This window comes from Lytechinus variegatus, chromosome 3 (assembly GCF_018143015.1).
Source record: "Lytechinus variegatus isolate NC3 chromosome 3, Lvar_3.0, whole genome shotgun sequence".
NCBI lineage: Eukaryota > Metazoa > Echinodermata > Echinoidea > Temnopleuroida > Toxopneustidae > Lytechinus > Lytechinus variegatus.
Genome location: NC_054742.1, coordinates 22,681,209 through 22,825,387, shown reverse-complemented (window position 1 = coordinate 22,825,387; position 144,179 = coordinate 22,681,209). Strand labels below are relative to the sequence as shown.

Here is a 144,179-nt window from a genome sequence, read left to right as displayed (position 1 = left end):
TTTTTTTTCCCTTTACTTTTTACCCATCTATTCAATCAGTAGCTTACGCAGGGGGGGGGGTAGGGTTCAATTTCATACGAGGCGCTTTTAATCGAAAAAAAAATGTACTACAACACTGCGGAGACAAGTGGGTTATGCTCTCCCTCTCTTCTTCATCTCCCGTTCCGTGCCCCCCGGCCCTCTCTCTATTTTTTCCCTTCTTAGTATTATCTCGTCATCAGAGAAATATGTCCAAACCCGGCCCTCCAAGCCCAACCCATAATAAAAATAGAATCTATTTTAGGATAGGTGCCCGGCATATTCGGCACATAATCAATTTCAAACGATGTCTAGATTTTACGTCGTCTAGAAATGTTCAACAAAAAAACTCCAAATTATTTCCTTAATTCAAAATCGAACGGAGACGTTGCCATGTATTTGTGTAAAAAAAATGAATATTATGTATCACATGATTCTAGTAATTAAATTTGTATTATAAACAAGACATTCTGCTTTTCTTTCATTATCCAAGAATATACAATAAGTCCCTGCAATCCGTTTTATTTATTGTGGACTTACTCAATTCTCAGTTTATTTCACTAGTTTAGAACATGTGTGGTTATTTTCTTGACATTTATGTGCAAAGGATTTAATGATCAACAAATGATTAGTAATGCATGGAAAAATGCAAGAAAGAATAACATAAGTATATGTTGGACAATTTAAAATGGAAAAAAAAATGAGTGTGACCAGAAAAAATTTTCTGTTTTGCTGGTAATCTATTTGTTAGAGATCGGAGGGGACTATAAATGCGCTACTTTTCTTTACTTTTTTTCTGACAAGCAAAGGGGGGAGGAAATAGAGGTCAGCAATGAAATCGCAACCCAAGTTACACCATTACTATTTTATACCCCTTTTTTCTAATTCTAGTGCATATGAATTATATTCCATCGTTTAACCCCCACCCCCCCCCCCCCTATTTGATTCGCCACACTCACTGTCAAATTTTAGGACAATATGATTTGATTACATTTTAGGAACTTTCCTTTTGGAAATTATTATTTCCTGCGTTCAGTTTGTTTTAATATACAATTTCGTCAAGATGGAAAAGGACTGTGAAAATGATAACCTGCATTGCCAAAGTAAAATTCTAAAATGTCGTAAGTGTATATAATTTCTCACCCGGTACATTCACCTTTACAGAATTTCGATGTATTAAAATAATTCTTATGTTGTATTTCTCCCCTTCCTTTTTCCTTGTAGCCAACAATCCATAAGAGCTCCGATGAAAATACAAATATAACGAGTTAATTAGAGAACTGTAAGAGGAAGAGCGTGCTTAAAAAGAGATACATAGAAAGGCCATTCTCGCCTGCCTAAATATCATATTCCAGCTCATATTGACTGATACATATTATCTCTAATTAATTGTCTTTATTAATTTATCCATGTACTGATTGCTTTATCTCATATTTATCTTTATCCAACTTGAGCGTCTGTTATATTCTATGGAGTACGGCTAAAAATAAAACAAATAACCGAATGGACGTATATGGAATCACAATATGCTTTATGCCGTATATCCACTAAACATTGTGATCAAGGCGCTCTACTTATTTATTACCCGGCTTACATCATTTGTTCCGTGAAAAGCATTATAGGCCTGTTTTCAGACATAAACATAGATATTTTATTTTAATATATTCTGCTTTTCATTCCCTCTATCTTCTCGAATAATATATCCATGGAATGCATATTTACTCCATGCTCTGGATTCCTATCGCATCACATTTTTGATATGCAGGTCAAACCAAACCACGATAACATGCATCAGAATAAAATCAATCGGGGAAACCTTAGATTTTTCGAAAATTCATATAATGAGATTATATGGATAAAACATGCTTCTAATACTTTGTACATCGTAAATAACACATATTAGTCTTCATTTGCATGATTATGCCTATGTCACGGTGTTTATCACTCTTTGGTGTTAAACCAAACTGACAAAGGGTGAATTCATCCGTACATCCTTCCCTTTCAAGTCACTCTTTTACATTGTTAGTAAGTGGCAACTTTATTGATCTTCGCTGGATGCCCTTTTGTCATTTTCAAAGGAAAGGGGGCCATGCCTCCATCAATTACCCCATCCGTATCGTTAGAACAAAATAGAGTGTATGTACGATCCGAGGTATTCTCAATAGCCAGCTGTATACACTTTTGTTTAGGATTATAGAAATCGATATCAACTTAAAGTCGTGTACTCTCTTCTAGTTTGATCTAGCTTGATCAGTTCATGAAGTTGAATATTATGACAACCATTTTCAAGAGGCAAAATAATGCACCTAAATGAAAGAAGAAAACAAAAATCGATGTGTTATAAACTGAAATCATGATTTTTCTTCTTCCTATATTCTACCAACGGCGCCATTTTGAAACCTCACAAGCAATTTTTTTTGTATTGAGTAGTTTTTTTGACAACTTCAATTCATATACAAAATAAAATATATGTAACAAATAGAACTTTGAAACATAATATTTTCATGAATGTTACAATAAAACACAATGTCAGACATCTTCCAATACATAATTATAAATAACATTGATTATAATTATATGCATCAAGAAGAAACTTCTACAGAAAATTCCGACATATTAATTTTTTTTCCAGTGTCAAATAAATAACATAAGAGAAATTTTCCAAATACAAAAATAAATAAATCATTAATAAAACCTAAACGAATTGAAGCCATCAGCATATATATTTTTGACCCATCACCTCGGCCTCTTCACCCAAATAAATTCAAACACAAACTCAGCCCTTGTCATTATCCCCCCCCCACCCTCCCTTGAACACCCCATCCCCTATCCGGTGGAGAACTGGCTCTGGGCTCCAATACATGGTCTAATATTTAAGTTTTCCCATTTAGAGAAAGCAATCTAATATAGTATCGATCATGTCGATCGTTTTCGATCTATCGTTGATCATATCAGCGCACGCACGCAGCTCTGCGTGCGTTTTGGGTTGCATTTCGCTGCTCCCATTATTTTCCCTCACTCTTATTGATTACGGTGTATACGTGGTCCTGCGAAACTGAAAATCATTGAAATCAAGCTTCCATCGCGGCAATGCCCACTGTACGCCAATATTGGACTCTCATCGAAGCATAACTCGTTTTATAATGCTTTATAAACTATAGAAACAAAAGGTAAAAACGTATGACTTTCTGGAATGTGTAGTTTAATCAATGGACATTGTAATTATAACACAGAAAAGGCAGAAACATAGTATGAAATTGTATTTTTAAGGCCTGCAAATGGATTCGAGTGATAGCCTTTGGGGAACCGACTATATACGGCTCCCGTACATGAATGAGTTTTAGGGAACCGTATATAGCCGGCTCCCGTTGGCAACGGGTTAATCAAGTACTGAACATCCTGCCCGAGTTTCAGGTCACATGACCAAGGTCAAAGGTCTTTTAGGGTCAATGAACTTAGACCATTTTTGGGGAATCAACATCAAAATCTTAACCTACATGTAAGATTAAGTTTTTGAAATGTCATCATAACTTAGAAAATATGTGGACCTACATGTAGTTCATGAACTTGGACATCAGGGGCCCGTTGCATAAAACTTTTTACCTGAGAAAACTCAAGCTGTTTTTGCCGGAGTTTTTGCCCTGTGTTAAAGATAAATTCCAGTTTTGGTAACGATCTCAAAATGACTTTTGACAGAATCTAATATAATGACCACCCAATTGTCTGGTTGTATAAATAAAAAATATGTGCCAAAGGATTCTGGAAGAAATTGTGTAATTGCTGAGAAATAAGCAAAATAAGCACGGATTCGGTCACTTCCGTCGGGTCTTTATTCCAGCGATATTAATACACTTTCCAACGTGTGCCTATCTGTGTTGGTGATCTTCAGTGTGAACGTTTTTCAGCATAGATTTCAAGATTTCACAAAGTTCAGTTTATGTAACTGTACCAGATCTAGATCCTCAATGATATTCTGACAATTAAGCCTGATTTTACAGACTTTCTCATGAAATCAGTGTTTACTGCAACTACTGGCATTTCTCTATAAAGTCAATGGTAGAAATCAGTTTTTGCCAGTTTTCTCAGGTAAAAAAATTTATGCGACAGGCCCAAGGTATTACTGAACATCCTGCATAAGTTCACATCACATGACCAAGGTCAAAGGTCATTTAGGGTCAATAAACTTTGGCCAAATTGAATTACCATCATAACTTTAAAAGTTTATGGATCTAATTCTGAAACTTGGACATAATAGTAATCAAGTATCACTGAACATCCTTTGCACATTTCAGGTCACATGACCAAAGTCAAAGGTCAATGAACTTTGGCTATAATGGGGGTATCTGTTGAATTACTATCATAACTTCAAAAATCTATGGATCTGACTCATGAAACGTGGAGTAACCAAGTATCACTGAACATCTTGTGTGAGTTTCAGGTCACATGACCAAGGTCAATGGACTTTGGCCAAGTTGGGGGTATTTGTTAAATTACCATCATAACTCTGTAAGTATATTGGTCTTGTTCATAAGACTTGGACATAAGAGTCATCAAGTATCACTGAACATCTCATGCAAGTTTCAGGTCACATGACCAAAGTCAAAGGTCATTTAAGGTCATTGAACTTTGGCCATTATAGAGGTAATTACTAGATTGAACATCTCATGCAAGTTTCAAAGTTTATAGATATATATAGTGTATAAAATGTAGATATAGGGGTAATCAATTATCACTGACAAGTTTTAGGTCACATGATCAACGTCAAATGTCAATGAACGTAGTATTGTATCATATAAATGGGTTTTTTTGTGAATAATTGTTTTTTGTTTTTTTAAGTCAGCACTGCTGCTATATTGAATTGTGTGATGCAGGTGAGACCGCCAGAGGCATTCCACTTGTTACTCTGTAGGAGCCTCCTGGCTTGGGGTGTTACACAAAAATTAACATGTATGCAAACAATATCAGGCTGCACCTCATTTTGATCGGTATGATCTCTAAGAACTAAGGTAACGTTTTTTTGTTATTATGTTAATTAACCCTAATTAATTATGTGCATATATTAAAAAAGTACCTGTCAAATGTTGGTATATAGATCTATTTATATAACAGAGGTAATACTTAAAACCAATTCGTGTTCATGTTTCAGGATCGTACGTCTGAGCCGTTTTCAGAGCCCACCAGTCCAGCAGCAGATCGATCAGGCCTACTGTCATCAAGTCCTGGTAGAAGTGACCTTCCTCCATTTGAAGATGAGTCTGAGCTACAACCTGGAGGAGCACCAGATGTGGAAGAGGAAGAGGATGGCGAGGAACTCTTTGGAGCAAATTTTGAAAGGTAAATTACATGTATATGAAAATTTATAATATTCTTGTAGTTGTGAACTTAAAATTCTGTTGAAAAGAGTTTTTCCCATCATGGATTTTTTTAAGTTAGATCATAGGAATAATATGATTCAAAATATATTGCTCATGTTTGTTCAAACTTTTTTTTAATCTTTTGATTCAAATGTTATTTTTTTTTTTCAAAATGAATTGTGAATTAGTTAAATTTGATGTGTTTTAATATTCAAGGGTGTGAGAGTTCAGATTTTTTGTTTTGATTTTCAGCTTATTTTTGGCTTTCCTCTGTACAAAAATATGAGACCTTTGTATTTCAGATTTTTTCAACACTCTTCAGCCTTTTTTCAGATTTTTTTATCCTTGATTACTCATACCCCTGAATATTAAGCTTGACTGTCTTTCAACTGAGGTCTCATATAGTTGTTATGAAATTGTTTTTTACTTAATGCAACCATATTAAAGATGGATATTATAAAAATGAACAACACTTTTAGCATAAAAAATTATATTTATCTGAACTATTTTATAATTTTACATGAAATTCACAGAGATTACCGTGCCATTCCAGAGTTGGATCGATTTGACCCAGACAATATTGATGAAGAAGACTATGACAGTATGGCACCAGAGGATAGGGCAGCGGCTGAAAGAGCGATGCGAAAGAGAGATCGAGATGAGGCCCTTGCTCAAGGGCGTATGAGGCCTGGCCTCCTCTACGGTCAGTAATAGAACCAATCAAATTCTTAAGACTTAAGTCTTCACCTAGAGTACCAGTCATTAAAATACGAGAACAATTGATTCAGTGGACCGAGTCTTTAGTTTTAACAGGTGATAGTGATTTAAAGCATTTTGACTGGTAGTGTAAATATATGTGCCAAGTAGGGACTTTCATTAAAATATGTATTTCACAAAAAATTACTTTACAAAAAATACTCATATGTGTCATAATTCAGTGAATTTCCAGGAATTTACAGCCGTTTTCCAAAGCAAGGATGCAAATGTAACTGAAACAAAAACCAATGAAATGCCTAAATCTCTTACGAGAAACAGCAATTCTGTGTCCTGGTTCCACATATTAGTTGATATGTCAAACCTAAGGATTTGTTTACAAAAGTTTTCTATGAAAGTTTTCTATTTTACAATTTTGTGATTCTTAGAGGAGAGTGATGAAGAAGATGAGAGACCAACAAGAAGGAGAAGAATGGCAGAGAGAGCTGCTGAGGGCATTGAGGATGATGAAGAGGTATGTATCAAATATAAAGTTATTTATCTTTCTCAATGAAAACTCAGCTACATGACATGTTGTGCCTGACATAAAATCCCACAAATTTTAAATGTTTTTTGAGATATTTCATTCATATTATTTGTCTTGATCTGTATGAAGGGTCCTTTGTGATGTGGTTTAGTTGTGACTTTATGATTCTTTGTGATGTGGTGTAGTGTGACTACCAAGCAGAATTGTGAAGTCATTGTTATTGCATCAGCTAAAGTCAATTAAAACATTTGTATGCAAATGCATTTTTGAAATCCTTGATTTGAGTCTGTTGGAAATAAAATTACACTTTGTGAAAACATTTATTAGCAACATGTTTTGGTATCCCATTTTTAACTTCATATTCTAGTATTGTTAAGTTCTGCATAACCTTACAACAGCTTTATTCCTTATTTCATGTTCTAGCTGAATACTTCTCTTTCCAAGAGTGTAATTACATCTAGAATATTCAATTAGAATCCTAAACCTGGAATATATACAGGTACTTCAGATCTAAAGAAACACAATCTATATATATGTACGTCTTCTTTATTATTTTTTAAGATGATTGAGAGTATAGAGAATTTAGAAGACATGAAGGGTCACTCTGTCAGAGAGTGGGTCTCGTTGGCTGCTCCTCGTCTCGAGATCTACAATCGTTTTAAGAATTTCCTCTGTACATTCGTTGATGACAAGGGTCATAACCTTTACCGTGAGAAGATCAGACAAATGTGTGAAGGTAAGTAGTGAAGAATATTTTGGAATTCATCATGATGAAATGAAATTAAGTAAATGAAGTTATGCAATAACTTTGAGTCTCATATTGGGTATTGAAAGAAAACATGTACATGTTAAAAATATTGAGTAATTTGAAAATAATTTTGAGTACTAATGGTTTTTATATTTCATAACATGTGTTAATAATAATGCTTTTTATGTACAGTGTAATGCCATTCAAAATGGTTGCCGTGCTAGTAGTTTGTAACACTGAGTTAACAAATGTTTCATTCAAAAGTTTTTACAAGTCATGTATTTGTTTATGCGTTTCTTAGGTAATAAGGAGAGTTTGGTTGTTGATTACAACATCCTGGCCTCACAGGAGCAGGTCTTGGCCTACTTCTTGCCTGAGGCACCAACTGAAATGCTCAAGATCTTTGATGAAGCCGCCAAGGAAGTTGTCCTGGCAATGTTTCCTAAGTATGAGCAAATTGCCAAGGAGATTCATGTGCGCATTGCAGAGCTGCCACTTGTTGAAGAGCTCAGATCGCTCAGGTTTGTATCAATTCACATCATATTTGTTTGTGTGTGTTTTTTTTTCAGTGTGTTTTCTAATCTTTGATTGCTTACCAAGTAAGGTAATATCTTCAAGTTATGTTTTCTCCATCTTTTCCTCGCACAACATTTTTCATGTTATGATATATTTTTTTCAGACAATGGATTTTTAAAAAATGATTAAAAAAAATCTTTGTTTCAATCAACATTCAGGCAACTTCATCTGAACCAACTAATCCGAACAAGTGGGGTTGTAACAAGTGCAACAGGCATCATGCCCCAGCTGAGTATGATCAAGTATGACTGTCCTAAATGTGGCTTTGTCCTAGGACCTTTTTACCAGAGCCAGAACCAAGAGGTCAGACCAGGATCTTGTCCCGAGTGTCAGTCAGCAGGTCCTTTTGAAATCAATATGGAACAGGTATTGATTTGTTAATAATGGACTTCATTATTCTTCCATTTTACTTGCTTTTCCTCTTTCTCTGCCTCCTTTGTTTTTCACTATCTCATTTTTTTTAATAAATATCCATTGATATTAAACATTCTTATTCAGAGATTTCAATCCATAGCTCTCCATCTTTTATTCTCGAAATTCCCCCCAAGAAAAATGGAATTTATGTTTTAGAATATGCTGGCTATTTATTTGCCCCTTGACAAAAAATAAATCTTCACATGTAGATGTATCTGTTCATACATAACAGGTAATATTATACAGATATTGCCTACCGAGAGTTTGAATATAACATTTCCTCTCCCCGACGGAGTTATCTTTTCCCCAAGGGATTATATTTTGCCCGAGAGGGAAAATATTATCCCGAGGGAAAAATATAGCTTCGGAGGGGAGTTGAAATGTTATTTATTAAAACGATAGACCAGGCAATATCTGTTATATTATAGAGTATATGTGGATTCGCCATCAGAAATTGCATTCATCATCTGGCTCCAACCCGAAATTTTTGCTACAGCTCTGATCCATGTACGTCATAATAGATTTGTTTTTGAAAATACATCAAGCGCGTTCTTCATGCAATCGACGTGTTGACATTAGCGCGTACATCAAATAAACTACCTTGTTACGCAACTTGTACGCAACTTGTATGCAAAGAGTGACGTCATCTTAGTGAATATAACGCCGCAATTGACAATACTATGCAGTATATTCCCTGAGGTGACGTCATAACCTAGAATATAACAAATGCGATCCTCGCAGCTATGGTCACGTGATGGCGTATTGACCTATCACTGATTCGAATCTACATAACCTATGTAATATATCTTAATAGATGATACTTAAGATATTATACAGACATCAAGCTTAAGATATTTTACAGACATCAAGTCTCTGGCTTCATGAATTATGAATAATAGCATTGTATAAAAGTAATTGCTAAATCTTTACTTTATCTTGTTGAACATTCCATCTATTTTGATTTATCATGATTCATTTCAAACAATATTTTTTCAAGCATTAAACAACATCACAATGTACACAAGCAATTATCAGATATTCTTTTTATTGTTCTCCCCTCTCCAGACCCTGTATCAGAACTATCAGCGTATCACCATTCAGGAGAGTCCAGGAAAGGTTGCCGCTGGAAGACTTCCAAGATCTAAAGATGCCATCCTTTTAGCTGATCTGGTGGATAGCTGCAAACCAGGAGATGAAATTGTGAGTTTCAAAGAAGCAGCTTTTGCAAGAAATAATTTCTCTCTATATTGAATTAGTTTAGATATCCTGAAAATGTGGAGAATTGTCCTCTTAAGAGAATACTGTAAGTGCATTGTGTGCATCATGTAATGAGACATTAAGTGCACATGGTTTAAGATATCTCAGATGTAAATGAGAATATTGGCAAGTTGAATTTGATCTTGTCATTTAGTGCAAAGAAATTCTTCCTTATCAGAAAATCAAGTGTAAGATGGTTATCTTTTATTCTAGTGAAAATATGAATGTTCTGCATCTTTGGAGGTATTGCTCAATACTGATTATTATTGGTGTACCTCGCATTGAAGAGATACCCAAATATCACTTGAAAATTGTATTTTGTGCTCACAGGAGCTGACTGGAGTATACAACAACAATTATGATGGCTCTTTGAACACAGCTAATGGGTTTCCTGTGTTTGCCACACTCATCCAAGCAAACTACATCACAAAGAAAGATGATAAGATGGTGGCTGGTGCACTCACTGATGATGATGTAAAGGCTGTAGTAGCACTCTCCAGAGATGAACGCATTGGAGAAAGGGTAAGAGTTATTAAACAACATTAATTGAACAAACTTAAGTAAGATTAGTGAAGAATTGCTATTCAGATTTGGTAAAATATATCAATTGGGATACCAGCCAGCTTGATAAAAGTCTCAAGGCAATGTTATCTGTAATATGTTATAGTGTATTCATTCAAGTTTCATGAAAAGAATAATTTGAGATGTTTAGAATTGAGAGAACTTATCAGTTGAATTGGTCCCCAAGCCCAGTTTAAAATGTTTTGGTTTGCTACATTTGTAATTGTAACTGCAGACAAGCTAATATATATTGTGGTGTTTACCAGTACATATGAATTCCAGGAGGTGATTATTGTGGTTTTGAAGGAAAAATAATTACTATGGGGTAATATAAGAAATATTTGTCTTTTTTACACTGTCTATTTCTTCTTCTGTGTGATCACTAAGGGTTTTCAGAGAGAGAGAGAGAGAGACATAGCTACTTCAAGCAGTGTCCCTACCCTTGTACTATATTAATGTATAGGAAACCCTGCCGTGTCCCTATTTTCAGCCTCTGTCTTCCCATTTTGTCAACTTTTGGGGGTTGCAGGGTTGGCAGATATGGGTTTCTCTAGAGGGTGTCACACTTTTAGACCAGTGTGAATCCGGCCAAGATTTGTCAATCCTCATTGGACATCTTTGGAAAAGAATGCTCTATCTCTAATAGCTGTAATCTATTTGATCCTCCTCAGATATTCGCTAGTATTGCGCCCTCTATCTACGGACATGATGATATCAAGAGAGCGATAGCATTGTCTTTATTTGGTGGAGAACCCAAGAATCCAGGTAAGCTCTATACCTTATTATTTTTTCTTTGTCTTAAACTTTCATTCTTGGTATTTCTAACTTACAAAAATATCCGGAACTAGGTATTCTGTCTATTGAATGCATTTATCTCAAATCTCCTAGAGATGAGCAGCAATATAATATGATCTCTTGCAACATGCTGAATTAGATATCACCCAGGATATGTACAGATTTGCTATTGTTGTTGATCATAGGGTTAGGAATAAGTTTTGGTAAGGACTATCTTTAGGGGATTGAAATTTAGACCTCTCTCTCCCATGTCTCTATCTTCACATGAATAATTGAATAACACTTTCTACAGGTCAGAAGCATAAAGTACGTGGTGACATCAACATCCTAGCCTGTGGTGACCCTGGTACAGCTAAATCTCAGTTCCTGAAGTATGTAGAGAAAACTGCACCGAGGGCAGTGTTCACAACCGGTCAAGGTGCTTCTGCTGTTGGTCTGACAGCCTATGTTCAGCGTAATCCCGTATCCAGAGAGTGGACGTTGGAAGCTGGAGCTCTTGTTCTAGCTGACAAGGGAGTGTGTATCATTGACGAATTTGATAAGGTAATTTCTGAATACATTCTTTTATATCATGATTTCTTGAAATCATATTTTGTGGGAACAAATTTAGCTGAATGATTGGCTTATTCATTGAAATGCTCTTCAAATTTTTGTCAGAAAAAAATGAGCAAACAAGTATTCTTCAATTGGATGATAGTCAATAGATTAAGATTAGTGTTAGCCAATTAAGTGATATTTATCATTTTTAATGTCAAACCTGCAGTAGTAACTACTTGCCTACAAGGATTATCTGTTTATAAATACCAAAATCAATTTTCTATTCTCGTGAACATTGTTTCTCTATGGCTCGTAGGGACCTTGTGCATGAGGCCCTCCTGCCTAAGGAAATCACTTTTCTCGTCTCATTTCATATTGTCTAGTCTTTAATGTCGGGTATTTATACTGTTTTTCAAATGTGCTATTCTTCTTTATCATTTACACCTAGATGAATGATGCAGATAGAACCAGTATCCATGAAGCTATGGAACAACAGAGTATCTCAATCTCCAAGGCGGGCATCGTCACTTCACTTCAGGCTAGATGCAGTATCATGGCTGCTGCTAACCCCATTGGAGGAAGATACAATCCCTCACTTACCTTCTCAGAAAATGTAAGTTTAAATTAGGAAAGACCTCTAACTTCCATTACTGTGCCCTGTCTTACAAAGAGTTGTGATTGATCTGATCAACCGGAACTAAGGAAAGTCAGCAGTGTCAGTATCTGAAATGCACGTTTGTTCAAACTATTTTCTTGATATGCTGTTTATTCATACATTCATTGCTTTCTTGAAAAGTGAGGGTGCTTCTCTCTGTTTACAAAGGACATTGTGCAAACTTCCTGTAGAAAAAAATATGACACTGATGGATTTCCATACATTTGAGGTAGATGGGATCAATCGTAACTCTTCATAAGACGGGCACAGAACTCATTGCTAATCTACACCCTAGGTCCTATCAGATGGCAAGATTCTTAATAATAAAAAGTAGTAGTAGTAGAAGTATGTGACGTAATGTTGTGATCATTGTTTCAAACATTGTTCATGTTCATTGTACAATCTGAGCGTATTAATACTCATATTAAAGGACAAGTCTACCCCAACAAAAACTTGATTTGAATAAAAAGAGAAAAATTCAACAGGCATAACACTGAAAATTTCATAAAAATCGGATGTAAAATAAGAAAGTTATGGCATTTTAAGTTTCGCTTATTTTCAACAAAATAGTTATATGAACGAGCCAGTTACATCCAAATGAGAGAGTTGATGATATCACTCACTCACTATTTCTTTTGTATTTTATTATATGAAATATGAAATATTTTTATTTTCACATCATTGTCATGTGAAATGAAGTTTCATTCCTCCCTGAACATTCGGAATTCCATTAATTTAACATTTTGTGCTTCAGGCAAGGAGGTCCTAATCGTCAAATTCGTAAAAATTTAATGTTGTATAATTCAAACAATAAAAAACAAAAGAAATAGTGAGTGAGTGACATCATCGACTCTCTCATTTGGATGTAACTGGCTCGTTCATATAACTATTTTGTTGAAAATAAGCGAAACTTTGAAATGTCATAACTTTCTTATGTTACATCCGATTTTGATGAAATTTTCAGCATTGTGCTTGCCTGATTTTTCTCTATTGATTCAAATCAACATTTTTCTGAGGTGGACTTGACCTTTAATATACTTTATGTGGTGTGCTTAAAATATGTGGAATACTTATTGATCTGAAATGACATTGTTCAATATCCTGTCGTCTCTCTTTTTTTTTATCTCGGTAGCTTTTATTCTTTTGATTATGTTGTAAATGTTTTATTTTTTGTTTTTAATTTAAGGTTGACCTGACAGAACCCATCCTATCTCGTTTTGACATTCTGTGTGTTGTTCGAGACACTGTTGACCCTGTACAAGATGAGTTGCTTGCTAGATTTGTTGTTGACAGTCATATCAGGCATCATCCTTCAAATGCAGACACCGATGAAGACAAGTTACCTGTAAGTAGTGCTTTGTCAGAGTTTAATCATGATAAACAGAATAGATTTGTTAAAAATGTTTGCATCATTTTACTAAATTTGCATAAAGATAATTTTCACCTTTTCCTGTGAGAAAATATTTTAACTAAGGAAATTATAGTGGTGTAGACTTTGAATAAGGGGATCTGAATTAAGATTTGTAAGAACATTTGCTCCAGGCTTTGTTTGGGAGGCGATGCGATGGCTCAGTTATGTAGCAATGACTTTGTGACCTTGATCATTACCATTTTTGATTGGTTCATGCCCTTTTTTAAGACAAAGTTTTTTGTTCAGTTTCTCAGAAAATTTGAAGCAGTTGATCCTCAAATAACTTTCTCTTTAACATTGGACTTTCGGTTGCTGGATATATGTTATGGCTTAGGGTTGAATAAATTTTGATGTGTTTAGGATTTAAGTTTGTAACTGGTTTGTTTGGCTATTGTTTAAAGAATTCCTGTCGCTAAATTGTTTATTCTGGGAATTTTTCATGTGGGCAGGCCCGCAAGAAGATTTAGCAGGACATTCATGACTTAGAACTTGCTGGCAGCTTCAAACATGATTCAAAGGGTTTACTCTTACTCCATCTATCTAAAACCCTTCGGTAGGATCTATATAACACCATATAAATTGTCTCCCGCTCATTTCTTATTCCTCTGTACATTGTTGATACATCAGGATTTACCTTCCACTACTGGCCTAGAGAAGATCCCCCAGGAGTTATTGAAGAAGTATTTGATCTATGCCAAGGACAAGGTTCATCCTAAGCTTCATCATATGGACCAGGACAAGGTTGCTAAGATGTACTCTGATCTCCGCAGAGAATCAATGGTAAGGATCATCTTCATATAGATAAATTTGGCCATGTGTATGTTCAGGGCAAGACTACCTTTCGGAATGATACTTTCCTATAATACAGCTTAACTGTTCTAGATGTAGATAATATAAGTGCTCCCAAATTTCACAAGGCAGGTAATAATTTCCCTGGTATTGCATGGCAATTTGCTCCATATTTCTTAAAGAATGCTATGCATAAAGTCTTTTGCATAGAATATTTTTACATAGGATTACATTACTTGTTGAGAGATCTTCTCTTATGATCAAAAATGCTATTCAAATTTGTATAAAAGCAAAGTTATTCCCTGCAAGGCCAAGTTAAAGGGCAAAAGCTAATTTTCTGAAGGACCTTTTCTTTTTATTGTTTAAAGCATGAACACCAAACCTTGATGCTATTAGTGCTCAATAAATCTGAAAAGACCAACGTGAGGTGCTTTGATACCAATTCAAGCCCTGCTTTCAATACTGAATTCCCCTTAATTCATATTTTCGGAGAACCGTGGAATGTAAGATTCATCTCCGAGGATGAAGACGTCTTGTTGGTTTGTGTGTTTTTACACAGTCTTTAGATAAAATTTTGAAAGCTCATTTATTGTCAGTGAAACAGTTTCTAAATTGTCACTTAGTTGGTTGAGTGTTTTAGATGTTGAACTTCTAGTTCTCAATTTAGATTTAAAGTCAAATTTTCATTAAACAAATACTTATTGTTTATAAGCAAATTATTTTATCTTGAATTTATTATTTACAAATGTCATCTGAACCCTTTCAAATTAATAGCAATTAATGATATTCATTTTTCAGGCAACTGGAAGCATTCCAATCACAGTTCGTCACATTGAGTCTGTGATCCGTATGGCAGAGGCTAACGCAAGAATGCATCTGAGGGAGTACGTCAATGAAGATGATGTGAACATGGCCATTCGGGTCATGCTGGAAAGCTTTATAGATACACAGAAATACAGTATCATGAGGAGTATGCGCAAGGTGCGTTCATATTGGTCTTTTTCTCTTTCCTCTTGGTGAATTTTAAAGTATGAATAATGAATATGGGATAAATTGAGATATGTCAACTCAATGAATATAATCATATTAATCTAGAAAACAGAATTTTGCGGATTTCAGAATAAAATGAAAATAAGTAGAATGCTGATCATTTCTCATTGTCTTTTTACCATAGGTAAGTGTAACTGTATCCACAAATACTTTTTAGACTTCAAAATACTTCAGTTCTGTTTTCAAGGCCAGCTTCCCTTAGTATTTTAGAGAGCCTTATTTTTCACATTCATGAGCATGAGACAAAAAAAATTGCTACCTGCCCATATATTCTGGCTATATATGAAAAATTTGAAAATGCTATAAAAGCAATGTGGTTAGGTGTCTCATCAAAAAGATATTTCTCGGTTCCCTTGTCGTTTGACTTGAAATAAACCTTATCTGTTTTTCACTTTTTGTTCAGAATTTCTCCCGTTACCTGACGTTCCGACGAGACAACAATGAGTTGTTGCTGTTTGTACTGAAACAGCTGGTACAGGAACAGATGTCATTCCACAGGACACGTTATGGTACAGAGCAAGACATTGTTGAGATCTCAGAAAAAGATCTTGCTGATAAGGTGAGAATTTTGCTTTCATCATGATTATTGTATGAAGCTCATGCCACTTCTATTTCCTCTGTTTGTTCATAAGATTTACACCTTTGCCACTGATTTTGGCAATAAAAATTTTAAATCCTAGTATTCTAATTCGCTGATATGAAGATTTGAGGGGTTCACTAGTTGATATGAACCTGTTTGATGTCTTCATTTAAGCTACTGCTGATTTTGTAAACCTGATCATAATTTATTTACTTTTATTTTTCATATCACCATTGATAATGTTATATTGTAATGACACAAATAAATGACACAAGGACTTCATTTATTCTGATGCTTGTCCAGTATTAAAGCTTACATTATTATGAATACTTTATAATTGATTCTGGCTTACCTACTGAATATATTATTATCTTCCATGTAATTACAGGCTCGTCAGATCAACATTCTCAACCTGTCTGCTTTCTACGACAGCGAGGTCTTTAAACTTCATAAATTCACTCATGACACCAGAAGGAAAGTAATAGTTCAGTCATTCTGAGCAGTGACGAGTTACCACTCTGTATTCCATCATCAATGATAGTGTAACTGGAATATGTAGATTTTTGATGAGAAAACGGAGCAAGACCACTATCTCATTCAGAATCCAATTATGACCTTTTTCTTCAACTAAATGATGGTTACATATTGCTAACATAGTTCTTGAACTTAATTTGGAAGCTGTACATGGTTCGTGATAGTGCCCCAAGTGTCTACCTTCTTAGAAATCCTTGGATGTCATGGAATGTATGCTACCCCCCCCCATCATCATCTGATACAAAGATACTATATAAGACAATGACTGTATCATATTCCACAGGCTTATTGAAACAACTTTGACCTTGTCCAGTTGATGGTTGAACTTGCACACATATTCATTCTCACTTTGCATAGAAGAGTTGTCATAACATCATGAGAACATTTGAGACTACATACTCTAACCATAGGTATCTTTTTCGCAATAAAGACTTATCGTCGTAATTGGCCATATGATATGTAACATAACAAATCGGTAAAGGGACAGGGCTAGTTATTTTATTAGGTAAATGGAATAATTTGTCAGGATGTGCTTTGTAATTATTACACATGGCAGAATAATCAGTACCTTGAAGTCTTAAAAAGTTAAGCGTTGCTGTTAGGAGTATTGTGGACAGAAGCCCATTGATATCTCAAGTTATTTAAGATGAGGTCCATGCTTTCAAACTGTGTTTTGGAGAGGTTGGTGTGTTTGTGAGAGCAGAGAAATCAAACAAAATAAATACAAATATAATACAGTGAAATTATGGTTTACAAAACAAAGTACATGTAACTATTGGATGCCTTATAGTGCCTTAGTTTAGCAGAAATATGATTAAGAATGGGGAGCATATTTAAGAACTGGGATGGGGGAGGCATTTCATTGACAAATGAGAATGTCTTCTCTGTGATGACTATTCTCATTTAACTGTCCACAGAATTGTTACCTTGATTTATTAGGAACATTGCTGTAACATAGATCTTGTTAAATTTCTTGCTCACAATTCATTCTATTTTTGTATTTTTTCCTTGTTGGTCTTCAGAGGAATTTGCCTAGACTTTAAGGCCCCCTCCCAAAAGGAGTCTTAATCGTATTTGTACTAATAGTTATCAAATTTTGAAGAAAAAAATTACACTACAAAACTTTCAAGGTCTTAAGCTTTTTTACTGAATAGAGATACAAACTTCAATTTAAATAACTCTTTAATTTTGAAGGTATTTATAAGCAATATGTGTTTGCTTACTGTAAGTATGTATAAAGATTGTAATTTACTCGTCAATTTTTTTGGTGTGTATATACATATATTTATCTGTATCAAAGATTAGGAGTCCAGCCTTATGTATTTGCTAGCTATAAGCAGTAGATTGTATGAATCTGCTTTAAATTCATGTCATTTACATCTACAAATAAAATCTGTACGAGTATGTGTATGTATATATATTTCATAAAGAAGTATACCCCTTTGTTCACATTTTGGTAATTTCGAGCATGATTCTGCATTTGTTTGATCTGAGAGACAAAGATAGAATGGTACAAAGATAGAATGGTTGATGAGAGAGCGGGCAGATGCAGACTGTTAGCAAATATGAATTTGGATGTTTTGAACAGTTTTGTGTTGTTTTTTGGGAGAAAATGCATTTTTATTTAATGTGAGACCAATAAAATAATCTAGGAACAAAAGTTAAGTCTGAAAAATTATTTTTATGATTATGAGATAAATATATAGTCCCAAGATTATACTTTGTGTTCAGTTTACCACTTTACCTCCAATAAAATGATTTTCTGAGTAGCAAATGTATTGCAAAAGTGCTACTTCAGATGGAAAAAAAACTATGGTCGATTAAAAACATCCTAATTCTGATGGAAAGATCCTAATTACATGAAATAAAGATATATAGTACGAATGCTCTTGAAATAAAGGAGAGAGAAATAGAAAATGATATAAGAGAGGGGGAGAAGGGGAAAAGGAGAGAAGAGATGACAAATCTATATTAAGTGAAAGAGAACAAACGTTGTGAAACTAGTGAACGACTTTGTACAACTCAATAGTAGACTTGTGAGAATGTAAGCGTGAAGCGCTGCAGTGACAGATTTAACATTGTCCAATGGGGGTATCTCAATTTTTAGACGAAGTAATTCGTCAGAACTCAACAATGTGAGCATGAATCACCGGTTGAATAACCTGACAAGGACATTATAAACACAATCTGAACTCCTAAGTTAATGGCTAAATTATGTGAGAGTACAGCGCTATAATGTTGCATGGAAACATTAATTTTGGCAAGTTATAAACACTTCTGAACAAAATGCTATCTTACAAAACAACTAATTAAAGTGCGGAACGCGAATTGAAATATTTCTTGTATATTGACATAATATAAAGTGCCAGGTAATCCTCATGAATGTGTTGTTTCCATCTGCCAATTTCTCCCTCCACTCACTTTCATCACTCGTATTTCCCCTTCCTTTTCTTCTACATCTGTTATTCCCCACTTCTTTTTTTTTTGCTCCCCTGATCTGCCAATATAAAAAAAGTATTGTTACTATTTCACAGGCAGATCTAGGAAAAAGTGGGGAATGTAAGAAAAAAAATGGGGAAAGGGGGGGGGGGGGGCGAGAATGTGAAACAAATGAAAAGAGAAATGTGAATAAAACAAGGGGAGATGAATGCCAGGTTCTTATAGTAAAAATAAAAAATCCACTCGCTTTGCTTGAACTGACATTCATATCCTGTCCAAGAGAATTCAATAGTGCTTTTGATAAATGCAATGTTTTCAAAGTCAATATTCCAAACATATGAGATAAACTTATTCTTTATCACGAAAAGAGATTTAAATTTTCCGTTTTTAGGTTTTTTTCTACAACAATTTCAACTCGCGCGTCACGATCATCGCATTATTCTATTACAGGAATTACTTTTGTAATTTCCGACAAACAGTCTTTAAAATATATTTTATTTCAACTCTCGCTTTGCCCTTACAATAAACTTTATATACTCCATCCTCATCCCCATAGTCTTAATCTTAAAAAATAAGCACGCGCTCCGCGCTTTGATTATTTATTTTCTGACACATGTTTGCTCTTCGTGTTTTTTACTTCATAAAAAGCCCTCAAAATGTTCCTATGCAGCTCAGAATTATGATAAAAACCAGCATGCGGCTTGCGCCCGTATTATTCATTAAAAGTGATACGATAAAAGATTTTGTTTATGATTGCAAGAATGCTTAAAATGCGCCCATTCAGGTCTGAATATAACAAAATTTTAGTTTACGATTCGCGCTCAATTTATTTGACCAGTGAAATACCTATGGTGAAAATGATTAAGCTAACATAATTGTATTTAAACAACCGCGTGGCCAGAATTTCATTTTGGAGGGGGCGGTAAATGCACGCGAAGCGTCCCAACCGGTCCCATCCACTTACAGAGCGTGCTTTGCGCTCCCTATATAGGGTATCGGTGGGTGGGAGTTTCCTCCTAATTAAAATTAAAGTGAAAAGGAGCCGTCTCTCTTGTCTCTAATACCTCCAATTCAGTTGACTATATTGTGATTTTGAACCTTGTTTTCAAAAGTGATTGTGAACGCACAAAAGAGGAATACAATGGAGGAAATTGAAATAATAATAACCCCGCGCGAAGCGCGGAAGCTTAAGTGTTTTATCTTTTTTTGCCATGAAAAGGGTCCCGAGAAAAGGGTATTCTCAAAGATATATTGAACACTTCACTTGGAAAGATCAGATTTGATTACAAAAAAAATTAGTGCATATCTTTAACTCGCAAAACAGAGGAGACGAAGAGTATATGCCGAGAGGAAGATATTCCCCCCGCGCAAAGCAACGAAACTCTGAAATATTAAAGGGCGGAGATTTCATCAAAATGCAGATATCTCTAATACCCACTCGGCTGTAATTCAATTGATTTTCTAAGATTATTGAATTTCATTACAAAAGAAAAAAAAAAGGTTATTAACAAAAAATTTAGGGGGGAACAGCTCCCGCCCCCCCCCCCGCCCCGCTTCCGCCGCCTATGGTCCCCGAACTATTTTTGGTAGGGGGGGGACACGTCCCCCTGTGATTTCCGCCCATGACTATATGAACTCACACTTCGTGATCGCGTCAATTATGTCTTCTTTTGATTTGGTATATTGTAAAAAAAAATCTCACATGTACCGATACTTGGGTCTGTAAGAAACCCCTCCCGGGAACCCCTCCCATAAATAACGTGCTGCCTGCATGTCGGAGGGAATATTAATGTTTCTTTTCCTTAGCCGCCCTGTGACAATACTGGATCTGCCCCTTCTATGATGCTATCATGAAGACAAAATTAACGATATGTCTATTGATTTCATATCAAGAAGAAGGTGGTGGTATATTAGTCTGCAGGCACAGACCCTGATTGGAACTTTGATCAACAAGTGTGCCTCCACGCAAAGACTAGCACAGAGCCTTCAGTACACAAGGTATGAGTTTGCCCAGCAGACTAGTGGTATATAGTGGTGGTAATGATGATGATGATGACTGATGATAATGGAGATGATGGTGCAATGATAATGATAAAGATGATGCTGCTGCTGATCGATGGTGATGGCGGCTGTGTTGGTGGTGGTGGTGATGATGATGATGATTAAGATGATGATACCGATGATGACGACGACGATGATGATGGTGATGATGACGCCCGATGATGTTGATGATGATGGTGGCTGTTGGTGATGATGATGATGAAGATGATGATGATAGCAAAGTTACATTTACGGTATTATTTTTACAACAGACGGGGGAAAGAGAGCACATGCCACTATCTGTTATTCTGCTATGCTGCCATCAACGTAAATAAGCAGCTGTGGAACTTGTTTAGCAATTAGAGATCGACTAGCTAGCTGAGCTGAGCTGAGTCGAGTGTACGCGGAAGCGAAGTTGTCGGACCAATTTTACGATTTGTAGTCCATAAAGAGGAGGAAAACTGACGAAATTAAGCCAAACAAAATATTGCTAAGGTGACTGAAGCGTAAGTAATTTTTCACCATTTACTATCAGTTGAAGTTTTCGCCGGTAATGGTTGTCCTTAAAAAGTTATCTGGTGTTGACTTTATCCAATACACGTAGCAAAACTTTGCGAAGTTTCGCTGCTGTGTTTTATCGCGTCCGTGGTGATATGAATAGGGGCGGGTAGGCGGTGATGTGTCGGTGTGCTCCGATCTTCACAGTGCAGTTAGAGCGTGCAGTTACCGGAATGAATTTGCGAATGAAGTCTTGATGTTTGCTGAAGTTGAACGGTTATAAAGGCGGAAGTGTGATGGGAAGTAAACTCAATAATTTCAGATGCATGTTGATGGTCCCTGATCATTATGATTTGTAATAATTGGTGATGTTTCGGCTTGTCATGCAATGACAATGTAACAGATCAAGTCTACAATAGAGCAGTTCTAAAAACTTGGAGTTTTAACTTCCTGGCTATGGGTAAAGTGCTAACCTAGCGTTAACAACACTGAAGTGAAAATTTCTTTCTCGTAACATAAGGGTCTAATAAAGTTTAACAAAATTTCCCTGCTTTCAGTCGTAGTAGGCGTCTTCGATCAAAAATGAAAAGCCCCTCTTTCATTTTTTTAAGCCCAGATGAGAAACACGCATTATTTTACTTAGCCTTTTTTTTTTAAAGGTAAGTTCCAGTAAACACTGATTTTATGAGAAAGTCTGTAAAACAAGGCTTAATTGTCAGTATATCATTGAAGATCTAGATCTGGTACAGTTACATAAACTGAACTTAGTGAAATCTTGAAATCTACGCTGAAAAAGTCCAGACTGTAGATCCCCAACACAGATAAGCGCACGTGGGACAGTGTATAATTATTGCTTTGAATGTTGGGCCCGATGCTCTACCCGAATCCTGTGCTTATTTGCTGATTTCTGAGCAATTTCACAATTTCTTCCAGAATCCTTTGGCACATTCGTTTTATTGTCTCACCTGCATAGCAGAGTGAGACTATAGGCGCCGCTTTTCCGACGACGGCGGCGGCGGCGTCAACATCAAATCTTAACCTCAGGTTAAGTTTTTGAAATGACATCATAACTTAGAAGGTATATGGACCTAGTTCATGAAGCTTGGCCATAAGGTTAATCAAGTATTACTGAACATCCTATTAGAGTTTCATGTCACATGACCAAGGTCAAAGGTCATTTAGGGTCAATGAACTTGGACCATGTTGGAGGAATCAACATCGAAATCTTAACCTGAGGTTAAGTTTTTGAAATGTCATCATAACTTAGAAAATATATGGACCTAGTTCATGAAACTTGGACATAAGGTTAATCAAGTATCACCGAACATCCTGTGTGAGTTTTATGTCACATGACCAAGGTCAAAGGTCATTTAGGGTCAATGAACTTTGGCCGAATTGTGGGTATCTGTTGAATTCCCATTATAACTTTGAAAGTTTATGGATCTGATTCATGAAACATGGACATAATAGTAATCAAGCATCACTGAACATTTTGTGCAAGTTTCAGGTCTCATGATTAAGGTCAAAGATCATTTAGGGTCAATGAACTTTGGCCGAATGGGGGTATCTGTTGAATTCCCATCATAACTTTGAAAGTTTATTGGTCTAGTTTGTTAAACTTGGACATTAGAGTAATCAAGTATCACTGAACATCCTGTGCGCGTTTCAGGTCACATGACCAAGGTCATTTAGGGTCAATGAACTTTGGCCGAATTGGGTGTGTCTGTTGAATTACCATCATAACTTTGAAAGTTTATAGATCTGATTCATGAATCTTGGACATAAGAGTAATTAAGTATCACTGAACATCCTGTGCGAGTTTCAAGTCACATGATCAAGGTCAAAGGTCATGTAAGACCAATGAACTTTGGCCATGTTGGGTTTTTTTTTGTTGAATAACCATCATATCTCTGTAGTACTAAATAGGTTCATTATTGCGGATTGAAATAATCGCTAGAGGGTATTCATTTGTCTCGCAATCTACTATGGTCAACAAGGAAATTCGTGATCACTCTCGCAAAAAGTGTTCACTGGCTTTCTAGGAAATTTGTGATCACTCTCGCAAAAAGTGTTCACTAGCTTACAAGTTCACGAGCTTTCGAGTGCCGCTGCAACTCTTTATCAAGTGACACGGATTGTCCGATATCGTACTCTATTTATACTAACCTCCAAGACCGTACGCACGTGTTTGTGTACGGTGATCAGGAATTACGGTGATCACGAATTTCCTAGAAAGCCAGTGAACACTTTTTGCGAGAGTGATCACGAATTTCCTTGTTGACCATAGTAGATTGCGAGACAAATGAATACCCTCTAGCGATTATATCTCTGTAGGTTTATTGGTCTAGTTCATAAAAAGTGGACATAAGAGTAACCATGTATCACTGAACATCTTGTGCGAGTTAGAGTAGTTTTCAAAGTCAGCACTGCTGCTATATTGAACCGCATGATGCAGGTGAGACGGCCAGAGTAAAAATACGAAAAATATGTCAAAAACTCTCTATGAAAAAGTGAAAATAAGTAGTCGAAAAAATTGCTTAAATTTAATAATTTTTTTTTCTTGGATTGTGAAGTAGTCAATGCCATAGCGTGCGAAATCCCTGTTTACATCAGACAATTTGACAAGAATTTGGTTTTGTAGCGTAGGTATTGGCAAGTTGACCAGTGAAATGATGCAGTATTTGGTACCCTGGGGTACCAAATAATAATCCGCCAATTTGTTGAATTATTTATTTTATTTTTTGCGCTGTACCCTGGGTTACCAAAAAATGTGTACAAGTATATTTTAATGTTTTGTACGGATTTTTTTTTTCTTTTTAGTGATCTTATGTAACAATTAATGCATGCAAATGATAACTTTATTCTAATTTTCATGTTCTGTTCTAATCTTCACTGTTCAATAATGATACCTGTAGTTGTCATTATTGATCTTATGTCTTTGAATTCAATTTAATTCAATTATTTACGGTTGAATATTTGACTATAAGCTAATCTTTTGTGTAAGTTAGCTGTATAAAAGTTTGACATAATTTGTTTACTATTATTGGCATTAGATTGTATCAAAGAAAGGAAATAGGCGTTGTGATCATTGTCCCCATTCATTGTCATGATTGTCGCACCGATCGTACGACCGTGATCACCATGACAACAATGTAACTGTACACTATTACAACACGAGATGGCGCTGCACAACGCCGTACCCCGGGGTACTACGGTACCCCAGTGTACGGCGTGGTGCATCAAATGTAGCTTTCTGTAAGGTACATTTCATCACTGATCAAGGTAATTGTATGTCAGTTAAGTAAAATACAGACGATAAAGAGAAAAGGGACATTTCTATGCTTACCTTGTACTTTCATTCAGCTCTGTAAGTTCGGTTCGAAGGCATGTTCAAGTTCAAATTAAAAACCTATATTCCAATAGTATGTACTGCACCTACATGTAGGAAGCTCTTGCAGCACAATAGAATATATAGTTTTTGCGTTATATAAATGCATATTATTATTATGTAAACACTTGGCCCCAGACTTACTGTAACAGAAAGGCTAGTGACTGATTGCAGGGCTGAGTCCCATAGGTAATTGCCCTGTTTATTGTGTATGATTAGCGATATGATAAATTCTAACATGTGTTATAGTGCTCACCTTGTGCTGTGCGCAGGAATTGCGTTTGCTGGTATCATAACTCCTTGTTATTTTGTGTCAGAGCACCGTTTTCATAAAATGATTTCTCAAAAAATAAGTATTCAGCACAGCAAAAACTTGGCATGCAAATCTGTACATATTTCATGACCATACACAGCGAATTTCATGAATATTCAATGTGGGGTATAGATTGTCTGGATAAAGTTCGAGAGTAAGTTTTGGAGACAACAAAAAAGAGAGTAAGCAAGAAATTAAAAATATTTGATTGTTTGATACCATTTTTACAGGATAGAATGATATCATTTTTTATAAGTTCCCCCCCAAAAAATTTCGTTCACATATGGCAAAAATAAAAGCAAATGATGTTTTATTGAGAAAAAAAAATCAGGAATTTTCCTGAGTTAATTGCACCTGTCCACTGGGCCTGGTAAGGAGAAATTCAGAGGTTATGAATTATTATAAGAAATCATTTGACTAATGACAAATGTACATCCTTCATAGTTTGATTGCCTATAAATTTAAGCCATTTCTTTTTCTAAGCTCTACACTGTAATCTTACTATTATACCCTTTTTCACACAGGCTAAAATTTCCTTAAACCCGTACTATAGGTGGGGCTAAATTGCCATTTAGCCCCACCTATAGTACGGGGTTAAGCTTAGCCCACTTTCTTTTTACACAGCATTTTTGCAAAGTGGGCTAACCCCACCTATAGTACGGGATTATTTGGCCCTGCAAAAAAGCAGGGTTATCCCAGCAATTGCGGTGCTAAGAGCGATAGTACGGGGTTAAGATCGCTAGTGTAAAACGAAAGTGGGCTAAGCTTTAAGATAAATTCCAGTTTTGGTAACGATCTCAAAATGACTTTTTACAGAATCTAATATAATGACCACCCAAGTGTCTGTTTGTATGAATAAAAAATGTGTGTCAAAGGATTCTGGAAGAAATTCTGTAATTGCTAAGAAATAAGCAAAATAAGCGCGGATTCGGTCACTTCCGTCGGGTCTTTATTCCAGCACGTGTCCCACGTGTGCCTATCTGTGTTGGTGATCTTCAGTGTGAAAATTTTTCAGCGTAGATTTCAAGATTTCACAAAGTTCAGTTTATGTAACTGTACCAGATCTAGATCCTCGATCATATAATGACAATTAAGCCCGGTTTTACAGAATTTCTCATGAAATTAGTGTTTACTGCAACTACTGGCATTTCTCTTTAACCCCGTACTATAGGTGGCGCTAAATAGCAATTTAGCCCCACCTATAGTATGGGGTTAAGGAAATTTTAGCGTGTGTAAAAAGTGTACGAGTGAAGTACTTGTACTGCGAATGATCGACAAAACCACTAGTCCGGGGTTAGCGCGTTTCGTGTGTAAAAAGCAAGCATTCCTTATCCGGGGTTAGCAATAACAATTTGGCATGTGTGAAAAGGAAAAAAAATAGTACGGGATTAAGGATAGTACGGGGTTAGCGATAGTCCGGGGATAAGAAAATCCTGTGTAAAAAGGGTATAAAAGATATATTATTAATAATTAATATTTTTTTCTTCAATTTTAGTGGGAAGGATATGGAACTCTTGCAAGTTAATACATTATGTAACATTTTTCGTTGAGAATTGTTATTCCATTTCCTTTTCCAGAATAGAGAATAAAATGAACTTGGAGTTATACTAACCAAATAAGAGGGAAAGAGGTATATTATAAAAAATGAAATGAAAAAATATAATTTATATTGCCTTTTCATGACCAAGTACAAGTATGATTTTTTTTATGATCAATAACAAGCCAGTTAGATCAAATCTGAGCAAATGTGCAGATAAAGGTAAACAATACCCAAATCTAAAACCCACTGGCGATGACATAAAATGTTTCATAGAAAGGATTTAATTGCTTGGCAACATTCAATTCACGCAAACTGGATTCTAAACACTTGTCTGTTGCAGAAAGAGTTGACATCAAACACATAGATAAATGCAGCTTGATTTTCTACCTATAAACAGTACTGGATATTTTGGATTTTTTTTTATTTTCTTAGTTGCAATCAAACAACTATATGTACACACACATAAGGTCTTTGTTTTCAATTTCTGGTTGAGGAATTTGAGCATGTTGACATTTTTGTATACCAATGTGCAGTGGCTGTGCAGCAGCAGGAATGCTGAATTTGAATGATCATTTAATACCTCTAGTTGTTTAAAACAAATAATGTTAAACTATGTTTTGCCACTTGTGTTGAATTTGAATAAATATAACAAAAATTACTGGTAATAATTCCGACACTATTATGTTGCTGCAAAGCCTGCAAGTGTTTTTATCAATGATAAAATTTAAAGATAAACTCTGGTATTGGTAACAACAAACAAAGGAGACATTCACAGAACTGAACAAAAATAACACAGAATTAAAAATGAAAAATAAAGGATTTTTTTAGATCTGCCGAACAATATTTCAGGAAAATCTATGCCTACAAGTAATGGGGAAAAAACAAATTTATATTCTGAAAAATGCATACATGTCTGTTCAGTGTTCACAGTGTAGTCTGACACATTGTTTAGCTGTGTTAGCTGAACCAGGAAAAGCCTTTTATTTTAAATGAAATGAATATAATTTCAAGCAAGCCTGAATTATTTTCAATAAATTTGTTCTTCAAAATACCATTCTGGCATGTGATTTAACACTTTAGGATTGTTTCCAACCATTTCCTTTCAAAATTAGATTTCTATACCAAGGGTTTTACACTAACACTTTTTTTTCTACTGGTCCAACCTGTTCATGTCGGACCAGTTTTTCCATTTTTTACCAGTCTGAACCTAAAATTTACTGGTCTAAAAAAATAGAGGAAAACGTGGAAAAAGACCTGAGTTTTTTTTTCTGTCTTTAATTGCTTTTATTGACCCCCCCCCCAAAAAAAAGCCAACATTCAAACAAACAGTCCACACACAAAACATAATTCATGGGAGCCATTTCTCAATTTTGAGAGCTATTTTTAAGATGCTAGAGCCATTTTTTATTTTACAAAAGAAGAAAATATCATTTGTGTCAGTTTGATATATTTTTTACTGGTCATGTCGGATCAGTAAATCTGGCTATATCTGAAAAGTTACTGGCCCGACAGCAATTTTTACTAGTCTCGGCCTGCGCAAGTGTTGTGCGCTGCTATACTAGAATTTGAACTTTTAATTAATTAGTTTAAATTATTGTAAATTGTATTAAAGTGCACATTTAAAAAACATTTACATGTCTTATCAAAAATATACATTCAGTATTAATCTTATCAAAGTAAATAGTTTTGTTTGTACTGCGATAGTTCTGTCGAGTCTGAAAATTTTAAGTGGATCATACTACTAGAAGATAATACTCTTTGCATAATCAGAAAGGTGTCTGGGTAACAGTGAAATAACCATTGAATTAACTCTTCATCACTCAAACTCTTGTGTTTTTTTCAATCAAACATGATCATGTGACTTACACTTTTCCATCTCTTTTGTTTTCCTGTTAATCAACGAGGTCCGTTTGTGAGTACTGGGGCTGGATTCTGGAGACCTTTAATCTCCCTCTTTCTTATTTCCTTTTCTATTTCAATTTCCCCTATTTTTTTATTTAACTGGTTTATCCTCAAGTTGTTATTTTGATTTTTATATGCTATGTAACTACAAGAATATAGAGTAGGAGGCTGCACTCTACTTTTTAGCAGGCTCCTCCATTTCCAACCTGATAATTGATAATCTTGATTATAATTTTTGTACAGGGATACTTGAATTTTTTAAAAATTTATACATGTATGTCAAAATGTACAAAACAAATTGTAATTGTTGAAAATGGAAATAAACGAAATTAAATTTTCATGAGAATTTTCATTTTTGTCTCGCTTGCATATCACTTAACAGAAATGGGACACATGCACCCCATTCTCAATATTAATAAATGTATTATTCTATTATCCGTTTTGAAATACTAGGTAAAGCTATAACAAACTAGTTGCAAAGGATAATAATTAGGAAAAAAAAACTTCAAAAGGTAAATTGATCATTGGTCTATAAACTGGTAATGCAGGTCAGATATTGTGAAATAAAAAAAAAGATAGCTAAAAAACTGAGCAATTATTACACATTAACATAGTAGTGGTATGGTGATTTTTTTTTCAATTCATTGCTCTATCCCCCCCCCATAAGTTGAATTCCAAGAAATTGAACATGAATATCATCAATCTCACACTTGTACCCTTTTTACACAGGCTAAAATTTCCTTAACCCCGTACTATAGGTGGGGCTAAATGGCAATTTAGCCCCACCTATAGTACAGGGTTAAGCTTAGCCCACTTTCTTTTTACACAGCATTTTTGCAAAGTGGGCTAACCCCACCTTTAGTACGGGATTATTTGGCCCTGCAAAGAAGCAGGGTTATCCCAGCAATTGCGGTGCTAAGAGCGATAGTACGGGTTAAGATCGCTAGTGTAAAACGTAAGTGGGCTAAGCTTAACCCCGTACTATAGGTGGGGCTAAATAGCAATTTAGCCCCACCTATAGTACGGGGTTAAGGAAATTTTAGCGTGTGTAAAAAGTGTACGAGTGAAGTACTTGTACTACGCATGATCGACAAAAACCACTAGTCCGGGGTTAGCGAGTTTCGTGTGTAAAAAGCAAGCATTCCTTATCCGGGGTTAGCAATAACAATTTGGCATGTGTGAAAAGGAAAAAAAATAGTACGGGGTTAAGGATAGTACGGGGTTAGCGATAGTCCGGGGTTAAGAAAATCCTGTGTAAATATTACATGTATGTCACTGTTGTGTTGGCTCAATTGTTGATAGAGAATTTGCCTCACTACCGGGAGGTCTGGGCCCTGTCTTACAAAGGGTTACTGTTGATCGAAATACCTCAAATGTAGAGTAGTCCATCTACATGTATGTCATCATTTTTTCTACAAGAAATTTGAACAATGTCCTTTATAAACAATGTATTTTCTTGAAAATAATTTGAACAAACATGCGTTTTAGATTTTGATATTGTTTGCTTTCCATAGTTGTGGTTGATCGGATCAATATCCTATTTGTAAAACAGGGCCTAGGAGTTCAAGCCCTGCCGGTGTCAGACTAAAAGACAGTAAAAAAGATAAGAGTTGTTGCTACCCTGTTTGGTGTTCAATGATTTCAGGGATAGAGCAACATCAGTCTAGCTGCTCAATGGCTGCCCGGCCCAAGATACAATTTAGCAAAAATTAATTTGATTTTGATTTCTATTTCAAAGAATAAAATATGAATAAATATATTATTATTATCATTATTATTATTATCATTATCTATTTATCATTCTATTTATGTAGATCTGTAAATTTCTTTATTTTCTTCTCTCTTCTCATGATGAAAAGTAGATCTGAAGAGGGAATATTTTCAACCGTTAAAACTCCTTTTCTACTTCAATATCTTATATTTTCTAATAAAAGAAAGATGAATGGTTGTGTGGTGGCCTTATTAGGATTTCATAATGCAAGTCTATTGGTCTATTGCCACTTTTGGCAGTATACGTCAGAGGTATTGAGATGTTGCATTGCCATGGCAACCATCGCAAATGAGGAAATGGGTATTTCTTTCATCAAGTAGAATAAAAATTAGTGAATGTGAAATGATAACCTTGGGTTATCAAGTGCTCGGGGAAAAACAAACAGATTATTTAATTTCTTGTCCAGTCAAAATTCTCTATATAGTTCAATACATGTACAGTCACTTGATTTTCACATTTCAGGGATTATGAAAGGTTGTATTATATCTTTGTGACTTTTAGGAGGTTTTAGAAGTTCTGAAAGGTAATATTTCAGGCTATTCAGGGTTATTTTAGTTAAAAAACCCTCCTGATATTTTTTTAAAACAGTATACTTAATCATATATTTCTTTGTCCATAGCTTTAAATAGCAATATTTTGGGGGTTTAAACCTCTTTGTAACATACATTTTCATGTCACATTGACATGTAAATTAAAGGGGAATGAAACCTTTGGAACAAATAGGCTTGTGTAAAAACAGAAAAATCAAAGAATAAGAATAAAGAAAGTTTGAGGAAAATCGGACAAATAATGAGAAAGTTATGAGCATTTGAATATTGCAATCACTAATGCCATGGAGATCCTCCCATTGGCAATGCGACAAGGATGTGTGATGTCACTGATGAACAACTTTCCCTTTGGTGGACTATAAAATAACCTCAAAATGTCTCTTTGCTTTTTCTTATGATGATACAAACTCTCTATCCATGATGTATTCTTAAAAAATATGTATTACATGCCCTCATGTAGAAAGAACACATGATCTATGGATAGATGTGATAAAAGAGGCAATTCAAGTGAAATATATACTAAAATAATGGGTAGAGTTGTTCACAAGTGACATCACCCTTCTTTGTCGCATTGCCAATTTGCTATTTCCATAGCATTAGTGATCGCAATATTCAAATGCTCATAACTTTCTCATTATTTGTCCGATTTTTCTCAAACTTTCATTGACCTGTTTCTTTGACTTTTCTGTTTTCACACAAGCTATCTTGTTCCAATTGTTTCATTCTCCTTTAAGAATCTAGATTTTATAGTTTCCTTGCTTCAACAGCACTATTGTGGCGGAATGCAAAGAGGAGAAAACAATTCATCATCACTTGAATTAGTGCCAGTATATCAGAAGTAAATTGATATCATTTATTAACAACAGTTGCATATTTTTTCTATAGTATACAAATAATGAATGTTTATGAGTGCAATGGACAGAATACTTCATGAGGTGAAAGATGAAATGATCCATTCAACGAGGCATAGCAGGGTTGGATGGATCATTCATTTCATCTTTCTTCAAATGAAATATTCTGTCCATTGCATGAATGAAAAGAACATTATTTGGTGTATATGGCGATGAAATCATTGTAAAATGGGCTGAATGATCGACATCGACCAACCAATCAAATGACAAGAATCCAACTAGGTGTCATATAATGAAAAATGTTTTAAATAGAGAACAAATTAAATTCTAACAAACAATATCAAAGACAATCTCAATTCTCTTTTAAATATAGTAATATTCAACTCTATTGAATTATGTATGAATTCATTCAACTGTTTTTTTTTTGTTTCATTGATTGAAACCAGACATTTAATTGTTTCGTCATTGCAGTTTCTGGACTGCGAGGTTGGATAAAATATTTAATATAATCCTATCAATTGCTCAATCAATAGATAAACAGCATATTACAGCGTTATAACTTGGTTATATTCAGCAACCAGCAAAAACAGTATCATAAAAATATTAGTATAACAGCAAATTATTTGCTGGGTTTTACAATTTCATGATGTAGAATTGAGAATAAAATATACATGTAGAATCAAGACTACAATTTCAGAGTGAATACATGTATTTATTTTTTGTGTGATCTGGCACTCTCTATTGATCAACAAGATTCTTGTCACCCATTTGTGCCCTTACCTTATTTAAGAGGGATATTGTTTTTTTTTTTAAGAAAGAGATCTATATAAGCTTAGGCCTACTGTAAATTAGTGGACCCGTATAAACAACGCCGCTCTGCCTCTGGTACTGAATTAAAATGCATTGCATGTTTTATTATCTTATATTATGAACCTTGCATGCTTATATGACCATGTACATGTTGATTTAGGTATCCTTTTCAGTACTTGTTGACATAATGTCTTTAAATACATTAAATTCAAGCCATGTGGGACTGTAGCCGAGAACTAAAAGCAATGAGTAATAGTCATTCAGGTGGGAGGAGCATGTAGTCAGTGCTGGTATTTTGAGCTATAGGGCCAATGACTCATCCAGCCAGCCAGCAAGCCATATGAACCTTCTATTTCTTACTCATTTTGAATTGTAAGTTGTTTTCCCCCATGACGGAGTTTTATTCCCCATGCTGTCCCCGACTCTTCATCAAGCCTATTCTGTATATCATTGGTTAGTGTTTTCCTAGAGATTCATTATCACCCTCACCCATCTCTCTGTTATTTTAAGGCAAAGTGCAAGATTCCACAAAAACAACAAGTTGACTTAAAAAAAAGGATTTATAAGCAGTTACAAATTAAATCAAAGTCAGAAGTATGTATTAAGAAAATTGTGGCATTTCTTTCAGTTTCACTTAGAAAATGCACTTCTTGGTCTGTATGGAATTATGAGGTAGCGAATTACATCATGTACATGTACTGTAGTCACTAGTATTTATTTTTTTATATAAAATTAATTCTTACGCTTTAATGATAATCAGGATCTCTACCAAATCACATGTAATTATGATATTTAGGATTTTTATATTTTCCATCAGGGAATCAAGCAAATTCTACACTATTGGAGGAATTACAACTAAATATTTAATGCAAATGTAAAACTTTATAATGTCAACACATTCTTATTGTAAACATCCAATTTCAATGAATTTGTCAGTGGCACTGTTGTTTGATATTTCTATTTTCATTCAATTTGCTGTAGTAGAGTTGGTGGACTTGACCTTAAATTTCATGAAGGTAATATATAGTTTGATTAGAATTTGCAAATAAAAATTCTAAGGCTTTTCTTTGTACAGTTTGTTTTTCTGCTTACACGTAGAATTGTGCACTTATGACATGGACTGATGTCAATAAATTAATACTACATTAGTATGAATTTTCTCTTAGATCAATCAATGAAATAATAAATTGAGATATTGATAAAGATAGAAATGAATGAATGAATAAATAAGTTTGAATATATATATAAAGTTAAAGAGTAGACATAAATATAAAGAAATTAATGATGAGTATAAAATAAATTATGATTGCATGAATAGATTGCAGTGCAAGTCAAATTTTTACATACTCCTCATTCCCTGCAAAATGCTAGAATGATATTGACCATAGCAAAATTGGTAACAAACTAATAATCTTATTCTGAAAATAATAAATCAGTTAAAAGTATGCATAAATGCTTCATAAATGACAAAAGATTACATTTAAATTCCTAAACCACAGCCCATAATTGAAGCATTTTTTTGGGAGGAAATTGCTATTCAATTGTTGCTTGTCATATTTTTGTCTTACGATTAATTTTCCAAAAAGTTCTCCATCCAAATTCTCAGTTTCATGACACTTTGAAGAGGATTACCACAGTTTATTAAAATAGCATGTAACCTTTTCCAAGAACTGAGGTCACTAAAAATGCTAAAACATTGGTAGCAATCTGGTATCTGTATCATCAGTTCATTCAACACTGTTCCACACAAACACAATGGAAGTGAGTACCTTGCTCACTGAACCAACAGGTCCCATTGTCGTAAGTTGGTTAAAGATTGACGCAAGTCCGCATATTTGATGCCCATATATGGCAGAGAGGCTCTACCAGGTTCCCAATAGATTGTATACAAACAATAGATACTACATTGGGGACTGGGCAAAGGTGTTCCCTATTCATTTATTTCTACATGTTCTGATTCTGATTGACCTGCACACTAAATGTACACACGTGTATGCACTCGATTGTTTAGTTTATGATTGTTGAGAGGAAGGATTCATGATGATAAATAATTCTTTCAGGATTTCTATTTTTAGGGCCTGTCTGCTAGCAAGTGGGCTAGATGAATCATAAGACCATATGTAGTTTAATGAATCTCGGCATTTAAAACTGGTTGCTGCTTAGTGACACAGAGTACGAGAAGATAAATCTTTTGACAGTATTGGAAGTTATTATACAGGAATAAAACCAATATCGCTTGAATTTAGGATCTTTTGTTTGATCATTTTGGAACTTCAGAATACATCTAGGTATTTAAATCAGGTCTTTTATATCATTCATTGTTGATGTCATGATGGCTATCAAGTAGCTGAAACTATTTTACACAACAAAACTATATATATGCAGTCACAGAGGTTTTTATAATTCTCAATCATTAAATTTCTAGCAGCAAAAAAAAATTTAACAGTGTTACTTATTTAATAATAATAATAACTAGAATTTAATTCGTCATGCGGACGAATTAGGTGGTCTGTCATGATTTGTCATTCAGTGTCGGCTGATGTATGAAATAAATCATTTAGATATCATTGATAATCTTGATCGTAGACATCCTAAGAATAAGTTTTGACCATTACTAAATGTGATTATTGATGTGGTGATGACAATCGTCAGACATACATCTTCAAACAGATACATACAAGATAGATGATTATACCTCACGGATCAACACGGCAATGCCGGCATGATCCGGGGAGGTCCGGGATAGTTTTGCCCCAGATGACTGTGAACACGGCATCAACACGGCAGCTTCACACGGATCTACACGGATCATGCCGGCAGAGCACGTCGTCAACACGGACCAATACGTCAGCAACACGGACCTACACGTCAGCAATACGGACGAACACGTCAAATGCGTTATCCATTGAGCAAGCATATTCCCCATAGAGATTACACGTAAGCAAGTTTGAGAATTACAATTCAAATTTTGCAAGCGATATACGGGCATGATCCCGGCATCTGATCAAAAAATGGAGGGCACACTTCCGAAAGCTTAGAATCTCGGCTACAACATATCGAAAGCTCAGGGAAAACTGACATGAAACAATGGAGATATGGATCACGAAATAGAGGAATGTCGAATCTAGTTTTGAGAAAAAGTCATGTCCCATAGAGATTACACGCAAAACACATGTGATATGAAAAAAGCAATTATAATCTGTTTTATCTTGCTAAATTTAAACTTTTATACCTTTTAATTATCATAAAGGATCATGTAAGAAGTGGCAAAAAGAAAAAAAAAGTGAAAAAAAAATTCATCTTGTTCACCCCAGGACTCGAACCCGCGCCCTTTAGAAAGCAGTCAAAGCCACGATATTCCCCATAGAGAATACACGTAAGCAATTTTGAGAATTACAAGTCCAATTTTGCAAGTGAAATACAGGCATGATCCTGGCATCTGATCAAAAAATGGTGGGCACATTTGCGAAAGCTTAGAATCTCAGCTACAACATACTCAAAGCTCAGGGAAAACTGACAAGAAAAAATGGAGATATGGCTCACGAAATAGAGGAATGTCGAATCTAGTTTTGAGAAAAGGTCATGTCCCATAGAGATTACACGCAAAATACATGTGATATGAAAAAAGTAATTATAATCTGTTTTATCTTGCTAAATTTTAACTTTTATACCTTTAAATTATCATAAAGGATCATGTAAGAAGTGGCAAAAAGAAAAAAAAAATTGAAAAAAAAATTCATCTTGTTCACCCCAGGACTCGAACCCGCGCCCTTTAAGAAGCAGTCAAAGCCACGATATTCCCCATAGAGAATACACGTAAGCAATTTTGAGAATTACAAGTCCAATTTTGCAAGTGAAATACGGGCATGATCTCGGCATCTGATCAAAAAATGAAGGGCACATTTGCGAAAGCTTAGAATCTCAGCTACAACATACTAAAAGCTTAAAGAAAACTGACAAGAAAAAATGGAGATATGGCTCACGAAATAGAGGAATGTCGAATCTGGTTTTGAGAAAAAGTCATGTCCCATAGAGATTACACGCAAAATGAGGAAAAATGACATGCCTCTTTTCATCGCTGTTTTACGCAATGATGCGTTTCTCAAAACGAATATTCATGTCTACTAAGGAGAAAGAATACATTCTAAACTACAACATATCGAAATCTGGGCGAAAAACGATCTATATTCGAGAAGTTACAACCAAATTTGCATAAATTTGATGACGTCATTTTTGAGAAAATGAAATTTTTAGTTTAGGCGCCATTTTGATGACGTCATGATATAATTTAGGGACATTGATGACATGAAATCAAATCTACAACTCATACTCTATCGATATATGAAAAAAAAATGGGGGGTCAATGGACTATTTAAAGAGCTACAGTGAATTTTCAAGAGGCATGTTTTTGCCCATATATGGCCTATTGTGAGAGCTCGCGCGCACACGTGCTGCAAACTTCAAGGGGTGTTAATTTCGTCATTAATGGTCGTAGAAGGTTGATCAAGGTATCAAATTGTTCAAAATTTTATTATCAATGCAAAGATGTAAAAAAAAACGGTGTTTCTGGATTGCGTTAAGGCGTAACGCGCGGAAACGCGCACGCATGCGTGCGCGCGCGCAAATTTTTGAAATGCTTAGAATGACCTAAAAAGTACTCTCGTTTGGTAAAAAAGTGATTTTGAGCATTTTTAAATTTTGACGCGCGCGTACGCGCGCGTCGTGACCTCCAGGTGACCTTTGATGACATGACCTGATGACCCTTGACGTAAAGTTGGTATGATGTTAATTTGATTGATTTTTGATAATTGATAATGGAGATATGATTGATAATGTGATTTTACAAAATGGCGCCTAGATGACGTCATCATGACCTGATGACCTTGAAAAGCTTATTCTGACGTGTCCATGACAGATCCTATAAATGACGAAATATTCAGCAAAATTGATTAAGCCGATTCGGAGAAAAGTTGGCGACAAACATAGGTGCGAAAAATAAATCAATGAAATGCTAACAATAACAATTAAAATACTAGAATTTAATTCGTCATGCGGACGAATTAGGTGGTCTGTCATGATTTGTCATTCAGTGCCGTCTGATGTATGAAATAAATCATTTAGATATCATTGATAATCTTGATCGTAGACATCCTAAGAATAAGTTTTGACCATTACTAAATGTGATTATTGATGTGGTGATGACAATCGTCAGACATACATCTTCAAACAGATACATACAAGATAGATGATTATACCTCACGGATCAACACGGCAATGCCGGCATGATCCGGGGAGGTCCGGGATAGTTTTGCCCCAGATGACTGTGAACACGGCATCAACACGGCAGCTTCACACGGATCTACACGGATCATGCCGGCAGAGCACGTCGTCAACACGGACCAATAGTCAGCAACACGGACCTACACGTCAGCTACACGGACCACCACGTCAGCAACACGGACCTACACGTCAGCAATACGGACGAACACGTCAAATGCGTTATCCATTGAGCTAGCATATTCCCCATAGAGATTACACGTAAGCAAATTTGAGAATTACAATTCCAATTTTGCAAGCGAAATACGGGCATGATCCCGGCATCTGATCAAAAAATGGAGGGCATATTTTCGAAAGCTTAGAATCTCGGCTACAACATACTAAAAGCTCAGGGAAAACTGACAAGAAACAATGGAGATATAGCTCACGAAATAGAGGAATGTCGAATCTAGTTTTGAGAAAAGGTCATGTCCCATAGAGATTACACGCAAAATACATGTGATATGAAAAAAAGTAATTATAATCTGTTTTATCTTGCTAAATTTAAACTTTTATACCTTTAAATTATCATAAAGGATCATGTAAGAAGTGGCAAAAAGAAAAAAAAAGTGAAAAAAAAAATTCATCTTGTTCACCCCAGGACTCGAACCCGCGCCCTTTAAGAAGCAGTCAAAGCCACGATATTCCCCATAGAGAATACACGTAAGCAATTTTGAGAATTGCAAGTCCAATTTTGCAAGTGAAATACAGGCATGATCTCGGCATCTGATCAAAAAATAAAGGGCACACTTGCGAAAGCTTAGAATCTCAGCTACAACATACTAAAAGCTTAAAGAAAACTGACAAGAAAAAATGGAGATATGGCTCACGAAATAGAGGAATGTCGAATCTGGTTTTGAGAAAAAGTCATGTCCCATAGAGATTACACGCAAAATGAGGAAAAATGACATGCCTCTTTTCATCGCTGTTTTACGCAATGATGCGTTTCTCAAAACGAATATTCATGTTAACTGAGGAGAAAGAGTACATTCTAAACTACAACATATCGAAATCTGGGCGAAAAACGATCTATATTCGAGAAGTTACAACCAAATTTGCATAAATTTGATGACGTCATTTTTGAAAAAATGAATTTTTTAGTTTAGGCGCCATTTTGATGACGTCACGATATAATTTAGGGACATTGATGACATGAAATCAAATCTACAACTCATACTCTATCGATATATGAAAAAAAAATTGGGGGTCAATGGACTATTTAAAGAGCTACAGTGAATTTTCAATAGGCATGTTTTTGCCCATATATGGCCTATAGTGAGAGCTCGCGCGCACACGTGCTGCAAACTTTAACGGGTGTTGATTTCGTTATTAATGGTCGTAGAAGGTTGATCAAGTTATCAAATTGTTCAAAATTTTATTATCAATGAAATGATGTAAAAAAAACGGTGTTTTTGCACTGTGTTAAGGTGTTACGCGAGGAAAACGCGCGCGCATACGTGCGCGCGCGCAAATTTTTGAAATGCTTAAAATGACCTGAAACGTACTCTCGTTTGGTCAAAAAGTGATTTTGAGCATTTTTAAATTTTGACGCGCGCACATGACCTCCAGGTGACCTTTGATGACATGACCTGATGACCCTTGACCTGAAGTTGATGTGATGTTAATTTGATTGATTTTTGATAATTGATAATGGAGATATGATTGATAATGTGATTTTACAAAATGGCGCCTAGATGACGTCATCATGACCTGATGACCTTGAAAAGATTCACTGCACGTGTCCATGACAGATCCTATAAATGACATGAAATTCAATGAAATTGATCAAGTCGATTTTGAGATAACTTGGCGACAAAAAAATCGTTAAAAATAAATAAATAAAGTAATAAGAAGAAATTGACGAAATTAAGAGGTGATCTGTCATAAATGACAGACCACCTAATAATAATATCTGTATTTATAAAGTGCTTTTTGCTAGAGGATACAAAGCGCTGCTATTATTACCCCGGCTTTAGCTCGAGCTACCATCACCGGCGCTCAGTGCATGCAAGGAATTACTCCTGCCGGGTACCCATTCACCTCACCTGGGTCAAGTGCAGCATTCAGCAGTATTTAGCGGTATTACTGCCCTTGGCAAAAGGAAGAAAGTGTAAATCATCAAAATTTATTTTTGTTTATTTGTTTACAGTTTACGAAACCTGCAATGATATGTGGCTGGTTAACATTAATGCTTATATTTTGGCATTTACATTAAAATGACCTAATACATTTTGCTATTTTACAGGAAATAACTCTTTTTACTCACTCCCTTTTGTCAAAATAAACAGCATATCCTGCAATTACAGAGCAGCAAACTGGTTGTCTGCTGCTAATATTATCAGTAATAGATCTTGCTAATATAGAGACATGCATCTCCAAATCTGTCTTTGTCTTTTCAATCATTGAAGTCATACTCGTCATACATTTGTAATCATGAGATTCAAACTAACAACTCTTTGCCAAGTTACTTGTAGTTAATTGATTCCCACTGTGTTTAATTTAATATACAAAAATGGAATCATTGCACTTGAGGTTTGTCACTCTTACATGTATGATTCCTTGACATCTCAAAGAAAATTTTAGCCTGGGTTCTGACAAAAGTCATGTAGAAAAGAGCATCATTGGGTGGTGCTGCACCAGCCGGAGTTTGCTCAATCTCAAGAATTTAGCCCAATCAGCCCACTTTGTGATTAATCTTGAGCTTCAAGAAACCTCGTCTCCATCAGAACAAGAAGAGGAATTCGTGCTCCGATGCCGTAAATGATGCACCACTACGGTACCCCGGTGTACGACGTGCAGCGCCATCTCGTGTTGTAATAGTGTACAGTTACATTGTCATGGTGATCACGGTCGTACGATCGGTGCGACAATCATGACAATGAATGGGACAATGATCACAACGCCTATTTCCTTTCTTTGATACAATCGAATGCCAATAATAGTAAATAAATTATGTTATACTCAAGTGAAGATTAGAACAGAACATGAAAATTAGAATAAAGTTATCATTTGCATGCATTAATTTTTACATAAGATCATTAAAAAGAAAAAAAAATCTGGGCAAAACATTAAAATATACTTGTACACATTTTTTGGTAACCCAGGGTACAGCGCAAAAAATAAAATAAATAATTCAACAAAATGGCAGATTATTATTTGGTACCCCAGGGTACCAAATACTGCATCAAATAAATAATCCTGAATCGAATCTAGAGTGCATTTGCACCTGAGAATTAGCGGGATAATTTGAAAATAGCGTGCTATTTTGCAAATAATCCTTAGTTGACTTGGATCGCAATCTCAAGATTAATCCAGTGAACTATAGTGATGATTGCATCTCCATTACAAATGATATCGCGATTGTTCAGATCGGGATAATTTGCGGGGATAATTATTTGAAAACTCGGGCTGGCGCAGACGGCCCTATTCATGTATTTCCCGTCCTACGTCTCAGATGACATTGACTGCATTTAGTGAAGGATGAAGCTGTCTGGGGCCATACCAACGATTTGAATGCCATTCAATCGTGATTAATCTTAACTTCTATTTTCTGTCTTCCTTTTCCTTTTTTATACTTTTTGAGAAACACCAAAATCTTATAAATATGTTCCAAATACAAGAATGCTGCCAATGGATCTCATGCTAATAATAATAGCATTCCATTGATCAGTGATTTGAGTGCACACCGAAAATACAAGTTTGTGAGATGAACAATTAAAGGTGATGGACCTTTTGTATTAAACTGAATAAGCAGCATGACATGCAGTGTGTGGACTAAAATAAATCCTGTATGCATGTCATACACCAGCCTCATAGTTCAGTCACGCCAACGAAACCAACATCAAATCAACCAGTGATATACCATTAAAATATCATAATAGCTTGTATTTAGCAGTCTGGAATTGGTTTCAATGGTATGACTGAAGCAGAGAGGCTTTTAAGCCATATCATAATTCCATTTTCCACCCTGAGTGTTTTTTTTTCCTGAGAGAAGATTATCTTTTCCATTTGTGTAGATAAATGGATTCAATTTCAGATGTGGAATGAATTTGTCTTCAGATATAAATTTCAAATTTATTACTTAAAACCATCTTATTATCTTTGCGTATAGATCTCCTTCTGTTTTTACCCTCTTTTGAATCTATTAAGTGCCATTTTCTGTCAAAGTCCTCATCCAGGTATCATTTCCTCAAATGTTTTTATTTGTTTGAGAGTGCTTTTTTCTGCCTGCCTGTTTGTTACTCCTATTTTATTGGTTTTCCTTTTTACTCATTTTAGTTTACCTATTTTCTATCATGGTATCATCCGTCTCTCTGGATGGCTACCCTGTTCTATCTGTATATTTCCAGGAAAAAGAAAATTTCTACAGTTTTTAAATTTGTTCCAATAAAGCAATTTGAATCAAAGTATTGTGTGCAGTGTCTCAAATTCACATCAATACAATTTTTTTAGCTCATCAGGCCCGAAGGGCCAGATGAGCTTATGCTGTGGCGTCAGTCGTCCATCCCCAATTTCAAAATGCTTCTTCGTCATTTCAATTCTGTTTGCTTTACATGATAGCACTAGATGGTGGATTCAAAACTTCTACACAGAATTTTGAAACTCATTAAATATGCTAATTTATGCACATTTTTCAAAATTCACAAAAAATGCTTCATTTGTTGACTGGTTTGCTTCCAGTTGGTAGAGCTGGTTAAGGTTCACCAATCTTGTACACATAATTTTGAAATTTTGACTAGAAAGTTATTTATGCTAATGAGCTCCACATCATTGAAGTGCTAGTTTTGTTGACTTAGTTGATGAATTATATTTATAACTATCTCACAATTTGGCAAGTTATAAAATTAATACAAATGTAAGAATGTTTATTGTTAATTATTCAAATGAAACAAGAAGGGAATTAATGCAAGTAAAATTCTTCTTTGAAAAGAGTTGTGTTTGAAACACTTCGTTTGAAATTAATGGCAGTCAGAAGCAGCGTTTATGGTGGTTGGTCACAGATCATCTGTGCCAGTCGGGCCTGACCAATGCACACTACTGTCGACAAAACACTGATTCGGTGTGTATATTAGAAAAATGCATGTTACAAAGACTAGATTAAATTCAAATGCTATTCATGGAGATTTTCTGCAGTGCTTCTTTTTCTTTGACATGGCAACATATTCAGCAATGTATAGAGTGTGGTACATTCTCATACTTGTTTATGTGAACAGAGCTATGTACAACAGCCTGAGCCCTGGAAAAGAAGGAGCAAATCCAATAATTTATGACAGCCTTGCATCTTGCGAGACTTGTTAGGCATGTCCCTAATGGTAAATTGCCTTGTCCCCCATGGTCACAATTAAATTGTCAAATATATTATTCAAAAGCCTGCCTCAGTTTACAGCTGAAAGGCCCTGCTTGAATTGGAAAAAAAAGGAACATCAGAATTCATTCTTCCCTCAAGAGCAACTTCTTTAGTTTTAAATCTTTATGTGAATTGAAGAAGTGGAGCCAGTGGTTAATCTGATGTCTTGAAACCATAATCCATGTCATTCATTTTAGTGAGAACTCCAGACCCATTTGCTTTAATGCAACATTAAAGTTTCATGGAGGGATTCTTATTAGGCTTTAAATCATAAATCTGATACTGTTCACTTTAGATTTGTTGAAACATGGGTGATTTATTCAACTTTTACAATTAGCTTTTTCTTTGGGTCTTTTTTATTGGAATGAAAATCTGTAAATGAGGCAACATCCAATTAGGAGAGAGACATAGTTGCTGCTTTTCCGACAGTGATCCCCCCTGTATTCCAATTCTGAATTGATTTTTTTTTGGTTATATTGTTCCTATGTATTATTTTTTCTAATGGTATCCCAACTATAGCCCATAATTGATTTATTTTTAATATATGATTGTGATATTGTATATATTTTTTTCAGTTTGATTTTAGTGATTTTTTAAAGTGGTAGGTATTGTGCCAAGGAGGCTATTGTGTATTGTTGAAGGTTATTATATGATTGAGCTATCTCTTTCGCACCTGCTGACTGTCTTGTAAGAGATGTGATTAAGGTTGGTTTGAATGGATTGTTGATGAGTGTCATTTCCATATGAACTTTAGATTGGCAATCAGTCATGCAGGTGGGTTGACAAAGACCTTTATGTGTTGTAATTGATCACAGTCAAGACTCATCTAATGACTTTGGAAAGTGAGGCAAATTGCTGTCTATTATTCTTGCTGGATTCTTATTTGTTTGATAATGTATTGATTTTGATATTTTGGCAATTTTTAAATATTTATTGAAAATCTAAGGATTTCGGATCTTTGTTGTCTGTTTGCCTATTTGAAAATTCTGCATCGTATGACCGTTATACCTATACGGTGGAAGTCATTTCTGATCAAACATTTCATGTATACTGTACTCATACACTTAAAGGAATGGTCCAGGCTGGAGATATTTATATCTCAATAAATAGGGTAAAATTCCCAAAGAAAATGCTGAAAATTTGATCGAAATCATGTGATTATGAATATTCATTAGGTGGGCTGATGATGTCATCTCCCCACTTGTTCTTATGTATTTAATTTGTGTATTTAATTAATATGTATTTAGTTATAAATTAGTTTTATTCAAAAATTGCTACCAAGAACTTAAACAATTGGAATGACAACTGATTAAGTGCATTAGTTATTAATTGTTGAAACTTATTTCATCATAATGAAACATTTATTATTTCATGTAATGACATGAGAAAAAGGAAATTGGGATGTGACATCATCAACCCACCTTATGAATATTCATGATGATGTGCATGTAACTGTTTTCACAAAATATTGATAAACTTTAAAATTCAATAACTTCTTATTTGTTATCCAATTTTGATGAAATTTTCAGCATTTTGCTCTGTAAATTTTGCTCTATTTTTTTAGATATGAATAGTTTCATCCCGGACCATCCCTTTAATTTCATCATCATTGTATCCCCCGAACAAAGTTAGGAGGATACTATGGATTTGGCCTCGTCGCGCCGCTGCCGTGTCCGCCGCCGCATCCGCCGTCGCAGAGATTTCCTTGTGAGCGCTCTATCAGCTGCATTTCTTCTCCAATCATCTTCAAATTTGGCATGAACGTGGAGTATGGTATAGCAAAGCCGCCTATTGATTTTGGTGTGGGCGGAGACATCGGTTGCCATGGCAACAAGAGTTTTTGTGGAAATAGCACAGATGTCCTTGTGAGTGCTCTACCAGCTGCATTTCTTCTCCGATCATCTTTTAACGTGGCATGAAGGTCCATTATGGTAAAGCAAAGCCGCCTATTGATTTTTGGTGTGGGGGGAGACATTGTTGCCATGGTAACAAGAAATTTTGTCTCTCCCACCAGAGGTGGATCCAAACATCATCCGTCCGTCACAAACCTTATGACAATAACTCCACAACCGTAAGTCACTTTTCAACCAAGCTTAGATGGTAGATGAACTTGGGGACTTGCATGTTATGCTGCAGTCAGAGGTCACATGGTAAGGTCAAAGGTCATTTTCGGGTCAACGTTAAGGTTTACATGCAAGACTCTTGTGACACCTAACTCCACAACCGTACGTCACTTTTCAACCAAATTTGGATGGTAGATGGACTTGGGGGACCTGCATATTATGCTGCAGTTTGAGGTCACATGGTAAGGTCAAACGTAATTTTCAGGTCAACGTTAAAGTTTACATGTCAGACTCTCTTATGACACCTAACTCTGCAACCGTAAGTCACTTTTCAACCAAACTTGGATGGTAGATGGACTTGGGGAACCTGCATGTTATGTTACAGTCAGAGGTCACATGATAAAGTCAAAGGTCATTTTCAGGTCAACGTTAGAGTTAACATGCAAGACACTCTTATGACACCTAACTCTGCAACCGTAAGTCACTTTTCAACCAAACTTGGATGGTAGATGGATTTGGGGTACCTGCATGTTATGCTGCAGTTGGAGGTCACATGGTAAGGTCAAAGGTAATTTTCAGGTCAACATTAAAGTTTACATGTCAGACTCTCTTATGACACCTAACTCTGCAACCGTAAGTCACTTTCAACCAAACTTGGATGGTAGATGGACTTGGGGAACCTGCATATTATGTCGCAGTCAGAGGTCACATGATAAAGTCAAAGGTCATTTTCAGGTCAACGTTAAAGTTTACATGCAAGACTCTCTTATGACACCTAACTCTGCAACCGTAAGTCACTTTTCAACCAAACTTGGATGGTAGATGTATTTGGGGGACCTGCATGCTGTGCTGCAGTTAGAGGTCACATGGTAAGGTTAAATGTCATTTTCAGGTCAACGTTAAAGTTTACATGCAAGACACTCTTATGACACCTAACTCCGCAACCGTAAGTCACTTTTCAACCAAACTTGGATGGTAGATGGATTTGGGGTACCTGCATGTTATGCTGCAGTTGGAAGTCACATGGTAAGGTCAAAGGTAATTTTCAGGTCAATGTTGAAGTTTACATGCAAGACTCTCTTTCTCTGCAACCGTAAGTCACTTTTCAACCACATTTGGATGGTAAATGGGCTTGGGGGACCTATATGCTAGGGTCATTGTAGCCATGATAATTGTATTTATTTGTCAGATTTCTGTGTGAGCTCTACGTATCGCAATGACGGATGACGCGGTGGGTTCGGGGGATACATGTGTTCGGCTGCGCGACCCACCGAGCATCTCTAGTTAACATCATCATTACTGTACAGTATGTTTTTGTTCATAACCCAACTGTATAAAAAGCTCTATGATTTCAGAAATAATGTTAATTGCATATATCGTGGCAAGTAGTTGTTACACACTTCTGTTCTTGTAGCCTGTTCATACCACCATTATTATTATTTCTTTCTCCCCTTTATTTAGATGCAGTTTCATAGTGTTGCATACTCTTCATGGGCCTCAGTTGAATCAATTGAATGAAAATATAAAGAAGTACATACATTTTCGTCATTACAAATAAAGTGTTCATTTCCCTCTTGCCAATTTCACCGAGAATGCAGACATATTTGCTCACCCTGGAGTCTGGAATCATTTCATGTGAACCAAAATTGCAAATTCTCATCATTCATTTGAAAAAAGAGACTTGAGAAAGCTTCAGAAGATCTGACGAGCAGAAGTAATAACTCTCAAAAGGAGATGCATTATATTGATTACCTAGACAGCTCGCTTGGGTTTTCTAAGAGCATGATAACATTTGCAGTTGTTGCATTTTCTTTTCATTTAATGAGGCAGAAAAAAGGGCAGTAGTTATATATAAAAAAAGCCTTCACAGCTTTTCTTTTCTGGCGGGGGGGGGGGGGGGGGAACAGGGAAAAGATATGTGAGAAAAGAATCTATATAGTTGATCTGGGGTGTACAGTTGAAACGTGACAACAAATCTACAAAGTCAAAAGAGATTGGTTGTATTTCCAAGTCTATATGGGTTATCATGGAGTGGCGATTGCTTACGAATGAGGTGAATTTGAGATTGTTGCAAAAAGGTTGCAAAAGGTTAGTAAAATATTTTTAATTATTGCAAACAGTTTTTCTTGTCACAAAGATTTGTGAATCTGTTTTTTTTTGCAAACAGTTTTTTGCATGTGCAATACATGTATACATGTATTATTCACAAACAGTTGTAAGATAATGTCACTATTAAAGTTCTCTTTTATTTGCCAATCAAAGCAACCAAATGACCACATGGTTCCTGCATAAAATAGACCCACATATTAAAAATGTATGTTGAATTGAATGTTTATTAAAATATTATTATCATTTTAAAGCAGTGCACAAGTAAATGTTTATCTCGCAAGCAAACATTTTAAAGAGTTCGCAACTCAAAATTCATTAAAGCAACGTTTGTAAGCATTCATCGCTCAGTGAGATGATTGTGGTGGGAATTTTTCACTTTTTAGACGTGAATGTCCATTCTACCTCCATGAAAATTTTTTCTCCTGTATTTAAAACAATCATCGTATTCATATTTTATATCTCATCCTTTTATAGTATGATGAGGAGGGAACATTTTCCTTAATGCAGCTACATGTAAAAAATCATGAATGTGTGTGAAATACAGAAAGCAACAAAAGTACATATTAACTGCTCTCTTTACATTCAATCAGGTCTTGGTAATAATGATTAATCTACTTTTAAAATCTAAAGGGCAAGTTTTGGATTCAGTCTTGGTTTTGAACCCATATTATGTTTTAGACCACTCAATTAACTGCTGTTAGGAGAGAATGCCTTCTATTTTTTTGTTCTTGGTTTTTATTAATTGTTAAATCCTTATACATGTAGTACAATGTCATGTTGTAAACCTCTTATACAAGTGGCTTTGTAGGAGGTACCATAGTTAATTTGTTATCTTGCTGGATTCATACATGAAATTGAAGATGAAGACCAAGCGTAATCTCAACTTTAACCATGCACAATAAAGCAGGTTTGAAATGCTCATCTTCAAATTCATCCTAAATAAGTACATTAGTCTCTGTATTTTCATTTGCTAAATTGGCCATTACATTTGTTTTGTGCAATTACAAAGAGGAAGAGAGATGTTTGAATTGAACTGGGAAGTACCCGGTACATGAAGCCCTATGGGAACAGTCCTTTTCTCTTTGTAGACCATATAGTATATCACAATGATTGAGATTTTTTATTCATCCTATCCATTACACAAAACTTAATTTGATTAATTCAGAAGGATGATATTAAATGGATGTGGCAAAAAAATAACACATTCATTCGCTGTCACATGTTACTGGGAGCTTGATTTGGAATAGTTCTTCAATTTTTAAAGACAAATCAATACTAATGAATCACATGTACCATCAGAGCTGAAGGTTGGTTTTGAAAGGGGGAGAGGGTAAGGGGGGGGGGGGTGGAGGCTGACCATGCAAAAAATCTCAAGATGGTAGTTACATGTATTTCATTTTTTAACACATTACAAAAGTAGGGTGTAAGTGTGTGTTTGGGCACCTGCAACCCCTGCTATACATCTATATTGTAACTCTGTATCAGCAGCCAAAAACACAATACTAATATCTAAATATTGAATTGAATTTTGAAAATTCCAAGTATGAAACATAAAATCTCACAAACATGTCAATATGCAAACAGTATTCAAATGTGAATATGTGATACATTCTTAGATCAATAGTAATAAGTAGTAAGTGACATCTTCCAGGCAGTTCTCATTTGGAAATTCTTGAAACTGAAAGTGTTGTATTATTGGAAAAGATTATTCTCCTGTCTCAGCAAAGTGAAAGTATGGATTATCTTTGATTGGTATGATGAGTTTGCATTGGAAATGAACAACACGACCTGATTGGAAAGTGATTTGAAGAAAACTAGTCAGGGGGAAATTATTAAAAGAAGAGATCGGGACTGGGATATGGTTCACAACCCATTCCAAAGCAATTTCTGCTGCCAATAAATGGCTGGCTCCCTCATTTGAGCATGATGCAAATTAGTCACAGTTTTATGACTTATTAAGGATGTGAAATTGAAGCAAGACATGAGATTTGCTGCTCTTTACAGAATTATTGTAATGCACCAAACTTCTCTTATGTATAAAAAAATATAACACAAAAGTAATGAAATTCATTCACTGTATCATAATCTGCCTTTTCCCCAGTGAGGTCTCATTTGATTCTATAGAAAACAATGTAATAACAAGACAGACAAAGAAATTTGAAGAAATGTAATTAGTAGCAATTTTGAGTACATGTATAATTTTGTCACTTAGGAAAAATGGGTTACCTGAATCTCTGGAGTTATTACTGTATAATACATGTACACTATGAGACTGATTTTCATAACGGGTGCAGCAGAGAAATGTCATGGGTCATTCAACTTACCTGCCTTGAGAAGGATTAGGTTGAGATCTGAATTTTAATTATAGAAGAGGCTTTATGTTTGTCAAAGCCTATATAGCTTTGGTAATGGCAGTATAATGCAAATCATACCTGAGTTTCATTTTTAACATTAAAAAATATTGCAAAAGTGAGTAGTCATTGGATGCATGGACCCTTGGATGCATGTTTTACCTATTAGAATTTAAATGTTTTATGACAGTTTTCTTGCGGTTAGGATTCAAATTGAATTTAGTACCCTCTTTCTGTAATTTTTTTTTCATTTGAGATAGCTGTTTGAGAACTTGCTTTACATATTTAGGAATTGAATATTATATTAAAGGCTAATAACTGACAAAGATTATATCCTGAAAAAAATGAAAATATTTTTATTTTGATCAGGGCACCTGATTGAATCAAATTATGGTGTTAAATCAGTAAATTTATCCAATAAAACACATTTTTGTCTTACCTGCATAGCAGAGCAAGACTATAGGTGCCACTTTCCTAACGGGTGGCGACATAAGGGTAATCAAGTATTACTGAACACCCCCTGAGTTTCAGGTTACATGACCAAGGTCAAAGGTCATTTTGAGTCAATGAACTTAGACAATGATGGGGGAATCAGTATCAAAATTTTAAACCAAGGTTAAGTTTTTAAAATGTCATAACTTAAAAAAGTATATGGACCTAGTACATGAAACTTAGACTGACAGGTTATCGCTGAAGATCCTGCCTGAGTTTCAGGTCACATGACCAAGTTCAAAGGTCATTTCTGGTCAACAAACTTTGGTAATATTGGTGGTAATTGTGGAATTGTCATCATAAGCTTAAAAGTTTATTGATCTAGTCCATGAAAATTGGACATACATGTAAAAGCAGCCATGTATCCCTGAATACCCTGTGCTCACTTCAGGTCACGTGACCAAGATCAAAGGTCATTTAAGGTCAATGAACTTTGGCCATGTTGAGGGTATTTGTTGAATAGGCATCATAACTTAAAAAGTTTATGGATCTAGTTCATGATACATAGACATAAGGGTAATCAAGTATGAACGATTGTTTTGCAAACATCTTAGGTCACATGACTATGGTCATAGGTCATTTTAGGTCAATGGATATAGTATTTTATTAATATTAATATTAGCGTATGAATGTTTTCTTTTGTGAATAATTATTCAATAGCTGTTTTCAAAGTAAGCACTACTGCTGTAATGAATGACGTGTATTGCAGGCGAGACTGCCAGAGGCATTCCACTTGTTTATTGTATCCTTCACACCATAACCATTTGAATTGAATAGTGATATACCAATTTGGGGGGAATTTACCAAAACTAAAGATGGTTTTTAAAGTACATCAGAAAACAAATGCACTCATTGTTTGAACAAATGAAACATTTTCATCATTTGAATATCAACTTGATAACAATATGTGAAAGTAATTGCATGATTTGGGGCATGTTTTTTTTATGGCTAGTGGTGTGAGGAAGATTGCTTTCAAAGAAACAAAAGAAAAATTGCCATCATTTTCTAATGAAAATTAATTTGTTATGCATAGACTATTGATTGATGTAAGTCATTATTTTCATTCATGTCATAGGATATCATGCACAGAGTTTCAAGTATTCTTACAACAAATCTCTATTCTCAAATATTGATTATACTTTTTAAAAATGAGCCGCAATATTCCATTGAATGAATTAAACAACATACATAAAATTGCAAATCAGTACAAGGCCAGGAAATACTGAAATTCTATTTGTTACATGATAAATTTGCAGTTTACTGGCTATACAGTGACTATTAACCATGCATTACCTTTCATTTAAAATGTGAAAGATGGCCATGGTGTTTGGCTGCCTGTTACAATGCACAGGATTTCCTTTCTCTAAATCCCTTATCATCTTCTTCCTGGTTCTACATGAAAGCAGTGAGGGGCTTTGCTCAACCATTGCTACACGGTTTACTGCCATTTATTCTCACTTTCTAATCATTGTAAATCCACAATACCATGCATGTTTAAATGCAGTGGATTTCAAACACTTAGTAGAGGAGAGAGAGAGAGAGAGAGAGAGGGGGGAGGGAGGGAGATGGTACTTGTTTACTTGTTTAGCTTGTTTAGCTTGCTCTCTGAACTTTCAAATTTTGCAAAGTTAATATTTTATTTCTGAAATCTCACATTCTTTAAATGTTTAAACTTTAATGAGTTTATTTTGCCTAATTATAAAAGCTCAAAGGGTGAATGAGGAAATCATTGTACAGTCAGAAAACTGTCAGAAAAATGTGTATCTGTCTAGACTGATATTTTTGCAGAGTGGAAATGTATCCTTTTAAAACCAAAATTTTCTTTTAAATTTGTATGTTACACAATTTTCAGAAATTTTCAGCACTATTCCAGAATATTTTGATGACATGTTATCTCCTTCTAATTCTGAGATCAAGAGCACAATTAGTAATAAGAACTGTACCACTGATGCCATGAAGATGATTTCTTAGTGGAGATTTAATTGAAGAAGGTGTCCTTGCATAGTGCTTTACGTCATTACTCCCATAGCCCTCAATTATTAATCAATATGAATAGATGGATGTTGTGCTATTTATTGGTTACAAAGTAGATCATATTCATGCGTACATGTAACATACATCTCTCTTTAAATAGTTGAGGCTGTTGGCATACACCTTAAGTGAGCATATTTAGGCTCTTCATAAAATGTGTTCATGCCAAGGTAGAAATGTCTTCTGTCAGATATATGAATAACACAGAACAGTGTACATGAGAAGAAATTCAGCTACATATAGGTGATTTGAATAAAAATTAATAAAACTGCTATTTTTGACTCGCCATACAGCCGTCGTAGGGGAAATGTGACTTTAGCATTAGGGTGTGTTTATGCTTCCATTGCGAGGACAGAATCAGCGATTTCAAACGTTGATTCAAAACGCCGATCGTAAACGTTCTGGGAGTGCTGTTTAAGCTTAACTTTTCAGAGCAAATCATGATCTCCAGCTGACTTCGCATCGTAAAGCGAGGTCAAATTGGGCGCGCGTTATTTCGAAAGTTTTTTCCGATTGTTGTTATTACTTGGAGATAAGTATGGAGCAATGCGACTGTATTGCCCGCGGATTTTCATCTCACCGGAAGCATGTACATTGTACCAAATGACGTCATTTAAACACATTTACGATCGTGGTTCTGTTTATACTTCCCCAGAAAGCCTGATTCTGGTCAAACGACGTTTACAAACGCACCTTTTTGTGAGTTTATGATCGGCGTTTTGAAACAGCGTTTAAATGAAAGTAAGCATGGACGCAACCGTGTTTTGGACTAACCACGTTTGGAAACGCTGATTCTGGCCTGAAAAGTGTAAGCATAAACACGGCCTTACATGTACATGTAGATAGGTGTTGCACTGCACTGTGCTCAAGTCTGTAGCCTTGTGCCCAGCCTGCACAATCTGAATAAACCAATTTTTCACTGTTTTTAATTTTACTCATGACATAGCAAATGCATTAATTTGTTTTCTTGAAATAGTGACACAAAAACACAAGTCTTTGCTAGGTTTAATGTTTCATTTTTATGTTCTCTTGCTTTGAATTTGAACATGTAATAGCACTGGTCTGATTGTGCAATGCACCTCTTTGCACTATTGTGCATTTCACAAAAAAGTTGAACGTCCTGTCATGTGACATGCTTTGACCAATTTTGATTCTTGAAATAATACACATTTTTTTTTATAATGACAATAATCATTATCACCATTTATGTCATTTGAATAGGAAGGGGTGATTTTTTTTCATTATTGAATTGTTTTGTCCTATGTGGAGCGTTGTGGCCTAGTGGATTAGTCTTCGGACTTTGAAACAGAGGGTCGTGGGTTCGAATCCCAGCCATGGCGTAATTTCCTTCAGCAAGAAATTTATCCACATTGTGCTGCACTTGACCCAGGTGAGGTGAATGGGTACCCGGTAGGATTTTTCCTTGAACGCTTTAGCGCCTATTAATATGGCGGCTCAGCTACAGCCGGGGTAATAATATGATACCAATTATCAAAAGCGCAGTAGAGTATATGCACATAGTAGCTGCGCTATATAAATGGACCTATTATTATTATTGTTATTATAAGGCTGAGTGCTCTTTTTTTAAGTGAAGCCCATTTATTTTCCTAAGAATGATTGACCAAATTCTGCAATTTTATGTGCAATGCTTTAAGAATGCAAATACCCATACATGTTTTGTATTGTATTCATCAATATCAAGCAAAGCTTTTGCGGATGGCAGAAATAAAATGACCAATTTTGCTTTTTTTAAAGCGATTTAAGATTTCAAGTTTTTATTATAATTTGAAACAAATGTGAGGAAAAAGTTATAATGAAATAATGTCTTCAAATCTTCAGGAGAAATGTCACCAATTGTCAAAGAAGGAAAATGCAAAGATACCATAAAAATGGATTTATTTGCTACAATTTAACCCTAACTTCCCAAACCAACAGTACTGTTATTTAGAAGCAACAGATTCCAAAGACGTGAGTGTATTCTCAGAAGAACGAGGACCAATATGGTACACCCTAAAGAGTTCATTTCTGCTGAACTTTGATTGTTCCATACAATCCTGATAGATTGAAAATGACTCACTCTTTGAACTTTGAATATCTGTGTGTTTGATATTTCGCAATGGTACAGCAGCCCATCTTCAAAGAGGTATGAAGTTCATGAATTCTTGATTATAAATCATTCTTCATCACTCCTTAATATTGGAAGTGGAATCTCCCAACATTATACATGATACGGTAGTTGTCCATTTATCTTCATGTTTGAAATTTAGAGTTCTCCATACATACATGTATGTACCTTTATAAATGCTTGTGACATCATTCATTTATTATTTTGGATGAAAATGATAGTTATGTTTAAATTATTTTGACTTGGATTTGATTATGAATTTATGATTTTAAAGTTATCCCCATCTATTCCATGCTAATTGCTGTGTCACAAAATCCGCAAACGTGACTGTGTTCTTAGAAAACTGAAAAAAATGATAACCAATGTTGTACCAGAAGGGTTTCTTTTTGCTGAACTTCAATTTTTGTTTCCCCAATCCTGATAGATTTACAATGACTCACATCAAACTTTGAAGTTCTTATGTCAATGGTGTAGTTCATATCCCATTATAGGAATGAAGTTTATGAATTCTTTATGATAGACAGGGAGTTAAGTGTCAAAAGATTCTAATGAAAACTAAATTGATATCCAATATCCAATAACCATTGATAAAGCTATGACATTTCAAAGTCATGCATTATTTTGAGAAATACATTCATGCTTGTCTTCATGAATATGTAATGAGCAAGCTGAGGATGTTATATGCCCACTTATTCATTTATTGTATTATATGAATTATGAAATTATAAATTTATTCAAATTTTGTCCAAGAAAGAAGAAAAATGGACTGGCAATTGATTTAATGTGGAAGATAATCATTGCTTCAACCTATTTTGTTTCAAGGGAGGCATATAATACACACATAAAAATATTATTGTTCATGTTATAAAAGAAAAATGAAAGTGTGCACATGACATCAGCCCACCTATTGCATATTACATGTACATGTGATAATGACATGCATAAATGTACTGTTTTCACAAACTATTGCTAGACTCTAACAATCAATAACTTAATCAAATCTGTTATCAGAATTTGATGACATTTTCAGCATTTTACTTATTGAATTTCAATTTATTATCATTATTTTCATCCCAGAGTACCCCTTTTTTAACTTGTGATTGTGCTCTTCTCAAAGCATTCTCTTCTTTTGACCCCTCCTCTTCTTCCTCCATGACTACAATGACAATGAACTCTACCAACGCTTCCACCATCATTATTCTCAATGATCATCTCTTTATACTTTGCAATCATATAATGATCTTTTTTTTTACTCCAATCCTAATCTGCTTTGTGAGAATGTAGCCTTAAAGTTTTGCACTTATTTCAATCAAACAACTCTTGAATAGACAGGGTATCTGTTTCCAATATCAAACAGACTAAGTATTTTTGTGTGACTTCTCATTACATTCAGTTTTTTGTTTGATGGTGTTCTTTTTTTTTTTGGGGGGGGGCTTATAGAATAACCACTACAACAAGAAATTTTGTTGATACCAAGGATTTCAATTTCATTGGTATTTCACTGTACTGTCATTTTACTTTCTTTGAAAACCACAATTGCAATCCATCAAAACTAGAATTTCATGTACAATCTTTTCAGTGCAATGAACAACTGATTTAGACGAGTACTTCTAGTTTCATTCACTGTTTTGTAATGGTTTGAGTAATTTCCCATGAAATTATTCTTGTTTATTTCTCTTGGTTGGTGTAAGATTACTTATTGCTCTCTCGGTCAAGGAGATGAGATACTATGGGCTTGTAGATTGTTCCAGTGCATTTTTAAATTGAAAAAATATAGAAAGGGAATGTAAGACACAAACAGTGCATAATAGGGTCACTTGAAAGAAAGTAGTCCATACACTTTAAAACAAATCAGTCAAATTCACTAGACCAGAATTCAGCTGGGTGCAACTGATATGACAATCACTGATAATCACATTTCTGACATATATTCTAGTCAGAAATAACTCTGTTCTAGTAAAAAAAGGACTAGAAAATAGTAAAATATGACTAGAATAAAAGTTGCACCCTGCTGACCATATTTGCTTGTAATTTTTGACTGATTTGTTTTTAGAGTGTAAATTAGGGGAAAAGTTTGTATGTTCCTAAATTCATCAAACTGTGTTTATATTAGATTTTGCCTAAGTAATGTTTTGAAGGTATGACACTTCACTACTGAAGGTGGACATAACTTAGTGGTTCAGTGGGATTAGAGCCCCCATCCATCACCCCTTGATCCTTCTATTAGAAACCATCAAGCATTGATATTTAGAAGTCAGAATACAGTGATTATTCAGGAATTAGTTTACTCAAACCTTGGTTTACATCTTGAAATTGACATTCAATTACTTTTGCATGATTGAAAGAAAAAACGAAATTTCACCTGCTCTTATGAGAGTTGAAATGTCAATAAATGCATGATTATTCTGATTCTTTGAAGAAAAAAATTATTCCTTGACCTTTCAGTTTATAAATTTAGGTTATATTTGATGGCTCAGAATGGAATACCAGAAATATTCCAAGAGTTAGGGCAAATATTCCATAAATCGCACCTTTATATGTATATGGTGTTTTTAATGAAAACTCCCAAAAAATTAACTCTGATTGTCCTGGTGCTCCAAATCAACAGTTCCAGCTTTCAAGATAAGGAATCTTACTCCTCAGCTGGAATCATACCCTGACAATATTTTATCAAAGTTTTTTGACAAATTTATGGTCTTGATGTGTTGATCTCAAGGAATGTTTATCATTTGTGCATATTTGCTCATTTTCAAAGGCAGCAATTTGAAATCCACGCATAGATAAATCAGATTTGAAAAATACAATTCTATTGAGTTCTGATTGCACTCTTAGACTTACCCTGTACATGCAGATCTGCTCAACTCCGGTATACAGATTTTTTGAATCACTGGTCTATTTGGGCAAAGAGTTGAGAGTATTCACATTGCACGAGCGTTGATGGCCTACATGTATGTTGTCAGTAAAATGTTATTTTTTCATGATATATAATGTATGTTGCATTTGTGAATCCTATTCAAGGTAATGTAATGGAAACATTAAAAATGTTGCTTCTTTGGCATGTATAAATGGATTGTTGGCATTCTGGATCAGCAGTTCATTGACAAATCATAAAGGACATACATATCTAATGCCTATGTTGGCCCCAAGAGATGAGTGTTTTATTACACAGACTATACTCCCCACTGCTTGTCTTGAATGTTGTAGACCTTTTGCTGAGGTACTGCGCTTTAATAATGAATGACAAATCATGCATAGCAAACTGGAAAGTACATGTTAACCTGCTAATGATACATGTGTCGGCCTAGGTCTATTGACACAGTTTATTTTCTGGGTACTTTTCTTCTGTTACTCTTTGATAAAATACCATTTTCATGCAAAAAAGTGCTAATCCATGTCAGTCACATGTGTAAATCCTTCTCCATATTTTTTATACAATTTCTTAACATTCATCCAAACCATTGTATCAGTAGTCTTGGGTCAAAATATATTAAAGTGTTCAGATTTTTGCAGAAAAATAGATTGGAGGTTCTATTCTATATAGTAATGGTTGTATGTGCACAACCAATACTCACTCTATCCCATGCATTAAAGAATAAGTCCACTTCACAAAAAAGCTGATTTGATTAATAAGAAAAAAAACCTTGAAGCATATAACACTGAAAATTTCGTGAAAATTTAATGTAAAATAAAAAAATTCTAACATTTCTAAATTATGCTTAATTTCACAGTTAAAACTTATATATGCATGTCCTTGTTAGTATACAAATGAGGTGACTATGACATCACTGACTCACTATTCCTTTTGTAGTATGAAATATGAATTATTCAAATTTTGTCCTCATTGTCATGTGAAACAAAGTTTTCTTCCTCCCCGAACATATGGTATTACCATTGTTTTAACATTCTATGATTCAGTCAAGTTGATCCTTATTGTCAAAATCTGTAAAAAATTGATTTTTTTTATAATTCAAACAACAGAAAAGAAAATATAGTGAGTATTAAAGGAACCACATTAACTCTCATTTGCACTTCACTGAGTTGTGCATATAACTTTCTGTAAAAAATGAGCAAAACTTTAAATCCAATTTTTATGAAATTTTCAGCTTTATGCTTGTGTGAAATTTCTATATTGATCCAAATCAACATTTTCTGAGGTGGACTTGACCTTTAATAAAATATTGATCAAAGTGCTGGGCATCATACATAAAGGCATGAAACAACCATACTGTTTTGAAAAATATCTAAACCATGAACAGAAAATACTATCTTCTGTGCATTTTATTTTGTTTCCTTTTCTCATCCCATATCAGTTTTGAATCTGAATGGTTTAGTTCAATATGGTTAAAATAATTGACTTTGACATAGTTTGGTTCAGAGGTATTTATTTTATTACTTTTGTATGAGTAAGTGGTAAGGAGGAAATGAGAAGTTTCTAAAATGTTAGCTCAGTATGTACAATAAGCAGACCTAACATGTTAACCTTTATAAATTTATGAACTTCTATGATTATGGGATGCCAAATTTGTTATGCAGGGCCCGCTGGTAGAGCAGTTTCCTAACTGAAGTGGCTACCCTGGGTAAATAAAAAGCGTTATTATTCTTATTTGTCATGTTTTGAAATATATTGCAAACCTTTCAATCTCTTTGTGAAATTTGTTTGAGGAAAAGAATTTTTCATGATGGATCATTCATATGTGGAAGATTTATGATATTGAAAACTTATTGAGGCTAAAGTCCATTTTATTAAGTGATGATTTTTTAAAGGGTAGTCTCCTTTTCAAATCTAATGTATAATAATGAGAAAATTAAAGGTTTAATAGGATACAAAAATGTGACTGAGGATGAAAATGTTTTAAATTTCAAAGTTTTGCTTTTATGACATCACATGTACTTATTTTTTTTCTCTATATAATTGTATTTATGCTTATGCTTTTATTGTTAATCATTGTTTGAATGAAATCTAGGGTGGACTATCCAATTGAACTTATAAATATGTATTTGTATATATGTGTTCATTTGATAGTATTTGTTTATTATTCAATAACTCTACATTGATAGTGAAATTTCAACAACATGATAGACTTATTTCAAATAAAGCTCAAATTCAGTGACATCTCTAATAATTTTAATCATGAATAATATAATTTATTACCACCCATCATAAGCTGTATTATTATTTGTCAAATTTGTGACATTGTTCATAATGTATTGAAAAAAATCTGCAGTGAGCTTTCAATGCAAGTCATATGTTTTCATTGTTTAATCTGTTTGTTTTTATTGAAACAATCATATCCCCAATAATGGGTGTTATTTTTAACCCCAAACCAATTCAGTGGGTTGTAAATCTACCCCTAAACCAGGATGTTTGCAATTATATGATTTGCTTTTTTTTATTAGAAATCAGATAGTTAATAATTGGACTGTTATTTACAGTACAATGTTATTTCTAATGAGCTAATATTTAAGCTGCTATTCAATCCATTCAACTTATTCATAACTTTTGTAATGGTGATGTTAGACATGTAGGTATAGAAACAAAGCTTCTTTGGGTTTTGCAAGTTTATAAGACTTGAACTTCTCTTGCAAGTATTTATTTCTAGGCTGCTTATAATAGAACCCTACATGTATACACTGTTTTTAAAAATGTTGACTTCCAACCACTACAGTTTTTATTTATTTATTTGTTTATTTATTTATTCATTCATTTATTTATTTTTTCATTTATTGGTTGATTGATTGATTTATTTGTTTATTTATTTACGTATTTATTTATTCGTTTGTTCGTTAATTTATTCTTTTTTTTTTTGGGGGGGGTTAGGGATAAGATTCAAACAATATTCAATTTTCAAAGGTTTCCAAACCACCCTAAATTTGTATTATTCTTCTATCAAAACATATCCTATTCTCTCATTTCTGTTCCCTGTTACCCTCTAGGAAAAGTGAAATTCCTCAAATCAAAGATTTTCACAATGTAGGTTGTAAAAAAACTCCAGACCAATTTGTAAGAAAAGATGAGATACATGTACCCTTCAACACAGATTGATAAGCTCAGAAAACAACCCTTTTCTGGATTCCTATAAATTGATGTTTTTTGAGTCAGTTATAATGAAACAGACATGCATTGTTGTTCACTATTAGTCAGCATAATTGTATCCTTTTTGGAAGAAATTGTGTCTTTTCATTTCTTCTGAAATCAGTTTGAATTTCCTTGATGTAACTTCCCCTCTACATTGTAGTGGTGGCTTTAGTGATACCTGGTGAAGTTATCACAAACTGTAAACACAGAAAATACACTTTGAAAAACATTTATTGATCATTGAAGTTTTTTTATTTTTACACATATTTCACAAACAATTATTTTCCACATTGCCTCGGAGGTATATTTCTATGTGTATTTCGATGAACCACTTCCTTGTTATACCAAAGTTTTATGAGCTTGGTGGAAATTTGTACCTGTTTGTACAGTATACACTCTATTGGACTCATGAATGTGATATATGTAGCCATTGGATTTTCTTTTCCCCTTTCCCTGCTCTTCTCTTCTTCCTCTTTTCTTTTATTTCCTTTTATTCTTTTCTTGCTAGTAACAAAATACTACTAATGTTCTGTTGGATGTGCTTACATTGCTTTCATCTAAATATACTTGAAAGTTATTATTTGAAAGAAATCCCAATGTATATTTGCTACCCGTGTTTACTCATGGGTGCATGTTTGCACAATACTGTATCAGCTTTTGCCTATGTTGTAAAGTTATATCCCGCAATATGGTTTTGATGAATAGGTAATATCAGGAAGATCCAGCTTACATTACAATGAAACAGAGATCTATTGATTTCTCTTTAAATGCACAATGGGTTGTTCAACCATTTTGTTGTTGTATTGCACAGATTGTGATTATATTAAAAATATTTAATGGACATTCATACAAGAGGTACTACTGGTGTATCAATCATTTACTTGACCATCTAATGAAGCATTAATATTGGAAATGAATTAGTAGGCTCTTCACTTAAAACCCATAAGGCAACTGAGTATGGTATATTATTGTTAACAATGGTATAGACAAGACAAAATCATGATGGATTGAAATATTAAATTAAATCCAGGCAGGCTTAACAGCAAAGTTGGGAGATTATTTTTGGTTTCAAAAGTGTCATATAGAAAGTCAAGCTTTCCATTTTAGAATTTGCTGTAAATGGTAATCAGTGAGAAGCTGGAAATTTAATTGACAGTTATTTCTTCAGAAAATTAACTTATGAGCATTGCTGGGATTTACATAAAGCACTTTCCATTCTAAACTATCCTAACATGTAAATGCATGAGTACAAACGTTAACATCATATGCCTTTACTATATTGTATATTTTGCAGATATTTGAAGACTATTGATACCAGTAGGTGGGACTGATCAAGGTATCTGTCATGGTGTTTTTACGTGTGCGGGTGTTACAGGTTGACAGTAAGGACATTGAACTGCCAGGTTCAGTCCTCTTTGATCCCTTTGTGGCTGTCAATGTCAAGGAATCGGTCAAAGATGCGAGTAAGTTTTACGTTTGCAAGGTGTATTTTCATGGGCATATAAAGTGTTCAGTGAAAAACGTATGTGTTTGATGAAAAAAATTATTTCATTTGCATGCTAGACTTAATGAAAGAATTATGCTAGTTATTTCTATTTTGGCAGGTTTTTTTTTCAAGAATAATTTCTTTGGAATATTTTCTGCATTTTGTAAACATTTTGCTTTGACACCTGAGATCCAATTGAGAAAATTTATACTTGTTAAACTTGAATGCTTTGACAAGGTACCTGTAATACTAAATAGTACAGGGAGGTACTGCTCATATTATTTCCTAGTATACTGGCACTTAATTTCATTACAATAGTGTTCTTTACAATGTTTTTTTACTATCTGCTGCAAGGTAAGAGTTTCAGCAATAAGACATAGGACCTGCATTCCTTCTAGATGCAGGATTATATATTCTGAGTGGTCGGTTACATGTATCAAACAACATATTGTGGTAGAATGATTAGCAAAACATGTCAGAATACTTGGCCAATGCTTTAGAGTTACAAGTATCTTTAATAGAGATTGTAAGCCACCATAAAGGTAGTGTAAGGATCCAGTAACATCCATACTCCCATGTGTGTCCCTATTGCTAAATATCCATCTATAGACTTTTCCTTACATTTTTGTGTTCTGTATAAACCAGTTAAATCTGTATTCACTTTGGCAATTCTAGGGAAATATCAATTTGGCACCATGAATCTCCAAGGAATGAGATTCTTGATCTGTGGGGCATCCTTTTAACGCTGGTCTTTAGGTCATCTTAATGTACATGTAGTAACAATGCTTCAATTCTTGGATACTTTCTTCACACAATTAGTAGAACAGTATATGTTTGTAAGCATTTCAGTGTTGTTAATAGCTAATCTTAAATCAGAATAAAAATCCTGACAGTTCAGGGATCAATCTAGTGCTAAGATTACTATTACCGGTAATCAAAATAGCTGATGTACATGTACATGTAGTATACATGTAACATTATAGCATTGATAGTTGTCATTAAAAAGCATGCATATTCATTAAGTTCCTCATTTCAATTCATAAAACTTGCTCTCAGTACATCTGTTAATTTCCTAATATATTTTTTAAAAATAAAACTTGTACATGATGTATTGTCATGAATGTTCACTGAATTATCTTTTATTTAATACAATAATAAGTTGAAAAGAGATTCATTTCATTTATTTGCATTTCACAGATACACATGTAAGTAAAGGGAATTTTATTGTTTGATATTCTTAATTCCAGCAAATGTTGGGTTTGAGGTCACAATTAATGAAGTATCATTTCTGAGAAGAATGTTGTATAGGCCTATAGGTAACATGGACATAGCAGTAGGTCCATGATACTATGTATTGAGAATCTAAATGTTAAAAGTCAACACACATGATAAGATTGAAAAGCCAGCAATGATGGACTAGTTGAGATAGAGATTCATCCATTATTCATTCTCTGACTACGATGTTGTGAATTCGGCAAGCGATACTTCAAAGTCGGCACAATCTATGCATCCATCATTCCCTCAAGCAGATTTGAAGTTTTTTTGAGAGAAAACTAATCAAGTGTTAACCCTGATACATTTGATCATGGATTTGATGAATTCTTTATTCTTGGGATTCAGGCAGAGATGGAATATTCATGTTGCTTTTTAATAGTCAAATCAGATTTCTTTCACATTTTTTTAGCAAATAAATGGAAGTTAGAATCTTCTCCCATCATCAATTAGAAGAATTCCCCTAAGTGGATGATTGATTTTATAGTAAATTGACAAATAATCACGTATCATCTCTTATTCTTTTATATGAACTGGGACTACATTTACAATTGCAAAGATAAGGATAGTAGGCCTATATAGACAAGGGGAAAATGAAGGAAGTAAACAACTAGTGGAAAATGAAGGAAGTAAACATGCCTGGAAGATGCTCTGCTTTGTATTTCTTCTACAGTTGAAAGGAAAAAAAAGTAGATAATATTTGATTCTGAGATCATAATTAGTGCATAATTAGTGCTCATTTCTGTCCAACATGAGAACACTGGCACTTCAAAATTATTGCGCCAGCTTTAGCATACACGTAGCTGCTAATAAGGATCTTTTAATAACTATTGAAGGATAAATTCCTGCCAGGGTCCCATTTCCCTTTTAAAACTGTGTCAAGTGTGGTAAATGTAGATCAAATGCAGTATGGGTGTGCTGTTGGTAGTAAGCAATTTGTTTGTTGTTTCTTTCTTTCTTTTTTAAGGGGGGGGGGGGGTGTTCACTTTACAAAGTGGATGAATGGATAAGATACAATATTTGTTGAATGATCAATGCAGTACTGCAAAGAACAAAAGAAACCAGCCAGACAGTGTACAAGATTTATGAGATGGTTTGATTTATGTTAGGTGTGAAGGATTTTGATCTCACGTCCCTAATGTTTAGTGCTTTTAATTTTCATGTAACTTCATCGTCTCTTCATCCTCCCTCTTATCTACCAGATGGACAAACACAGTTGAGGCAGAAGAGGAAGACAGCCTTTGTTGAGTGGAATAAGTGCTTTGATTCTCATTTATATGATGGCCGTGTTATCCAGATCATTGTTTATAACAGACCAGAGGCCTACCTGGCTGAGGCAAACTTCAATGTTAACGCACTGGCTGCTATGTGTGGTATGGAAGGAAAGATTGAAACAAAATGGGTTAGTATAAACTATCATCCTCTTAATTATCAGTAATGAGCAATGTGATGTACATTAATGCCAATGTCATTTTCCAAAGGCCTATTCCAACTATAAGTAGAATAAATAGGACATTGAAGGGGTACTCACCTAGGTACCTAAGGCTGAAAATTATTAGGTGTATACATGTAGGCATGGAGAAATCATTACAACAGACTTTAATACCACAATAATTACTTAAAATAATTGAATGAATGTCTTGTGCCAATACATCTTGTTTCAATGCAATAGAATATTAGTGATCATTGCATTCCTGTATACGTTAACCAACGTTGAATATTTTTTTTGTGTGTAAAGTCATATAAAGGCATTTATTCAGCCTGCGGTCTGAAAATATACTTGAAGGAAGAATCATAATAAAGAGGTCCTCCAGGTTAAATATATTATCTAAATAGATAAAGTGAAATTTAGTAAGCAAAAGTAAAAAAGGAAAGAAAATTCACTTAGTACAAGAGGGGCCCAATTTAGATATTTTAATCTTTCACAGAACTTTTTTTTGCAATGAAAAATATATTTTAATGTTTATAAGAGCGCCCATTTTTTGATGATTTACCTGCTTATCAACATCTACAGGCAATAAAGAATGTGTTTGATTGTGTATGAAAGGGTACATTCAAGTTTTTCATATTCTAAATGGCAATCATGCATAATTTTATAGGGGATACTATTTGTTGCTGTTTGGAGTTAGAATCACTCTGAATACAATGTATTGAAACTAATCGTGGATAAACTTTCAAATCTGAAATTCAAACCATCAGAAAATACTCAAGAGCCTTCATTAATCGCTGTTGTATGAGATTGGGATCCAAACTTGTACGGGTTTTTCAATCGTTTTTTTGTATCCCTTGACAAGTTTTACTTTGTATGTTTTACTTGTCTAAATAAATACAAAATACAAAAAATACAAAGATTTGAGCTGAGGATTTGGAGGAAAATACCCAAATTGTCTCCCTTATCATTTTCTATAGTTGTACATGTACTTGTGTATGCAACTTTCATATTTCTCAATCTTTTATGAAAATGTATACTAGCGATACCGTACATTTAAATCAAGGTATTTAAAAAAAAAAGGAAAGCACATTCCATTGCAGAAAATCGAGAACGATACTACATGTACATTATAGTTTCAGTCAACTGGAATTTTCTGAATAGCCATATAATTTATCATACTATAAATACATGTAGCAACTCATTAGGTAATTAAGATATTGTGTGCATATCCATTACATCTTACTCGTAAGTTTTCATTCAGCTTTTTAGTTCTCATAGCAAGTCATACATGATCATAGATTGCATACAAAGCCTTTCTCCATCTTTGATTATTTTGTAGCTGGAACTCAAGCCCTGCGGTCGACTGCAAGTTCAGCTTCGTTGTTTCCCAGAAGAAGGAGGAGGTGGAGGTGAGATTTAGGAAATCATTTTGCAAATAGTCTTACATTCATGATGAATTTGCAACTTGCAAGTATTTCATATTTCTGTAATGAAACTCTGTTATTCTGCACTGCATTTTGTACAAAGTACCATTGAATCCATTTTCTTGTAGGATTGCAGCAAACTTTAACCATACATCAGAAGACAATTTATTTATCATTAAAGGCAGATAATGATTATCACAACTCTTATATTTCAGGGTCAAGAATATGACACAGAATAAATAAGGATGGGGAGGGAGGGGGGCTGTGACCATCAATAATAATAGATATCCACAATTGATAATGTTGTTGTTGTAAGGAGGTGTTAAGTAGTCAGTGTCATCATAAAGGTAGAAGATTTTGGTGCAGTCAACTAATTTAAATCATATACATGTAGGCCTACTGCCTAGCTTTTGCCATTCCCCCTTCCCTTCCTGTAAAACAATGAAACCCCCAAACCCTTGCAACTTCATCTATTACATATTGCCCTCACTTCACTGCAAACTTCACAGGAAGACCCATGTCATTACCAGAGGCATCATCAACAGGTAATGCTTCCAAACATTTGTATTCAAATTTACTTCTATAGTCAGTCATATATTATTACATTTCATTCCCAAAACAAATCTATCATGATTTATTTCAGTTTCATTGGGCAAAAGTGGCCAGTGGATTGTCCATTTTGTTTTATGTTTGTTGTTGTTGTGTCAGAAAGGGGATCTTCAGCCATCCATGTATTATTAATGATTTCTTTATTTATTTATACATTTTCTCACCTTTATCTTTTTAAGAAGTTCTAATCTCTGTATTAACTCATCAATCTATTCATAAGACCTGTTTACTACAGTATTCAAATTTGATGCAAATTTTTTTAGTTAAAAAAAATATTATTCTTGACAACCTGAAAGCCTGCTAGATGTTTCCTTTTCATAGCAACCTCCAGTACTAGATTCAAAGTAATTGTATTGTATTACTTATATTACATTGTTACAAGGTGGCCATGATAGGAACATGCATAGATTTGATCACTTGGTAAACAGGCATATTCATTCTTTTTTGCATGTATACACGTACACGACAGATAAATACCCATGTCCAACATAATAAATATAGATATAAAGATAATGAACATTATTGGAAAACTGTTATTGCCCATTTGGGTGAATATTCTTAACTTTGGTTTAACTTAAACTCGTATCATAATCTGTGTCTATTGTACGAAGCAAAACAATATTATTCTGAATCTGATTGAATAATGCTTCAAATAATCTTGAATTCACATATATGTGAGATCGTCTTACAGTTTACTCGTGAATTTAGGCAAATTCTTTGGGGAGTTTTTGTTCCAATGTAGGTACAAGTATTCAATGTTTTTGGCTACTTAGTTAAGCCAGGATTCATAATATTATCCACGGAGTGTGGATATGGACCTATTTCATGAAACTTAGACATCAATCAAGTATCACTGATCATCGTGTATGTGTTTGGGGTCACATGACCTTGGTCAAAGGTCATTTAGGGGTTGTGGTATCAGAATTGTTAAGTTATTGAAATATCAGATGTAACTAAAACTAAATGAAAATATTTCATGAAAGTTGGACATACATTATTGGTGATGAAGAATCACTGATCATCTTGCTTGAGTTTCAGGGCACATGATCAAAATACAAGGTCATTTAAGGAAAACGATATTCATATTTCTATCAAATCAATGTCATTTTTTGTGAAATAAGAAATTATTCATCTCAGTTATTTTCAAAGTCAGCACTGCTGCTGTCCTGAATTGTGGACTGCAGGCGAGACACCTGTTACAACTGTTAATAATGCAAATTATAAAATTGGTCATTGCCAAGGGGATTTTGTTTAAAAAAATGTTCGTTACAAAAGAGAAAATAATTATGTATGGATTTGTACAGCAGCAAGTTCAATTGGTTACCATCATTCAAGGTGCATTTTTAAGGGAAAATGTGCAATACCAGGATAAAAAAATAAGAAATTTCTCAAATAATATTTAATGGGTGAATGAATATGAATGGATGTCTCTGCATCTATTGTATAATGTAACCTTGGATGACAGAATGCCTTGTTTTTGCAGTCTATACATATGAAAGGCATACACAGCATATTGATCATTTAAGAGATTGGAAAATATACTTCCCCTGTGAATCTTTCCTGAGGTACATTTAATATCCGAACCGCTTCACACCCTTAGGGTCATGTGAAATATAATTCTGCTCTGATGACAACCCTCTGGTTTGGTTGTCTTTACTAATCACACTTTTAATCCTTTGACAGTGGAATCAACTATTTTCCATTGGATGAATACAGGGACTACCATGTTTCCATATCATAGCCAGTGGGTCAGTTATATCACAAGAACCATCGCTATACCTAACTCTATTGATTCATTCTGTATTTAATGGTAAACTCATCTCTACATGAATGTCTGCATGTGAACTGCCATCAGGTCTGTTGTAATGAGCATCAAATGTAGTTTGAAGCAAATGAGAAGAAGAATGCAATTCTGATTGTCATTCATTTAATTCATTATTGATCATAAACAGAAATATTTTTTTACAGAAAGATATTAAAATGATGGCATTATTTCATTATGTATCATTTTGTAAATCTTATTCTACTTGGTATCACTCATTCTTGATGAATCAGATCTTGTAAATTTCATGGAGAGGATGATTTTACATGCCTAATGACAGTGCACCATTTCAACCCATGTCAACCCATTGTTAAGTAAATTATGATAGCACTATTTTCATCATAATGTTCTTCTCATCTTTGTTTCATTTGCATCTTTTATTCTGTTGAGGCAGATTTTATGGAGAGGAACAATGGATTCAGGATCGCGTCATCTCATCTTTAATTCTATTTGACAGATTTTAAAAGCAGTGATTAAGAGGAATAATTTAATACTCTAAAATTTTCACTGTTTAATTCCAGATCCTATGAACAGTGTAAGAAGCACTGTTACACACCAGAATTCAGATATGGATAAGAAAGATGACACCACAGGATTACTGACCAAGCGCCGTGTAGCCATCAGAAAGGCCAAAATTCATGAACATCGGGGTCATAAGTTCACCCCACACTACTTCCGCACTCCAGCATACTGCAGCTACTGCAATGACTTTATTTGGTATGTTCATTAGATTCCATTTTATCATGCCATTCAATTTATTCAATTGTCAAGACCCCCAATCCTGTGAAGACATTATATATCTTTAGAAAATGTATGATTGAAAATTCAGTGTAATCTTTCAGTGTGTTAATTTCATTATGACACTGATTAAATAGGACCTATGAAAAACGTAAAGAGTAAAGAGAAGTGAAGTAGATGTATGTGATAACTAGTAACAATGATACAAGTACAGAGCTCTAATTAATACTTTCCTTTTTAATTTGTTTATTCATAATGTCAAAAGTTACTTTTTGTTTCCATCTGGATTCAGTTTGTGAATGCTGTCAATCTTTTTTTTTTATATATCATTGTCAACTTGCAGGGGCCTGGTTGGTACACAAGGATATCGATGCATGGGTAAAGTACTATAGAATGTATTGTATTAAAGTACATCATTTTGCTAGACACTGATGCACATTCACAATCAACCTTTATATTTTTATTTTTTCTGGTCTATTTTGAGGCAGTCAGGAATAATTAACCCCTCATTATTTCAATTGAAATGAGTAGATGAGATTAAAGGGGAACTATTTCTACCCAGATACAGTTAATTTGTGTTATTTTTGGCTCACACAGTGGTTTCATTTTCAAAATCTTATGGAAATGTTATCAAAGCACATTTGAAGTGGATGATCCTCCCACATGCTCAATAGAAATTGCTACTTAATTACTTATGATATTTTTACACTTTCAAAGTGAAATATTGTTACAGAATTTTACCATCTAATTACCTAAATGTAACCCCCTACAAAAAATAATAAATAATTGAAATAAATGAATTAATAAATAAATGAAATAAAAAAAATCAGCAAATGTATTTAGAAGGAAAGGAGTATTTATGAATCAATTCAAATTTGCTTAAACTTACCAATATTGTAATTTACATTGTATTGAACTTTTGTGATTTAGAAAATTTTCTTGTGGTAGATTAGATACATTATGCAGCAATATTGTAAGAGCAATGATGTCTCTATTTAGATATTACAAAATCAATTCAGGTTATAAGTGTGTAGTATTCACCTGCCATATACAATGTACTATTCTTTGAGGTAATTTTGTTTCTCATGATTTGCTGAGTACTTAAATATTTTTCAAACCTTCGCCCATGTTTTATGCTACAAGTAGCACTATTCATTTCATTTTGTTTGTGTATTCTATAGAATGCGAGTTATCTGTTCATAAAAGGTGCTTTAATCAAGTACTTGGTAAATGCCCTGGCACAGGAGTCGATACAATGGAGACAAAGGTACAAATTTTGTACATTTCAGATAAGTTAAAGTTATCTATACTTTATTAGGTTTTGCCATCAAATATTAGAAAACGAGAGAATTACATGTTAGTATTTAACATTGAGTATGAAATAGCAAATGTTGTACAATGCCTACAATACATAGCTTGTTGTATGCAAGCAAATGGGAGGCTGAATGTCAAACATTCATACCATTGTACACGTACCATCCAAAATTCTTATTTTCATAGATTAACAGAGGAAAAAATTGATTATTCATATTTTCGCTAACTTCCAAGATGTTGTCCAACACAAATAGTGAATATTCTTATTTGTGCGATGGTGCAACATTTAGCATTTGGTGAAAGAAACAATAAATTCACATTGGCTAGCACCTCATTGAATAGAGCATTTTTTCACCTTATGCAAAATCTCGCTCCATCTCACTCATGTATGTATCATCATGTTCAAATATATACATGTATATATATATATATATATATGTATGTTTGATGAATCCACAAGTATGTTTTGCTTTTCATTGTAACATGCATCAATTATAACACATTTATTAAAACTTCATGATTAAAGCACTTCAGTGACAGTGAAGATCCCACATCTTCAATTCTTAAAAATGTCTTTGTTTTACGTGTACTTTATTCATTGTTTATACACCCTATAATATAACACTCATCTTTTTCCCCCTTCTTTTTGCTTTGATAGAAATTGAAAGAGAGGTTCAACATTAATATGCCTCATAGGTTTAAGGTCAACAACTACAAGAGTCCTACATTCTGTGACCATTGTGGTACTATGCTGTATGGTCTATTCAGACAAGGTGTTAAGTGTGAAGGTTCGTATACTGTTGCTAGGCAAAAGAATATTGGTAGGAAGCAATCTAGATGAAATGATAATGGAGATGAATCCAACATTTAAGGATGAAAAAAATGTTTACTGTACAAAAATGTAAATCCTAGGTTAACCAAATTGAAACTATTTAATGAGTTTAAGAAGGTAATACAAACTTATTATTTAGATGAATGTTACATTTATGATTTGAATGGAAAAGGGAAAGATTTTAGTTTGAAATGGAGTATGTTGAAACATTTTTTTTTAATAATTTATATGATTTGACTTCTGTAAACGTGTTCATTTTTTGTAAATGAACTTGCCCATTGAGGCAAAAGTATGAATTTTTTTTTTTTATAGTAAACTAAAGAAAAGTAGTCTTTTGCTTAATTGTAAAACAAAATTCTTTCATTCATGAAATAATGAGTATTATGAATGTCAATGCAAGAAATATATACTGTTAGGGATTCAATAAAACATCTGTTCAACATTTGGGATCACATTTGGATACTAGCTAAATCATTGATATAAAACGAAGTTGATGCAAAATAGCTGAGCTGATTCATTTGAAATACATTGTGTTACAGAAGGCAGGATTTCAACACCCAGAGCATCACACATATTGGTAATTAAATGTTCTCTTTTTGTATACAGTGTGTAATGTAAATGTTCATCACAAGTGCAAGAACAATGTCCCTAACCTGTGCGGAGTTAACCAAAGACTTCTTTCTGAAGCTCTTTCCAGTATTGAGGTGAGTTATTCACACTGAATTCCTCTTCTCTTCTTGTTCCAGAGAAAATTCACACCTATGTCTAGTTTGTTTGAAACATAAATTAAGGTTTGGTAAAAGTAATCAAAGAAAAACGTAGCTCTGGGAGTGTTTCACAAAGAGTATGACTTTAAGAGTCATGCTTAAATGCTGACACTCACATGATCTTATTGATTAACAATAAGTAGTGTGTGTTCTCTTAGCATGATTTGACCAATACAGTGATGACTTTTATACCGCACACAAATGAGAATTCAAGTACGACCAGCCTAAGTCACACTTAACCTCTGTGAAACACCCCCTGGATTGGTAATTGTGTCATATTTGAGGCTCTACCCCATGTATATGTCAAGTGATATTATATCTTATCAAATTTCTTTTCCTCAGAAATTGAAAATAATATATATCTTTGCACTCAATATATTATTAGACACATTCTTTCATATATGTTGCTGTGAGAAAAGCATTTTTAGTCTTCTTGAACCACTGTAAAATGTGACTTGGTATTGTTTGTTACATGGGGCAGCTGCTCACATATATCAATACTAAAAAAACTGTTCATTATTTGGCAAAGGAGGAGATGATATTCCTACTAGTTACTACATGACAAGTGTGGGTATTTGGTGGAATGGCTGAAATCTGTCCAGTAACTTCAAGAAGCAAAGTATCTTGTAATCAAATGCTTTGATGACTGTAAGAATAGATGTGGAATGGGGAATAATTACAACTATTCTTTAGAAGATTGTATGGTTGTTTCATCTTTTTTTCCATCATACGATTTTGACTTTCTTGTCTCTTTGGTTTCTTAGATTACAAAGTCTATGGTAAGGCAATGAATCATAGAGTACTCTACTCACTCTCACAAGCTATAATGCACATTTTAGTCTTTCTACTGCTAATAGATCACTAAACTGCTACAGATCATTTTACTTCAAATCTGATTTCATCTATAGCTCATCAATTGAGGCTCATATCTGTAGATTTAGCATCAGCTTTCAATTAGAAAAAAATGCACTCATGGGCTATCACTTGCATTAAGTACTGTAATATGATAGTAATTAATTGACAATTAATTCTTTTCACCCATTTCTTTTTAAAGGGTTTTCAAGAATACATTAAATTTTCTTTGCGGTTTAGGTTTCAATTTCAGTTGGATCCATTTTATTCTAAAAACCATTACCAATGCATCTAAAGACAATATATCATATGGTTTTGTATTGCTTTGAAATTTGTTATTTACTTCAAAAACTCCATACATCTACTTGATTTGCTAGTTCAGCCCTCTGGACTGCCATACCCGAATAGAACTCCCAAGGATTTAAAAAGCGCGAGCGCGCCCTCTCCCGTTCAGGCTTACTACCCATGATCACCGCGCAATTAGCGTCCATCTTCCTCTTTTGCTTTCGGCAAGCCACCTGTCAAGACGTGCTCAGATAAGTCTCCTAAGAGCTCAAATCTTTTTGAGCTTTGGTATATTATTTTCGCTTATCTGTGGTGCATTCTCCCTTTTAATTTCAATCTTCCATTTGTGTGTAAGATTGTGTTCAGAATTTACACTTGGCGTGACTTTTTAGACGTGTTTTTGGTGACACTTAAATTGTTTTTCTAACGTTTGAGTTCTCGTCGCGCCGCATCGCTAGCGCGTTCGCGAGGCACCGGGCTTGGCCTGCCTACGTGGCAGCAAGCCTTCACCACCTGTCATGGTTATTGTTCTTCACGTTCAAAGCGTGGTGGCTTTTGGTGCCGTTTTTGAATTAAATTCTAGACAGCCTCTATACTTTGTTGTCGAGGGTGTTATTGTTATTTCTTTTTGCAGGTTGGGATCTTCAACTCTGTTCCTTCCTTGCTTTCTGGAATTGATTTATTAAGATTTTCGATTGATTATTGATTGATTAATTCTTCAATTCTCTTTCCTTTCTGTTCTGAATAAATTTCTTAATTGATATTTTATTCACAGGCGGATCTTAAAGCTCAATTCCTTTTTCCTTTTGTTCTGAATAAATTTCTTGATTGATATTTTATTCACAGGCGGATCTTAAAGCTCAATTCCTTTTCCTTCTGTTCTGAATAAATTTCTTGATTGATATTTTATTCACAGGCGCATCCTAAAGCTCAATTCCTTTTCCTTTCTGTTCTGAATAAAATTCTTGATTAATATTTTATTCACAGACGCTTCGGGGATTGTTTAATTCGGCTTACGCAATTATACCTGATGATTGTTTGGTTATTCAATCCCCCCTAAAAAAAAAAAAAAAAATTTTTTTGTTCTTTACAGGTGGGGTCTCCTTCCTGTTAGAAATTTTTTTGACCTGTCCCGGAATTGTTTTCTTCGTTCAATTCCCTCTTCCCTCCTAGTCTTATATATTTTTTTATTTCGACAGGCGGGCTCTACGATTCCCTTTGAGGATTTACTGTGTCGTTCTTCCTCTTGGAATCGTTACTAGAGACGTTCCTCCTTCCTCCTGTTCTGAATTTCTTTACCTTTCCACAGGAGGTTACTTTTTTTTTCCTCTTGGAAATTATCGTAAAATTTCTCTTATCTGGAATTATTTGTCTCTCAATCCCTTTTCTTCCTGCTCTGAAATGCTTGTTTTTGTGTTTCTTCGCAGGTGGAAACTTCGTTCTCTTCTGAACTTGCATTCATTTTTGAATTTTTGTTTCGAATTTTTCCTTCGGGCACAAAAAAGAGAATATAGTAGGGGAACCTTGTAGGAGTTTCTTTTTTCAAAGTCTCCGACCTCCTTTTTATTTTCTTACAGGCAGATACCTAAACTATTCTTAGGTTCTTCTTCCTCCCTACCCCTCCCCTCTTGTTTTGTTCTGTTTGCTCAAACAAACTCCTTTTAGGAGGAGGGAAAGACCACTCCGGTCTCCACTTTTAATCTAAGCGAGATCTTTGTAAAAAAGAAAAAGAAAAATTCTTGTTTTTCCTTTTTCAGGGTAGAGAGAGGTATCTTTGAATGGGACTAACACAGCCCCAGAGGACCTGGTGCCCTCCACGGGGACCGTCCCGATTGCAAGTTACAGAAGTCGGCCGCCTCCAGGCGAGCAGGAGGGACGCCGCGGTGAGCGCCCAGCGGCGGTGAGTATGAGGGTGCGTCGATCAGCATTCCGAATTTGCGGTCGGATGCTAAGAGAAGGAAGGCCGAGACTGTGGTGCCACGGTCTCGGACAAAGGAAAAAGTGGTAGCCAAGGCTTCCAAGCCTAAACTAGGTCCTGCCGCCGCAGCACCCATAGGGCTATGCGACCCACCGGCTACCGGGTCACCAGAAGTCCGGAGGGAGAGTGCGGTTCTCTCCCCCCGGCACAGGTCAGGATCTCTGCCGTATAAGTCGTCCTCCGTTGACAGCATCGGGAGAGATCGCCCAGCCCCTGACCGCGAGAGGCGTCACACAGACTGTAACCACAATCTGATCGTGACCACAATCTGACCCCGTCAGATTCGGGTGAAGTTTCGTTGTTGGCGGCCGCCCTGCCAGGGGCGGCAAATCGTAAGAGATCACCCGTGCCTCTTGTGCCTTCTTCTGCTCCGGCCACGCCGGCGGAGCCCGCAAAATAAGAAGAAGAAGAAGAGGTCGAAGGAGAGGTCGGCCAGCCCTGTTGCCATGGGCATTCCTCCTTCAGACCCTCTTATCGGTGGCCAGATGTTACAGTCATACATGTTATGCTGCTATATTCTGCTACCGCGAGAGGCGTCACACATCGGGCTGTGACCACAATCTGACCCCGTCAGATTCGGGTGAAGTTTCATTGTCGGCGGCCGCCCTGCCAGGGGCGGCAAATCGTAAGAAATCACCCGTGCCTCTCATGCCTTCTTCTGCCCCGGCCACGCCGGCGGAGCCCGCAGAAAGAGAAGAAGAAGAAGAGGTCGAAGGAGAGGTTGGCCAGCCCTGCTGCCATGGGCGTTCCTCCTTCAGACCCTTGTGTCGGTGGTCAGATGTTACAGCTATTCATGCTGCTACATTCTGCTACCGCGAGAGGCGTCACACATCAGACTGTGACCACAATCTGACCCCGTCAGATTCGGGTGAAGTTTCGTTGTTGACGGCCGCCCTGCCAGGGGCGGCAAATCGTAAGAAATCACCCGTGCCTCTTGTGCCTTCTTCTGCCCCGGCCACACCGGCGGAGGCCGCGAAGAAGAAGAGGTCGAAGGTGAGGTCGGCCAGCCCTGTTGCCATGGGCGTCCCTCCTTCAGACCCTTGTGTCGGTGGTCAGATGTTACAGCTATTCATGCTGCTACATTCTGCTTTTGAGTAGTGCGGGTTCACCCCACCCTCGGCGTCTACTCACCCCGCTGATGCCCCTGAGCATCAAGCGAGACAAGTGGGCAATAACCACCAGACACCCGGGAAATCCTCGACAATTCTGTTAAATCGCCAGCCAGTGCACCGACTAACCGGGTGCCCCAAGATCGCGTGTGCTTTCCAGCATTTTCGTCGATCTCAGAGCACGTGTCCCAGCCGACACGCGGGGCCACCCCGGCGCTTACTGGACAACCCCCCGGTTCAGTCCATAGAGCGAGACTCCCTTTACGAGGACAACCCCTATCCCGCGGTCGACTTTTCAGTAAGCGCTCAGGCGCTGCTTGACAAGTATCTACCTCACATCTACCCTCCGAGCGGGGGTATTGATGAAGCAAGGGAGTCCATATTTTCTCGCCCCGCCTCTTCAGGCGCTCCGAGCTCAATCGGCCGAATTGGGGGTCTCGGAGAGTGACGGGGTCGCTCTAGACGAGGCGGCTCCTACGACGAGGAAGCCGCCAGCTCCGTGGGTGTAAACCCACCCCCGCTCTGCTGCTGCCCGGAAGCGCCAGGCTCCGGCGCCGCCGTCTCGAAATTTTCAAGCCTCTCGAGGCTAGCGAGAAGGCAGAGGCAGGGGGGGGGGGGCGATTATTATGCAGGTACTCCCGAATTCGCCCTCTACGTCAAGCTCACATACGGCGACGACTCCTTCAGCGGTAACTCTCTCCATTCTTCCCCCTAAGCGGGCCCGTAGATTGGAGGTATGAATCTCTTACATACCGCATGCCGCACTTCTCTCGTGAGAATGTTTGGCTGCTTTGAGAGGACAACCTATCACGTCCGCGGACCGTCCGCCCAGGCGACGGGACCGTCGCTTTTCTGGCCTGAACCTCACTTTCTATTCGAAAGTAAGGGTGCCCTGTCTTACTTAGCTCCTACCCTTGCAACGCCAGAGTCAGGGCTAGTACAGACACCCGTTCTCCAGCGATCGCCGCTGAAGAGAGGGCGACTCTGATATGAGCACCATCACCGCTCAGCGGTATGTCTCACTATCTCATAGCTCTCCGAGCTTATGAGTATGTATATCGGATCTGAATGTCACGGCGATTAAAAGTTCTCCTGTGCTTAATAATCGCTATGCCTTCACCACCCGGTGCATTATGGTTATGTTAACCTATTTGTCTCGTATTCGGGCGGCTCGTACGAACCCTGCCCGAGCTGCCATCACCGGTCGTCCCCCCGGACACCGCCGGCAGCACCCGCACCGAATACGTGGAAGGAATCAGCTTTTCATATGCTAGATATCCCTCCTGTTGACATTCACAGCTGTTCCCCGAGTCTTTCCCGGTTGGGTAAACATCATCTCGGAGGAAAGTAACCGCCGTACATCTCATGAGATTGTTGGCTATGTACGCGCGTTCAAACTTGTTTAAAGCCCCAGGATTCTCTGTCGGCATTCTATGCCTACTTTCTGGGCACACCCACCGTACCGGGTCGGCGAGTTCACACCAAACTGTACACCGCCAGACCATCGGTCGAGCTCTAACTGTCTATCTTATAGACTGCCCTCTATGTGGGTCAATCTTGCGGACGTCTCCGCCGCTCCCTCCTTGTGCGGAGTGGTCTACGGTGGATGTCTTTACCGTGCCCGTTAGTCGAATCGGCTTCTTTCTTAGAAATTTTTTCACGGCACACTCGAGTCGCCCCGCATGCTGCTTTCATCCTCCTTCCATGCAAGGCATGTGGCCAGGGTCACCGCACGACCGAGGATGATGTAACAGTGGATGGATGTATGCTTATGCCTTCCTAACCACGATCACTACGACCCGCCTTCTCTCGGGCCGACTGTGGATGAGCCTCTCCATGTAAGTGATTTACTTCACTGGAGTTCTTCTTTTAGAAATTTAGATTCTCATCCCCCGCTGCTTAGGGCGTCATTTTTGCCGCCCCCCCCCCCCGCAGCTTTTTGGAGCTCCTTATCTTACCGATATCGGACTGTTCCACGCTGCCGCAACCGGCGCCGGCGGTGCTCGCTCTTACGATCACCTGAGAAACAGGCCTTGTGACTGTTTTCATAAACAACTGGTTCTCACCGCAGACTGATGGAAATTTTGTGATTACTTCCTCAAGTCTCCTTCGCTTGTTTCTTCAAGCGAGGACTTCGACACTCTTAGCCAGTTTCCGTCCCTAACTTGATAGGACAGGGCCGTTGCTACCTCATTCGATTCCGTTGGGAATGTAACGGTTGAGGTATCATATCTGGCGATGTCTGTTCGTTTAGAGCATCTCTTGATGGTCGTTTACACGTAATATCGTGACAGATTTTTTTTTTTTTCGCCAGCTCCCTCTGGCGTACACTTGCTGCTGCTAGGGATTCCCCCGCCCAGCGGACAGCCATCGCAGCCTAGCCTCACGGGCTCTCTCGGCGATGGTGGCTTGAGCCAAGCCACCTTTTCCACCGCGGGCACTGCACCCTCAGATGGGTGCTTCAATCAGTATGGGAGAAAGGGGATCCTGAGTTCTCTCTCGATCACTCGGTCTAACACACTTTTGTCGTGATGTGTACCGCGCTGTATCCCTGACACGCCCGGTTGAGCTGTTTTGACCAGACTGCTCTATTCTACATAGGCAACATGTCCGCGGCATTCCTTATTAACAGGATGGCACTCAGTCGCTTTCTCGACCCTTGTCTGCCTTACGAGTGGTTTTCTTCCTAAATCCCTACTCTCCGTCGTTCCTGGTCCCTTTCGGACCGCTAGTAACTTTTTACCACAGCTCTCTATCAGAATTCTGCAGATTTCTGCCCTCACGCATTTGAGACAGATATCGAATTCTGGGCGCTTTCTCCCACGCGGAGGCTTCCCCTACAGAAATTTCCAAGCTTGCGGGAAGCGTGCGACTAGCTTGCGCAAGCTTGCGGCATGCTAGTAACTAGCATGCGGTTAGCTTAATAAGCGTGTGATATGCGTGCAGAGTAATAGTTTAGCGATCTTTTAGCGAGCAGGGACTGTTCGCTAGCATGCACTCGCTTATTAAGCGAGTGCCCTGCTAGTCGCATGCTAGTTACTAGCAAGCGGCACGCTTAAATTTCGGTAGGGGTTCTGAGATATCTCGCCTTCTCAGATTGGTCGATTGATCACTTACTGAGCCTTAAAAGCTTCAGTTTTCCGATCACGATTCTTGTTGAAATTTTCAACAAATTTCAATTCTTACGCTCTAGTCAGCAGGTGATGTTGTTCTCCTGACACTAGGCCGAGGGCCCATGATACTTAGTATTCCTGAGTATACAGGGCATTCCTCTCGAGGACATTTTTGAGGGCCGCCTTTTGGCGCTCAACTAACTCCTTCACTTCTTTCTACTTGAAGGACATTCCGTCCAGCGAGGCGAGATTTGCTGCTTCGGCGCTTAAAGCAGCTGCGGCTTTTTCCCCCTCTCCCTAAATTTCGTTGTTTTTGTTTTTTCTTTTAAATTTTCTTAGGCTTACAATTGAAAACATGCCTCCCTACGGTTTGAGTCCGTGCTGGTCTAGCAAATCAAGTAGATGTATGGAGTTTTTGAAGTAAATTATGAAAATACTTACCTGATTTTCTTATTTACGAGATAACTCATACATCTACTTGATACCCTCCCACCGACCCTCCGCCTTGCGTAGCAACATGTTTCAACGTATGGGCTTGCGAAAGGTGAGGAAGATGGACGCTAATTGCGCGGTGATCATGGGTAGTAAGCCTGAACGGGAGAGGGCGCGCTCGCGCTTTTTAAATCCTTGGGAGTTCTATTCGGGTATGGCAGTCCAGAGGGCTGAACTAGCAAATCAAGTAGATGTATGAGTTATCTCGTAAATAAGAAAATCAGGTAAGTATTTTCATATTTGCCGTTATCGATCTCTGCAGGTGTTTCAAGATAATCCTTAAAGCCTTTAAAGCTCAAAGAATGTAGCAAACAATTATTTTTAGAAAAAGTCATTAAAATCAAGGTCCATTGTCACAATATCATTGTAGATCTTAATCTGGTACATTAACATAAACCTAACTTTCTTTGAGATATCATAGATAAAATGTAATCATTCTGAAGATCATCATCATGGTAAACATATGTGGGACTATGTATCATTACTGTGAAAAAAAAAACATGTGGCTAGAGTGCATTGCTTATTTTGATTTTTTTTCTCTGCTATTTCATATTTTCTTCCTGAACTATTACACGCACGTATTTTTATATGTGCTGTACAAACAATTGGTTACTCATTTGAGATTGTTATCACAACTGGCTTTTTTTTCAAGGTTGAAAATTTGGAGTTTGAAATCTTAAAATAAGAAATGAGAATGAAAAAGAAAGCTCAATAATTTTTTTTTCTTTCATGGCAATATGTGGTTGGATTAAAATTGTTTTGAAGCCATTAAAATGATATGGACATGAGATCCAATGACACTGTCAAAATTTATGTAGCTGAGGTCAGTCATATTTCTTATAGTGATAATAAGAATACATTATTCCGAGGTAAATTCAGAACAAGTTCTTATCTTCATTAATTTTAAGATGTCTAGAACAAAAAATAAAAAAATGTATCTCTCTTTAACTAAATTTATGTAATTAACCACATGCACAGAAATATTTATTACATACAGATGCATTTGTACTCCTTAATATAAAAAGGGATATCATATGGATTTATTAACTGATTTTTCTGGCTTATTTGTTTTAACTTGAATCAATTTGGTCTTAACTTGATTAACATGGGGGTTGTTTCACAAAGATTCAGATTATGCAAAGAGGATGCATACTACTGTGTATTGATCATTAAGATTGCGCGTTGCATATCATGTACATGTCCACATTTAAGTGAGACTCTTAAGTCATAATTAAAATCTTTGTGAAACACCCCTCCCCTGGTCTGATATTTTCCTTTAATGCACTAGTTTCTATTGTTACATTTAATTTCATAGGAATACTTTTATGCAGGAAAACTATAGACATAAAGTAAAAGATATTGAAAAAGAAATGTGACTGGAAGCACTTGAACCAGTTGCAATTGATGAAAGTAATGTTTCAAATGTTGGTTGAGATGTCCTCTACACTCTGAAAACCATCTGCATTTATTTTTTATTTGTCTAAAAATTTGAAGATTTTTTGGGGAAAAAATGACACCTGGATTTTTTTAGCTCATGATGACAAAGCAATGTGAAGCGGCATGACATACTCATTTGTTTAATATCAAATTCATCATGACAGTACAAACATTTTATAAGATACAGTAAATTTTATGATGTTTGGCAAATGTCAGCTATTCTTTGAATTTCCTGGATGTATGTAAACTTTTGGCCTCGACTATCTCGTTTTCTTGTCTTGGGTGACATTCTTTCTAAATACTTATTCATTTTTATCAAACCACAAGGGGGTGGAAGTTTTCCAAATGAAACAGTATCAAGAAGAGATGATTAAATCACAATTTTTCTGTTCAAGTTTCAAGCAAAACAAAACCATAACATGGTTGTATTGTATTTATTAATGCTTATGACAGGAAGAATGAAGGTATCTATGCAGTTAATGTTTTATGTTCATGCTAGCAGTTTATATGCATTGTATACTGGCAATTAAGATGATATAAAGATTTACTGCAACTAGAAAGGATTTTTTTTAAGATATATTATTACTGCCTTTAATAGTTCAAGTTTCAGTTCAATTAAAAAAAAGGAGAAAGAAAAGGGCTTCAGAGATGCTGTTGATTGCTCTGTAAAATGTTATAAATCATGCCTGATAGAGTTTTATGCATCATTGCAATTTTCTATGAATTCATACAGTACCATCTTAAAACAAGATCATTGCATGTACATGCGCTAAAGAGCTAGAGACAAGAAGATGCTTTATATTGATATTCATGAATTGATATATTTTTGGGAGAAATTGTTTCCAATGTAATTATTCCTATAATTATTCAATTCCTCAAATAATTCTTGTTTATAGTTGTTTATATTTTCATAAAATACTGAAAATGCCTTTTTGTTTCCCAAATTTAGTCATGCTTTGACAAGTAATGATAAGAAAACTATATATTACTAGTGAATACTTTTAGTTTGATTATGATTTTTTATCAGTTCATTTAAATCTACAGGTTTTCATTGATTGTTTTTATCAAAAATGAAGAAAAATTTAACATTCATTTTAAAAGGTGGGGGGGGGGGCAAATATTTAGTTTTGTATGATTTTTCTAGATAAGTAGAGGGTGAATATTCTTTTGATTCTATGGAGATATTTTCAATAAATGAGTAGATTTAAATAGAATGGAACACAGAAAGAATGATCATGAAATGCTATTGCCATGCATTCATCAAGTTCAGAGCATGTATTGTATGCCAAGTTTGTTTCTTCATGTTTTAATAAAATGCATGGATTTTTTTGGTTCAATTTTCAGCATAAACCTTTAGAATTTTATACATGTAGTACGGTACTGTTTCCACCTCCAAATTGTAAGAAAGGATGAATGAGAACTTGCTTTGAAACATATATCATTTTTTTATTTTGCATTGTTTTCTAAAGGTAAATAATTAGAATTGATTTCAATTCTGTGCAGTTACTGCAATGAATATACATGTACTGTATTTCTCTATTATCATTAATAGATTCTACATACACTCAGCTTTCAATTAAAGCTGTATTTTATTCCAGCATGGTATTTAAAAAAATGTTTAAAAGATTAAACACTTGTACAGTCTTTAGAAATTAGACAAAGTTGTCTATAATTTAATGAAGTTTACTTTTAACTTTGAATACATTTTTTGTTCAGAATGTACGTCTATTTTTTTTAATTCTAGAAACAGTTTTTTGTTCCTCCTTAATTCCCTTTCCCCTTTTTCATAAGAAAGATACCAGAATACAGTATGCCCTGTTATAGTTTGCAAAGTACAAAGCATACGGTCAATTTGTAGTATCCATCAGTCACCGGGGTAATTGATTGTTGGTATGTTTTTCCTTACAAGCAGGATATTGATAAAACCATGCATTTCAATCTTGACCAACATGCACATCACTTTAACAGAGGAAATGATTGGGATATTCCCTGTCCTTTTTATCTAGACACTGTATGTAAGCAATGTACATGTAGCTACTTGCTATATGAACTTTGTTCCTTCAGGCTATATTTACTGCTGATAAGATTTATGTGTACATTTTGAAAGGAAGTCTATCACTTCCTTCATTTCTGTTCTATTTCATAATTGATCATAATTTATCTGTTGATATATTCTGGTAAAAATACTTAACATGTTTCTAGGAAATTTGTGATATCCCCATGATCCCATAATGCATATTGCAAGAATAATTTTCCACTATTAAAGGACAAGTCCACCCCAAAGAAAAGTTGATTTGAATAAAAAGAGAAAAATCCAACAAGCATAACACTGAAAATTTCATCAAAATCGGATGTAAAGTAAGAAAGTTAAAACATTTTTAAGTTTTGCTTAATTTCACAAAACAGTTACATGCACATCCTGTTGGGTATCCAAATAAGGAGACTGATGATGTCATCCACTCACTATTTCTTTTGTATTATATTATGTAAAATAGGGAACATCCTATTTTTCCCCTTATTGTTAAGTGAAACAACAATTAATTCCTCCCTGAACATGTGGAATAAGCATTGTTTATACTATATGAGTCAGTCAAGTTGGTCCTTATTGTCAAATCTATAAAAAATGAAATATTGTTTAATTCAAACAATAAAAAAACAAAAGAAGTAGTGAGTGAGGGACATCTCGACTGTCTCATTTGAGTTGTGCATATCACTGTATCGTGACAATTAAGCAAATCTTAAAAATGTCATAACTTTCTTATTTTACATCCGATTCTGATGAAATTTTCAGAAATTTGCTAGTTTTATTTTTCTCTATTTATTCAAATCAACATTTTTTTGGGGTGGACTTGACCTTTAAAATAAGCCTTTTCAATTTATTGTAACATCGTACATGGTTGACACATTAAATTTGTCAAATCCATAACTGCATTCATCATTTATTTACTGTGCTAAGAGTGGAGAAAAATTATTTTTGTGTCTATGAACTATGACAAAATTGTACATGTGTGAATTCGAACATAGAATATTCATGTGCAAATGTATACCTCAAGTTTACTGCCATAGCATAGGTAGTCTTTAGTCCTCTAAAGTTAATTCATCCATTAAGAAATAAACAGAGCATTTCATGTAGTAAAACATTTCAAGCAGCATCTGCTCATATCAACTGAATTTCTCTTACATTTTTTTTTTGCTATTACACTGTGGGATATTTTCATTTGGGAATATATTCCTAGGAAGTTAGGAATTGTATCTTGAACCACTTCCTTTATCTGTAGATCATGCAGGCACTTCAGAGAATTTTCTTTCATATCATTTCAACTAATTCTTTCAATTTCAACCATATTGTATTCATTCTTGCCACTAAATATTGTGGATACTTTTGTTTTCACTTGTTATTGTATTATAAACTAAATACATTGTGATCTCTGATTAAAATGGTATCATCCTTTCAAAACTTCAATTAGTTCAGTATTCCCAAGCCACTTATCCCACATGTTTATTATATATCCATCTTTTAAAACCACTACCGGTACTTCATTTTACTTGAATACATTGCTTATTAAAGATATGAGCATAATGAGATGCCTTTATAGTAGTTCATATATTTATGTATATACTTAAAAGAATGCATTTAAAATTGCATTTTTTGCTGGAAATAAGGTTTAAACCGATGCATTTATGTCTACATTTTTGTAAGCAATACAATAAGCAGATATGGAAACACGGCTTTATTAAAAGGCACAACATTGTGATTCTATCATTCATAATTGATTTTATCTAGAAAATGTTTTTTTTTTATTTTATCATTAAATTATTGTGATCTGAGACACAGTTTACATAATATCACAATATGAAATAATATTCCTGTTTTTTTTTCCTTACAAGCTTAAGATTCACAATGGAGTGGTCTTAGAGAGCCAGGAACATGATTTGGAGAAAATGTCATGAATATTCTCCTACATAAAATCTTGTTTCAAAGTCATGTTCCAATTCACATAACCTTTGTCACTTGCAAAAATTTTAGGGAAATTTCACATAGGATTCTCAAATGTCTTAAACCAGCACTCTTCTTTATATATACTAGTTTCCATATATAGTCCTTATTGTTTATGTTGATCTATTAAACAAATTAGAAATCAATATATTACCAAGCACTTCATATGCATGATGCTAATCAGAAAATGTGACTTCTAAGAAAAGTAACGACATGTAATATGAAATGCTCTTTGATTTTATCATCAAGCTTTATCTGTAAAGCAAACTATATCAGAAATTTATAGACTGAGTAATGTTAGTCATAAGGAGATGCCTATTATCTGGGAGATTATGCAATGGCATTAATTTTAAAGTAGTTTGGATATCCTGTGAGCTTTAGTCGTAGGACTTCAGCTGCAGTTAGTTGATATCTGGTACTGAATATCAAGTACCTCATGAATTATTTATTAGATTTCAGAATTGAACCAGTATTTACAGGGGATGTTCTCTTGCTTTTTGATTAGATTATTTTTGTCTAAATAATTAGTTCTACATAAGAATCATACATTTCTGAGACCTGAAAGACATGCTTGCAGGCAATTTTTTTTACAATAGGCCTAAGGAAAACAATCAGAATAAAGGGAAAATCAGCAGATGAAAAGTCAATATTCGCTTCCATCCATGTAGAAAGATGAAATTTCCTTTTCAATTTCAGCTGGTCATCTCAGATAAAAGATTTTTAAAAGGGTGGGCATGTAACATGTTGACCATTGATTTCTGTAATTCATATAGGAATTTTGCAGGAACTACCAGTGTTACAGGAGGCAAATGGTGACCCTCTATGTGATATTTTGTTATTGATTCAATCTTTTATTCCAGTCCTCATTAAACTAAAATCAAATGTTTGTGAATTATTTTCAGTATTTCTATATATGTGAGATGAAAAATAGTTTTGTCATGAATGTTATACTGTATTGCCCATGTTTTGACATGGTTTTCTCTCTTTCACACATATACATGTAGAATGAAAAGTATTCTCGTTGATTAGTCACTCTTAAAAACAAAATAAAACAAAATCATCTTTCAATGTTTACATGTTGAAATACCATCTCACTTCATTCTCTACCACTTCTCTAATTTTCTATCATAAATACAGAAAGACAAGAGGACTGCACCCGGAGCAAGTAATGGTAAACATGGATATGCTCATCTTCATGATGATGATGACGATGATCTAGATGAGTGAGTTCAATTTGACTTTATTTCTTTAAAACCATTAAAATATTTCTCATCATCATCTACATGTATGTAGTTGGACCCAACTTCGGAAAAGGATATGGCCTTATGCCATTTTATTCCAGTAGAATTCCTTTGTATCATAAATAGCAAAGAGTGGGGTATATGGGGGTATACACATATCTATTTCCAAATGTTTGTCTGAATTCATCTCATGTGGGTCATTACAGAGGTCTTATTATTTTGTTTTAAATGTGAACCATGATTATGATATGTGTTGTATATATTGTTGTATTGTTCATATGGATAAAACAAACCCAGGAAGAAAAATCAAATCAAATTCTTGCAGGCACTTTCAAGATACATGAGATGAAAAAAAAAATATTTATTGAGTTTCTCTGCCATTGATAACATAATTGTAACACTTGTAGTATGTGGAATGAAAATGTCATGGTGTGTGAAGACAGTTGTACATATTCCCTTTTTATAGCACTATTGGTAATTAATTCCAGGGCTGCTTTTTACTACACATCACAGATATAACACATGGGTAATGATTGGGACCCCACAGGTCAGATTTTTGGAGTCAAATCAGCATGTCTGTGGCAGACAAAGAGTTAATCAATGTCTTTAATGTGAGCATTAGTGATTAGGAGTTGTATCTTACAAATTAATATGTAGGGAATATTGGATGGCTTTGAGTGGGAGGCATAGAAATATTGTTACTCGATGAAGAACAATATTGGATGAGTCGGAGACGAATCCATTATTGTTCTTCAGCGAGTAACAATATTTCTACGCATCCCACGAAAATTGGTCATCCAATATTATTAAGATACCCCACAAAGGTAAACATAAATTAATATAAGGTGTTTATTTACCATTTTATGTTAATCCTGTAAATCACTAGCATGGCGACTGAGTATTGTCATTTTTAAAAACAAATCTCTGTGAAGATGCGCTAGCGTATAGTGCAAGCGCATTTGAATTCAATAAACTGACGCAATCTTGTTCCCTTGCCCCACCTCTTGCCAACTAATAGACAATGCAATTTTATCGTGACATAACAATAGCTTCATGCACACTTTCATTTATTAACCAATGAGAATCTTGTGGGTGGGGCAAAATATTCATTTCGTCCATTATTTTCAATATTAGACGGTTTTCATAGGCATACATGTTAAAAATCAGTTTTGATAATTTTTCTCTTTTAATAAACAACCTCGCAAGACGTCAAAAAATATCTGGGCCTCTAAAACCCGACATCTAAATAATATTTGACAATGTTTGTCCTTCAGAGCTGTATATGAACCTCTGTGGACGACAGATGGACCCCCTGAAAGACCAACTGCACCTCCACCAAAATACAGCATTGATGACTTCATGCTTCAGAAAGTACTAGGAAAAGGCAGCTTCGGCAAGGTAAGTTCAATCTAATTATATCATTGTGAATTAGCTTGAATAGAGGATAAAGTTCTGTTAGAAAAACAGACGTACATGTGGTCTATTTGCATTTTATCTTCGGTAAAATGCAAATTATTGTTCATTAGATACTTTCATAACCTTTTTTTGCTGTTAGAACAGTGGTTTCTTCTTCTCAACTATATGCTGTATGCTTGACTACTCATGTTGATTTGTGGTTAACAAGGAAACCCTGGTTACTACTGGTTAATGATCAGGTGTGAATAATGAATATTGTCATGAAGGGAAAGGGAAACTGAAATTTGCATTATTGAAGGAAGTTGAAGGAATTTCCTGTTTTTTCAATTGTAGGGAGAAAGAATTGAGGAAGTAATGAAATATAATATAATAGGTATATAAAACAACATTTTACTTTCTTGGACCTTAAAAATCATAAAAAAGAAAGGAGATTTTATGTTGAAATATTTGTTCTAGCTTTACTTTGGTATTATGCAAGTCCACCTCTTTTTTTGAAAGTGTCTCTGTCTCTGAATGGCTATTATTTATCACTTTTTTTGTTTGGCCTGCATAGCAGAAGCGAGACCTAGGCGCCAATTTTACGATGGTGGCAATGGCAGCAGCAGCAGCAACTGCGGCAGCATCAACATTAAAATTTTAACTAAGGTTAAGTTTTCTTAAATGTCATAACTTTGAAAGTATATGGATCTATTTCATGAAACTTGGACATTCATGTAAGTGTAATGAAGTATCATTGTAAATCTGATAATAATAAAAATGAGTTTCAGTTCACATAATCAAGGTTTTCAAAGGTCATTTTAATAAGGTCAATGAACTTCGGCCATACTGTTGTCAACATCAAAAATTTAACCAAGGTTATGATTTCAGATTTTAAAGATAGAAATTATAAGTCCGTATCACATGAAATTAACATGTACATATAATCATGTATTGCAAATAGATGAATGATATTTCAGGTATTATTGCTTCTTTATGATGTTTATGGAAATGCACTTATTGTATAAATGGATGAAATTAGGGAATGTTGTGGCATTTTTATCATTTACTGAAGTTTTACTATTTCATCTGGAGCTAATAAATGACAAATTACTTATTAAAACAATTCTTGTATCTAAACACTAGCAGAGCAATGGCTATGTCTCTTAGATTAAGTAAGAGAATGTTATTGTATGTTCTTTACTGGCAGAGAACTCAACAAAGCTGACACCGAAACTTTACATAAACTACCAGCTTTGTACTTTTCATTTCATCCAGGTTATGTTAGCCCAGCAGAAGGGAACCAACAAGTACTTTGCCATCAAGGCTCTTAAAAAAGAAGTTGTCCTTGAGGATGATGACATTGAATGTACCATGGTTGAAAGACATGTTCTAGGATTAGCTTGGGCACACCCTTTCCTTACTCATCTATACTGCACCTTCCAAAGCAAGGCAAGTTATTCACTCTATTTGTTTTAAGGGCAAGCTTCCACTGAATGTGTTAAATAAAGACAGAAAATAAAAGGAAAATATTGGTGAATGTTTGACAAAAATCCATCAAAGAAGAGGGTTTAGAATTTCTAAAGATCTGAATTTGTGACATCATATGCAAACATCACCTTAATATGTCATGTTATATTTGACAATTTCATTTTTAATAGTTCATGATGGATGCAGTTTGAAAAAAATGATGTCTCTGATATTGTGAGAAATGCAAATATAAAAGCATTTTCAAGTCTGTGAAAAAAAATTAAGTGATCAAATCAATGATTAAAGGGAAATCTAAATTTATTGTGGCACCCAATGCTGAAACAATGCTCATTTACTTAAAAGGTCACATTTTTATTAGCAGAAAATTATTTGCCTGAAATTCAAATAAGCCACCATGCAAGTAAATACCAGGAAGATGTCATCCTATATTTGGTTCCTTCATGGTGTACCAGTTTTAACTGTTATGGACTTAATTATATAATTATGGGCACTATATCTTGCAATTATAGCAAGATTGTGCTCTAGTTGTATTACATATTGTACAGTATAACAAAGACATCAATTATTTATGCAACTATGCCCAAGAATGTTTATTATATCGAGTGCTAAATTTGAAAGTTATAGAAGCTTTCTGCTGCATAAGTCTAATGTTCTTTTCTTTTTTTTCTTTTTTTTGTAGGAGCACTTGTTCTTTGTTATGGAGTACCTTAATGGTGGCGATCTCATGTTTCATATACAGTCTTCACTACGCTTTGAGGAAAAGAGAGCTAGGTAAAAGAAATTTCCTATGGATTAAATCTAACATTTAGACATTATTTATTTATATTCATTGATGTAGAATTTGTGGTTTTTTATTTAGCCTTCATTTTTTTATTTTCATACCATATTTTTATAAAATAAAATATAATGTAAAATGTTTAAAGTGCATTTTATTTCTTAAAAATGCCATGACTAATATAAAAAAACATCCTGAGGTGCTGTCTTTTTTCCTAAGCATACCAGTAGTCTGTGTACTTCTATCTTTCTATGTAGGTACTATGCAGCTGAGATTATCTGTGGTCTACAGTTTCTACACAAGAGGGGTATCATCTATCGAGATTTGAAGCTGGATAATGTCCTATTGGACAGAGATGGTCATATCAAGATTGCTGATTTTGGTATGTGTAAGCAGAATATTCAGGGAGATACAAAGGCCAGTACTTTCTGTGGAACACCTGACTACATTGCTCCAGAGGTAAGTTGAAGGATCCCTTTGATGCTGGTTCTAGTGACCTGTTACATGCAATGGCCTATTGGACTATCACAGTACACTGGATCCTGCACCAGCAGACTCAATTTTGAAAAAAAAGATTATTGAACTATTTGTTAAGCAACGAAGTGGGTTAATATGACTTTGAATTTATCAAGATGGGGGGGAGGTAAATGTATTGCATATATAAATATAACTTGTGCCATTTGTCAGATTAAATCATTTTGTACCCATTCTTGTATGTTGTATTGACCTTATGTTTTATTTGCCCCGCAGATCTTGAAAGGTCAGAAATATGCTGCATCAGTTGATTGGTGGTCATTTGGTGTCTTGCTGTATGAAATGTTGATTGGTCAATCTCCATTCCATGGTGAAGATGAAGATCAATTGTTTGATTGTATCCTTCATGATTCTCCTCATTATCCAAGATGGCTTTCTAAAGATGCACATAGCTGCTTAGTACAGGTAAGTACAAATCACTCGCGGACCAAATCATTACAGAGTTCTTTCCCCTCGTGTATGATAGATTAAATAAATTTTTGTTTGTTGAGAACCAGTCTGACTGTCAATAAGGTGAAATGGTAAATGTGCCAACTGGCAATAACACCAAATGTTTATAAGAGTAACTTGTTGTAGAAAGAATTGGAGTAGACACCATGATTGGATGCCATCATATTTGTTGTCACAAAGCAAGCATTATGCAAATCATTATTCACTATCTAGTTAAACAGCGAGTTTACATTCTGCATCTTGATTTCAACAAGTGTGTTACTTAGTATTCCTCTCCATTTTTTTTCTTTCTAATTTTAAGATTATATTTTTCTTCTTCTTCTGTGTCCTTCCTCAATTGCTTTCAGAGATTCACAGGATATAAAGTGCTGTATTATATAAACACGATGTAAACATCTGATCTAAAGAATGTTTGATGGCACTGAAGTAAATCCATGCAAGAGAGATGCATTTTGAGCAAGAATTTTAAATAATATTGTTTTGATACAAGAATTTCATATTATATATGTTTTTATCACAGTTGTTGGAACGCAACCCTGAGATCCGACTTGGAGTGAAAAGTAATGTTCGAGGGCATCCGTTCTTTAAATCCATTGACTTTGATAGGCTAGAACGGAGAGAAATTCCTCCACCCTTCAAGCCCAAAATTGTAAGTTGAATCTATTTCTACTTGCAAATGTCCTATATTTACATTTATGTGTACCTAATTATGTTTGCTGTTGTTCTTTTAGATTCCTCTATCAAACCTTTAGGTTCGTTCACTCAAATTTGGCAGAAGTACATGATTATACAAGCCTCATTGAGATATAATTTAATAATTTCTTGTTTTCAGATATTTCTTATATTAAAAGACTATGCTGCTAATGATGATATCATAAAGAATGAAATAATTGTAAATTTTACAAGAAAGGGGTAGGGGCAGCATATCTCTTTGGTTTTTGAAAGGTAGATTGTTTTAGATGGAAATTGGAAGAAAAATAAAAGCCTTTGTGACGTTCAGAAGTATGCATTTTTTTTTCAAAATTTAGTGTAAGCAACTAACTCTTTTAAAGCGTAAAGGAATACAAATTGATGTGCAAGGAGTGCATCACTCAAGTTGAAATAGTTATGAAAATTATCAACATTTCATAAGCTACACTAGCTTTTGAACTTTCTCATTCACTCTTTTTCCTTAATTTTCTGTTCTTTTCAAATCTCTAGAAAAGCGATGGTGATGCCAGCAACTTTGACCCCGAGTTCACTATGGAGAAAGTGGCCCTCTCCCCTACAGACACCTCCATGCTCAGTTCCATCAATCAACGTCAGTTCCGTGGTTTCTCATTCACCAATCCTACCATGTCAGAGAAATAGATGGTAGAGATTTCCAATTCCCAAAGACAGAACCCATTCCTTAACCCATGCTGATTACCATGTTTAGCAAGTGTTTTGCAATGCTGACACTATCCAAGACCCTGTGACTGAGAGATGGTTGAGGAACAGAGAGTTAACTTGATTCTTTGTACCCTCTTCCATTCCTTTGCTGAAGGAATAATCTAGTTTCACCTGTCAAACACTAAGCACTGGTTCTTTTCTTTTTATATATATATATACTGCCGCCATTGTTAGCATTATCAGGGTTTTATGACCCTGTTATGCCTACCATTACACATGACTGGGCTCCAAGCTGCCTCAAGTTCGTCATCTATACTACTCTAGGAAGTGAGACAACCATTGATGCTTTTAGGTGTATGTTATACCTTCTCTATGTTTGTCAAGTTGGATGATCATGATTTATCCCAGCATTATACTCAATATTCCTCACAGGAACAAATTATTCATGAGAGTATCAAGGAACTGATGGTGCAAATATATTGCAGATAGTCCAGTTTTTTCAGTATATTGTGAGAATAATTTTCTACATATAGGCTGTAAGAAAAAAAGATATTGATATCGTAAAGGGTTTTATGTTTATTTTGTGTGTGCTTCATGGAGCTGAGGTTGCCCTATCTGACATGCTTGATGTGGAAGTTAGGTTACCATTTAGATCAACTCTTGTAAAATATCAGTCTTTGTATAATATTGTGATTCACAAAAACTCATTGTGTAGAACACACCCATTTGAAAATTTGTGGTTTCTTTATAGAATATGGTGATACTTTAACAATACCTCATTGTAAAAGTTTTTGCTCATTTTTTAAAAGAAAAAAAACTATAGCAATAGCTCGGTACGCCTGTGTTGGAAGATGTTTTATGAAAAAAAATCTTTTTAAGATTTTTTTTAATCAAGTGTAGTGAAATGGACTTTTCCTTTGTTGGTTCATCAAGAGAATCAATCTTGCCTTTGAATCGCCACTTGAACAGTTGCTTTATATCCAGGCACATTTTTAGAACTTGTTTTACATTAGTTTTAAAAGTGATTAGAATGTATATCATTCAGTTTGTCAGTCTAACTATTTAGAAATAGATAAAATATTGTTAGAAAATCAGGATAAGGTTGAATAATTATCTGAGTCCTATAACACAAATTTCACAATTAAGTGCAAATTTATGAAATAAAAAGCTTTCGTTTTGTTTACTCTTCATTGTTTTGAATGAAATACAGATGCAGTTTTCTATTGCTTGAAGGATTGATTACATTTTTTTGTGTAACATGGGGTTGGTTGTGTGTTTGAATTTTCATAATGTTTGCAATTTCAAGTGCAGTTTTTGTACTTGTTTTCTTTCAGTTTTGCACATTAAAAGTACTCACGCTGAATGTGTTGTGCCTTTCAAATTTTTCTATTCATTCTTGGACAAACAATCAAACATTCCTTGTGGTGTTTAGTATATATTTCTTTCAATTCATTCCTTCGTTAAAAAAGACCATATGAATATTGTTTATGATCTACAGTTCCATATTGTAGACAATGCCTTATTTATTTTTGTTTACCGATTATTCTGACAAACTCTACCCCCTTCATCTCTTTTTCTTCTGTATATATTATTCATACTACATAATTTGATAGCAGTGTTGAATTGATTATCATTATTTAGTACATATATGTGATAAAATGATTTGAACTATTTAAGAAATGGAGTTGAAGAAAAAGAAATTGTTTGATAATCGTTAATACAGAGGCTCATGACCTACCATCGAACAGAATGTAAAGGTCAAGTTTTATGTGTATTACAGTTATTTGTTGTGTGGCATTAGATCTACTTATTTATTATGGTATTATTGATATTATGTAATTAAGAGACTAACTTTGCAATGTTAAAAATTTCATAATGATGCTTCTAAAATAACAATATGTGTGTCCTATCAACTACAACTAACAATACTCCTTAAGAAACTAATGCCTTTTTTAGGTATTGAATATTTTGTTTATATCCTTTGTTTATCATACATCATCGAAGAAGTGTGCCTCTCATTCTGTGTCTCTGTATTTTTTACATTATAATTAAATAAACCATAGTGACTAATGTTTTTTCTTTTCATACTACTGGTGAAGAGGGCCATGTAAATGTTTCAAGATAAGTTTAGAATCCTTTCTATGAGGTTACCTTGGATATATTGTGTTCTGGTGAACTATAGTTAATTGTACAACAGATGATTATGAATAGATCATGCATATATAAAACCCAAAATATTTTTTTCCCTCACCTTTATACTAAAATTTCTCAGATAATGTGTAATTGAAATACACCTTTTTTGAGTGGAAAGATAAAGTGAAGAAATATGTTTGATACATGTTTGAAGTCATTATATTTTCTGTCTTATTGTAATTTAAATCTAAACTTCAGCAAGCCAGCAACACCATAATCTTACATCTAGGAGGTAAGCACACTGTTCTTTTCAAAAGGAACGAGTTGATTGATTGAAATCAATCAAACATGCACATGTGAATAAGGACATTTTGTTTAGGGCTCTAGATGACAAATTGTAGCATTGTTGCCTTATTTGTAATTTAGATTATTCTCCTTCACATTCTTCATAGGATGGGGCCAAGAAAGGCAAGAATACCTCAATTTAAGGTAATGCAAAATAACTCAACAACCCTTGAGTGCTTCTGTATACCTTTTGATATCCACATGGGTAGATAAGAAGCAAGTGTTAGCAGTACAAGTTGAAAAATGAATACTTTATTGGTTTTTTACTTTTGTATCTCATACAAATCCTTTAAAGACTAGTATTACTTTGAAAGAGTAAAATAAAATCTAACATTATAGAATGATATGACCATACAAGTAGTGTGAGGATGATAATCGTTAATTTGTGACATCCGTTTTGTAGAAAAATATTATAAAAATATAAATAGAGAGGTAGTGTTTTATATTTTTGTACATGTATTTTGTCATAGTGATTGAAAGCATTTTGTGTGCTTGACCATGGTGTATATTGTGATAATTCACTGACATTTTGTAATATTCATACATCTTGGTCAATGGAAAGAAAAAAAATCATGATTTAGATATTAAGATAGGATCTTTCATTTGAAGATTTTTCTTGTCAACTGCCTTGTGAGTTAAAAAGTAGTTCATAATGCCTGCTATATGTTCTCTTGTATTGTTATGGTAGTCAATCTACTTAAATCCCTCAGCTATGTCTATTGTAATACATGCTGTTTTATGTGAGTTAAAAAGTAATTCATAATGCCTGCTATATGTTCTCTTGTTATGGCAATCATTCTACTTAAATCCCTCAGCTATGTCTATTGTAACACATGCTGTATTATGTACAGTGAGTCATTACTGTCCTTCGCAATTTCATCTCTAGTTCTTGTTCATTGACATACTATGTCAGTCATATTCAGGTACACGTCAATTTAATCTGGCTGTTTACTTAAATTGATTATCATAGTGAAATGAAAATGCAAAGTACAATAGATATTATGAAGAAGATTAGAGAAATAGCTATATGATTATATTATATACATGTATATATATCTCAGTTTACTGTGTGAAATATATTTCATGGTGTCATATATATAAATATTAGTTTTATAGCAAAGAATGAAGTATGATGAATATATGTACAAAAGGTCTTGAATATGTGATGTTTATCTATTACAAGTTTAATCATAATGCTTATTGTAAAAAAAAAGTTTGCTATGAATACATCCATATGCAGGGTGTTTTATCATGCTGTGCTCTTTGTTTAAAAACAGAAAAGTAGATGTTCAAGAAAGTGTATCAAAGAATAAACCCAAATAAGAACAAATCAAGTAATCGCATACTGTTTACAAAATCAATCCAAAGACAGACTAATTTGTCTTTGTGCCAATTAGAAAAAAAAACTTGTACCGTCCCTGTAGACTGTTTTACAATTATGTACCAGTATGCACAATTTTGAAGAATAATAAGCAGTAACAAGTAATTGATAATGATGATTATTACTTGATATTACATATTTGAATATGATACAATGCATTCCATACATTATACTATTCAACTACTTTAAATATTGTGAATATAACCTGAAAGAATAATGACTGCACATTAAATACTATTGAAGATAGAAGAGCCCTTCAGCAGTATAATTATATGTATATTTTCTTTCTCTATCAAGTTGTTGGAGGAGATCATTGTTGTGAAGCATTTTGAGCATTCCCCATTTGATGTTGATTGAATTTGGCAATCACATATGCACAAAACCAAGACTAATAATTTTCCAAGATGTTTTTGGAATAGAACTCTCTCATGAAAATAAAAGGATTGATTTTCAGAATGCAGCTTCTCTCGAGAGATAAGATCAAATAATCAGTGACTTTGATGAAAATAATTACATCATAAATACTGAATATATAATTTGTATATTTTTGAATAGGTGATCGGTCATCTGGGATGCTCTGAAAAATGTTACTATAGTTTGAACCAAAATGTCAAGTGTTGAGCACTTCCATGAGGTATATGTATTTATCATTTACTTGCAAAGATGATTCCCAATATAAAGATTAAATTCATTGTGATCTATACTAGTGATTTTAATTAGATTTACCGTGTAATGGTAAAAGTACAACTCTTAAATGTATCAATTATCTAAACATCAAACTCTTTGCAATTTTTAAAGGAATGTAATAAAAATGATGAAGTAGAAGACTAGATTACTGATATGTGAGACAGGCATATACTTTTATGTCGAATTCTCGGAAATTTAATTTAAAATGCTAATTTGGTTGAATCGTGTATAAGTGAGAACTATGTTTTGATCTATATTGGCAGTGTTGATATATATATTTGCAACCATGTACAGTATTTTCGTATGTATTTAAAGATTGAGAAACTATGTTAGTAGTATATTGAAGTAGAAAATTGTACCCAAGAGCACATTCTTTTCTAATACTTCAAACAGGGATAATAATTATGGCTGTATTAAAAGGGAAGATGATACACATGATTTGACTGTTCCCTTCAGTTGTTATTTTGAGTCATTTTTCTGTTTCTCATGGTATTATTGGGATGGTTGATTTCTATGAAAGGTGATAACTCTTGAGCTTTCACTTCATTTGCAAATTACAATTCAAACTATACTACAGATGTCTTGTCAAATATAACTATTCAGATTTGGGTATGATACCATACTTGTTTCTGTATGCAGCAAACTCTGTTCAGGAGAGCTGATAGAAAGCATGAAGTCATATAAATCGCTAAATGTTGTGTGTCCATGTTCGCACTATGAACTACTAGTGCCAATGAATTCCTGATCACCCATGATAGTAACTAAAACTAGCATTACAATGCACAGCTTTCTATGTTTTTGCTTTGTGGTGAATGTCACCATGTACATTGTGCATTGTGATACATCATACACCACAATCCTGCTCGCCTATTATCTAGCAGAAAGCTGCAGCTATATCTTTGCTGATGTGCTAAATGCAAGTGAATGGTCTGATGTGGTGAGACTACAGTGGATGCAAAGCAATGACCACCTATACCCTTTCGTCATGATTTTCTTGTTATTGAATGAGATGCACTGCAAGTTTTTTTTACACAAAAACATCAGACATTTTGCTTATGTTTCTTGTCACAGCATTACAGACTCAAAAAAGCATTTACAATAGTTGCAGTCTCTGCCTTGATTAAAGGCTAAAATGCTACTAATGAGAAGCATAAAACATAATACCTCTCTCAAGGAGCAATAGAATCTTAGAAGTGCAGGTAATTCTGCCATAGCCTACCTTCCAGAAGTCAAAGCATGTATTTAAGACCAAATTATTCAAAACATATCATATACCTCTTCTAAGTCAAAGAAAATTCTTTTGATTTGGGCAGAGTTACCTGCATGTTACTCTTTGCCTGTTACATTCTATGATGCAAGTGGCAACAAATGTAAAGGACCTGTAATACTAACACTATCCACGAGGCTCTGCACTCTGTAAGAGACACATTAATCAGATCATGTTCAGGAGAACACAATTCACATTTTATTCCGGATGCGAAATGAAACTTGAAGGTCAAGTCCACTAGAAATAAATGCTGATTTGAATCAGAAGAAAAAAATTCAAATAAGCATAACACTGAAAATTTCATCAAAATTGGATATAAAATAAAGTAATTGCTTTTCAAAGTTTCGCTTATTCTCCCCAAAAACAGTTATAAGCACAATTCGGTTATATGCAAATGAGACAGTCGATGATGTCCATCACTCACTATTTCTTTTATTTTTTGTTGAAATATACAATTTCAATTTTTACAGATTTGACAAAATTGACCAGCTTGGCTTAAAAACAAAATATTAAAACAATAGTAATACCAACATGCTCAAGGAGGAATAGAACTTTGTTTCACATGGCAAGGAGAGCAAAATTGAATACTTCATATTTCATGTAATGAAAAACAAAAGAAATAGTGAGAGTTGATGATGTTATCAGTCCCCTCGTTTGTATTCTGACCAGGATGTGCATGTAACTGTTTTGTGAAATTAAGCGAAACTTTAAAATGTCATAATTTTTTTATTTTCCATCCGATTTTGATGAAATTTTCAGTGTTGTTGGATTTTTCCTTTTATTCAAGTTCACTTTTATGTCCTTTAAGCATGAGTTTACAAAGGAGCAGAGGGAGGGGGAGCTGAATGAGCACCCCTTCGACATAATTTGCTATAAATTTCCATGCAATTTCTTCTCCTTACAGAGACATAAATGGTCTCTTTAATATTCTTCAAATATTTTCATACAGTTTCATAATGATCAGGTTTATGATTCAGAGTTAAATGTTGAAATTAATTTTGTGACTTGTGTGATGCTAGTCAAAGAAATATGACATTTTTAGCTTTATTTTGTGAGTGTACATCAGGTGGTTTCCAAACTATTGTTACCTATATTTCCCATGAGAAGAATTTATGTTGACAAATTATGCATCATTATTTTAAGAAAAAAGAAAAGAAATGTGGTTTATATGAATTTCCAATCCATTTTGGCCCATTTTGTCTCATTTTGTCTCAAATGGTTTGTCATGACAAATTATGAATAAATGAAACAGCAAAAATGAAGGAAAACATGAAAAATTCATATTTGTATCAAACTTTGCTTTTATGCACAATTAGAACTAAAATAAAATGTATGGCAAATTTGATAATTCACATTTATACAGTGCACCCACAACAAACAAAACTGAGATATATTGATTTATCATACCTTAATCGTCTATACAATAGAAAAATGACCTATTTAAAGCTTAGAATCTCCTCTTTAATCTGATATTACTTTGATTGTTCATCATTCACGTGTGGGTGAGCGAAAACAAAGAAAGGATACCGAAGTCTTTAGGTGGATAGTATCTTGGTTTCAAAAAGAAAATCACATTTATAAAAGGTTTATTATCTGCTTTTTAATTTGATACCTCACTTACTGAAAATGGTTAAGAAATAACAAAATTCTGTTTATTTGAAATGAGGCTTGAATTCTAATAATTTCATCAAATGAACTCTCCGTTTTGTTGACGATCTGTCATGCATAATAAAGTCTTTTGTTAACCATGCGATAGCTTCAGTGGGGAACCGATGAAACACATTTGTTTAATGAATTTATGGAAATACAAGCATCGAATTAAAGGAACTTTATTTCTTGACTATTTTCTGTTATTGGGGTATCAAATTAAAGAGCAGATATTGACATTTTAAGGCATGTGATTTTCTTTTTTTAAATTCAGATGCACCCTGCCACGTGACTTTTTGATATCCCTTTTTCAAATTATTTTTACTCGCTCATGCGTTGAATGAGAAATCTTTGAAAGTGTACCAGATAAAATAGTAGACTATACGCTTTACAATGATAGGTCATTTGCCTGTTGTATTTGTGATTTAGGTATAATAGATGTTAATCCTCGGTTTTGTTTTTTGTGGGACGCACTGTATAATATATTATATAATATTTATATTAGATAATATTATTTACCCAAAACCTGAACCTGTCACCACTTCCACACTGGATACTTCATCTTCTTCGTAAACTGCCTCCAAAATCTTGCCCATTAGATCCGATCCCTACAATTCTTTTCAAAGATTGTGCCTCTACTTTCGCTTCAATATTAATACATACATGTAGTAAACAGAAGCATAGATAAGGCTACTGTCCCATTAGCTTTGAAAACAGCCCTTATTTGTTCTTTATTGGAAAAAATCTTTAGATTGTGAATCACTCAAAATCATCTTCCCTTTTTGTCCAAGATTCTTGAGAGGGTTGTCTTTTCAAGACTTACAGATTGTTATAACATGATTTATTTGACCCATTTCAGTCTGCCCACCGACCTTACCTCTTCACAGCATCGAGACACCCCTCACTAATGTTTCTAGTTTTATCTTACAGATGGATCAGTCACAGCAATGGTACTCCTAGATCTGTCAGCCATGTTTGACACCGAATAGCACACCTTACTTAATAATAATAATATAGGATATTCATATTGAGCACATATCCACCTTGTTAGGTGCTCAAGGTGCTCCTATATTACCCAGCTAAGCTAGGCGTTCATAGCGCACACAGCTTCTTAAGGAATTACTTCCTACTGGTACCCATTTACCTCACCTGGGTTGAGTGCAGCACATTGTGGATCAGTTTCTTGCTGAAGGAAATTACGCCATGGCTGGGATTCGAACCCACGACCCTCTGTTTCAAAGTCTGAACACTAATCCACTGGGCCACAACGCTCCACATCACAGACTCCACAACACCGACTAGCAGTCAGTCCTCCTAAATGGTGTCACCTCTTCATCAAGGCCATTGATCTGCCGTGTCCCCCAGGGCTCTGGAGGGCCCACTTCGTTTTCCATTTATTTAACAGGGCTTCAATGTATTGTTATACCTCACTCTGTTCACTATCATTTATATGCAGATATTCAGATTTTGGTTTCATCTTTACCCAACCAAACTAGTGCCACACAAGCCCTGTGTAATCTTGAAAGATGCATAAAGGACATTGATACTTGTTAAATTCAAACTCATTACTTTTGAACCATAGTAAATGTGAGTTTTTAGTTTTTGGCTCAAAGTTTCAGCTTAACAAATTCAACATTGATTCCATTTCTATCTCAGGCAATGACATCCCCTTGTCAAAATCATGTCGCATTTTGGAGTTATTTTTTATTCTCACATGTCCATATCCAACCAGATTACAAGCATTTGCAGATCAGTTTAACAATTGTACAATATTGGCTTCATAAGAAAATATTTCACTCGCTCAGCAACTGAGAAACTGGTACGTTCACTCATTTCTTCATGATTCAATTTCGATAATGGCCTCTTTTACAACTTACCAGATTCTCACTTGGGAAATTGCAGAGGTTGCAAAATGCAGCTGCGCGTATTATTAACTTTATCTAGCAAGCGCAGCAACATCACCCCTAGATTGAAAACTCTTCACTGGTTGCCACTGAAGGAATGCTTAGTCTTTAAAATCTTGCTTTTGATTTTTCATATACATTAGTCAAGGGTACTTACCCCAGTTACAATAAGTCTTTGATGCATAATGACCAACCCTCAAGAACATTACAATCCTCATCATCTTATCTCTTACAAATTCCAGTTGCTAAGAAATCATGCAGGGAACAGGCCTTTGCTCATGCAGGGCTCTTCCACAGAGTTTGAAAACCAAGACTTCAGCAATCACCCTCAAGGGCAACCTGAAAATATACCTGTTTAAGAAGGCTTTTTGATTGACATCGATTTATTATTCAGATATGTATTATATGTAAATAGTTTTTGTTGTTCTGCTCTGAAGCGCCTTTAGCATCTAATCAAGATAAAAAGTGTGCTATACAAATCTTGTGTGGTATTATTACAAATTGAATGAATTTAACATAAATATGAGATAATGGAATTTCATTAAATATTCTCATTCATATAATTATGCAAAAATTAATTAAGATGTAATATGTCTGACACCAAATTCTTGAAATTTATGTTATGGGCTTCCAATCATCGTTGTAATTCAGGTGATAAATGGCAAAAGGTTCAATACTTTGTAACACTCTTCCCAGACCTGCCAGATGCCTGTTCCGCTGTGTCTTTTACTTTCTTTCATAGTGATTACAATTCAAGAAAAATATTACATTGTTTATGGAAATGCATTCAAGTCAATTCAATAATATTATTCTACTCCAAACATTCTAATTAAATGACACAATCCAATATGATTTTACTCCAAAATTTGACTTTATTTTCAAGACAAAAATGTGTGTATATACACTACAATATTTGTATTTTACATAACACTCTCTCAGTCTTCCTCACTCATACTCATAGTAACCTCTCTTAAATAATAATTTGATATAACCATGAAAAGACACATTGCAAAGCTATTCGTAGCATATGGCATTGAACAGTGTACAGTATTAAGCATTCCCTATTGATCAAATAAGTAATGAATTTAGTGCTCAGAAAAAAAAAAAACTTATGATGAATTGCAAATTTGAAATAAGTATTCTGATTGGTTAAGGATGTACATAAACCTAAGCAAATAGAAAATAATTCAAAAGAGCTACAAAACCTTTCATTGAAAACTCCCTTTTTCTTAAATCTTTCAATCATTCAAATATATATTTCAAGATGAGATAATATAATTTTAAAAATAAAATGACAATAATTTGAATTTCAAACATCACTTTCATAGCTGTTATGTATTGATTTCAAATTGAAGTTTTCATGGGATAAAGTGGTACAATATAACTTGTAAACTGATAGGTAACTTCTCTGTTCAGATATATATGTCCATTGATTCCAGTCATAAAAGACAGAGTATCAAAGATTATCATAGAAAGGTAGAAAACAAGCATTTTGAGGGAAAATGAACTTATATTTTTAAACATATTAATCTCAACCTATGGAAACAACAAACCCAACAGTAGTATAATTTCTTCCATTCAGACTTTGTTTGATAATAAAAAGATGTAAACTTAACAAAAATACTTAACAATTTTACAAGTCAATTTACAATTTTGAATAAAGTTTTATTACACATCCATTTTGCCCTTTCAAATTGATCTTAAATTGATTTAATCAATATGTTAATCATATATTCAACAAAAAAAAATTATTATACAAAAACTTACTTTGTAAGTTAATCTATGATAAATATACATTTATATAAATTCAATAACCATAGCATTAGTCACACATTTTCATTTCAATTGCTTATCCACCTCTGGAATTATAGCCTTAAACAACATTAGACCTTGTTTTGTTTAAATTTATAAGTTTTTGTAATAATCATTCATTTCAATGCTGATCATATATAAATATCAATAGACAATTTTTGCAATTTTCCTCTCTAAATGGTTTACAAACTAAAAATTCATAAATATACTGTATATTCTTTGCAACATAAAGCAACATAAAAGTTTATTAAATTGTTCAAGCAAGAGAACTAAACACTTAACTTTTTAATAGTCTATTACAGGGAACACAATATAATTCAAGGCTTCTAATTGAAGTCAGAGGGTGATCTTTCACTGTGATATGAGCTTATTATTTGTTTATTTATGATATAAAAAATACAACATTCACATAAAATAAAATATGTCGCACCCCAAACTGTCCCGTTTTTATATTTGAGATACAAACTATGAAATATGTTTACCAAAAGATGCAATCACTTTCATGATTGATAATAATCATAAGTCTATTGCAATCATGTCATGAAAAGTTACATTGGCCATTCTCTTACATAGAATTCCATGTTGATTGTACAGGGTACACTTGTATCAGAAAAAATTGAAAATGCAATCTGAAATTACAGTTGCAGGGGCTGACCCTAAAAATTCACTTTTTCTGAATGACATGGAGAAGTATATGGTACGAATGTGAGATGATACAATTCTCTATTTTCTCAATTTTTCTTTGAGAGGCTGATTGATAATGTACTCATGATCTGTACAAGCTATAAGGTAGTTTTGCTTTATAGCACTTATGATAATAAAACTAATTTGTTATCACTAATATTATCAGGGCACACAATCAAGATTAATCTTTTGAGCATTAGGATACACAACTTCCAATGAAATACAAGAGTCATACACTTCTTGATGTGTCTTAAATACTTGAAGGATCTTAAAGGGTACTGAAAGTTGTACTATCAAAACAGCAAAACTTTGCACCTGCTAGTTTAATTGGTCTTCTAACTTGATTGATATATAAAAAATCCCTGTGTGTTGTGATCACTGAGCCCATTCATGTTAGGGCAAGAGATAGAGGGGGGGGGGGTGCAAATTACCAATAGGACATTGTTTCCCTGTATTTACAGTTTTTGCTGAATTCAGTATTTATTTTCTCTTATGGTTTTGTTCAGTTACTAAAATATACAATAAATGACACAAATAAATGAATATATGCATTGGATGTCAATGAATGATTTCCTTTCAAATTCTGACAAAAAGAAAAAAAAGAGAGAAAAAATGGTAAGAAAGGCATGATTGCAAATTCTACGAGTATTGAAATGTTTGAATTTTAGTTTTGTCACTTTCTCAGCGTTACAGATGAAATACAACTTTGATTATCAAAGGCTTTAGATCCTAAAGAAAATTTAGACATACAATAACCATGATTATCCTACTTCTCCATGCTTGAAAATGAACCTATAAAAATATATTGGAGAAGTATAAAAGTTGATCTATATTGTTGTTGTGACTTTGGTATAGCTGCTTTACTCATAAACTTGGTTTACTATCCCCCTTGAAGTTGAGGCAAGCTGAGTTGATGCAATATCGAAGGCCAGTTTTCTTAGGACCATCGTTGAAGACATGACCCAAGTGGGCACCACACTGCAGGCAAAGGGAACGAGAGAGAGAAAGAAAGGTAAGTATTCCGGCATTTACTTGCAAACCACTATACAAATCATAAGTATAAAAAAACATTATTTTATGAATTCATAATAAAACTTGTCAAAGTGACCTATTATAAATAGGTCACTGCATACACCACATTCAGCTTTCTGCAAAAACATCAACCACGAGTCTCGCCTGATTTCACAATTAATAAAATAAGCAATATGATCTTTTGACCCTTGGATGACCTTTGACCTGATCCTCATGAACACACATGTGGTATCGCCTAAGGATTACTTGAACCAAGTGTAAACACAATTGATGCAGAAATTAATAAATTAAAGGAAGTTGAACAAAAACTTCATAACAGGATGGACATAACCTCATATCAGTTGACCCTTTGACCTCTAGATGACCACTGACCCCATCATCTTCATGGACACACAGGTGGCATTACCAAAGGATCATATGTACCAAGTGTGAACATAATTGATGCCGAAATAAAGAAATGAGAGCAAGTTGAACAAAAACTTAAACATTTTTGTAACAGACCAACAGGAAAAGTGATTTCTAGGTCTCTACCAAGCTTCATTCAGGAGAGACCAAACAAAAAAAAAAATGACCATAAAATTCAATATACCAGATGAAAGGATATGATTTGATGCTCTTATGCAAAACAATTTGTGTGATGCCACAAAAAAAAACAAAGGCTATAGCTACAGCCTATAAAATGGCATCTTTCTTTTGTCATTGTTTCATTTTTATTAATGAATGTCTGGTGGTAGTTTTTCATATGAAACCCCACACTGCAACAGGGTCAATAAAAAGAAAATAACTAAAGCAAGATGAGAGGGTATAGGTGTTGGTTTCTTTCTTAGCACCTTCTGTAGTCTCACAACATCAGAAAAGTATATACAAGATATAGCTGTAGCCTTCGCTCAGATTACAGGCGAAAAACACTCATTTTATTTCATGAAGCAAAGCACACAGTCATCCATACAGAACATGGCCATGTATATTATTTTGTTATGTGCTTGCCTAACAAAGCAAAGTTTACCACCTATTAGGTCCAACTCAAATCAATTGTTTAACATTACAATAGAGTGCGTATCAAAAAAAAAGTTTACCCTTTGAAAAAGCCCTGGGAATTAAAAAATATACATGTGGGTAATTATTTCACATATAATCTTGGGTTTGGGTCTCATCTATCCAATGAAAGTAAAATTTTTGACAGAATGTTACACTTGACTGAGCACTGTCAATTTTTGTAAAGCTCGCAGAAATGCTTGTTTTCACGCTGTGTCATGCGGAAAGGGCAAAATCAAACTTAACCCTGCGAAACATTTCTCATATACTTCCCTTGCACTTTTAGTCAATTGAAATAAAACAGATAGTCCAGGGCGCGACAAACCCGCTTGCCCGCTTGCCCGGGGCAAGTGAAAATGACGTGCGGGCAAGCACTTCCCAAAGTCAATTGCCCGATCGGGCAAGTGGTTGTTGCGTCTTTTTTCTGTACCGTTCCTCGTTTTTCCATAAATCATCAAAAATCCACACTCAAAATCATGAATAAGCCTTTAAAAATAGCGAGTAGCGCAGTTTCAAATTCCAAAATTGCGTTATTTTTTCTGTACCACGTATTTCCATACATGGTACCAGGTATGAAAAAAATCAATGCAATGGCCGGGAAACAGTTGAATGTAGTATAGGGGTCCATTATAACTACCATCATGTGCAATTTCTAATGCACATTTTCCCCCTTCCGATATAACAATTCTGTGATAAAATAATTAGAATTACACAGGAAATAAATCACAGTCTAGTAACCGCGCATTGGTGAGTTGTCATTCGGCTTTGCTTTTCAAAACGGCCTATTAACATAAAAAATAACTTTCCGTATTTGTTGATTATAACTTAAAATTCATTTGTTTCCCTTTTTGAGGGGATGAGGTAAATATCAGACAATAAATCATCAAACAAAGCTCCATCTATTTTACAAGGCCGGCGGGAGCCTCACGCACGTGCGCATACTAGCTAGCCAGTCTGAGCTCTGTCTCTCTGCCAGAGCTCTGGGGGACAATTCGCTCAGTAAAGGCCTCAATGATGGTGATTTTCTGTTTCAGACAGAGTTTACATTTCGGGTATATTATTCAAAACTTCCAATAAAGTTTGATGATTTCTTCATTGTCATGTATATTTAAGTTATTAATGAATACATTCCCACCAAATTTAGACTCCCCCATGGAGAAATGCAATTTTCGTAGAAGTCTGCGTTTTCAAAGAACTTCAGGAAAAGTTAGGGTATGTGGGCCTTTATTACATGGCCGAGTACAGGTTATTGTACTGGAATAGGCGAAGTAGAAATTAGATATTTTATATCAAAGTTCAACTCACAGTCACACCCACACAAACACCCACACACACACACACACCCAAGATTCTAAGCATAGTGAAAGAAATTACTTAAAAATCATACAATATTAAACAATGTTAGTAATAATTCATTAATAAGTGAACAGGTATTCCTCAAAATAGATAAAAAAAGTAGCATGTGAAAACATGTAGATAAAATTATTGACAGAGTGGAACATCATAAAATTATGAAGAAAAGACTTGATGGTTTCCAAATATTTTTTTTTAAACAAGAAAATATGGAAAATAAATGACCATTTCATGGATTTAAAGATGCAAAATGTGAAATTTTAGCCACTCCACTTTTGATGATAAAATAATTTTTTCCGAGTCAATAAAGAGCTGAACATTTTTCACTGGCTTTCTTACTTTTCTAACTACGGTAAATGAAAGCAATTCTAAGGAAATATGGTACGCAGGAAGCAATTTCATGGATTTAAAGATGCAAAATATGAAATTTTAGCAACTTTTGTTGAAGGGTTTTTTAAAACCTTAAATACCCATAAAAAATTGATTTTTTTTCTCCAAAATAAACGTAAAGACTTAGGCCTACGTTGCTGAAAATATCCTTTTCAATGTGTGTTCTTTTATACTGGACATGATTCTCAATTGTTATTTTGTATACCTTAATAAAAACAAGAGTAGTGCCGTCATAATGAAAAATTATTTTAAAAATTGGGCAAGCAGTTTTTTCTATCGGGCAAGCAAATTATTTCATCACTTGCCCAACAGGGCAAGTGACAAAAAAAATTTTTGTAGAGGCCTGGATACATTCAAGCATTTTGCAACAATTTTGCCACCCAAATTGAAATTTCAACACTTAAAGCACAGCCTTTACCCTTTTTGTGCCAGCTGGATCTGAGGACAACTAAATCTGAACAAAAGTTTATATCAGTCTAAGTTTACATTTCATTTTTTATTTAATACTTGTTTCTCCACAATTTTCCAAGCTTGACAATGATTATCACATGAAAATCAACAGTTTTATCGTCATTGCTTGAATCGATCTGTACCAATGTTAAAATGTGGAAAAATATTCAAGATATTACAAATGTATAATTTTACATGATTTTTTATAAGTGTAAACTTTTTTTTCATACGCACTGTATATTACAATCCCTTACCTTTGCACATACCACCTCTGTTCTATGCATTCCATGACTATAATCTTCTTTACTCTTTACAGTGCCTTGTGATGCCATGTCAGAAAATGAAGGCCAACCTGTTGTAAAACAAAAACAAATAAACTTAAGGAAAAAAACACTTTATTTGAACAATTGTGGAAAACTCTAAAGCAAGAATTCACAAAGGTGGTTTTAAAAAACCCACTGGATTAACCCATATTCAGAGCAAGTTTCCTGTATAACTTATTAATTTACCACGTATACTGGTGTCCAATACTGATCCATGACTTTATCACATTGCACCTAATTGACGCCTGTTGCCATGGTTAAGCACACTATTTCATTATTGAGTCCACTGTTTAAAGAGTGGACTCATTAATTCAAAACAGTGGACTCATGAATAAAATAGTGTGGATAACCATGGCAACAGGCATCAATTTTTGCACACTGTGACAAAAGTGTGTACATCATTTGACATTTTTCATATACGCGGTAAATAAGCATAATTTATACAAGGAATCTACACAGACCATGGGTTCAACCGATGGTTTTCAAATTGACCTACATGTGTATTTGAGCCTAAGAGTATTTTGTTTTGGATTTGACTCTTTGTTATAAGATTAAATTTTCTGCTAACTTATAAGCAAATTGCATAAATTACATTTGGTTTTAAATTACTGAATTCATTTGGGAAACATTTCATTCCTAGAATGGCATCATGCCAAAAGGATCTTAATCCAGATAATTTTTGTGTGTGTGCAATTTATGGAATTTAAAAAGCTTTTATTTGATATCAGATGGTGCAAGGGGCCTGTAAAGAAATTTGCTGCATATTTTTGTCAGGAAATATTAAACACTGATAAGATATTTCCTTGCTGTGAGGAGAGCTCCCATCTTAATTTCTAAGACACCATAGGGGTAGGGTGTCGGGTTATGAAATGGGTTATTGGTATATTCAAACACAAAGGAAGTTCATAAGCTGGCGTTATATAACCTACTGATGTAAGCCAAATATATGATAGATGTCAATTGTGAGAAGATAAGAATTGGGTTATGTTGTATGTTCACAATTTCCCACTGAATATTGCAGATTTTCAGACAAATTGAATTTCCTGAAATTTCTTTTATAATTTAATACAAATGAGGACATAACAATTAATATCTCACCTGACCCTGAATCAAATTTATCATCAGACCTGTAACAAAAAAAGGTATGACATGATATTCAAACAGTCTTTAAAAAGGTTTCATCTGTTGACAAGTTTTATAAAGCTTTCTACACAAGTTCCCTTTTCCCATTTATTTAATCTTAGTTATAATCTTACTTCATCATGTATTTGATTTATTTATTGTATAGATGTATACCTGGACTCTTCCTATTATGGATGTATAATTTGAATGGTTTTAATGAAAAGTAAACTGATATTGAACTGAACCGTTCATAGAGTATATGTTTCATATGAGCGATTCATTTAGTTGAACTGAAATGTATCTTTATAAATCATACATAAAAACTCTTTGCATTACATACAAGCTGTCGCAATGTTCAAATCGTAAAAAGTTACATTTCATAGGCTGAAAAATATTTTTGCTATTTCACTTACATCCGGCACAGAAATTTTAAATGTTATAACATAAACCTGCCATACAGAATACAATTCATTAATATTTATAAAGGAAAACATATTCCTAATCCTTCATATCAAAATAGATTTCACAAACACTTCCCCTTTTCTGCACCATAACAATTCACAATAATCACATATCCTACATGTATTTTTTTACACCATTGTAATAATCACTCTAAATTGATCACTTTCATCTCAACCCCTTTCAATACACAACAAAATGAATTATTTGTTCTCTTCCAAATTTATTTTTTCTGAAATATTCAATTTTTATATAGATGAGGCACTTACTTGAAAAGGATGTTGTCACAAACAACGCAGTGGAAGTTTCCATCATCTTTCAATTCATAGTATTCACCAGAAAATGCCCTTTAGGAAGAAAAGGAAGGAAAACATAAAGCAATAACTAACAAATTATGCAAATACACAATTAACTCTGTTTAGTTTACCAGTATAATTGATTTTTTTACAAAAATTCACATAAAGAAATGCCAAAATTTTACACTAAAAATGGTACTCCTGACTCCTCACTGCCGAGAGATGATTATCTGTATTGCTACCATACACTTCTAATGTATACTGTAGATAAATTCAATACCATCTCTTTCTTTCGAAGAAAAAAGGGGGTTTGGAGGATTTATCAACTGTTTTCAAATAACCATACATGTAGTTTCAAAAAGTAAATTAATTTGATATTCTGACTTAAGTTAATCAGATGAGTACACATCGCTATTAAGTCCTGAGTAAACATAATTAAATCTGTTTGTTTGATAGTCGGCAATGAATTTCATGGTTAATTGACATCACTTCTATTCATACGACAGGAGCTTTAGCCAATATATATATATATATATATATATATATATATATATATATATATGAGCAATACATTTCAATCTACAAAAGGATGTTTCAATACCTTTCTGTGCCTTTCTCTTGTGTACATTGGTACTGCAAAGGAGTAAGTTTCTGTTTGAGTTCCTCTTTATCAACCTTCACCTCATAATTCTCTGGCTCAGTGCTTCCTGGATGAAAAAAAAAGAAAATTATATTTCAGAATTTCTATGATACTAGGACTCGGGAGTAATAATGGTAATTCTTTGTATTTGTGTGTTCCATGTTTTAATGAGTCATTTCTTTTTATGAAACAAAGACTTTTCATGAGAAAATTGTCTAGAAGCAGGACCTACATGTAACATATTCTAGAATTTTCATCTTCATAAAGATTGATTTTGTAAAAAAAGGGGGGACATTTTAGAAAAGTATACATGAATTTGTATTTTTTGTTTTAGTTCTGTGATTTTTGTAATTGATGCTAACGTCATATTAGACACATTTTTTCTTATAAGTTTCTCTTTGTGTACCATATTTGTTTTTTATTGTATTACTTTTTTTTTGTTGTATGCCACACTCTGTCTATTCCTTATGATTTCAATCTTTTATATTGTAAAAACTTTTTGTAATTCGGCTCTGTGCTGTGATGAAAGTTTTTTATCTAAATAAACCATTTTGAATTGAATTGAATAGGAATGTATACATTATACAATTCATGTCACCAATTGAAGATGTTTTGCATTAAAATGGATCTCTACACCACACACATGTAATAATCCTAACTTTATAATCTACAACTTGGAATGTAATTTGTATTTAAACCATTAAAATTCGAGTTCTGTGCTCATTCCATTTGACAAAAAAATAAGGGTCTTCAGAAAAACCAGCAATAATTGATTACATAATACAACATGACTTCAATGCTGGAGAATTTGTAAATTATACTTCAGACAGACATATAATCATAATACGGCATGCGTGATTATACCCTTTAAAAATAACATTCATTGTTTGGCCTTCAAATCCACAGCATGGAATATTATTGATTTCTTCCCACTCTTCAGAGACCATACACCACAGACCTAAAAATGAGATTTCTTCTCTCTTTCATGTACCAGGTACATGTAAATATTTATTCCAGGGGGCAGAGTGCATTTCACAGACAATTTGTAAGAGTGCTAGATGGAAGTACTGTAGACAGAATCACGAAGTAATGTCATCACCAAAGTATGATGAATGAAAGGGAAAAAGAAAGAAGTCATGCAAGTAAAAGTACTGAACCTTTCCCAATTCTTATGAAAACAAATCATAAATGTTCACGATTTTGCTAATAAATTTAGCACATGCTATCGTTTGATTATCAATGACTTTATGTGTATTAAATTGCATGTAAAACATCCATGTAAATGAATGTCTATCGGCCTCCAGATCCTTTCAATTCACAGCCATGTATATTTAAGCTTCCAGAAATAAATTACATCAGTCTCATTATTGGATTTGTAATGGAACAATTGCATGGTAATTCTTGTATCTTTCCAATTGCATGACAAGAATGCAGAGGGAGTGAGCCAACTCCCACACCCAAAAGGAATTCTGGCAATGCAATTATCAAATGGTTGCTGTAATTTACAATACATTTAAAGGCATCTGGCCATGGCGGCACTGGGTCATGAAAATGTGGCATTCAGGATAGCATCCTGGTGTTAAAAAGTACATTGCAGACTGAGATTGGGAAGAAAACGCACACATGAATAAGGAAGCGCTCGTGTTAGACATTCAAGCCTTGGCATGATGGTGCTAGCGTCAGATTATGTATTTTTTAATATTCTGAATTGCCCAGGGAATACATGTCTGGAAGATGTATTGAAGAAGACACAGGACCATGGAGCATTAATTTCAATAGAAAGGAGGCTGAAAAGGGGAAGGCAAAAATAATTAGTTATTTTCTCTCTCTCTCTAAGCTTGCTATAATTAATAGCATTGAAACCATACATCTTTAATATCTGCATAGATTTGAACGACTGCCTGGAGATTACACCAATGAAGGGGAAACATAGACAATTTTCACTGTTACATGCTAATACATGCCAATATTTATGATGTAGGCCTACAATGCATTCATCAAAAACTTGACACTTGCCCAGACACAGGAACGCACATGAAATGTTAGGAGTGCGGCATTCAATCGTGAGGCATGGGGGGGGGGTATCAAATATTGGACAGCAATTTTGATGTACCATGTATCAAAAAGAGTAATGAAATGTACTAAAATTTAAGTATATTCCACTATTTTCAAATGATGCTAGAAAGTCTGACAAGATGATTCACATCCTACATGTTTTGTATGGGTTTCAACTTTGAACAAGGAATGTGCATGATAGAGAAAGACACTTCCTGCCCTGACATGTATTCTTCTCCCCAATCCATCAAAAGTTCAATCAACTGAACCCATAAAATCATACCTCCGTGAAAGAAAAGAAATTATATAAATACAATTTAAGGGAGTTGAGACGTATGTATTATCATGAACAATGAACATATATTAACCATAATGTTGGCCCAATCGAATAATTTTCATATCATTTTGCTTATTTTCTCAATAAAAACAGGAAATGGTATTACAAAAATGTGGGCCTTCTGACAAGCATGTCGTAAAATCATAAAGATTTAGAAATGAAAGCAGCCTTCTAGAAATAAGCTAGATCTACTCTACATCCCCCATCCATGAAAAAAATCCTCCAGATAAACAGATTCTCTGATTCCATCTTTCAAGATAGCTTCATTCCCAGTGGGAGTAAAAGAAGCAAACAGCTGTCATCCTGAGTCTACAAATGACGTCTAATCACGCCACTCACTTATGAACACATATCACCAGAAAATATGTCAGTCATGAACATTGGCAATTCATGTATGGCCAGTCTAGATCCCCAGTATTGTAGGATCAGAATGAATGCTTTCTCAATACCTTGGATGAAGGTGCAATATGTAGTAAACTACATATAAAACTAGAAATAAAAAGAAATGGTACAAAGATATAATCATTTTTCTTTTCATTTCACAAGTCCTTGTTTTCACAATTTTGCTTTTATTTTCATGTTAAGCCATGGCGGTATACAAAATTGCATTTCTTTCACCATGCATTATAAATGAAAATAATACCACTGACATTTTTTTTTTCATTTTATTGTGAATATGAATGATTTTGTGCATATTTTTGGTGGATTATATGAAAGTTTTCAGTAAAAACAATGTAAGTTTTCAATATGTCAAGGGGAGTGCCCCTGCCCCCTCCCCCTGCATACAACCATGATTATAGGCATATATTTCACATTTCTGAATAAAGTAAATCATTGAAACTGATTAGCATCATTCCAAACAATGAACATCATTAAATTCAGTATCATTAAATTTGATTCAAAAAGAATTTCATAACTCATGTATTACCTTCTGAAGTGAAAAAAACAAGATTAATTTTTATTTTTTAAACATTATGACCATTCATAATAAAATCATGTTCTCCTTCATTATACATTGAAAGATAGATATAGACAGTGTATGTTAATTCACTATCCACTGCTAGGCCTACATGTGAACAACAGCTAAATCCATAATAAAATGAGAAATAGCTTGTGCAAATATTTTCTTTTGGATATTAACACTGAATCATTGAACTTCCCATAAGAGCAAATTAATAATGGAAACCAGGTCAAGCATGTTTTGAGACATGATCCATCTATACATGTAAGCTGTTATTTCCAGACTTCATAAATTCAAGATCGATTAATGTCATAGTATTCAATAACAAACATGAGAAATCTAAATTCATGATCTCTGATCTCAATCCTAAATAATGTGGAGATAACAATGCAATCCATTTAAATCCTTGGCATAAGATTTAAAGAAAAACATACAAATGCTTTAAATTCAAATATGAGTAAAGGCCCAATACTTTTAAAATAGAGAGGAAGATGAATTGTTGTTAATTCATGCAGTTCACGTGATACTTGAGATAATCATTTTTCAAAAATCTCAAATACATGTAACTTAGGTTTTAACACAACATTGAATAGGGTATTTGAATGTTCTCAATAAAGCACAGATGTCCAATAAATGCATCCCTTGCTATCCATTTTCACTGGTTGGCGCAACCCAGCATGTTACTTTAAAAGTTTCTTGACAAGAGTAGAGTGGATTGAATTAGTTGCACAAGATGTGCTCTCGTATCAAAATGTCAACTCCTATCAGAGTATCTTTGGCCATAAATGGATTGTGATGAAGGCCGAGTAAGAGAAACTGGAAAGGAATGACGTTTGTTATGTCATTCAAAATGTCTTTGAACATCATAAAGAAATAATTTCAGGTCTTGATTGCTAAATTGGAAATTTGTTTACAGGGAAAGGCTTATTATCATTGTATGATCCAAAGGTAGTTGCACTTTTCTTTCCTCTATCGGCAGATGAGAAAAAGGAAATATCTATTCAGTAATGGAATGAAAATTATTCATCGTATTGGCGGTACAGAATGAGATGATGGATAACGATGGCTTCCAAATTATATCTGATGACAGAATAGATGTGAGAGATGAATCACAAAGGTTCAACGATGAAAGCTCAAATAGAGAAAGAGGAATGTGAGAAGTATGCAAGTTTAGTACTAAAAAAAAGAATGGAAATTTTTCATGGCATCAAGATACGAAAGACCGATAACAATGATAATGTCAGTCAGTAAGAGAATTTTATTTTACTTTTGTCATCCTCCACTTTATACATGACTGAACACCAATATGCACTCTATACAATTCTATAGATGACTAAATATTATATAATAATCCAATATTTGGATAGAGAGCAGTCATACAGAGATCTAATCAAACAACAACAAGCAATTCCCTCATAAGGTCATAGACATGTACTTAGGGTTGTAAAAACCAGAAAAGTAATTGGTTCATAATATTAATAACCATGTACATGTATAAAAGCACAGAATATTGCATAAATACTGCATTATGATATGAATTAATGGAGTTCAATACAGAAACCTAGGAAAGATGATTATATTACACAATAAACAGAAAAGTCATTACTCATGTTATTGAAGTATTGTTCCTTAAAAAGCATTTGGACAGAGCTAAGTTACTTAAATTGTTTGTTGCATGTTGCAACATCGCTTAATAAAACATATTAGTCTACCTTTTGAGTTTTTAGAGTTTATTTTGTTGCAATTGTCTCAAATAGTTGAAGGGTACAAAACCCTTAAATGTAAATGGCTGCAATTTGTTCAGAAGTTCTTCTTACAGGCATTTATCAGTTCTTAGATGTAGTTCTATTAATACAAATTACAGTTCTCCATCTGATATTAAGTACTAATCATAAATGTAAATAATTCCAAACAAGGACTTAGAGGTCATAAATATTTTGATTAACTTTGGATCCCTTAGATTTCATTTGAGCCTCTAAAATTCCATGCAAAGATGATCCAGCTTCAAACACAAGAAAAACATCCAGATCCGAAAGCACCGCCTCCAGGAATGAAATATAAATCCTTTGTATAATGGATTGGTGTCACATGACGCCCATGGTGCATTGCACACCAGGTAATTGGACCATGCAGATCTTGACCATCCCACTCTCTAAAGTGGATTTATAATTAAATCAGAAATGGGAGAGATAGCAACAATGAAGATATGTGCATCTCATCACAAACGATAAATTACCTGTTACTTTATACTACAAACCCTAATCACCACTTGCTGAAACAGATATTGGTTTGATGAAAGTGTGATGAAGGTTTTTTGGTAATGAAAGTAATGATCAAAGGATTGCGAATAAACTACTGTATTGTAGTGAATTTATCCGTAAATATATAACTTTCAATGAAGCTGTGATATGATGCTTACTCTATAATCCCCTGATTGGATAAAACTAATTTATATTTCAGGGGGATTAAACAACTTTCACGGTTTCTGTGAAATTAATTAATGGTTTATTAAGGGGTTTTGGAGTTATCCTCTACAAATGGGAACGGATATCAGAATTTTTTTTTAATTCACATGCTTCCATTTTTGTCACCCAAGCTGTTTAACCATTGGATCTACCGGTTTAAACCATGGATTCAATAAGTTAATATTAACAATAAATCTACTGGTACAACCAAGGAAATGTATGAGACTGGCTGTGAGGAGGGTCATATCATGTAAAAATATAGGTGTGATTGAGGAACTTCAGTGGTGTTATCAAGAGGAAGATTGCTGCGGGTGAATGACTTCTCATCTCTGTCATGTTACTAAAGTAGTATGGCTATACTAGTAACTATATCCTGCATTCTAGCAGAAAAGAGGACTCCTACCAACCACCCAAAAGAATTTACAATCTAACAAAAGATCACAAGTCATCTAACAACTGTCAAAACAGCAGTGAAAGTTCAAGCTCAGCAGGTGCTTCTTCATCATTTGGAGAATCAGGAGAGTCTGTTCATGCATGTATAAGATGAAGCAAGCAATCATGTCTTCTCTCATCTTGAAGTCCATATATTACAATCTTGCTCAGGCTTTAGTCTGATGTTGGTTGCCAAAACACTAACGGACAATGAAATGTAAAGTGCTCAAGATCGGATAGATCCTACTCTGTGAATTGACCAGCTAGCTATTCTGCATATAGGTCAAGATTACATTTTACTATGTTTTGAATGGTAAAGTGAGCCAATTTCACCTTCATAAGAGAACTGGTTCATTATTTTCGGATTTTATTCATGCTCTTGGGATCAGGGGAGTGTTTCATAAAGAATCTTGTCAAAAGTGAAAATCACTGACAAATTACTATTTGCTTCATAAAACTGGTAAATAATGGGCTGGTCTTCAACCCTTCAGCTCCACCTGATCAAGGCTCATGTTATTGTGGTGTATTGAAATAAATAAGATACATCTTGCATAATATTGATGATATAATCTATTGATGACTATAAGGCATATATTTAACACTTCACATTCATGTGTTTTTATTGCAGAACACTATGGTTCAAATCACAGCCCTACCATATCAATTTTCAGTTTAATATCTTGAATAATTTTCCCTTTAGTGGATTTTTTGGATACATTGTATAAATGTATAGTGCTATTCAGCCTTGAATGTGAATATTCTTATATCAAGGTCATTTTTTCTGCATGTACAAGGCACATTTCTACATATACTAGTATTATGGTACAACACAAATTGGAATATTTTTGAGGGGGAGGTGGCAACAGATTTACAAAGCCAAAGTTCATTGCAAAATATATATTTCCGAGATATTGGCTGTCAAGCAAATATCTTGAAAGGATTTTTTCAGCAATGTTTTTTAAAATAAAAGTAGGCAGGATGTCCTTTCAAAAGTATATTCCACAATGAAATAAAAATGTTTATGATATAAACTGCTTCTGAAGTAATTATGTGAGCTATTTACATTCACAATCTAATGCATAACTTCACTACCACATCAGTATCAACATAGTCTAAACGCAGTACACTTAGGCCGTGTTTATGCTTCCACTTTTCAGGCCAGAATCAGCGTTTCAAAACGTGATTAGTCCAAAACACGGTTGCATCCATGCTTACTTTCATTTAAACGCTGTTTTAAAACGCCGATCGTAAACTCACAAAAAGGTGCGTTTGTAAATGTCGTTTGACCAGAATCAGGCTTTCTGGGGAAGTATAAACAGAACCACGATCGTAAACGTGTTTAAATGACGTCATTTGGTACATGCTTTCGGTGAGATGAAAATCCACGGGCAAATACAGTCGTATTGCTCCATGTTATCTCCACGTAATAACAACAATCAGAAAAAAAAACTTTCGAAAAGAGGCGCGCTCAATTTGACCTCGCTTTATGATGCGAAGCCAGCTGGTGATCATGATTTGCTCTGAAAAGTTAAAGGATACACACAAAGAAAATTCACGAAAGAGATGATTATAGACAAATAATATATGAATGGAAAGGTCTTGTCTTTTTATACACAAATATGTCACTAAAAAGTCTTACAGATGTTGTGGAAATGCAAGAAATGAAATTAATAGAGACCCTTCTCAGCCCCCCAGCCGCCCCCAGGCAGACATTCACGCGATCGAAAACAGTCGAGAATAATGACGTCACATGATCGACTACACACTATCTCTCTGTGCATAATACACTGATACACCTTCCTGGTCTCTATTTTTCTTCGAATTTACCGTTTTCTTCATGTGTTGTGATATCCGATTTCGACATCTTCAGACTATAAGAGAACCAGAACTGTGTTACTTTATCCATTTTTATTGAATTATGAACTGGAAAGACCGATTTTGTCCACTCGACAGTCTTCGTTGTGTTGCTCTGATTCCAAGCTGTACGGTCCCATTCACTTGATGCCGATGCAGGTTACGCTGCACTGTTTGATCCAGTCAAAATTCAAGGTAAGCATGTTTGGAAACTGTAGTCTGTACTTGTTCTGACGATGCATTCAAGTCAGATGACAGATACAAGTCTGATATAATTTTAGAATCATGCATTTTGGCATGACTACTATTAAAATTAAAAAGTATTTATTTTAGAAATAATGTTTTTGCACAATTCCAGCAGATTTTTCTTCACAAAGACTTCAGTCAGATTTCTAAATAAACTGGTCAGGACTCAGGCGATTAAATTATTTAGGAGCATGAGCACTGGCATGGACCATGGCTGAAAATATGCTGTTTCAGAGGAATGTTTGGCATTATCGTAGTTTTTGTCACCAGTCCATTCACTGCCGTTTATTTCGTCAACGGCGGTGATCCACTCCCATTGACTTTGTACACAACGAGCGCACAAACACCAAATTTCACGATAAGGCCGAATGTTTTCACGATAAGGCCAAATGTTTAAGTTTTTATTATACACAGGTCTAGTACCCAATGCGTTTATGCTCAGGAGGGCCCTGTATCGTATACATCCAGATACACAGAATTATATCGCCATAATGCCGATGTCATGAAGCAAGACAAATTTTCAGCAGTGGTTACCCTGATCATGCTGATTCCTGGCCAAAACTAGAGTCTGGTGTTTCTTTCTGATTAGAGTGCTTCTACATATGAATGCGTAGTGCCTTCAACATAAAACAATGAAGATAAATGCACTCTTTGTAATGACACAGAGTACCGTACCTCAAGTGATTCACTACCGCTAAGCGGTAAGTAGAGTGGGGCCTACACAAACATCACTTGAGCGTTGAGGTAGAGCACCAGTGTTCTGAGTGGAATTTTTCAGGTGTCTAAACCTACTATTATTTGTTGTTGACCGGGAATTACATGCCACCGCACGTCGTCAATCATCAAGATAATGAAATTCATACTTTGATTTGATTATTTAAATTATTTCTTTATTTTTTCTCTCTTCTACACACAGATCTGCACACTTGCTGACTCTGGTGACTTCTGGTCTCTGCTCGCTACTTCAATCTGGGAGATTCCATCATGTCCTCTTACTGATTTGGATATAGCCATTTTTTTCGTCACTCTTTCCAGGAGCTACGGTGCAAGTTTTGGACTGATAATGATGCAACAGAAAATTTATCTTTATCGATCTTGGAAACGATTTTGAGCACAGTTTTGGAGAGAACTAAAAAAATTGACTTGGACAGGAATACAGCTTGTCGAAAATAAGAACACACAACTTAAAACGAAAAAACAATTTTAATGTTATTAGGGCATTTTGCAAGAAATTTTCTAATCAATCACACGTCCCAAATCAAGGATAAGTCCTTTGATTAAAGACAAACATGTACATGTAGTTGAACTGCTATTGCAACTCGACCTTATTACGCTTGAATTTGAATTTAAAACTTACGCTTGATTTGCAATGGAACATAAGTTTCTTGCAGTGCCCCATATTTGTGTTTTGTTATCAGATATCTAACATGCTGATTTTTCTCGAAAGGTATAATATATTTGTCCTTTTAAACGGTATTTGAATATGGGTACGCCTTTTATTTGTTTTCCACAATATTTATTGCATGTACATGTATGAACAGAAGTGAAATATTTATTGTGAAGCACTGAATGTTGTGTGCTGTTGTGTGATGGTTCATCATTTTTTTTGTTCTAAGACTGTAAGCCTGGTGGGTGTGAGGAAGTGGCCTGGATGAAAGAAAAGTGAACATGTGCCCAATTACAGATTTGCATATTTTAAGACAATTTTGTTTCTGGATAAATATTGCTATGCATTCCCTACATTAAGAGTAAAGGAGAAGTCCACACAATCAAAAATTCATTTGAATTTAAAGAAAAATAAGATATTGCAGGAAATTTCATAAAAACTTTGATTCAAATTTATATAATTATTACTCTAACATTGAGAAATTTTGCCTAATTTATAAAACGATGATATGCTCATCTGTGTCGATGTGCAAATTACACTAACCGTTATGTCACACGCACTAAGTTCTTTTGTATTTTGTTGTTTGATATATTTACATGACATGTAGATTTGATATTTAATTTTCTATTTATTTTCTGAAAAATTTTCAGAGGGATTTTAATTCCTCCAAATAACATTAGAGTTACAGTTCCGTAAATGTAACCTATTGTGTTCGGATGAAGAAATTCCTATACTCAAATCTGCAAAGAATTAAAAAACAAAATGCCACAAAAAAATTAGAAATGAATGTGATGTGAGTGACAACACTGATTTGCATATCATTATTTTGTGACTGTTTTGAGTAAAAACAGCAAGGGAAATTACTCTATTCAAATGATTTTTAGTTGATGTGGACTTGACTTTTAACTCATCCTGTACCCCTCCCATCCCAAATAAGAGTAGAATCTAATCAAGAACTTGAAAATCAAAAGCAGCAATTAAATAAGATTTGATAAATACAGGTCTGAATGGGATTTCACAAGAAAAAAAAAGCTGGGTAGGGACGAGAAGGAATAAAAAAAAAATACCCAATGTAACCCGAGTTTTGAACCAGGGTCCTCGCACACGACAAAACGATGGCCAACACGTTTGGCCACAGACCATTCCCTGCATTAAAGTGGGCTTTTAAGATATATGAAACAAAGTCCGCTCGCCTCTGTGGGCTAATCATGTTTCGGCAATTCAACTGCAATTTCAATCATTTCGCGATGGATATTGCCATGTTATTTTGTGGTTCCTGACTTTGTTACGTAATGAAATTTCATGATTTTTTTTCAGTCGTGACGAAGAATGTCTATGCTTTATATTGATTATAATATCAATTTGTCGCAAGTGTGATTTCTAAGTGAAAATATGCTTTGTTTATTCAAATATATTTCTTGAAAAAAAAAAATTGTTTCTAAGCTAAATATCGGTTACCAAAATACGTTAAATGTGCACTTTATTTCACTGTTCAGTAAATTCAAACTTTTATCTATATAACAAGACCAATCTTGTGAGGAATAAACAATTCTAAGAGCAAAAAACGCTGATTGGAAAGATCGTCTTCAATGGGCTGCTGTCAGCTCAGCTCACGCTCATTGTGTGACGTCACTCAGCTGGAGCTCGCAAGAGGACCGATGGAAGGCAGAAATATGGCATGAAAATAAATCATTTTTGAGAGCTGATTTCTGCAAACTCTAATGACTATTTTGAAAAGTGAAGTTATAAATCTAATTAGTAATACTTCCCCTTTACAACGATGACCACAAAAAGGCATTATAAAATACTTTGGATTCTTCGAGTGTCTCCTTTCAGCATAAACAGCACTCCTAGAACCAAGTTTACGATCGGCGTTTTGAATCGACGTTTGAAATCGCTGATTCTGTCCTCGCAATGGAAGCATAAACACACCCTTAGACTATCAGCATAGAAAAACCTACAGATACTCATTCAAACCTGTCCTGCTGGATAGATCAAGTCCCTGAATATAATTGAAAAATAAAGTAATTAAGATACTTGGATAGTACATCTAGCCTTTCATGTAACTAATTAGTGGATAATTATCCTTCATAGTCACTTAGGATGAGACATGCTATACAAACTTCTCTCTTCAACCCATTCAAGATGGAGTATTGATTAGAAGGGAACAACATATTTCACACTGCAGGTGTTATATTAATGATGACTTTGACATAGCACTTCAGAATCATATCCAGTATTAAAAACTAGTACTTTGCAATGTGGCATTCCTGTTTGCAATGAATCAATGTCCAAACTACATGTATATTCTACACTTTAAAAAGTCTATTCTAACTTGCCATCTTTTCAGTTTTGAAAACAAATGAACATTTAAAACAGTCTTGAATGAATTAATTACCCCTCCTCCTTCAATGCTTCTTTGATCATACTCATTGCATTTTTGGAAGGAGAATTTTCTCTAATCTGATCAAAATAATAAATCATGTGTAGGCCAACAAATGTACTATGAAAATATGGCAAAATGTGAATCATCTTCCATTTCTGCCTGGATCTAAATTTGAACAACAAAAACTTCAAATAGGATAATATATGGCAGTAACTAGTGCAAAATTTCAAATTAGATAGTAAATACTGAAGAGTAATCAATACATGTAGTCCCTTTATTTCTATTGTTTGTTTTTCTTTCTTCCTGGACCCCAGTACCTGAATCTGGTCAAGTTTGGTCAAGTAACTATGACATAGTAGACTTAACAAATATGTACATGTACAATATTTGATTTATTAGGACTTTAGGAGTTTATAATACAATGACCTTTAAGGCCAAGAACTAGGTATTTTCGTAAGGAAGTGCAAATAAAAGAGGACTGACTTTGACTGTCAGAATGGCCATTAACTGTCTGGCAATTCTGGGATGCTGATTTAAATGACACATAGGAGAGCAGAAATGTCATCGATTGGAACAAAAGTAGGACAACTGTCACTCTTCATGTCTAACTACAGTGCACCATCTTATACTGCTGAAAGTACAGGGTGCAGTCATCGGTCAAATTTGGGATGGAAAAGAATCTAATAAAAGTATTTCTGCATGGAAAAGAAGACATTAAAAATGTTGACCCCTTTCATATTTTTATATAACTACAAAACCTGAATGAAATCCAAAGTGCACTTTTAAAAGTAGTTCACTGATCCCCATTGGGTCTCCATCTCCCCCCCCAACAAAAAAAAAAAGTAGGATCAACTATATACAGTTTGGGTTTTGAGATATAAAATGTTCATTTTCATCTGAAAATAATATAAAATATATTTAGAATCAAATGAAAGAATAATTTTTGTTAAGTCTACCCTCAACGATAAGGTTGTGTCCCTCTGTAACTCTCGAACAGATATTGAAACTAGAAAGACCTTTGATCTAAAAAGATGAGACAGATGTTTGATGTATGACAGAAATATGGAAGAAAAGTATAGAAGATCAGCCAGTAAGTCTCACGGGGTATCTATGGGCCCATGTATTGTATCTCAACTGGTCTAACTTTTCAAGAACAAACTGTATGTTTTGTTGCGAGATTATAACTGAAGCCAGATTCATCCAGTGTATTGCAGTAGGTGAAAATGAGTTCCTGATTCAGCTCTTGATCAAATAGTAGAACAATGCGCTTTGGTTGAAAGACCAAGCAAAAATGGATCTAGATACAAGTCTATTTCATGCTCAGAAGAGAAACAAAGACTGAAAATAAAATGTACTGACGAGCTTAACCATGTAAAAGAAAAAAAATTATTTCAGTAATTTCTTACCCATAAAAAAGTTTCCCAAGCCTCATTAATATAATATCATAGGGATTGTTATGGGACTAGATCTCTATAGACCTCTATATGAACCGTAGAGATTGTATCTCTATGTTGGAACTGAAAACTCATACAATAGCTGGTTTCAGACCGACTCGAAGTTCATCAGTTCCAGTTATTTTCTGATCGGGAAATTTACCCCGATCACAAAATACCAGGTAATATTGGCAACGTGAAAGTAAATAACGCAAAATCTCCCTGAAAGAAAATACCCTCTAAATAGTAGGAACTTGTCAACGTTACCAAGAACTTTCACAGGATTTTCCAAGGTCGCAGGTATTTTGGCAGTGTGAAAGCAATTTACAGGAACTTTTAGCCCAGTGTGTAGTTGGGCGTGGCGGCGTGGGTGGCTGCTGAGCTAGGGATTTCGAATCTTGCGCCTTGCTTGCTTATCAGACCATACTGCGCATGCTCGTAACCTCAGGAACTTATCCCGAAGGATATGTTTTGGGGCGGTGTGAATGCAGGAATAATTAATGGATATTTTTTAGCCTTAAAAAAACCTCGTAATTTAATGGGGATTGCTATGATCGAGGCAGTTTGAAACCATCTAGTATTACTCTCAACAGATTTAAAATCACACTTTTTTTAAATGGAATAGGTTAACATCAGCTGTAGATGGCAAGTCAAACAGAAACATTGATCCCCTCTAATATATGACCTCTGACCTTTGTCGGTAGATTACATTCCTCTCATTCCACCCCATACCAACCATGGCCTAGGATATGATCAGAGATATATGATTGTTGTACCACTCATAAAATGGCCAAATCATGAATCACTCACTATCTACGCATACGTGTACTACCACATCTTCTAGATAATATTCAGACCTGTGTATGTCACACAACAATGACAATTCTACTAATATTACTATTACTTTCTATTATTTTATTTTTAATTATTTGATTCATTCATTTTAATTTAGGTCCACTATATTTCAGCATTACAAAGATTGGAACAAAACATGTCAGTCACAGCATTAAAATCATAGCAAATGACATTAGTCAGTCTATAGGACTATACTGCATTGCAAATATTGAAATTAACATATTATGAATTTGGTGCATTGTTGAAATACATGATTTTATTAAGCATATCCTCCTTTTCTTTTTAATTCAGCATAGGTAAATATATCTTGTTCAACATAACAGGGAGGGGTATGAAATGTTCCACACTTTTTCCAAATCAATGAATTTGAAGGTTTGGCCTATTTCAATTTAAAAGGCACTGTTGATTTTTACCTGATGCATAGAAACCTTTGATGTGACCGAAACATGCAACAAAAGAAGTATACCCCACAGAGCCAGACTAGGTAAACATAAAGTTACTTAAATTGGGTATTTACGAGGACAATCAGTTTCAAAGCAGATGTCAAGTAGGTCAGAGTAATTGGTGTTAGAGTTAAAAGTTCATTCTGGAGAAGATTTAGAGAAAAAACTCTTTAAAACAATAAAAGTGATTAAGGAACACTGTTAAGTAGACTTAAATACTTTGATTTTGCTGTAAGGCATTGATAACCAAAGTGATAATAAACTGACTTCACCTAATTTTTCTGCCATCCTTTGCAAAGATTGTTATTGATAACCTGAAAGTTTGCAAGAGGCTTGCAAGGTATGACTATGAGTACAAACTGATCCATAAATAAATTTGAAATAAACAACAGCATAACTTACAGTTATCAGTGTAGGGCTGGTGCCATTGGCACAATGATATGTAGACAATACAGGGATAACCTTTCAAAACCTAGTTTTATACAAAGTTTTATCACATTATAATTCACATTTCCTGAATTCTAATATTATTTTACAACTGCCCACACACAAAAGAAAACAATGACCTTTTGTACTTGACAATAACTATATTAAAGCTCGATTGAGCAATTTTATTCAAGTTTACTCCTGAACAAATTTGATTCTGGTGACAAAAGATCCGGAAGCAAAGTCCATGGCTGGAAGTACCATATCAGAATTCATTCCAAGATTCAACACAGCCAATGTACTTTATAAGCATGAATGGGTGTGAGGGGGGGGGGGGGCACACTAAAATACCAGGATATCACTGCATATGCACGACCCCAAAAAAAAATTGTGAAAAGGGTAGCTTTTTTTTATACAGGCATGCTGCATGTTTAATGCTTTTCAAGGAAAACACATACAAAATGAAAAAGGTAATATGCTCATTATGCTGTTAATCTCCACTAAATCAAGTCCTGGTTCTTTATTTACTTGCAAATCGGTGGGGTCACAAATGGTGCGCCATCGCAGTGAATAGGCAAGATTTCTAACATGGGGTCAACATCGCAAATAGAAGCAGGCAGTGCTAGTGGTACAAAAATGAAAACCACATGGCAAGAATTCACCAAAAACAGTCTAAATTTCGCAAAGAAATATGTGGGAAATTTTTTTTCCTACCTCCTGGACCCTAGTTAACAGCAAATCCAGTTGAGGCGCATCGGCAAGCACTGAATAATCGCATGCATGCGTTCACTCTTAGTACTAGCTAGCACACGCAACAACTTTTCCATGATGCAATGCAAATTTCAGCCTATTCGCTACAACTGATAGATAGCGCATCGTATTATGAATCCAACAAATTAGGGTATCTTTTTCTACAAGTTGATCAAATTTTCCATGCAATATAAAATGTCACTTGGAAAGAGCAACAACCAACCGGATGTTGATAAACAATGATGAATATATGCATGCAAACCTCCTTGTTATGTACCCCAATATTTTCTTGCTGCACTTGTAAAATATAAGAAATATTAATATGAATGTAATTTTGTTTTACAAAACACATTTTTAAAAATCCCGATCTAATCTGGACTATTCGACAGTGAATTCATAAATGGGGTATACTACAAGTTTAAAGCCTCTGTCATCATGGCGTTAAAATAATGAGTTTTACATGGATCTTCCCCTAGCAAAAGGGCATTCCTCAACACCATGATAAACAATGACACTGCAATCTCAACTTTACAATTGACTATACCTTATGACAGCTCAGTGATAAGAGCACTATGGAAATAATTGCATCCTTGGCCTTTTATGTCACAAGTGACATCTCCATGCCATTCAATAATCACAAAGATGGTTACATGTACCATACCAAGTCTTTCTTTGATATATCAATATGGACATCATAGAAGAAAAAAACTTTTGAATGACAAAAGTACTTTTATCATTCATAATTCAGAGCAATGCATTGATTTTATGGAGTTCAAGATCACACTATGAAGTTGGGTCATGTACTCTTCAGTATCACAAGAGTTTTTTAAAGCCAATGCATGAAGTTGAAGCACAAATACACAAAGAGAGAACACGATGGACATCCGGCGTTCAATTTAATCATGTTGACTTTAACAAATTGTTAATGATGTAAATTCAGGGAATATCATCAGCAAATAAAAATAGGTGTAACCTCTCCCTTCCATGACAAGATTTGATGGATGGTTATTGACGTTAACTGATTCAGGGAAATATAATCCTCAACATGCCTACTACTACCTGCTGTAAATATGGTCACTAAATAAGGATACTAAAATGAGGGATGGTGGAAGAATATTATTTACAAAAGCTGCAGTGGTATTAACCCAGTATCATGCATCTTGACTAGTGAAGTTTGGATCTGTAGAAACGTTTTCTTAATCCTCATCCATGTAAGACAATGATTTTTTTAAGACAGACTCCGAGGAATGGTAATAGATCATTTTCAGCCTCTGTCTTAAACTAAAGGCCAATACAAGGGCTACATACAGTTTAAAGTATAGAAAATGTTGTACATTTACAGAATTTAGTCTATTTTGTTTCAAACAAATACCGGTAAGACTAAAACATCTTGACAGCCTCGAAGAACCTTTCTTTTTCTGTATTTTTTGCAATATTATGACCAAGGAGATCCCCAGATTTACTTGATCCAGGTGAGTTTATCATGCATACATGTAGGCTCCATTATTCAATCTATTAAAATTTTATTATTTCACAGATCACAGAAAATATACATTAATCATGCAGATGTGCAAAAATGTCCCAGGCCTACAAAAAGTACAGCGTGCTCACAATCCAATGTATGAAATTTAATTGTGAAAACTGTGAAATGCAAAACAAAAAGGTATTGATACTGAATCAGTTGATACAAACTGGGGTCAGAGGGCTGTACTTTTTGTAAACACACATCAGTTGCTAACCAACCATTCTTAACTAATGATGGCTTGCTCCATCAGCCTCACGATCCAGGCCTATTGCTGTTCTGCAATGCTATGTCAATATTAGAGGTTGGGCCAGACAAATATGTTTAAAGAGCTTGGTAATAAATGCCAACATCACTTTAGAGGAAGTCACATCTGAAACAGCTCACTCTTAATCACATGTACAAGGAAACCCTCAATATTCAAACTTCCTGGTATATGTTCATTGGATATAACTTTGGAATAGTTTGTTTTAAAATGCATTCATGTACAAAACTTCTACTTCTCGACTCATAAAATAAAAATGTATGTGTTTTGATTTCTAAAACATTAATAACTGCTTTGGCGGCACTGTACCGGGATGTGCTGCTTTGACAATCCCCTATATCAGACCCCAATTTCAGTACTCTAGAATCTCTAGATACTCATTTCCACTCAGAAGCAAAAGCCGTTCAGATCCCCCCCCCAACCATGCAATAGGATTAGGTGGAGCAGGGATGGTCTCCCTGTCCCTGGGTGGAGGCAGTGGTCGCCGGGGGGGGGGGGGGGGGGGAGTCAAATGTATTGCTGTACACATGCGTGGCCAAATTATTTCCAAACACCCCCTAAACGAGTTTTTATACACAAGTCACCTTGCTGGCTACTCAGCAGCACCCATAGTGCCTGTAATAGTGAGGCACTGACTTTTTCATATGGGGTAATCCAGGCTGGAAACAATTTGATGAGATGAAGAAAAATCAGATAAGCTAACCAATGAAAATGTGATCAATATCACACAAGGAATAACAAAGTAATGCCATTTTAAAGATTTGCATAGTTTCCGTGAAACAGTTTAATGCATGTCCTCATGAATATTCATTGAGCAAACTGATGATGTCATATCCTAACTTGTTCTTTTGTATTTCATTCACTGAAATTATGTTTATTCAAATTTTCTTCTCCTAGAACTAAAAAAAATAGATTGACAACCGATTATAATGTATGAGATATTCATTGCTGCAACTTAATTTATTATAAGGGAGACAAATCATACACACAATGAAAATAGGAAATAATCATGACTTCACAACATATCATCAGCCTACACAATGAATATTCTTGACAACATGCACATTACTGTTTTCACAAAATATTAATTTTTCACTTCAATAACTTTGTAATTTGTTATCACATTATGATGAAATTTTCAGGATTTTGCTTGGTGAATTTTACTCTTCTTATTACAATGTAATTATTTTTCAGCCCTTACCCTTCATCAAAGAAGCAAGGGATCTACTTTTAGTGGAAAGAAAAAACTATTTAATAATTAATAACTAATTTGTGTATATAGACATGCAGTATGTATAAACGAAATGAATTCATAAATATGGGGCCACAGACACCCCCCCCCCCCCTTCATTCCGCAGCCACAGCCACCAAGTGATAATGAAAAAAAATAAGCATATATACATGTAGCAACACAATGATGCAGATATCTGTGCAGATATATTGGTCGGCATGAAAAGACTGTAATAAGCTCTCTAAACAAAAAGGTCAGGTAGACCTGTAACAAACGGACATAAATACATAATTCATCATCAAAGATTATCAACATCCAGGCGTTCAGAAGAGAAGTAACACAATTTCAATACATTCACTACTACATGTAGTACCATGAACCACTATATGCATTGGCTACAATGCAGACAGACGAATGCATCTCTGCTATCAAATCAATCCCTTTCAATGAAGTAAAGCAGCACATCGCAATGTGGCATCAAATAAAAACAACTAATCAATAATGTGCAAGGTTTTTAATCTGTGAATAATGAACATTAAAGACTTACTGAATTTTCTTTTTGGTGTAGGTTTCCCTCCATCGGGCACTATATAACGAAACATACTAATTCACATCAGTGAGGAAACATTGACTTGCAGTAATAACTAAAAGGCTCCTTTCAGGATCGTGTGCAGGAGGAGGAATGACAGATCAGGCTAGCCAGTGAGAGAGAGAGGGAGGGAGAGATGAGCACTGGTGCGTGGAGGTAACAAGAATTCATTCTGTCTCTCCCTCTCTCTCTCTATGCTCTCGGGGTAAACACGTACAGTGTGCTGCGTGTGTCAGGATTGTGTGTTCGAATGAGAGACACACAAGGTGATATTTATTAGGCCGCGGACTTGAGAATGAGAGGCTGGATGATGTAAGGAGGCGTTCAAGGGAGATGTGAAATGATAATTAATCTATCTTCACACCTTCAAAATTATCAAGATCTGTTGCATTATTTCAAGGTATTTTTTGTACGTCTTTTCATTCCTTTTATTTTTAAAACTAAACTTGTCAACCCCTTTAAGAACAATATGTACCATTTCCCTGTGCAACACGACTGCCTGACCTACATGTAACAACACAAATGAAGACAGGATTCCAATAATTTCAAGTTCATTCATTAATTTAGTGGAATGGAATACCATGCCACTTTAAATAGTTCTATTCAAAGAGACAGCAGGAATCTGCTATAAAGGTGTTATGCTTTCTTCAGCACCCACATTGTTTTGCCAATGGGAGTATTGACAATGAAAGATGCTTGTGGTGCCTTTTACAATTACATCTGTGTACCAGGATTTTAGATTTACATTTGTTATCCATATTGCACAAATTACTTGTTGCTATGTCTGGCAAGCGATGGGTCTCTGAATAACTATCTGATTGTTTGAATTAAATAAAATGTTAGTATTAATCATTCCCCCACTATGATCAATCTGGTCAACAGTTATATGTGGCTCTCTCTGGTTCACTTTTCAAGAACATAAGAAAATAAAGAAATAGTTCCATTGCATTGACCACACAGAAACTCTAGACTTGAACATTCTAATCATTCTCCATTGACAGATTTTTTTTCATTGTTATTTCAAAGGTCTCTTTTAGATAAGATTTTTTTTTAGGAATTCCCAATGCAAGACTAATGGTCAAACAATAACTCTTACTGTATACACCATGTGCCGAAAACACATGATTTGGTTATGAGGAAATAATAAGGGCTAAATATAAGGCAGGTTCAAAGTTACTTTTCAATGAATGTCACTTTAAAACCAGGTAGCAATGATCAAGTAAAACTAGCCACGTATGGCCAATAAACGTAACTTGAGTGATTGATAAAAAAACACATATTCACAATAGCAGTCAAATACTGAAACATATTGGCCCGAATTCACAAAGGTAGTTTTGAAAATCCACGGTTGAATCCATGGTTTATGCAGATTTCCTGTATACATTGCGCTTAATTTAGCAGATGATGCTCAGCCATCGCAACAACAGTGTAGAAGTGTAGTCGCTCTATAGGGCTCACATGAGTATTACAGACCCCCATTCACTCACGTGTTAAATCATAGCTCATCAAAAAATCAATCCCACAATAAATTTTGCTTTAATTCTCTGACATTAGTCACAATAAACAGTACATTAAGACTTGATATGTTAATCAGGTATTTGTCTAGCTCAATGAAAAGTTAAATGGCCTGAAATAAGTCTAACCATAATTTCAGCCAGTTCATTGCCAGAAACTTGAGTAATATTATTAGAATTAAATAGAAAAAAATGCAGTGTAGCCTCCTCACAGGACTTAATTATGAAAGAGTATGAACATGACATTGTTTCTATCATTTACATTTTGATATACAAACATTTTGTCTATTCTTAGTGAACTATTTTAATCACAAAAGTCATGATGTGAACTTTACTTACGCCTGTCCAGCATGCTTTGCGCGCAGTTGAATTACTCTCATGTGCCATAACTATTCAGAGAGAAACCTGTAGACAAACAAATTACAGAGGGCAGCATTATAACCTAAAGCAGTACAACCATCCATCATTCAAAAGCTGAGCTAGAATTGCTGTGTGCACAGATTAGCAGTGCTGATTCTAATAACATGCATGTCAGGGTACATAATCAGATCTAAAAATTTTCTCTCAAAATTCAGTTCATCAGGGAGTTAGCTCTGGCTTGAAATATCTGAAGTGATTTCAGGAGTAATCATTTCATTTAAAAAAAATAAAAATAACAACTTGTCAAATCTGTGATTCATCTAATTCTATATTTGTTCTGTACAAAAAAGATATATCATTAAAAACTCTCTTATGAATTCTTTGACAAATTTTGACAAATTCAATATCATTATTCATTAACATAAATTTAAACATATAATTAGGGATTAATCATGATCCGTCTAGGCCCTAAGCACCAGTGTACATGTACATTACATTGTAGAATATGAAATAGACACAAATGTTCACCCAAACATTTCAGCTGTTTCTGTCATATCTTGATTGTTCAGGGCCTTTAGGCACCTGCGTTGACTTAGTAACTAATTAGACATTAACACAGAATTTACCCACTTCCATTTATCTTCTTCATCACAGATAATATAATTTTTTAAATTGTGAACTCTATTCAAATGAAATAATTGCACTGTAATAGTATTTCACCAGTTAATACCTCAGTCAAATTTGCTCTACGGCAGCAGTACGGCAAGTAAAAAACAGCCATTTCAAAACTTTTTTGTGCAAGCTTCATATACCAGTAGGTTGTTTAAATAAAAATCAATCAAACGGCTGTTTTTTTACTCACCATAGAGCTGCCATAGAGCAAATGTGACTAAGGTATTGAGTATAATGTGTGAAGTGTCAAGGGAAATTACAATAACTTCTAGATAATGCAAGAATTTGCCCTTCTCGGTCGGTTTCTGGCTTTTGATTAATCTGAATTGAAACTGCCATCACCTGTAGGTGGTGGAAGCTTTGAAAAAGAGTTCTTTGAATGGGTTAAACAATGAATCAATTGCATTGCTATGTTAGAGCAAATTATCTGTTGTTAGGCATACTTAACCACACATCCCCACTAAGAAATTGGCATAAAAACAGCACCCACACCAAGGAACTTTATCTGGTTCCAGCGGATCTGATTGCAATTTATGAATTATCAAAGTCTTTTCAAGCCTGAACAAGTTCTCATGAATATTTATTGGTATTTGTTTTACTAGAGTACATGGTAGAAAGTACCCATAAATTGTATGTACATTTCAGTTAACAATTGCCATATCTCATGGTTATTCACACTACACTGAAACTGATCCAGTAGCCTAGCGATTCTTTCACTATACGAGTCTTTGATTATAAATGGCTGTACAATACATAGTTTGTAGGTATTGGTAATATAAAATCTCAATATTCATCAACACTATGACAGATACCTAGACCCTTCAGGCAGTCTCAATGTAAGAATTGGCAAATGAGGACCATGCAGGTTTCAGTTCCTATACAAAATCCTTCCTGTCATTTCTAACATATTCCATGCTTGAACAGAGATGCCTTGCTGATTTCCTGATTCTATTCTGTACAAATCTGCTTTACATTGCTCAATGAAGATCCTGCTTAATATGCAAATAAAAACTTGACAGAAAAGTAGTCAAGGAAAATATACATACATAGCAAAGAAATTCTACAAATGTAGGTTTGGAACAGTGAGTCTAATGGGTTCCATGACACTTGCGTAAGTTCTACATACTAATCGAATGACTAACTTCAACTCCTGGATTAAACAATATTATTATTACTTATTAGTTATACTGCGCTTTTCCAATTTGGCCCAAAGCACTAATAAATCAATTTATTATATAGGATAATATAATTTCAAAACTATAATGTACAATGGACATGGTTTTAAATGCCTTTCTGAAAATTGCTAGTGTTGGAGGCTGTCTAATTTTAAGTGGCAATCAGTCCAGTACAATATTTTTAAGCCGACACAGTCAAAGTTCTATATGGCTGTATCACTTGCTAATATACAACTGTATGTAAGACAAAGAGGGTCATCGACCGACCCAAGTGCTCTTATAGTCGATTTGACAGTCTCATAGGCTCAACACACCAACCTAGAAATGTTCTTTCCGATGAAGTTTTTTTCTTGATTCGTGTTCCTATGGGGTCCTAGAACAAATTCAGCTTGGTTGCCAAAAGTTGCCGTTTGGGCAATTTTGCTAATTTGCATAAATCCAAAATGGCCGCCAGATGCCATCTTGAAAACCTAACTTTTGAACCCCTGTCCACAAAATGATGAGTAATGACTCGTTGTAGGGGTTTAGAGATGTGTAGAACTGATTTCTGTAATCATTTTTGCAATATAAGGTCATCTTCAGGTCAAATCCAAGATGGCCGCCATATGCAATCTTGAAAAATTGACTTTAGTTCCCCTTGCCCAAGAATGATGAGTAATACCTCTACTTAGGGGTTTTGGGGTGTGCAGAATCCATTTCTGCTTTCTATTTTGCAATATAATGTCATCTTCAGGTCAAATCCAAGATGGCCGCCATATGACGCCATCTTGAAATATCAATTGTTGAACCCTTTGCCCCAGAATCATGCATAATAACTCTATTCATGAGTCATTAGGTATGTTGATTCAATTCATGTAGTTATTTTGCACAAAGGATAATCTTCAGATAAAATCCAAGATGGCCGCCAACCGCCATCTTGAAAAATTACTGGCTGAGGCTTATTCGTGTTAGAACTAATGTAAAGGGATTTCAGTAAGATACTCATTTCTTTTATTAATTCTCAAGTTTTTGTCCCAGAATCATGAATAATATCCCTCTTTTCGTGAGTTATTTGGTATGTTTATTCAATTTCTGTTCATAATTTTGCAATGTAGGATCATCTCCAGGTCAAAATAATCCAACATGACCACTAAACGCCATATTAAGAAAAAAGAGTACTTCCGAGACTATTGAACCTTGAAAAAGTGCTGTCCCTAATAAGGTTGTTGTTATGTATTGGAGCTCATGTAAGGGGATTTCAGTGAGAATGATTCATTTCTTTTAATCACTCCATTTTTAGTTTGAGGTCAAGTCATGTCTAAGATGGTCAGATGGTTGATAGACTTCGTCATTAACCGCTTACTTTAGAATTAAACCATTCAAGGTTTGGGCTATGATTTCGGGAGTTTTGATCCCTTTTTTATTTCTGTGCAACCATACTTTTCCAGTGAAATGACTTTAAAGTATTATTTGAATTAAAAAGTGATTTCTCCGTATTTTTTTTTCAAAAAAATTGATTTAATTATTAACTTCCTTTATAATTATTATTGGACTTTTCCTCCTGACAAGAGCCATTGACTTGGTCAGCAGGAGTGCACTCTTTAGCCTCCTGCAGAAGATAGGCTCCCCAAGACTGTTCCACGGTCAGGATTGTTCTCATTCGTGAAATGTTTTACGGAAACGATGTCGCCCCTGCCTCTCAAGAAGTGGGAGTACAAGACCTAGTCATACATAACAGCTGCCTGTCTTGTGCATGTAAGGGGTTTGGACCATCTAGACTTTGAGACAGTCAGAAATCCTGATAGACTCAAGACACCGACTGTCCTCCAGATATGTATATCAACAGCACACACTCGTCTGGTTATGGTGGACTCCTCACCTACCTTGGACCGACTATATGTCTCTTGTCCCCTTTCACAGGACAAGCATATAAGAATCAGGATTGTAAAATCTGTCACAGTCATGGCCAAGCTCCTGCACGGAAGTAAGTCCTGGAAAACGTACGCCGACCAAGAAAAGTGGCCAAACACCTTCCATGTCAGCTGCCTCGGACGCATCATGCACGTTAAATGGCAGGACAAAGTGAAAAATACAGAAGCCCTTCAGCGTACGTGCTGGCATCAAAAGCTTATTCTCGCTCCTTAGTCAAAGGCACCTCAGGTGGTTGGGGCATGTTTGCCCCATGAAACCTTGGCGAATCCCTTCTTGGATTCGCCAAGGTAAGGTAAGCTGTGTGATTGGTCTCACCCCATCGATAGATCACACCTCCGTTTTAAAGACACATGCAAATATGACATAAAACTTGCCGGCATAGACACTAACACTTATGAAGGTGTAGATGATAGTCGCCATCCATTCTATGGAGAGCTACTAAGTACAGGGGTCAAGACGTCAGAAAATAATCGGAATGCTAAATTGGCAGACCAAAGGCCTAGGAGGAAGGCTAGGGCAGCATCTCTATATAAACGTGTCTCAGCGCCATCCTCCTTCATCTGTAAAAATTTGCTCTAGAGACTGCCACTCTAGAGTGGTGCTCTATAGTCACTCTCGAAAAAGTAAGGCCTAGCGCTACACCATCGTCTTTTAAGGCGAACTGATGCCTACCAATCATTGGACACATTGATTTAGAAAAATAATATTGATAAAACACTTTCAAATTGAAATAAGACCCTAAAAGCCTCTTCAGTACAAAGGTATGAATGGACCTTAAAAAAATACACTCGAAATGGATAGCCCAAACCTAAAGAGGATTCATTCTAAGTTGAGCAATTAATGTTGAAATGAACTTGAGAATTGATAAAAGAAATGAGCATTCTTACTGAAATCCCTTTACATTAGTTCTAACACGTATAAGCCTCAGACAGTAATTTTTCAAGATGGCGGTTGGCGGCCATCTTGGATTTGATCTGAAGATTATCTTTTGTGCAAAATAACTACATGAATTGAATCAACATACCTAATGACTCATGAATAGAGTTATTATTCATGATTCTGGGGCAAAGGGTTCAACAATTGATATTTCAAGATGGCGTCATATGGCGGCCATCTTGGATTTGACCTGAAGATGACATTATATTGCAAAATAGAAAGCAGAAATGGATTCTGCACACCCCAAAACCCCTTAATAGAGGTATTACTCGTCATTTTTGGGCAAGAGGAACACAAGTCAATTTTTCAAGATTGCATATGGCGGCCATCTTGGATTTGACCTAAAGATGACCTTATATTGCAAAAATGATTACAGAAATCAGTTCTACACATCTCTAAACCCCTAAAACGAGTCATTACTCATCATTTTGTGGACAGGGGTTCAAAAGTTAGGTTTTCAAGATGGCATCTGGCGGCCATTTTGGATTTATGCAAATTAGCAAAATTGCCCAAACGGCAACTTTTGGCAACCAAGCTGAATTTGTTCTAGGACCCCATAGGAACACGAATCAAGAAAAAAACTTCATCGGAAAGAACATTTCTAGGTTCGGAAAATGTCAAATCGACTATTATTGGTGTTTTCAGAGTCAAACAGTCTGGAGAATTTATTCAGTTTTATAAATGATCAAGAGCGATTTCAACAGAATTCTCCGTTTAAAATGCCATACACCTAAACCTATTGCAACCCTAAAGGCCTGGAGCAACTGTCGTAGAAGCTATGTCATGTCACCATTCGAAGCCATGGAAGCAATATGTTCAACAATGAAGGGCAATGAATTGACAAGTGGAATGCCTCTGGCTGTCTCACCTGCATCACACGGTTCAATATAGCAGCAGTGCTGACTTTGAAAACTACTCTAACTCGCACAAGATGTTCAGTGATACATGGTTACTCTTTATGTCCACTTTTTATGAACTAGACCAATAAACTTACAGATGATGCTTATTCAACAAAAAAAAACAACATGGCCAAAGTTCATTGACCTTACATGACCTTTGACCTTGATCATGTGACTTGAACTCGCACAGGATGTTCAGTGATACTTGATTACTCCAAGATTCTTGAATCAGATCCATAAACTTTCAAAGTTATGATGGTAATTCAACAGATACACCCAATTCGGCCAAAGTTCATTGACCTTTGACCTTGGTCATGTGACCTGAAATGCGCACAGGATGTTCAGTGATACTTGATTACTCTAATGTCCAGGTTTAATGAACTAGACCAATAAACTTTCAAAGTTATGATGGTAATTCAACAGATACCCCCAATTCGGCCAAAGTTCATTGACCCTAAATGACCTTAACCTTAATCATGAGACCTGAAACTTGCACAAAATGTTCAGTGATGCTTGATTACTACTATGTCCATGTTTCATGAATCAGAACCATAAACTTTCAAAGTTATAATGAGAATTCAACAGATACCCCCAATTCGGCCAAAGTTCATTGACCCTAAATGACCTTTGACCTTGGTCATGTGACATAAAACTCATGCAGGATGTTCAGTGATAATTTATTAACCTTATGTCCAAGTTTCATGAACTAGGTCCATATATTATAAAGTTATGATGACATTTCAAAAACTTAACCTCAGGTTAAGTTTTCGATGTTGATTCCTCCCACATAGTCTAAGTTCATTGACCCTAAATGACCTTTGACCTTGGTCATGTGACGTGAAACTCATGCAGGATGTTCAGTGATACTTGATTAACCTTATGGCCAAGTTTCATGAACTAGGTCCATATACTTTCTAAGTTATGATGTCATTTCAAAAACTTAACCTCAGGTTCAGATTTGATGTTGATGCCGCCGCCGTCGGAAAAGCGGCGCCTATAGTCTCACTCTGCTATGCAGGTGAGACAAAAACTATCTGATAGTTTGAAATCTTGGTTCATGATGAGTCAACAGCTCATTTGTTTTCTTACAGAGAGCACAAAACATGAGTTTGATTGATCAAGAAACACTCCAAAATTATGTACACTCATCCACACATATTTACAAGGTTTACAATGTTTTCTTTTGTAATAAAAAAATATTTCTGTTTACTCTTGATATAGTGTCCCCAGATTGTGGCTCAATAGATTTTCCACCACAATCACTTCCTAGTACGGTAATGGCCTGATTTCATATCCTTGTTCATTTTTATTTTAAGAAATAAATTAATAAGCTTGCAACTTAGACCCTACATATTTGTCTGATGTAGGCCTACTAGTAAATCATTTAAGCTGATTTGATTACATTGTAGAGTGGCCAGAGCAGTAGGCAAAAGGCTTGATTCTAACTTACAGATACATGAAATAGACAACCTTACTTGATGATTGGCTGTGATGAATTGCCCTGGGATGAACAACTTGAACCTCAGTGGTTTATTTGGCATTAGATATTTACATGTATATAACAAAAATAAATAATGAATATTAAAATAGCTAATCAAAGAAATACATAAATGGCATATGAATAGCTGCTATTGAATATAAATGAACTTTTATAAGTCAGAGGGAGAGAACCAATCAGAGAACTAGAATTTAATTCGTCATGCGGACGAATTAGGTGGTCTGTCATGATTTTTCATTCAGAGTCGGCTAATGTATAAAATGAATAATTTAGATATGATTGATAATCTTGATTCTAGACATCCTAAGAATAAATTTTGACCATTGCTCAATGTGATTATTAATGTTTCCCATAGACTTTACACCTAAGCAATTTTGAGAATTACAATTCCAATATTGCAAGTGAAAAACGGGCATGATCCCGGCATCTGATCAAAAAGTGGAGTGCACATTACCGAAAGCCCAGAATCTCAGCTATAACATATTAAAAGCTCCGGCAAAACTGACAAGAAGAAATGGAGATATGGCTCACGAAATAGAGGAATGTCGAATCTAGTTTTGAGAAAAAGTCATGTCCCATAGAGATTACACACAAAATACATGTGATAAGAAAAAACAATTATAATCTGTTTTATCTTGCTAAATTTTAACTTTCATACCTTTTAATTATCATAAAGGATCATGTAAGAGGTGGCAAAAAGAAAAAAAAAATGAAAAAAAAATCATCTTTTCTACCCCAGGAATCGAACCTCCGCCCTCGAGAAAGCAAGTCAAATGCGTTATCCATTGAGCCACGATATTCCCCATAGAGATTACACGTAAGCAATTTTGAGAATTACAATTCCAATTTTGCAAGTGAAATACGGGCATGATCCCGGCATCTGATCAAAAAATGAAGGGCACACTTCCGATAGCCCAGAATCTCAGCTACATCATGTTAAAAGCTCAAGGAAAGCTGACAAGAAAAAATGGAGATATGGCTCACGAAATAGAGGAATGTCGAATCTAGTTTTGGGAAAAAGTCATGTCCCATAGAGATTACACGCAAAATGAGGAAAAATGACATGCCTCTTTTCATCGCTGTTTTACGCAATGATGCATTTCTCAAAACGAATATTCATGGTAACTGACGAGAAAGAGTACATTATAAACTACAACATATTGAAATCTGGGCGAAAAATGATCTATATTCGAGAAGTTACAGCCAAATTTGCATAAATTTCATGACGTCATTTTTGAAAAAAATGAAATTTTTAGTTTGGGCGCCTATTTGATGACGTCACGATATAATTTAGGGACAATGGTGACATGAAATCAAATCTACAACTCATACTCTATCGATATATGAAAAAAAATTGGGGGTCAACAGACTTTTTAAAGAGCTACAGTGAATTTACAATAGGCATGTTTTTGCCCATATATGGCCTATAGTGAGAGCTCGCGCGCACACGTGCTGCAAACTTTAATGGGTGTTAATTTCTATATTAATGGTTGTAGAAGGTTGATCAAGGTATCAAATTGCTCAGAATTTTATTAGCAATGCAATGATATTAAAAGAAATGGTTTTTCTGCGTTGTGTTAAGGTGTAACGCGCGGAAACGCGCGCGCATATGTGCGCGCGCGCAAATTTTTGAAATGCTTAAAATGACCTGAAACGTACCCAAAAAATTTTATAGGTCATTTGGACGATTTTTTTACCTTTGACGCGCGCGTCATGACCTCTACATGACCTTTGATGACATTGACAGTTGACCCTTGACATGAAGTTAATGTCATGTAAATATTATTAATTTTTGATAATTGATAATGAAGATATGATCAAATGAAGAATTTTACAAAATGGCGCGTAGATGACGTCATCATGACCATATGACCTTGAAAAGCTTAGTTTGCCGTCTCTATGATAGATTCTATATATGACGAAAAAATCAGCAAAATTGATTCAGCCAATTTCGAGAAAAGTTGGCGACAAACATAGGTGCCAAGAATAAAGAAAGAAAGAAACTAGAATTTAATTCGTCATGCGGACGAATTAGGTGGTCTGTCTTTATTCTCGGCATCATGATCACTATTACCATGTTCATGCATATCAATATGACCTTCATGATGACAAATGAATGCTCATTATGGATGGAATACTTGTGAAAGACGGTAGATGATAAAGCACTGTGAAAAGGGTCCGGAAAATGGTCTCTTTGATGTATGACTATATATGCATGTGATATGAAAAAAAGTGATTATAATCTGTTTTATCTTGCTAAATTTTAACTTTTATACCATAAAATCATCATAAAGGATCATGTACGAGGTGGTAAAAAGAAAAAAAAAATGACAAAAAAATCATCTTGTCTACCCCCAGGACTCGAACCTCCGCCCTCGAGAAAGCAAGTCAAATGCGTTATCCATTGAGCCACGATATTCCCCATAGAGAATACACGTACGCAACTTTGAGAATTCTAATTTTGCAAGCGAAATACGAGCATGATCCCGGCATCTGATCAAAAATAAAGAGCACATTTTCGAAAGCTTAGAATCTCGGCTACAACATACTAAAAGCTCAGGGAAAACTGACAAGAAACAATGGAGATATGGCTCACGAAATAGAGGAATGTCGAATCTAGTTTTGAGAAAAAGTCATGTCCCATAGATAAGCTTTTTCGGTATTGATATTTTCAATACCGGTATTACTAATAGCTTCAATACCGGTATACCGACTAATACCGAGTAAATTCCCAATTTATTGTGCAAACAGTGTCCAATGTTTGTTTAGCCCTGATATGGCCTCGGATAAAGAGGGGATGCTTGTGGTCAGCTGAGGAATGCTCAGCATGGTCCGTTCTCATTGACAAAAACTTTCTCTTTCTTTACCAAAAGTTATACGATCATGCTCTCTCCCCAACGAGAGCTGTGAATTACCTATGCATGTGCGCAAAATTATCTCAGCAAGCACATGGTACGAAATCAATAAGTCAAGTTGCCAAATGCTACACCGCACAAACTCACTGCTACTTACTTTGCTAAACGTGTGTACATGCCCTAACTTCCAAGCACCAAAATTCCCTGCTAAAACTGTCAAGAATATATGCGTGATTTTCCCTTCACCGATCTGGCCCCACTCATCGATTCGCCCCTTTTGTTTACCACTCACATCAACACGTGTTCGTCGAAGGTTCAAAGTTTGTTGACCTCAAATTTTGACGTCTCGTACATAACTTTTCTTATAAATGTCCATTGTGTTGAACCCCCCCCTCTTGTGAATCTGCACGTTGTCTACAAGTAACCCCCCCCCCTAAACTTCTTATCCCCCGGCTGCCTCTTTCTCACTCATTTTTTCTTGCTTTTGTTTTTCTTTATCTCCCCAGCCCCTTAATTCTTCACTCTCTCTTTCCCATCGGCCCATTCTCTCCCCGTCACCACCCCTCTCTTACCACGAACAATCAACATCCTCCTCTTCTCCGAATCTCAATCTTCCCCTCTTTTTTGTCAATTTCATCTTTCACACATGCCAAATTTTAGTTGATCAACATCTTATCACGCCACGAGACCATCATACAATCAATCCAATAGTTTATTTTATTTTATTCATGACCGCACATGCACAAAACGGATACAACACCCATCACAAATCACACAAATATTCTCAGCCACTTTCTTCCATTTACGATCACTTCACAGATCAAAATAAACAAAGAGGGATGGCGTAACATTTTTTTTCCTGTTAATGCTATCAACATTTTCTGTCTTTTTTTATTTTCATATTTAATTCATTTATTCATTAATGTATTTTTTTTGGGGGGGGGTCAGACGATTTTTGTAGCAGGCTTATAGTATAAAAGTAAACTTGTCATAATTGAAACAATTCAAGAGCAGTCCAGA

At 34.9% G+C, this 144,179-nt stretch overlaps 3 protein-coding genes across 7 annotated transcripts in view; 2 read left to right on the top strand and 1 right to left on the bottom strand.

Moving 5' to 3' along the window:
* Window positions 1–17,954, top strand: part of LOC121410528 (DNA replication licensing factor mcm2-like) — a 25,254-nt gene extending 7,300 nt beyond the window's left edge. The window contains exons 2-17 of one of the 2 annotated variants that reach the window (XM_041602681.1): window positions 5,165–5,352; window positions 5,906–6,075; window positions 6,515–6,600; window positions 7,174–7,348; window positions 7,662–7,881; window positions 8,095–8,302; window positions 9,416–9,550; window positions 9,938–10,129; window positions 10,840–10,933; window positions 11,256–11,506; window positions 11,949–12,113; window positions 13,342–13,500; window positions 14,194–14,346; window positions 15,154–15,336; window positions 15,809–15,964; window positions 16,374–17,954. In XM_041602681.1, the coding sequence (XP_041458615.1) occupies window positions 5,165–5,352; window positions 5,906–6,075; window positions 6,515–6,600; window positions 7,174–7,348; window positions 7,662–7,881; window positions 8,095–8,302; window positions 9,416–9,550; window positions 9,938–10,129; window positions 10,840–10,933; window positions 11,256–11,506; window positions 11,949–12,113; window positions 13,342–13,500; window positions 14,194–14,346; window positions 15,154–15,336; window positions 15,809–15,964; window positions 16,374–16,484 (2,646 nt within the window). In that variant the 3' untranslated portion in view covers window positions 16,485–17,954. Of the gene's footprint in view, window positions 1–5,155; window positions 5,353–5,905; window positions 6,076–6,514; window positions 6,601–7,173; window positions 7,349–7,661; window positions 7,882–8,094; window positions 8,303–9,415; window positions 9,551–9,937; window positions 10,130–10,839; window positions 10,934–11,255; window positions 11,507–11,948; window positions 12,114–13,341; window positions 13,501–14,193; window positions 14,347–15,153; window positions 15,337–15,808; window positions 15,965–16,373 lie in introns of those variants that run through there. The other variant, XM_041602680.1, reaches the window with a different exon arrangement.
* Window positions 17,955–61,823: 43,869 nt separating this feature from the next.
* Window positions 61,824–97,726, top strand: LOC121410526 (protein kinase C delta type-like). Of its 3 annotated transcripts, XM_041602674.1 has the most exons (18): window positions 61,824–61,992; window positions 64,490–64,689; window positions 66,059–66,128; window positions 66,653–66,688; window positions 69,096–69,291; window positions 69,656–69,690; window positions 70,494–70,579; window positions 71,285–71,414; window positions 72,065–72,162; window positions 72,990–73,004; window positions 86,626–86,711; window positions 88,004–88,127; window positions 89,400–89,573; window positions 90,292–90,383; window positions 90,645–90,846; window positions 91,138–91,326; window positions 91,892–92,020; window positions 92,572–97,726. In XM_041602674.1, exons 1-18 carry the CDS (start codon window positions 61,875–61,877, stop codon window positions 92,719–92,721), a joined length of 2,130 nt encoding a protein of 709 aa, XP_041458608.1. In that variant the 5' UTR covers window positions 61,824–61,874; the 3' UTR covers window positions 92,722–97,726. The 3 variants fall into 3 exon arrangements, with proteins under 3 accessions (XP_041458608.1, XP_041458610.1, XP_041458609.1); XM_041602676.1 differs by lacking the exon at window positions 66,653–66,688; XM_041602675.1 differs by lacking the exon at window positions 72,990–73,004.
* Window positions 97,727–102,971: 5,245 nt separating this feature from the next.
* On the bottom strand, window positions 102,972–133,220 carry LOC121410527 (peptide methionine sulfoxide reductase MsrB-like). 2 transcript variants are annotated; one of them, XM_041602679.1, is made up of 6 exons: window positions 133,193–133,220; window positions 111,664–111,769; window positions 111,036–111,113; window positions 110,284–110,312; window positions 109,117–109,214; window positions 102,972–105,580 (listed from the first exon to the last, which is right to left on the bottom strand). In XM_041602679.1, exons 1-6 carry the CDS (start codon window positions 133,203–133,205, stop codon window positions 105,467–105,469), a joined length of 438 nt encoding a protein of 145 aa, XP_041458613.1. In that variant the 5' UTR covers window positions 133,206–133,220; the 3' UTR covers window positions 102,972–105,466. The 2 variants fall into 2 exon arrangements, with proteins under 2 accessions (XP_041458613.1, XP_041458611.1); XM_041602677.1 differs by lacking the exon at window positions 133,193–133,220 and adding an exon at window positions 131,298–131,572.
* Window positions 133,221–144,179: the final 10,959 nt, after the last annotated feature.

Coding starts and splice junctions, on each gene's coding strand:
- LOC121410527 (XM_041602677.1), bottom strand. CDS start 131,352: ATGTTTCGTTATATAGTGCCCGATGGAGGGAAACCTACACCAAAAAGA. Junction 111,770..131,297: donor TACACCAAAAAGAAAATTCA/GTAAGTCTTTAA, acceptor TTTTTCATCCAG/GAAGCACTGAGCCAGAGAAT. Junction 110,313..111,035: donor TGTGACAACATCCTTTTCAA/GTAAGTGCCTCA, acceptor TTTTTGTTACAG/GTCTGATGATAAATTTGATT.
- LOC121410526 (XM_041602674.1), top strand. CDS start 61,875: ATGGTGTTTTTACGTGTGCGGGTGTTACAGGTTGACAGTAAGGACATT. Junction 64,690..66,058: donor GAAAGATTGAAACAAAATGG/GTTAGTATAAAC, acceptor ATTATTTTGTAG/CTGGAACTCAAGCCCTGCGG. Junction 90,384..90,644: donor TTTGAGGAAAAGAGAGCTAG/GTAAAAGAAATT, acceptor CTTTCTATGTAG/GTACTATGCAGCTGAGATTA.